A 144,179-nucleotide genomic window follows, 5' to 3' on the forward strand; every position below is an offset into this window, starting at 1 on the left:
GATAAAAAGTGGGTCCCACTTCCAAAGGCCATTTTAAGTCAAAACCCACAAAAGGGCTCGGAAAGATATCGAAAACCTCGGGACACAAAAGAAGGGTCAATTTAGACCAAACTCAACATTCCGGAGCTAACCGCACTGACGGAATTCTCATACGAGCGCGTTTACTCAAAATGTTGACCAAAGTCAAATTTAAGCCAAAATTCAAAGGCTAAAACGCCTAATCACACCGACTCACACTGAAAACCTCGGGAGTCAAGTCGACCATGCTACTAGCCTAAAATGACCCTTCCGAAGCTGATGAAATCGTCAGAACTGGATTTCGATGTCATCTTCATGAACTTTTGATCGAAAATGATCGTTCAAGGTTCAAAAGCTCCAAAACACAAAAACTCACACCAAGACCAAACGAACGACCAGGTGACCGAACTGTCAGTCCCAGCAAGTCGTAAATGACTTGGGGTCGCTATAGGAAAGCTCTAAACGACACACAGAAGGCAAGACACAAAAATGACTTAGAGGGTCATTACAATATCCACTACTAAAAAGGACTTTCGTCCGCGAAAGTAAGGGTCAAGAAGTACCTGAAGGCTCAAACAAGCTGGGAAACTGCTCTCGCATCTCCTGCTCGATCTCCCAGGTAGCCTCCTCGACTGGACGATGCCTCCAACAGACCTTAACAACAGGAATGGCTCTCGAGCGCAATCTCCTCACATCTCGGGCTAGAATGGCAACTGGCTCCTCTACAAATGTCAAACGATCATCCAACTCGACTGCATCATACTGGAGCACATGAGACTCATCAGGAACATACCGCCGCAACATCGAGACATGGAAAACCGGGTGGATGGCTGAAAATACTGGAGGTAAGGCCAACTCATAAGCAACCTCCTCAACTGTCCGGAGTATCTCAAAAGGCCCAATGTACCTGGGGCTAAGCTTGCCCCGCCTCCCAAACCTCATCACGCCCTTCATGGGCGACACACGGAGGAATACCCGATCACCAACAGAGAATCTCAAAGGCCGGCGCCTCCGATCCGCATAACTCTGGTGCCTACTCTGAGCCGTCCTGAGCCTATCCTGAATCACCCTCACCTGATCCAGGGCCTCCTGAAGCAAATCTGTACCACGCGGCCTAGGCTCTGTAGACTCAAACCAACCAACTGGAGAGCGACAACGCCTACCATATAATGCCTCGAATGGGGCCATCTGAATACTAGAGTGGTAGCTGTTGTTGTACGCAAACTCCGCCAAAGGTAAGAACTGGTCCCACTGACCTCCAAAATCCATAACACAGGCCCGCAACATATCCTCAAGGACCTGAATAGTACGCTCCGACTGGCCATCCGTCTGCGGGTGGAAAGCTGTGCTAAGGTCAACCCGAGTGCCCAACTCATCCTGAAAGGTCCTCCAAAAGCTGGACGTGAACTGAGAGCCCCTATCTGATATAATAGAAACTGGCACCCCATGAAGTCGAACCACCTCCCGAATGTAGATACGAGCCAACCTCTCGGCGCTAAATGAACACTGAACAGGAAGGAAATGTGCTGACTTGGTCAATCGATCAACGATGACCCAAATGCTGTCAACACCTCTAGGAGTCCGAGGCAACCCCACAATGAAGTCCATAGTGATACGCTCCCACTTCCACTCCGGAATGGGTAATCTCTGAAACACACCACCAGGCCTCAAATGCTCGGCCTTTACCTGCTGGCAGCACAAGCAACGGGAAACAAAGTCAGCAATATCTCTCCTCATGCCACTCCACCAGTAATGCTGCCTCAGATCACGATACATCTTCGCTGTGCCCGGATGGATAGAGTATCTAGACTCATGGCCCTCAGAAAGTATCAACTGTATCAAATCCCCAACTCTCGGAACACAGATGCGGCCGACGAATCTTAACACTCCATCAGGATCTAAGGAAGCCTGACCACCATCACCCGCTAACACTCGATCTCTAAGGGCCACCAAGGCCTCATCCTCAAACTGACAACCACGGATCCTATCAAGCAAGGAAGACTGAACTCCCATATGGGACCCGCATCGAACTGTCCGAATTTGACTCCGTCAAGAGACCCTAAACAACACTCCAAACTTGTGTTCCAAAATGGAACACAATCCGAGGCTCAAAACACAGCAAAAACTAACAAGCAAGAAAACCCACTTTTAATCAACTAAAGAAACCCTACTGCAGCAGTCCAAAATCGAAATAAACGAAAATCAAAAGGTGCCCAGCACTCTTTAAACACTCTACAACGAAGTCACGACAATTCTCAACATGTGGGACTTCGAATCACCCAAAACCGAGCTAAAATGAGTGAGATATGACCAAAACAAAAATTCCAAAAACAAGGACTCGAAAACAGTACAGCAGTCAGGTTTTATCGCGAATTTACCTCAAACGGGAACCCCAAACCACTATCCGAGCTCACCAACGCGTTGCCCTCGAAAAATCTCACAACTTTGCCTTTTGAATCGCCCAAATCGGACAAAAGATGAGAGAGTTAAGAGAGTTAGAAGTTTTGGAATTGTTGCTGAAAATCTGCATTATATTGCAGATTTTCTGCAATTTTTCCAAAACTAAAAACCCCGACGGGGTACTCCGATCTCGTTCGGAACCCCGTGCACGCAAACGAGATATGCAACCATACCAAATTCGATATTCCAGACTCAACGGCGCAGTCGAAATTTCCATCAGAGGTCATTTCGATAAAAAGTGGGTCCCACTTCCAAAGGCCATTTTAAGTCAAAACCCACAAAAGGGCTCGGAAAGATATCGAAAACCTCGAGACACAAAAGAAGGGTCAATTTAGACCAAACTCAACATTCCGGAGCTAACCGCACTGACGGAATTCTCATACGAGCGCGTTTACTCAAAATGTTGACCAAAGTCAAATTTAAGCCAAAATTCAAAGGCTAAAACGCCTAATCACACCGACTCACACTGAAAACCTCGGGAGTCAAGTCGACCATGCTACTAGCCTAAAATGACCCTTCCGAAGCTGATGAAATCGTCAGAACTGGATTTCGATGTCATCTTCATGAACTTTTGATCGAAAATGATCGTTCAAGGTTCAAAAGCTCTAAAACACAAAAACTCACACCAAGACCAAACGAACGACCAGGTGACCGAACTGTCAGTCCCAGCAAGTCGTAAATGACTTGGGGTCGCTATAGGAAAGCTCTAAACGACACACAGAAGGCAAGACACAAAAATGACTTAGAGGGTCATTACATCTTATTTCCGAACACGTCGGGGAACCTTATTAGCTTACAATACTTGGCGTTCCTAGATTTCATCCACGATGTAGGTAAGTACAGTTGGGGCAGTGCAGTGTTGGCTTACTTGTACCGTGCACTTTGTCGGGCATCTATCGATAATGTGGTTGACATTTACGGATTTATTCCTCTCCTTCAGGTAACTTTACTAAAGTTTTAAAATACATTCAAATACAAAGAATCTTTTAACATTACACTATACAAGAATATTTTTTCTATATTCAATTTTTTAATATATTTAAATTACATACAAATAATTTCTAAAAATTATTAAAAATAGATATATGCAATTTTTAATTTTTTTTTGTTAATGATGATAGTTTAATTATTTTGTTTGTCACATTAAGATTTGGTGTTGGGAGAGGATCTTGCCTGTACAACCATCAGCTCATCCGCCGCATGATGGTGACATATTACTTCCATATGCTAGGCAATGGACGCGTGCAATTGATAAGGATACTGAGTCACATCATGTTCTTTTCCCGATTAGAGACCAGCTAGACCGCATGACGGCCAAAAAGAGGAAGATGGACAATGAAGATGAGGATGGATATACAGGACTTAGACTGCGAGATGTTCTACGAATTTCAAGAAAGGGTTGTGGAACATAATATTATTACTTTTGTGTATGTATCTCTTTTTGAGAGTGTACAGTATTATTATTTTAATTATATATAGTTATTATTTTTGTGTATGTATCTTTTTTTAAGGGTGTATAGTATTATTATTTTAATCATATATAGTTATTATTTTGTGTATGTATTTTCTTTTTAAAAAAGTGAATGAAAAAATTTGAAAATATAAACATGACTCGAGGATGATCAAAAATACGAATAAAAAGTTGCATAGAAATTGATACAAGAATAAATTAACATAGTTAAACATCTTTCTTTAGCTACTACCACCATATGAGGCGTTTCGAGCTCGTGAAGGACAGTTGCGCCTATCATGGCCTATTTGTTTGCACGTTGAACACTTGCGAGTGAGTGTACTTGCGGGAACATCCATTTCATTATGTATACGGGTGATTTTATTTACGCCCACTTTTGTAAATATTTTTTATTTGCTATCATAAGAAAAGGACTATCAGGCCAATACTTTTCACTGCCGAGTGGATTGAATTGTCCAGAGTAGGCTCTTTTGTAGCTACGCACGCTGAATTCTGGTGCCATATGCTCCCGTGCTTGATACCCAATTTGGTCAAATTAAATTATTGCATGAGAACACGGAATGTGGTATGATTGTCATTTACCACATTGACATTTTCCTTGTGATGCATTTACAATGTGCTTATTACCACCACGGCGATTATGCATATGTGTCTGCACCTCAAATATGTTTTTCCTTTGTTGGTGATAGTTGATAAGTGTGTGATTTTGTGACTTTTTTCGATTATCCTCAAAAATCTTGAATGGTTTAGGCATCCATTGTTGCTTTTGTTATACTAGCTGATTGACAAATTTTGACTTAAGAAGACCATTGAATGACTCGAAACTGTTTGTTGTCAGCATGCTCCATCTCTTACCTCCATCCCTGTGCAATGTCCATTTGTCAAGATCATTCTTCATTAACCACACATACGCTTTCGGGTTAATCTCCTTGATCATCTCCATTTTTTTCAAAATAAATTTCTCCTGACAGTGATTTGCAGATGCCCATAAAAGGTTGTTCAAAGTGACATTTTTGAATTTTTTAAAAAAAATTGGCCTTCAAATGTCTTAAACAAAAACGATTGAACCCAAATGGGGCCTGCCAATTGGAAGAATTATACACGAATGAGAGTATTCCGTGATGCCTATCTGAAATCAATTCCACACCTCTACGACCCTTGACAACGTGCTAGTGCAAATGATCCAAAAATAAACTCCATGTCTCCATGCTCTCATTCGCAACTATTGCAAATGCCAAAGGTAATATTGAGTCGTTACCATCCGATGCAATCGCAATCAACAACTTGATATCATATTTTCCACAGACATGTCTTCCGTCGATCGATATAATAGGATGACAAAACACAAACCCATTAATGCATGGTTTAAAAATCTAGAACACATAGTTGAATACATCTTCAACGATATCGACACGCCGCTCTGTTTTCCATTCAACTATTGTCCGGGATTGAAGTGTTTCAAAGCTTCCATGAACCTCGGCAACTCGGCAAATGAACCCTCCCAGGTACCATAGACTTTTTCAAAAGCACGCTTGCAATCAAGATAGGCTTTTCTTCTGCTTATCGAAATGTCATATGCTTTAAGAACGGTTTTTTGACAGTCTTTAATGGGAAACCTGAAAAGTAAAAATAATATTAATTATCAAATAAAAAATGAATATTTTCTTATAAAGAAAAATCATCTAAGGATAAAATAGTACCTTGGCATTTTTTCTATATCAACACGGAGGACGTTAGCAATCATCTCAACATCCAAGTTGAAATGTCTATCGCGACACGTACCCATATCACATGTATGTTCTTTAATGTATCTTCCAACTTTCCACATGTTAGTATGTTTTTCATTAAAAAGAAGTTAGCCTAAATTGACATCCTTGTTCTACACGCCTGCAAACAAGTCGCCATGATTTATTTGTCGATTTAATAACAAAGTACTCCCTCGCTATCTTTAAATGTAGAAGCTTAATTGCTCTTTGCAAGTGCTTCTTTGAATTGAATAACATGCCTTTTTCAATATAAATAGCACCATTCATGAAATCTTCCGGTTCACGCCACGTACGTTGTGATGTATATTCATCATGTGTATCGTCAAAGATATCTGGACCATCTGGGAGATGATCAAGATAAGGAATTTCATGATTACGAAATGGACTCATGGACATTGGTCTTGGCGATCGATTGGGCATTTAAAAAATCATCATCACTAGATGATGCCTCAAATGGAACATTATTTATTGATTCCTCGGCATTAGGCAAATCATCACTATCACTAGCTGAAGATGAACCATAATTTGGAAGGTCACGATTATCGATATTCACAGGATCAATGGGCTAATCTTGTGTGATATTTTTCCTATGTATGTAAAAAAGTATAAATATTTGTCTCATGCAATTAACTTACTTAAATAAAAAATCAAGTGTTGGACATACCGATAATCATTTGCATCAAAAGTAGGTGAGACATGAAAATTTGAGGATGTCCCAACATTTTCCGTCATTTCAAAGTGTGAGGATTGGCCAAAATAATTTTCTAGTCCATAACTTGGAGCAATATTCCTATCTTGCTGAGGTAAACCACTACAAAATATGTAATAAGAATAATAAGAATAATAAATCATATAAATTAATAAATAATTGACAAAATCAACAAATAATAATTGAAATATAATTATTGAGCATTACCAGTCACTTTCATTGATAGTTTTGTTCAAATCAAAATCATATCGACCCGTAAGAATATTTTCATAATGAGTCATGTTAGAAAAATCAGTAGATTGAGTTATCGGAAATCCATCAATGTTATTACGATTTTCTAATCGGGGATGAACATCGACCGATAAGGAGAACATTGTTGACTAGTCTTAGGCTCCTTCCTAACATAGATTTCAAGTATTGTTAAGTTGATTTGATCTACGTAGTCATTTGGAACCCTCAAAAAATCGGTCAACGATTCGTCATTATAGATAATCCACTCTCCAAAATTTACTTGTCCTTGTGATAAAAATGAAGTAGGGTATTTTCCGACTATAATCAAATTATAATCAATACTATTTATACCTATTCTTTTATAAATTTATGATATCGGACATTAATTGAATATTTAGCAATGTGTTTAGGAGGACAATTATAATAAACGGTATTTTCGTCATGTATAATTTCGTCATCCCAATAAATTGAAACTCTAACTTTTGATTTAGAAGATTTTTTTTTTTTTGAGATTGAAATGAACAAATATAGAAGACTTTATGTTGTAGGTGCTATCAACTATGTTCGATCGACCTTAAATAGAGATTGGAGGATTTTTCAGAATAAAAAAATAAAAATACATAATGTAATAATTTTTTCCATTTTTATGATATGTCAAATCAATATAATTGTATGACAAACACTGCAAAAACTTTATAAAGAGATAAAAACGTGAAAAATATTCCTCTTGGTAAAACAAAAAAATTTCTTCCACTTTATAAAGTGTAAGAAAAAGTTCCACTTTACAAAATGTAAGAAAAACTTACACTTTATAAAGTGTAAGAAATAGTTCCATTTTATAAAATGTAGGAAATAGTTCTGTTATATATTAAAATAGACTAACGAAAAACGTTTAGAATATTAAATAAAGTGGAATTTTTTCTTCCACTAAGCCTATTTTAGTTACTTACTAAAGTAGTGGCTTATTTTGGTCACTTTTATGTTTTTGTGGCTTATTTAGGTTCCGAATCCATTAAATTATGAGTTTGAATTACACGCACTACAACATATCGATTTTTCAATATGTCATAGAATATATTTGAAGTATTTCATGTTAAATTAAGTAGTTATTTAAAAAAATAAAGGCAAGTGATATGTGTGAATGATGAGGACCCAAATACAAATAACTTATTTCTTTATGCCAAAAGAGTTCTATCACGATATATAAAGAAAAATCTTAAATTTTCAAGCCTTATTTCAAATAGTTCAAAAAATTCGCCATCCATATATTCCTATACATATATATATATATATATATATATATAATCATTTTATTATAAATGTATAATGTTTATCGGAGTAAAGTGGCATGGGTATATATATAATTGTTATTACTAAAGTTCGTTTAGCCAAACAACTAGAAATCTAATAATACTTATTTCAAAAGTGCCTACTTTATAGATTGAGGTGTTTGGTTAAGATATTAAGAAGAAAATATGAATTTTTGAATAGTAGCAAAATTTATTTTCCAGAAGTTGAAGAGAATATTTTTCTCAAAAGAACACTTTTGGAACCTTGGCTCAACTCAAATTACTGTCCAATATTTAAAAAAAATAATTCAAATTAATAATCAAATGAATTGCTAGTCTACGAAATCACTATACGAAATGAATTTCAATTTGATAGCTTGTTTGATCAAGCTTTTTAAAGGTGAAAAATATTTCGTCTTATTTTTCCTACTAGAAGTGTTTATTTAGAAAAACAAAGTGTTCTAGTTGTTTTTAGAAAAAATATATATTTTCAAAAAACACTTTTTCTTGAAAATCATACTTCAAAAGAATATACTTAAAAGAACTTTCAAAAATAGAAAAATAACTTCTCTGACCAAAGTAGGAAGAAAAATTTCATAAATGTCATTTTAGTAGATCAATTTTAAAATTCGAAAATGTTTTTAAAATTTATTCATATTTAGTAGATCAATTTTCTTTTTTAAAACATATTGTTTTTAAAAAAATAAATTTCTTTAAATTAAAGAAAATATTTTTTCTAGTGAAATAAAATATAGTAAATCAATTTTCTATAGGTATTGCATAAACAATAAATTTGTAATATAATCATCTAACATATGTCGTCCACTAGTTAGGTGTTTATAGCCTCTTATATATTTGAGAAAATTGTAAATTTTAGATTTGGACATATAATTAATATAGCCACATTGTCATGAAGGGAAATTAATATAAAAAAATAAAAATTAATATAAAGTGTATTAACATAAATTAAATTTTTGATTTAGTTAAATAATATAATTTGTCTATGAAAAAAGCCATTTGACACTCCTTAATATAAGGTGGCTCTCCATTACTCGTTGTCCCAAATGATATGATATTTTTTCTTTTCTAATTTATTTAAAAATAAAATCTCAATCTTTGATAATTATAAATAATTTAACTTTAAATTATTACTATTTTTTCTTGAGAAGATAATGTATAGCAGACACAAATATCTAAACTTTATTATAAATCACAAATTTCAAAAATAAATTTTTTATTTTTATTTTAAATTAAGTAATATTACAAAATTGGGACAAATAAAATTTAAGCCACATGGCAACACCTGAGATAATTCATTGCTTTATAGGCTGTGCATTCTTTGAGTCATCTTACTTTTTCAAAGGCCGTTTATACAAAGCATGGACATAGCCATCTTAGGCAAAGAGTGATTTGGTGTATATTTTTTGTCGAAAAATCATGTCATATATCTAGAGGTTAAATATTACTTATTATAAATATATATTCAGTTTTTTTTTATATTTGTAACTTAGCTGAGAATTTTTTATTGAATATTTCTCATCAAATTCTCTAAGCTCCACCACTCAGTATTTGAGACCAAATTTTGAGATATCCCTTTTTTAGAAACTTAGACTCCTTATATAGTGATAAACTTCACCTAGACTGCGATTCATCAGTTCGATCATTTAATTTTTGTTAGGATCAATTTCTTCTCTATAACAAATATTTTGTTGTTTAGTATAAGGATTGCTATTTCATGTAAGGTGTGGTACAAAATTAAGATCACAATCTCGGTATAATCAATCTCGTAATTGTTAATCTCTATGTCAAAAAATTATACACACCAAATATGGGATAATATAATCTAATAATTTATTCCTAATTAATTATAATTTTAACATGCTAATCATCAAACGATCTGTTAAAATTCATAATTTTAAATATATTATAATATTTTTATAATTATAAAATCTTATCATTAACCAAAGTTTAAAGAATATTGGCTAGACATAATCCACTAGTATAATTATTATTCTCTATCGACCATTATAGTATAAATTGATTCGTCTCTTCCTTTTCCCCGCAGCAAATGCAAAGACGTTGATTTCGAGGTATATATATATTGACTCAAAAATCAACAAAAATTGTGGCGAAATAAATTGACATATCTTTATATCAAATAAAGAAAAGAGTGGAGATTCACTAATAACAAACGTCTTATCAGATTGATCAAAAGAAAAGGTGTCACATTTGAACTGTATTAAATATCCAAGGATCAAGTATACTCAAATTTTACCCTATAACCCTACTCATGGAGATAGAGAATGTTTCTGGTAAACTATCAACTAAAAAAAGTATTTAAATAAGGAAAAGCAACAATGAAGAAGATAAGACATCTGGTAACAAATCGAGTTACACTGAATTCTAAAAGAAGCAAATTACATCAGCATATTAATGCGATTTTATTATATATATATATATATATATATATATATATATTACATCGAATTAATGTGATAGAAGCACAAAAATCGAAAAACATGAAACGTAAAAACTACAAGAATAAACCAATTAATACTATATATATAAGTTTGGAGCCAACGGGGTCTATCGTTTAACTTTTGAAAAAACAATAGACTAAAACACACATAAAAAAATGCTTAAAATCTTCACTTGTTCGTGACATTGAAACGCTGAAGAAAGAAATGTTATTCGTAAAAATGCAACGAATGCCACTCACTAAGCCTGTGAGACCCGACCTAACTAAATTTGGGGTTCAATGGAATCGATTGATTAACTTTCAAAAAATCAATGAAAATATGCATAAAAAACACTTAAAATTTTGAATTCATATTTCGTGACACCAAAATGTGAAAAAAAGTCATTAAACTATGAATTCCTAAATATATAAAAACTATAATTTGTTGCTTTATTTGTGTAGTGGGGGCGAATGGTCAGAGTCCTTGCAATTCTTTGTATTGTTGGAAAGTGATAATTTATACTAAGTGTTGTGTTGGGACCAATGTTTTCTTGTTATTTTGTCTGCCCACACCTCAACATTCTACATCTTTTCTTCCAATTTGGCCTCTCAATTTTTATAAATAATTCTCTTATCTCTTTGTTTTTGGTTTTTCATTAAGGATAAAAAAAGGTTTCACAGTTGGCATGTTGAGTGATAGAGATAGTTGATTATTTGTTTTTTAGTAGGTGTTCCAGATATATTATATTCAAGTGAATTCACATATATTTGAGATACATAGACATATCTCATTTGATTCTCTCTCAATCTCCCATCTCGCTTGCTACTCTTCTATGTATCTAGTTTCCTAGATACATACGAATCACACTAGATACATACAGATACACGTATCTAGTGTGATTCACATATATCTGGGACACTGCATGACTATCTCCCTCTCTATCTCGCTCACCTCCCTCCCCATCTCGCTCACTTCTCTCCCTATTTTAGTGTATCTGGTAGCAAAAATATATGTAGCTAGGTGTATATTCCTCAATATATGATAGGAAACTCTTAATTAGTATAGTAAGATACATAATTATTTGAAAGTGTAGGTAAAATTAGTATATATGATATGAATGTATGTCTAATAAAGTATTTTTCTCTTTTTGTAATTGAGAGACAAATTGTGCAAAAAGATTTTAAAGATATATCGCTTCCATCTCAATTTAGGTAATGATATTTGATTATGCATGATTTATTTTATTTTTTAAAAAAGAATTACTATTTTGAAATTTTACTGTCTAAATATGCAGAGCAGAGCTAGAAATCATGGTATGAGTTTGATCGGTTGATCCCAATAATTTTCGCCCAAACACTATTTTATCTTAAGAAATCAACTTGATACGTATAAATTACTTATTTTAGAATTCAATAACTAAGAAATACTAGAATCCTGAACCATATATTTTAAAGTTTGATTTCATCTCCAAACATGCCTATTAATATTTATAATTATAATCGCTATATTAAAAGTAAAACAAAAATAAGTTTTAATAAATCAAAGAGTAAAATATATGCTACATAAAATTAACCAAAATAATACTAATTTATAACATTATTTTATAATATGGAAATATGAGTAACAAGCAACTCACACAACACAAGACCCAAGCCGACCAAATCCCATGGATATTGGACTGTGCAAGACAGTCAGCACTCTGCACTTGGGGTGGGAGTGACATTTTCTAGGATATTTAAATTTAAATTATATCATATAAGTTGAGGTTGAAACAATATTAATGTATATTAAATTGTATCATATAAATTAAGATTGAGAGAACAATATTAATGTATACACTTCAATTACGCCCAATGATCTTGATAATGCTCTTCAACTTTTGACCCCCTTTGTGCCTTTGTCTCATGGACAAATTTTCAAAGTCAAAAGTGTTGCTTATAAAATAAAATTTGTTAAATTTAAAGTTTTATCCATAAAGTAACAAGGTCAAAAATACCAGACGGCTCATGATCTTAAGATCATTCTTATAAATCACCCGTTTCTATAAGGTCTAAAAGAAAATTACTTATTATGAGTTAATTCTTTCGAACTCGATAGTTGTAGTTTAAATATTCATAGTAGAAACTGACATTGATTATCACTATCGTAGAATTTATAATATGTAAAGTTTAAATTCGAAAATCATTATTGAATTTATATTTGATGAAACTAGTTATGACATGAATACCATACTCTTTTATTTCATGCATGAATGGTATACAAAAGGTTTGAAAAAGCTAGGGAGATGAACTGAATTAGTTCATAATTCCTTGATTAGAGGAAGGCTATAAAACCTCACAATGAAGTAGATTAATACCCAAAAATAAAAATTAACACCATAATGTGAAAATTTTCCTCTTGGATATTTAATTTAATAACAAACATTCCATGTTGTTATACTTGACGTAACCCAATGGTAAACTAAATATTTCACAATATTCAACATTAGGTAATTAGGAAAATGATCAATAGTTATTTGGTAGCATTTTCACATATTTTAGTACTCCTAATGTTAGTGTTTAGTTAACATCAAAGAAATGATGGGACGATTATAATTCTTTCATCTTTAATACTCCCTTCGTTTCAAAAAGAGTGACCTAGTTTGACTTGGTACAAAGTTTAAGAAAATAAAGAAAACTTTTGAATCTTGTGGTTCAAAATTAGAGTTATGTATTGTCCTTTAATCTTGTGGTCTTAAACATGTCACATTAAAAAAATGTTACAAAAAAAAGAAAGAAATCATTCTTTTTTAAACTGGCTAAATAGGAAAATAGGTCATTCTTTATTAAACAAAGGGAGTAAATGACCTTGAATTTCAATCTGAATAGTATTTTTGTGTTCAGAGAGAAAATTTCAGCTCAAATAAAAACCATAAAACTAAGTAGTTGATAAATTGAAATTAAAACTAACACAATTTATAGAATCAAAAGATTTTGCAAAGCTAACTCAATTAACAAAAGATCAAATACTCCCCTATATCTCTAATTATTTGTCCACTTTTAAATTGACACATTTATTAAGAAAACAATGATTGATATAGTGAATTTACCATTTTACCACTATTAATTATGAAATAGATAAATTAAAAACTTAAGATTTTAAAAAAAGTTTTACCTTTTCTAAAGTAATTAATGGTATAATAGGTAAAAAAAATTGTTCTTTCTTGATTTATTAAAATAGACAAGTAATTAGAGGTAACTAAAAAAAAAAGTAAACAAGTAATTAGGGACAGAGGAAAAAGAAGTACTTTAGATTAAAATGGATTAGGACCATATTGTTTGATTCATGCCTTATGCAATTTATAGTTTTACTTATATTTATCTGAGTGGATTACAATCAAATTCATTTTCAATACGATCAAATCAAACATATCCATCTATTTGTCATTACTATCTCTCATCAAAAAACTCATTACAACAACAACAATAATATATACATATCCATTAAAATCGTGTAAGTAAAATTTTGAGAGGATAAAAGATACGCAAAATTTATTGCTATCTCACTTATAGAGATAACTAGAGAAATTATTTTCAAAAGACCCTCAGCTCAAGTATAATAAATCCAAATATAAAAAACCATTGAAAAAAAATCTACTCCTGTGTATCATAGCATATAACATAGCCAATCAATATTAATAGGACGAGTGAATTTCGAATATCAAATAATATTTGGTGTTACTCTTAACTCCGTACTATTCTTTTGTTCCTCATTTGACTCGTACTGTATAAGAAAACGCCAAATCCTTTTCTTCTGAAACGTTTCCTACACCGCTGCAAATAAATCCAAAAAACCCTCAGTCCTTTTCTCTCCTCTTTCAGTAATAAAACCAAAAGTATCATATCAATTTTACAGCTTTTTCCAATTTTCCTTTCAAATTTTCTCGGATAAATTCATTGTTTGAAGATTCAAATTTCAGATTCTTCAGCTTCGTCACGTTGTGTAGATGTTGTATTTGCTCGGAAAATTTCAGTATTTGAGGTTCAAACTCTAGATTCTTCAGTTTGGTTACCTTGTGAATGATGCTGTATGTTCTCGGAGAACGGATTTTTTGAAATTTTAGTGCTGGATTGTTCTATTTTTATTTTTTTCATATTTTTGTTGCTTTTTTTTTTTGTCGATGGATGTTTGCGATTTTGTTGGCGGTGTGAAAGTGGAGGATAATACGGTGATTGTGAAACTCTGGAGTTTGAAATGCGTTGCGAAGGTTTTTCGTGTTGTTGAGTTTTGCTTTGTGGTTCTTCTGTTGTTGTGGATTTCCACTCGTTTGCCTTTTGCGGTGAGGATTTCCGGCGAGTATTTCCGTCAAATTGTCGGTTTACTACTTAGTCCTGTTTTCATTTTCATCCTATGCAACTTCATTGTCCTCATTCTCCTCTTGAAGTCCGGCCTCCACTCCAGAGACTCTTCGATTTTCCGGAATGTTGCCGGAGCTGAAGTTCTCTATGACTCGTTTCTCAAAAACACCGAGTTTTCGGCTGATTTCTCGTCCGGAAACTCTTCTCTGGTTCCGGGAATTGAAGCTCGAGATATTGTGTATGAAGACAAACAGACTATTTTTGAAGAGAGCACAGTGACAAATCAGAAATCACTCGGTTCCGAAGAACTGGAAACGGTTATGAACAAGGCATTGACGAAACCGAAAGCACCGAGGAGAACTCAATCGGAGAAGCTGAATAAGGAAACCGTGGAGGAAATTTCCGTCAAATTCCGGAGATCGGAGACAGAGAAATGCCGGAAAGTCACAAATCCCGGCGATTCTGTATCGCCGGAGACAGCTCATGAAGTAGACGAATTAAGCAACGAAGAGTTTCAGAAAGCCATAGAAAACTTCATTGCAAAGCAAACCAAATTTCATCTACAAGAACAATTGGCCATTGTCCTCCATAGCCAAGCTTAACAACTTCAATAATTTTGCAGAAAATTAGTTTTATTCATAAACAACAGGAGCCGTTGATTTGGTATCGAAGAAGGGAGTACTGATTGATCTGAGCCGTTGATAATTGCAGGAAGATGAAGATTCCAGAAAGTTCCATATTAACATGCATGCAGTGGTTGATCGCTGGTTTTTAGCTTCAGAGATTAATTAGAAAGGTACTATTGATTAGTTTTCTACGTTTGTATTCTCGTATTAAATTTCCACTAGTTATTGTCAAAGGAGAAATTTTATTTTACTATAGTTGACCAATTTTATTTTCGTAATCCAAACTTTGTCATTCTATCATAATCTTGATAATATAAAATAAAGACCTCCAAAAATTGTACCTATATATCGTGTGTCTTGGATATACCATTCTTTTGATGTCAAAGAGTACGGGCAAATCACCTAGCGTTGTTCGGATTTTTAAAAAATATTATTAGGTGTGTATTGAATTCTTTAATAATGTTTCCTCCGTTTCATTTTATGTGACACTTTTTAGATTTTGAGAAAGTCTATTTTTTATCGTAATTTTTTCATAAATCCTTTAAACATTTTGAATTATCAATTATTGTGACTTATAATATTTTTTACGTAGTTTATAAATATAGAAATTTTATTTCAAAAATACTAAAGATTCCATACGCAAATTCTCTATCAAACTTAAACGATTTGACTCTCAAAATATGTAAAATGTACGTAACTTTGGGACATAAGGAGTACTATATTTTTAGAAGATTCATGCAATTGACCTACTAGACAAATAAAATACAGAGAAAGAAAAACAGCAAGTGGATTAGAGAATATAATTGCATTATATGATCTCAATTAAACAAATAGAGTAAGTTTGAATTGATGTAACATGAAACCTATTAAGCAAAAAGCTTCTTCGAACCTAAATTAGATTAGCTTAATCAAAATATGTACAAAAGGTAATATTTTGAATTTCAAAAAAATATATATATATTACATAAATTGATATATAAAATATATGTATATACGCATATATCGAGATAAGTAGCCTTTCATGTAATGGGATATGAAAGTGATTTTGTAAAAAGATCTTCTCCCTTTTACCTTTTCCAATTTGGATGACTTTGGATTTTGGAATACATCACATGAAAACATAGCATGCCATTTTATTAATTACATGAATTATTTTTATTTATTTATTTTAGTTACTATTTGAACATCTAGTTAATGTTTATTTTTATTATATTTTAAATTATGAACTATTTTGATATTTCAGAAAAAATTTCAAAAAATTATAATCAACTCATTGAACGTTATTTATTTTAGCCTTTTTTTTAATTCTGTATCTGGTACCCACTTTGAACCCGATAAAATTCGGATTCGTTGGAAAGTCTTATATTAAAGGGTAAAGGCTAAAACACTTCCTAATAAAAGCGACTCCATATTCATGGAGACTCGAACTTGAAATCTCTAATTAAAAATGTATTTTCCACTTCAAATCAATGGTTAAAGAGGAAGAATTACTTACCACTTCCGATCCATCGAAACATATTAGATGAGATATAATATTACTCCCTCCGTTTAAAAAAGAATGACCTAGTTTTCTTTTTAGTCTGTTTAAGAAAGAATGACATCTTTCTTTTTTTGACAACACTTTAATTTAACTTTCCACGTGGCATGTTTAAAGCCACATAATTAAAGAATATTTTGATACATTTGACATAACTTTAGTAATTTAGAATCACAAGATTAAAAAATTTACTTTCTTTTCTTAAACTCTGTTCCAAGTCAAATTAGATCTTTTTTTAAAAAAACGGAAGGAGTATTATACAGAAAGAACAAGTGTAGTTTGCTCTCTCAAGAATAATAATTACTAGTGTTGCAGGTTGCAAAAGACATTTGATGTTTCGAAAAGACAGATGAAATTATGAGATTTTAGCTCTAAAAGGAAGCATGGGCATTTGAGAATAATTATATATATGGATCAAGTCTAATCCATTGGTAATTAATACACATGCTTGATAAAGTATTAACAATCTTAATAATGATTTGTTACAAGATTAAGAAATGACATGACATTTTCATTGTTTTTACCACACTATAATTAGAATTAGTTGATGAAGTAATAACAAACTCAAGTCCATTCTTGTTATTAAAGACTCATCATTGCTATAGTAAACATAAAATAAAATAAAAGATGATGCATTAATAATCCCTTAAACTTAGTAGAATATTTTATTTAGACAATCGTACTATGATTTTATATTTTGATTGAATACATAAATATATGATAAAATAATTCTTTTAGTTAGAGACTTTCGACTTCAATTTTACTGAAAAAAAGATCATATATGTGTTCTCTTTCATCCTCAAATGTTTATTACATAGATAAGTTAACTATTTAAAATCTATTAGTTCTTTTAATTATACAAGTTGTTCTCAATAAGTTATAAAATTATATACATATCCCTATTGAGGCTAATGTATATAATTAAAGAAGGTGACATTTCATATATAATTAATTTATCTACATAATAAATAATTAAGAATACATATATTTTTTAAAATATAATTGAATATAAAGTATTTAATAGAAACATATTATTATGTTTTTAAATACTCCATTAAAACATGTAATAATTTAAACATCAAAAATAAAATATACTATAGTAATAAATTTAAAAAGTTATCAGTATTATGTTTAGAAAAGAAAAAATATCCCCTAGGTAATCAAATGATATTCCCTCCGTCTACTTTATTTGTCATGTTATGCTTTTTTAAAGTCAATTTGATTAATTTTTAAAGTTCAATTAAATTATATTAATTTGATATTTTAAATAAAAAATTTAGATATTCAAAAACTGTACGGGAAGTACTATAAATTATAATATTTTACATAACAATGTGATGACAAATATATTGTAAAATATTAGTTAATTTTGTTATCGTTTGACTCTAAAAATAAAAATCATAACAATTAAAAGTGGACAGAGAGAGTATTACTGGACCAAGACTTTCACCCATAAGTAGAGGTACCCCACTTGAAGAAGGTGTGCTTTTAACTTTCCCCAGAATGAGAATTCCACAAAAAGGAAAAAAAATAATAATATCAATGGTGTTTCTAGTGGTGGATAAATAAAACAGATATAACCAAATTGCTAGTAAAAGAAATACAGGCATGCATGATATGATGTCTCATTACTTTCACTATGTCTAATCTCCAAAAAGAATTCATTCAATCTTCATTTGAAAAGTTATGGATTGAAGTGAAAATCTTTGTAGTTCAGTTAATTGACTATTTGAATAATTATTTTATTTGTGATATTTTGATTCTCAGTTATTTTACCTCAATACCAAGAAAAAAAGAAAGAAAAAGAACTGACTTAAACTTAGACTTCGCTATATAGACTTTGGTTTAGTTTTATGTAAAAGTGTAAGACGTGATAGCTAAACTAGACGCACATTATGAATTCAAACTTTTTTTATAGATAAAAGATAGTGGAGTAATATTTAAGTAGAATAGGATAAGAAGACGGACATATTATTATTCATCAAATTTCTATAGCATTGACTTAAAAGATTTTCAATTATTAAGAGGAAAAAAATTTGGATTTCTTCCCCTTTCTCTCTCTCTTTTTGTGTTTCCACTATTTATTGGGATTCGATTTAATTTAAATTAACGAATGGTATGACTTATTTTTATGGGCGACGTACCAATTCGAGATTTCTTGTTAAGGTTGAAGGATCCCAATCATTTCATCACGACCTATGTTAGTTGGATTTCTTACTCAACATTTCTTTACTCTTATCTTCCTCAACTTTGTATTTTATTTTTGCTGGCCTCTTGTTTTATAGGGGAAACACCATCATTTGTAATTCCACCAAGAAGGCAACTATGGAGAATGAGGATTTTCCTTTTTAAGCATTTAAAATAGCAATTATACTCCCTCAACTAAAGGGGTCAATACTGTCTTTAGTTTTTTTTTTTTTTTTGTTGCATATTTGCAATCATATTGTTTTAGGAGTCTTGCCTAACATTGTTCTTCTTTTATTTGCATGCATGTTATCCCCTCTCTTCATCTTTTGTATCTCTGTTTTCTAGAAAACAAATGAAATAAAGATATTTATTGGTGGGTATCCAATCCTTATTTTTATTTTTATTTTTGGAAAAAATGGTTAAGAGTCTGTTTGGATTAGCTTAAAAATTGGTCAAATCTATTTTTAATCATTTTTAACTTTTGGAAGTGTTTGATAAGGTTAAAAATAACTTAAAATAAGTTTTAAATGACTTGAAAAAAAGTTTAAAACCAAAAGTAGGTCTTCCCCACTTTTTATTTATTTTTTACTTAAAAGCTACTTTTTTAAAGTCAATCCAAACGAGCTCTAAATTTATCTAGTCTCTGTACAATTTAAAATTGAGTAGTTTTATTCATTGAAATTGCACAATCCTCTTCAAATAAATTGATATTTAATTTTTATCCTTTAGCAATCGAACTTATGCCTAATGAAGTATAAATTCTTTACGGCCAAACTTCAACATAACTTGTCGGACACAAAAATATATATGTATACCCTACAAAAAAAATTGAGTAATGTCATGTAAGATACATCTGTCTACTTAATCAACTTTATATAAATTTAAATGTGTACATGTACACACTCAAAGTTGGGAGACGTAGATGTCAACTAAGACGAAAAAACACGTGTATGTATTATGTCTTCTAGTAACGATACACACCTTTAGTTGACGAAATAGGCTCTATACTCCTGTTAATTGTAAGATCAAAAATAGTGCAAAAAACTGAGAATTAACTGTACCAATCTAGGAAGAGGATTGAAAATGTAAGTACAAACAGAAAGAGCAAAAGAAAAGTTCTGCTACTGCTGTTCCGTTGAATGGCTTGTGACAGTTCTTTGTTACCAAGTTCCACATTTTGGGTAGCTTCAACTGCCTGAAATGAAAAACCATAAAATTCATACCAACTGAAGCTCGAAACTAATTACAGAAGGTATAGACTTCAACGAGAGCTTCCGTGAAGTATACAGTGATCAAAACTCATACTACAGATAACACAGCAGGATACAATATATAATGACATGCTTTGCCAATGGAAGAATAACAACAACTATGCCTCAGTCCAAACAAGTTGGGGTTCGACTATATGAATCCCCAGTTCTTCATTTAATCTCATATCATATCTGCCAATGGAAGAATATCATTCTGAATTCTGCTCAGTGCACTTCAAAGAAACATGTAGCCTGGTTGATCATCTACAAACACGTATTCCATTGTTTCATTGTTTTTAATCTTTCTTTGTTCTTTTCTTGTCATGCATGTATGTTGATTGCTGACAATTGTTAAACTCAAGAGGTATATAGGGACTTAGAATGCTTGATATTCTTCTAAATGCTTAAAAGAACAAATTAATAAAAGTATAACCACATAGATCCGTGAATTGTGATGTTTGTTAGTTCTAACTAGGAAATGGTTACAAATGGCAAAGTTAATAGAAGAAATGCAAAGATGGTCTGAATTAGTTAAACAAAGAGAGAGAAAATGATTTACTCGTCATTTTAGCAAGATAGAAGCTCTATCCAACTAGAAAGTAAAATAGCAACAATACCGCTAACCTGCTCATATAAAAGCTCTATCTGTTGGGCTTGTTGCAAAACATGAGTAGACATAAGGTGGTTTAGCGCAGACATTTCCACCATCTTTGTTTCTGTTTCTTGAACAGAATCCAGGAGACAGTTCAGTTCTACCTGCATCAGGTGAGTGATCATAGTAGTCAAGAGTACAGGAATAGAGTGTATGTGATTTTAGCTTTAAGAAGTTGCTTGCTAGAACTAAATCCTCTATAAGAAAACTTCCAACTTACCTGGAGGGCACGTGTTTCATCGTCCAAAAGTTGTTCTTGGACTCTTATAGGCGCTGCTTGTGATACATCACTGTCCCTGACCTCAGAGTCCCTTTTCATGTCGGGATCCAAACTACTAGAAGCAGAGGCCTCTGCAGCATTTGATTTGGTAGTGCTCTTACGTTTCCTTCTTGGTGTAACTCGGTTAATAGCATCTTGAAAGCGTATTGCCCGCAACTGATCAAACTGTGATGTAACAGAGTGAAGCTTTTCACTTAAAATTAGAACCTGCAGTATAAAAGGAAACAATGAATATGGGGATATGCATCCACACTCCAAGAATAACAAGCACAGCAGTGCACCATTAGGTGTATATACTACTAAAGGATTTTCACCTATGGTGAATCTCATGATAAACCAGAAGAAATATGCTTTCAAATGCCTCGGTACTCTTTTCTAAAGGATCTTTTTTTTTCTTTTACATCCTCAGCTTCACTCTTAGCGTAACACAAGGCAGTTTGAAAACAAGTAGAAGAAACAGCTTTAGACCTACTTCCATCTGATTACACACCGTAGCTTAGGTTGAAAAATTATGTTTACATCATCAAGAAGTATTAATAATCACCACATTCTAGTGGCTTCAATTACTCCATCTACAGTTGCAGGTGTATGTCAATGAGTCAGTGATATGTTGTGCAAATCACAGAGCAACCACATATTACATCCACTTTCTAAGAAGCAAAATTCAGGGAAAGAAAATCTGCGGAAGTAAGAGATCCAAATTTGAAGTATTACTAGAATCCAAACAAAGACGACAATTTTGAAGTATTACCACTAACATCAGAGATCATTTAAAAATTCTCTATTTAAAACAGGCTATTCGTCGAAAATATGAAACACCAGCAGAGAATGGGGGACAAAATAACAGTGATATGACAGTGTCTGCTGATTGTAGAATATTACACAAACATCGACTTCCCAAATAGTAAAATAAAAATAATCTTTAAGTTGAGGCATCTAACATAGGCACATGGAACGTTATAAAAAGAATAGTCACATGGATATAAGAGTATTCTACTAACAGAGTGATATCAAGGACAAGAACACAACTTCAACTCCTCTAACGTCACAGGTCATCTAATAATATCTTTAATTCAAACAGTATCGATAAAGTTACTTCAAAATTTCCAAATACCAGCAGAAAGTGGGAAGCAATGTATCAGGAAGCAGTACTAATCAAATTATAGATATTTGATGACTATATTGTATGTAGCAACCATACCACTCCATGCTTGTGTGCTATAGTATCAGCATTCAGATTGTCACCCTTCAATCCAAGCCATCCTTTTGAATTTGCATCTTCCTCATTTATACTATTTCTGAGAACATCTATCTGCTCTTTGCATGATTTTACAAAAATAGTAACCTACAGAAAGTAGTGTTCGTAAGATCCTTCCAAAAAATTTAACTCAAAACTTCACAATCTCGATTAAGTGCATTAGCATTCAAAACAAAGCTGCACAAGAAAAAGTCAAAACCATAAAGGTGGACAGGGATCTCTTTCTTCAGACTCAAAAGTTAATAAGGACATCAAACTTGACAAAGCATGAAAATAAGACGCAATACTATCAAATATTTCAAGGGAGTAAACAAAGATCTAGTTTTCAACTTTTCACAAGAAATTGACCATAGTAAATGGCAGGAAAATAAATCAAACACAGCACCTTGGTGCAGAAGTGCCAATTCAGTAAGTCAAAGTAGTTTATAGTCAAACTTGGAGTTAAGAGTACTGTAACCACCAATTCAACTTCCATTGGCTTTCATCCTTCAATTTTCTTAGTAATTTTCCAGGATTTATATTATTGCCTGGACTGAACTTAATACTGTTTACAGAATATTAAGAATTAGTTAAGCAATATAAAAAATGAATATAATAAAACAAGAAGATCATTACTATACAAGATCAAACTTTTGAAAAATGTTCAAGATGTGTATCAGGATCAATTTATTCTATCATGCACCCGGTTCTTCTCCTGATTTTAAAAACCACAAATGTGGGCTATCCCTAAAGCACTTGGTAGAGCAGTGAGCTACTTAGCACTTATTCAAGGTCCAGGAGGAGTTCGGGATTATGTTTCCATGAAATGGAATTTGCAATCAGGAGTCACTTTCCCCATCCACTACCCCTTAGTCATCCCTGCCACCCAATTACCAACCCCCCCCCCCCCCCCCAAAAAAAAAAAAAGAAACTAAAGAGAGAGATGTTATTATGTTAAATTTACTCTTTTACTAGATCCATACCTAAAACTAGGGAAAATATGGCCCTTTGTCATATGATTATGTCTTTCATACCAATTGACTTCATTTTCAATAATTCTTAGAGAAATCATGCACTGCAAGATTAGCCCCAATAATAAAAACGCATGTGATGTAAGATTGGACACACCTGTGGTATCTAAATGCATACAATTCAGATGTACAGACCCAGTTTTCTAAAAGAATGGCATCATAGAAGAAAGTTTGATGGTTGCAATAGAGGAATGCTACAAGAGGTCTCTGCGGATGATAATTAACAAAGAGAAAGGCAAGTGCTATAGAATGATTTTGAGACCAATAATATTATATTGGAGTAAATGTTGGGTCTCAAAGTCAACATGTTCACAAGATGATTGTAGTATGAATCTAATTGGCAGTTTCTACAAAGTGCTGTCCAAGTTATTGGCTAACAGACTCAAATCTGCCATGTGCAACCTGTTCTCCCCTTCTCAAATAGCTTTTGTAAGAGGTAGACAGATTGTATATGCCTCACTCATTGCAAATGAATGTATAGACTCCAGATTGAAGCAGAAAAAGGTTGGTATTTTATTCAAACTAGATATCGAAAAAGCTTTTGACCATATGCACTGGGACTTATTGATTAACATATAAAAGTTGATGGGCCTCAGGGAAAAATGGGTCAGATGGATCCATTTCTGCATTTCCGCAGTCAAGATGTCCGTTATCATCAATGATCACCAAAGGTTTCTTTACTACACAAAAAGGTCTAAGGCAAGAGACCCTCTCTCCCCTTCTCTTTTCACCTTGGTTATGGAAGGCCTAAGTAGAATGCTTGGAGCGGCAGAAGTTCACGGGTGGATTAAAGGCTTCAATCCAAGTTTGAGGAACCAGGGAGGGAAACGTATCACCCACCTTTTGTATGCAGACTGATTTTTTTTTATCCGTGCATGGTTCTTTTGTTCTTTAAAGCAGTATTGGACCTTCATATTAATTACTCCATCAGCATTCTCTACCCGGTAAATGATGTTCCTAACCTACTGGAAATTTCAGGAACTTTGGGATGTACAGTAGGTTCTTTTCCTGCAAAATACTTGGGACTCCCTTTAGGGGGGGAATCTAAATCCGTAGCAATTTGGGATGACATCATGGAGAAGTGTGAAAGGAAACTCTCTTGCTGGAAGAGAAAGTATCTTTCTCTTGGGGGAAGTTAGTGCTTATCAAAAGTGTACTAGACTCATTACCCACCTATACTATGTTGTTGTTCCCTTTGCCAATAGCAGTGGTGCATAAAATAGACAAAATACTTAAGACTTTATGTGGCGGGGTAATAGAGAGAATGCAACCTTTATTTTGGTTAGATGGAGTGCGGTGTCAACAGACAAGAAGTCAGGAGGCTTGGTTATTAGAGACTTGAGGATTCAAAGTAAAAGTTTACAGTTTAAGTGGCTTTGGAGGTTCAGCCAGGAGGTGGGAGCATTGTGGAGAGATGTCATTGTGACAAAATATGGATTTCTCAATCCATGGATAACCAAACAACCATATCTCTCCAAAACATGTGGTATACAGAAGCATCTGAGAACTCACTGGGACATTTTTCAAACACTACAGTAGAAATTGAGAATGGTGCGAAAGTAAGATTCTGGACACACTTGGTTGGGCTCTTCATCTTTGAAGGATCAATATCCTTTCCTATGTACAGTGGCACAGAATCTTGAAGCATTAATATCAAAATATTGGTCTAACTCTGGCTGGGATATTATATCCAGACGTAATATGAATGACTGGGAAGAGGACAACCTTTGATCTTTGTTGTCTCAGCTACACAGTCTGCCTCCTCTTCTGTCCAGAGACGACTCTTTTTTTTTTTTGATGACAAGGGAAACCCGCAGCCGCTGCCCTTTGGGTGCGCGCAGGGTCAAACCCTCGCTCCTATGCAATAGCTCGCAAACCACATAGGAGAGGTAACCCCCACACTAGGCAAGCCCGGTGCGACGACCAACCCGAAGGGTAGTCCAGAGACGATTCTTTACTCTAGAAATGTGACACTAAGGGATGTTTCTCTGTTATATCATGCTACAAGCAGTTAAGTCTTCCCCCAACTGAAAATTGGCCTTGGAACTGTATTTGGGATAACAAAGCTCCTATAAAATGGAATGTTTCGCATGGTTAGTGGCGAAAGGAGCCTGTCTCAGATATGAAAACCTTCAGAAAAGGGGAATTAATTTATGTAGCAGATGTTTGTTTTGTAACAATGAAGCTGAAGATATCAACCATTTATTTCTTCATTGTAAGTTCACATCTCAGATATGGAGACTCTTTCTCGTTTTACCGGGAATTAAATGGGTAATGCCAAGAACAACAAAGGAACTACTACAATGCTGGCACTTGAAAGGTCTTGGCAAGGTGAAGAGGGAACTTGGAATACCATCCCTGCGGTGATTTAGTGGACTATGTGGAAAGAAAGGAATGCGAGAGTTTTTGAGGGCAAATCTGCATCGGTAATTAGTATCAAATACTAGTGTATATCCTCTCCTTTTTTTTGGGGGGTGCAACGTGGCTATTGCAAATGACTTAGATCCCATGATTGACTTCCTGAGCTCATTGCACAATTTGTAATGTAGCCTCCTTTTGTAATTATTTAATAGCAATATCTAATTGCTGAAGTTGATTTACTTACCTTTTTTTTTTTTTTTTTTAACAATCACAAAAATAAAAGACGAGTGTTGTATGAACATAAAAGTTAAGATTAATGCACGCCATACACAAATAGACAAGATTTTAAATTACCTCATCAGATAGAAAGAGTAAGTAGCAAGGGCACTGGAGGTCAAATTTCAACTGTTCTGAAAGTTACTACTACAACAACATAACCGGAGTAGTCCCACAAAGTGAGGTCTGTATGCATACCTTACCCCTACCTCAGAGGTAGAAAGGTTCTTGCCAATAGACCCTCGGCTCAAGAAAAACAGTCCAGAAAGAGAATAAATAGATGTGAAACCATTACAAAGGATTCTGAACAGTAACTACAACAAAATATTATGATAATCGAAGTACAAGAAGCATCAGATGTTGCTTGAAGTTATTGAATGAATCTTTTAGGAAATACAAAATAAGGAATAGTGATTTGTATATTACTTTTATGACTTCTCTTCTACTTTTTTAGAAAGACTTAGTAGCATAGATAGAGGATAACATAAGACAATATTATCTGAGATTATTAGGGAATGTCCTACATAAACCCCTGAAAGTACTTCTTTAAAGATGTGATACTATGGTGTTAAAGTTCTAAAAGCATATAACGCAATGGAAGAAAAAAAACCATATGGACGATACCAATTGATTGGGACTAAGGTATAGTTGTTCTTACACTTGCATTTGACCAGGTTGAGGTAAGTGTGAGACTTTTTGAATATTTAATTTAGCTAACCCCTAATTTGCCTTAAAAGATTTTTTTTTTAAGTATTAAAATAAAATGGATTCTTTCTTTCTTTTGTTGCGGTTTGTTTGGGCCGTTTTTGTATTTGTTCTACTTGACTCCTTTGATTTTTATATGTTATGTGGCCTATTGGTCATTTTGAGGAAAATAAAATGGATCCAAATATAGCAGGAATAGATATAAAAAATACCTATAGCCGTCCCAACTTATTTAAAATTGGAAGTAGATTGATATTTTCTTTTTGAAAAAAATTGCAAATCACCACCAAATAGAGGCAAAACAGTATAATTGTCTTGAATATGTAATCATGATTCCAACCTCACCCTTGTGATATGGCCTAATCCTATTTGCAAACTGAAATACCCCTTTGTTTTCATCAACATATACTTGATAAGAGACCATCATGCAGAAAGAACAAAATATATCTATGTACATCAGCATAGCAGCAAGAAGAAGATAGTCTAGCTAATCGTCCTGTTCTTAAATCCATACACGAAAAAAGGGAAATAAGTACAAAAAGGGAAGAAAGGAAACAAATATGGAAGTATGTAACCTTACTTCATGCTCAATGCTATCCCTCTCTTGTTCAGTTGTACGGTGCAAATCAACATAATCCTTCTTGTGTTTCATCAAAAATTGCTCTAGGGTCCCAATGCTCTCCAGCTGATTAATGAAATTTTATGAAAAGGATTTTCGGTATGCGATTGTGTATGAGCAAAAGGATATAAAATCCAAAGCACAAGGAAAGTAACAAAAGAAGATCAGCATTATGTGTAAGAAAAATATACCGTTTTAAGTGCAGCTCTGGTGAATCCTGACCTTTGCCGGGGTTTATGCATGATAAAAGATGCCAATAAAGCAGCTGTTTTAGACTGTCAGCAAAAATCTAAGTTCAGAGGACATATTCTAAGATCTGATGGTAGTATCACATAAGCTTAACAAAGGGGTGGAGTGGGGGTTGGGGAAAGAGAGTGCTGAAATTTAATTAAATGGAATACTAGTTCCCACACAAATAAGAGAATTATAAATCATCTGCAATGAAAACAAAACTGCCAGACATTTGCAACCACACAAATTTTTGATCAGTTGAATTATAGAACCGAGCATCTAATCCATGGATGGTATGAACAATTGATACGTGAGGAAAGTAATGAAGCTATATGCACAATCAGACACTACGTAATAGGCAAAGGAATTAGGATCCATATGAAGATTCTTCAAGGCATTTCACAGCACGCTACATTATTCTGTCGACCAAAAATAGAGAAAAGCAATGAACTGAATAAGTTAATGTACCTCATCATATCCCAAAGACAATGCTGATCGACGTGCAACATCTTTAAAATCTTCCGTTCTATCTCTAACTTTTGACATTCCTTCAATTGCAGGAGAAAATAAGAAGATTTCTCCGTATCAAATGATGCAGTTTCAATGGTATTTAATGGTTTGGTATATCCCAGCAGAAGACCGAAGATATTCTTCCTTCCCCGTAAAACTCTACAGAAATTGAAGTTACCAAGTTCCAATTCATCAATTAGACAACTACAATCCCAGCTGTAACAACTTATAATCAGAAAACATAAACCATACTCATAGTTGGAGATATTAGTAGTCAAGTTCTCTATATACTAATCCTGATTAAAGAGCATGATACTAACCTTAGTCGTGGCCCATGTAGATGGCCTAATTTGGATTTAAGGGATATTTCAACTAATGGATTTCAAATGCTTAGATCCTAGACAATTAGAGGATGAAATTGATTGCTTTTAATAGTTAGAAACGCTTAGAAAATCAATGAATCAACTACTTCTCAATCCAAGATCAGTTTAGATAGTCTATACAGAAACACTTACGAAATGACTTCAATAAGTCGTTTGTTGCCGACCATACCAAGAGAGCTCAAAAGTAGTATATTTACATAATTACAATTTAGTCCCAATTTTCTGTTCCTATTTCTTTAGCAACCTAAGTCAGCTTATTAGGATAATGTTGTCATTTCTATTTGTCTAGGGTTCTCTTTTGCATTATACAAATACCTTGTACGTACTCATTTTGGAAATATTAATAAAAATCAACTTTTAGCTCTCTTAAGAATAGCTTTAGCTTAGCTAGATTACAGTTTGGTTTCCTCTTAAATTCCATTCTACATCATTTGGTATCGGAGCATCATCCTCACAACTGTGGGTATTCATTAATGGCTTCCGAAATGGAGAAGAATAGAGAAAAGGTGCAGAAGCTTGCTCTGCAACTCTGTAGCACATTTCAACTAAGGGAAATCAAAGATTCTTGGGAAGTGATAAGGGAACAAGTAGACCCACACTTCAAATCTTCCTCGGGTACACCAATGTATCGGATCTTTTGACGAATTGATTCTTCTTTCTGAAGATATAACGGAAACTGAGAAGCTCTGATATCTCAACATGTCATTCCCTCTGTCAATTTTCGAGCACCGGGGGGAACTAACTGTTTTGCTAATTGGCATGTTCGATGGTTTTTCCGATTATGAGTCTTGTTATGTTGACCATGGGACATTTGTTGCTGATGAACAATATTTGAAATTCATTCTGAGTTGAGTGCAAATGTACTTCCTTCTCTTACAAAGTATGGTCCAGGCCATTTACTAGTAATGTTGTTGGCAAATTATTGACTTGCACATTGTCCTCTGATTTGTGTGTATGTCATGGTATAACCTTAGCTATCGAGAAAGTTGGTTTGGCTCTTCATGAGTGTGACAATATTCTTTCCCCAGCTCCGCTGAATCAATTTGCGAGTGGGATTCCTGCAGCTGAGAGAACACTGTTGGATTGTGGATATGGAGGAGAAATAATGTGTTCTGGAGTTCCCTGTTACAATGCGGGCATTTCATTGGTCCATGCTCCATTAACAGATAAAATCAAATGGAGACTGCTTGATGTCCTCCATGAGAATTTAGAGATCCTAATCTTCAGATACAAGGAGATGTAGCAGCCTTGAAAAGCTTCATGCCTGCTTACCTTGCAGCATTGGAAGGTAAAGATTCTCATGCCATTACATCAAGATACCTTGAGCAACTGACTGGTTCTAATGTGGCTATTAGATAAGGATCTGCATTTGCTCTTGGTGTTTTGCACAAAATAATTGGGGTTGTTCATATTATGGAAGTTTCCTCTTTTTCATGCTTACTCTTGCTATATGCAGTAATACCATTTTAAACATTCTGAGCATAGAAAAATCATTGTCTTACATTTCTAATTTTGGAAGGTGAGAAAAGGTGGAAAACAATACTGCCAAAAATAGAAAGATTATTAATTCTTATGATTCTTATTTGGACATTTCTTCACTGTTGGTTGGAGCTAGTAGCATTTACTACTGTGCCAGGTTTTTCTGCCTCTTAAGTGTGACTTATACAAGTCTCTGGATAGCATTTTCTCTCAAGTTCATAATCACACTGTAGTTTCACCCAATGAGAAGCAATATAGTTGTCTCGTAGACTGGAGGAGTAAATTGGGGCAGCCGAAGCATATTTGCAATACTATTAATATGGAAAGGCAGCGAGCTCAGTTGTTAAGAATATCACTTGGTGGTAATATTGCATCGAATGCCTCTCTTCAATTTCAACATGGTCTTGCAATGAAGATAATTCTAGAGTCTAAAGTTGGACTACTAATCTTGGCAGCATTTTGAGGACAATTGTTGCACTTCCAGTTTTCAACATTGTCTCTTTTACATGGTTCATTCTGGAGATGCAACAAAAGTTACTAATGATGATGAAGATTCATAGCCTACCAGATGGGTTAACATTTGCATTTCTCAGTGAAAATGATACAAAACAAAACTACTTTTGTTAGTAGGATGACATGGCTCTTGGAGTCAAACCGTGGGGACAACATATATTGCAGGCTTAGATTTGATGACTCAAATGAAGAAAAGATATGGCATCATGGATGTGATTCTACCTTGTGACTTGCTTTGAAATACCCTAATGGGAAAGGAGCACTCGCATTGTAGTGGAAGATTAAAACATTTCAAAGGTTCTATTTTAAGTCAAATCCTGGAGGAATTTCTCAAGAATATTTACTTCTTTCGTGGTGAGGCAGTTGACAAGGCATCAGGAAAACACCGTAGAGATATGAGGAGAAGACTCAATGCAGTCACTCTATTGGTCCCTAAAGCTTCTGACAGAAAGTTCGTTGAAATTGGGTTAAAAACCATTGCCCCTGTGCTTGTTTTCTACTTGCAGTATGACTTTGTTAAGCATGAATTTTGGAAGCATAAACTCATGGATGCTTGCTGGAGTTCAAGTAAATTTTGGAAGACATCCATTATCCCTTTCATTTCTTCAGAATAGCTTTAGCTTAGCTAAGTTTATAGCTTGTTTTCCTCTCAAATTCCATTTTACTATCATATTTCATGTCAAGCACTAACACCTCAAGTACAAAATGATAAATATTTACTCTCCTGTGTTCTTACTGTGTTTTCTCTCTTCTCAAGTAGAAAGTTCCACAATTTGATTACTAATACTCACAAATCAGAGTGTAAACCAAAAAATGGACCATTTATGCTCTTGCGAAAAAAACGCACAGAGAACTAGAAACTGAAGCTAGGGTGAGAGCAGAGTAAAAGCATCGTAACCCAATCATAGATCATATAAGACCGAGTTCTAGGAAAAAATTACCTTCCTCAAAATCAGTTGACCGTAAAGTCAATTCGCTCACGCAACCAAATCAGGCAATTTTGAGTGCCGCCGATTCCACCAATCCCGGGGACTTCGCCGCCGGTAATATGATTCCGCCGGCAATTATCACTTCTTTTTTTCTGTAATTATTATACGATGAAGAAGAAAAGAAAAGAGAGGCAACTGTGTTCAAGTTCATATGAACCGGGTCGGGTTTAAATGGGATCCGTTTCAAAATGGGTAATTTCAATTAAAATTAAATAATATTTTAGTTAAATTGGGGAAAATCATTAGGGAAAAAAAAAGCAACTTTCACACATAGCAAACACAAAATTCGTATTTGTATGCTATATTAAAATTTGCATAATTGCCCTCCATAACAAACATATATATGTATAATTCGCTATACATATACAAAAAAAATAGTTGTATAATTCGTTATACATATACAAAGAAAGCAGTTGTATAATTCGCTATACATATACAAAAGAAAGTATTTGTATACAAAAGATCAATTGTATAATCTGTGTATGTATAAAACGAGAAAGAGCAAAAGACAAAAGAAAACTGGGCAGGGAAATATTTGTATTGTATAATTATAAGTGTATAGGACGAAGATATATGTATTTGCATGTGTATATACAATTTTCTCTCGCTTTATACAAACAGAAGCGCAATTTATACAGTTTGTTATAGGGTACAATTAAATCAAAGTATATTTATAGCATTTAATTTGAATTAATAGTTTGCTATTATGTACAATTATCCCCAGAAAAATAGACCCAAATTGAAAGTGTATCTCTTTTGTTCTTATTTTTTTTTAATCTTCCATTTATTGTTTCATTCTTTTTTTTATTATTATTTTGCTTTTGTTCTTTTCTCATGTATTACTTCTATCCTTTCGTCGCATTTTATACTCTACAAGATACAAGGCAGGTAACTTGTTAAGGATCTCCATAATTATATCGTTCTTGAATTCGATTTGTGTGGTCTATTAAAAGGTAAACACACTAAAAGTGGTTTAAAATACTTAAAATAAATTAATTCAAATATCGAGTTGGGGGGAAATTGTGAAAATCCAAGCACCAACAATTGAAATTAAAACTCACCTGATAAACATCCATCTGCTTTGTGTTATTATGCGGCTCCACAATGCACTTCCCTGCAATGGATTGGGCATTGAAAACCCTAATCTTTTGAGTTTCTTCTTGTCTATCGCTAATGGTAATAATTTGATTGAGAAGATTAGATTTCTGATTCTTTTTCATAATTGGAGTAACAACAGTGCTTTTCTATAAGCTTTTTTTTTTTATTTGCAGAAAATGGAACGAAAATACCTGTTAGGATTTATCCCTTTGTAGAGTGACAAATGAGTGAGCCCAGTCAAATATTTTTATTTTAAAAAAAAATAACTTTTTTTAATTGTTTTAATAGCCCAAACAACTATGAGTCGAATAAAAATGTGTTAAATAATATGAGATAAAATATTCAACTTGATTTATATATTTAAACCGATAAAAATGAGTTTTCCAATAAATAATATGGATAAATATGAATACTCATATTATAATAGGAATTAGGAATGACTGAATGAGTAATTTATATGGCTATCTATTCAAATTAACCCATTTTAAACGGGTTGGGTACCCTGTCCTATCAGAATTGGTTCCTTATCTCTCATTATTTTTTTCTTAAAAAAGACAAAAGATCATACTAACCAATTGATACGAAGTTTTGTTGATAATACATCCTTGTATATATGCTTAGACATTCATGTAGTTCTTTATTCTGACTTTTCCTATTAATAGTATACACTAATGGTGATCCTCTCTATCTTTCTGTAGTTTGATCGTAAACCCCTCATATTGTCTCTTATAATTTAATCCTTTTTATCTTATGCTAAAGTTCTTTAATCTTTTTCATCCTACGTTAAAGTTTTTTGATCTAGAGAATGAACTTAAATAAATTCTTAAGTTTATGTTAATGTCTTAAATAAATTTTAAATTTATGTTAATGTTCTTATCTTCGGCAGAGAAACAATAGTTATAAGCATATTCATTCATTCATGATAAGAAGGAAAATAGAATATATATATTCAACAGAGAAGTAATAGTAGCACATTCATTTATGATAAGAAAATAGAATTTGAGATTGAAAAGTAGCGCTACAATCAATTTCACCATGTGAATCACCCGAAGTTGTCATAGATCTGTCATTAATCATTGTTGTCCCGTTATTTTCTTTTTCATTGTATTGAAATCAATGCCTCAGAGATATCATGTGTTTGGAAACCATTCGAAATTCAAATACTTTTAATAAAATGATGATCTTTGGTTTATTATAAAATAATTATCTTTGATTTAATTGGAACTAATGGACTCACTTTTTAAATGTGATACTCAAATTGAGGTCCAAACACTTTTAATAAAAATAATAATTTTGATTTAATCGAAACGAACAGACTCAATTTTTAGATATGATACATAAAACGATATCGTATTTATGCATCTTGATGGTGTATGAGGTCGAGACCGTCACTAGACGTCTTAGTTACGACTAACTAATCAAATTGTTAATAACTAAGTATAAGTAACTAATCAAATTGTTAAACCTAAGAGTGACAGAGATGCTTCATAGTTTTCTCTGATCAATACAATTCCTTACTGCTCTTTTAATTTGTTTTCGCATATCAATAAAAAAAATTGTTTTCTTTTTATTAATAATTCAAAAGGATGACTTGCAACACCATTATCCAATTATCAGTGGCGACTCTTATTTTGTTAAATAAATAATTCATATTTAATACTATTATTTTAGTTGAAAAAGTCTATCATAAACAAGGGTGTAGCAATATTAATAGTTATTTAACGAAATACATATATATTTAGGTAGCTGAACAATTCTTTTTGGACACTAGCGTTACCCCTAGCCCTTACATTTTAATGATCAATCTTGTTAGTTGATAATGTGACAATTTGTGTTTCATAAAAATTAGTAGGCTTATATAGATTATTGTACGTCACACAATATTATAAGTGTTTAAATTTTAGTTAAATTTTTATTAATTTTATATTTTTTTAGAATATTATTTAAATTGAGTCAATTATTATATTGATTATTAAACTTATTTTAGAAATAGTAAAAATATTTTTAAAAACTGAATTAAGAGTTCATCAGATTGAGTATTCCAATTAGAGAGTCATTCTATTATTTGTATAATATTTACCTATTTATATTATTTTAAATTATAAAAATAGTCTAAATCACCAATATCGTAGTGATTCACTTTAAAAGATTTCAAAATTAAGATTATACATTTTCAAATATTAATTATTTGATTAATCATCAACTAGTATATGTGCTCGCGCGATGTGCGTCATATTAAAAAAAATAACTACGTTATATTTATGCTTAAATATGTATAGCATAGTATGATCCCATTAATGACAATAGATTTCATGTCGGTGAAATTTTTGCTTGTTTTTGGAGTTTTATTTAGTTGCTTCATGTGATGCTCTTCAACATTTTTCTTTGATTTAAAATTTTATTTATTTATTCTCTTTCATTCTATTGATTAAATTCTTTCATTATTTAAATTTGTTAATAATAATTTTAGCATTATTTAATACGCATAAAATAACAGTGTATATAATAGATGAAAATACGTGTAGAACTTTTTAAATGTAATATTCAATTATGATAAAATCCACTTAAGTCCAACAAAAGTTAATATAATACAAACTAATCTCACTTTACATATAATACAAACTAATCTAATAAAGTATATGTTTTACAATTTATAGTTAATTTTTATAATATTACTCATTAACTCTACTTTATCAAAAGAAGTACTGTGAATGGGTATCTATTTAATATCACAACTACAATTTTATTTAGAGAATCTAATGAAAATGTAAAACTTAACTCAAACCATTTTCTTCGTCAATAATTTTCTTTTTTATTGTGTATTTTGAATATGATTGATACTCCCCTGTTCTAAGAAGTCCACCTATAGGTTATTAGATTTTACTGCAAGTTATTAATTACAAACAATATCAAAACAACACATGAGTTAGAATCACTCTACTCTTTTAATTTGAACAAAAGTATGATTCAAGTCATGTAATATGAATTAGTTTGTTATTCTATTTTACCTTGAATTTTCTTAAATACAATGCATTTTATTTTTCTTATAATCTATATATATTTGAGTTGAGAGAAATATAATAAATGAAGAAGATCAATTCAAAAAATAAATTATAGTTAACAATAATGAATAAAAGAAGATCAGTTTGTTATTCTTATCCTTATCCTTTCTATTTTACCTTTTACTGTAACGACTCATTTGGTCATTTTGAGTGCTAGAGCTTTTTATTTCATAAAAGACTCTTTCAATAAATTTAAAATGGATATTTTAGACTATTCGTAACTATAGTTGATGGTATTGCTGGTTGGTTGGTGGAGACAAATTTGTATCCCTGCCCCATTATTTAATTAACTTCTTGTGAAGTACTAAAACAATGTGTGGTGATTATTGATTATTAAGTTTAATGAGTGAATTGCAGGAGAAATGTTTACATAATTGAATTGTCACTGTTAGGTGCTAACGGAGAAAGATAAAAAGCATTTAGAGATGATCGGTAGATAAGGTAGTATATAATTGAACTGCCAGTGCCAATAGAAAGGGATATGATGTGTAAAAAATGTTATTAATTAGTGGAAGAGAGATTATCATTAAATAATAGGTGACACTGAAATTGAGGATTACGAGCATATATGTATACATAAATTGATAAAGTTAAGTTGCAAATTACTTTTGCATTCACGTGATTCTTGATTGGAAAGTTCGGGATTAAAGTTATGCTAATTGAAGGAATTAAGACTTATCTTCAGGTTTGAACTTTAGGATGTTGATTATAGAATTAGGGGAGTTTTTGGGTCTAGGTTCGACATAGAATAATATGAGTGTTTATAGACTCGTTAACTTACAAATTATGCATATATAATTGATAGATTGGAAAGGTTCGGAAGCATTGAAGAAAGAAAAAGCATTGGAGAAGTTGCTTGCTTGACTTCGGTTCTCCGGTGGAGGTAGGTTATGATTTATTCTATTTGATAGATAGACTCTTAATAGTGATTGATATGCATTGAGTGATATTGTGAAGTTCTCTATGTACTTGATTGTGTGGTTGTGTGGCTTGATTGTGTGGTTTGTGATTGGTCTGAAATCTTGAGACCGTGAAATTTATAATCTGAAACCCTTTCTATCGAAGTGATGCCTTGAATAAAGAAGGTTTGATGAACTATTGTTAATGAAGTGAAATGGTGATAATAAATGATAAATTAACAATATTATTGGATCGGGTGCCACGTTTCGGCATGATATTATCGGATCGGGGTGTCACGTTCCGGCATGATATTATTGGATCGGGGCGTCACGTTCCGACACGGTATTATTGGATCGGGGTGTCATGTTCCGACACGGTATTATTGGATCGGGGTGTCATGTTCCGACACAGTAACATTAAAGAGGAAAACATATTGAATTAACTGAATGTACTCAATCTCAAAGAACCCATTTTCCAAACGAGCGTGGTGTGGAGGCATGAGTCCTCGTGAGTGTGCTTGATATTGTGATTGATTACGTGCTTGTTTCGTTTGTCACTTGTTCATGTTGTTTGTTGTTTATCATCTGCTAAGTGCTATAGTTGATTTTATACTATTACTTTATGCATATTAGTTACTATTTTGAGTCGGCCGATAATATCTACTCAGTACATATTGTCCTGTACTGAGCCCTACTTGTGTTTTTCTTTGTGGAGTGCAACGAGTGTACCAACGACTTCGACTTGCCCTCAGCTCTATCTAGTCTCCAGCATATCAGGTTCCAGGTTGAGCTATTGATTCAAGCTCGTGTTGGATTCTCTTGGTCATGGCATGATGTCCTTAGTTGTCAGACATAAACTATTTTATTCATTTATTTTGGTGTCTTTAATACTCTTAGACTTAGTATTTGAAGATTAGATGTCCTTGATGTGATGACTTTCAGGTTTTGGGAATGACATATAGTAGACTTTAATGGATTTGTGTTTCCTACACTAATAAGATTTAAGCTTCCACATTATGATTAGTATTTTGTAAGTTGAATGATAAATACAAGTTGGGGTTGAATTCATTGGTTCACCCACCTAGGAGGCTAAGTGTGAGTGCCATTCATTACTCGATTTGGGTCGTGTATTTACCTACATTTATTTTCTTCCTTTTTTTTTTCCGTTTATCTCCTTTTCTTTGTTTCTTTCTTTAATTCTCTTTTATTTATTTGTTAAATTGAAAAAAAAATGATTTTTAAATAAATATTAGTAAGGATAAATAAATGAATTGCAAACATATATAGGTCGACTTTCATTTATATTACATATATATAGAGAGATAGTACTATTATCTTCATTTATATGTAGATTAAATGTAATTAAATGTATTTATAACATCTGAAAAGATAAATTTGTGAAATAGTAATAGTTTATTTAGAATAGAATTCTATAATTATGAGTTTGTAGTTTTAATTAAGTTAATAATTTTTGAAGAGTGCATTTCCATCGCGAAAGATTCAATCCAGCCACAGGTTCCCCTACGGCTACCTTGTTACGACTTCACCCCAGTCGAAGACCCCACCGTGGTATGCGCCAATAAGACCACCAAAGGCCTTTGTGGCAAAAATATAATATCTTCAAATTGTAAATATGAAATATGCAATAAACAAAGAATCATAAATTATATGAAAATACATCCAACATAGTTTGATTTTGAAACAAAACATAAGATGAAAAAAATTAAAATATATTACATGCTTGACATAGTTATCGAATAGAGTTTTAAAAGTGTTTCTCCTTCAACTACATATATTCATCACATAAATGGCTTGATCCTAACTTCATCAACTGATCATCTTCAACATCTAGAATTTCTAAAATAAAGTATAATTATTGATAATGTAGACCACATAAAACCAAAGAAAAAGAGAGGAAATATACAAAAAAAAATTACCTTTCGATGAGTGGTAAGGATTATTATTACTTTGAATTTTCTTTATTGAGATGCATTTTTTTCTCTGAAAAAACTAAAGAAAAGACCGTCGGATTCAAATTTACTGAATTAATACGGTTGAATTTTTTGGGGTAGGAAGTTAAGTAAGTGGGTGAGGAATTTTAGGGATAACTATTTGTAGTTGAAGTTTTTTTTTTTTTTTTTTAAAATAAAATATTTAAAGTTGTCTATATGTAGTTTAAGTTTTCTTGTTTAGTGGATGATTATGGAGAAGTTATATTGAGGAGTTATAAAATTGTTTTTTTGTATTTATCTGTAAAAATATATTTATTGTTTAGTATAAATTTTAAATACAAAATACTAATGTATTTAGACTCCTTATGTAAAAATATACTCATCATATATCTATATATCCCTGTGTATATATTCATTTAACATTTAAAATTTTGTATTTAAAATTATGCATTTGTAGATAGATGATGCAATAGTTAAATAATAATTTATTATTGATTATTTAAAATTATTTAGTTACCATTGAATCAAATGGGTCTAAATCTAAGTATTGATATGTGTCTATATTTATTTAATTAATAATTAGTGATTAGTGATTATTGATTATTTAAAATTTAATATTATTTAATAATAATTTTTTTTGCTTATTTAAAATGTTGTGTAACTACCGTAGAATTAAATAAATGGGTATAATTATAATTATTGACATGTGTCAATATTTATTTAAATAATTATTTATTATTGATTATTTTTTATAGGATTTTATTATTATTATTATATATTATTATTATTATTATTATTTTTTTTATATGATTTTTTGTTTTTGCAAATGAAAACAAAACCTATACTCTCTATATTTCAATGCTATCATGACAATATTAAATATATTGTCCTGGTATCACGAAGAACATACGAGATACTCGCAAAGGGATAAAGCAACCTTCAATGATATCATACCTGATGGTACAATTGAATGCTGAAGAGTGTCTTATCGAAGGATTGAAGTAGACATCACTGATATCATGAAATTAAATAGATATACTATAATAATATCATTGAATCAAACCTCAATTATACCATGATAATATATAGATATATTGTGATGGTATCATGAAGGACTGGGAAAAGTGTCACGGATGGACTAAACAGTCCTCCATCGTATCATATCATTTCAGTAACGTATTATGAAGGATTATCACCAGAAATTAAAAAGAATAATATAATTTTAAAAAAGTGAATTAAATTATATTATAAAAAAAATCAAATGAAATTAGAATTTTTATTTGGGAAGATTTGTACCTAAAATGTGGTCTAATGATCCATAAAAATAAATTGATAATAGTGAGATTTCAACTTCAATCTTAACATAGATTATAAAATAGGGACAATTACACAATAGGCCATCGACCAACTAGATCTAATATATGTATTTTTAAACTGCATGAGTAACCCAATTATATGGGAGGTAAACGATATGTGAAGGGTATGTTATGTGTGAACCAATACATGAATATATATATATATATGTCATAAGCGTATGTCAAGTGTTTATAGTCATTTTTATTGAAAAAATACTCACTATTATGATTTATAGATACATAAATATACGTATCTTGTATATCTGCTATAAAAATACATAATATCGCTATATTTTAATTATAATTATTAAAAGTACCACTATAAAAAATTATAAGGAAGTCAATACCACTACATCGGATAATTTTCTAAGAAAAAGAAAAAAACATTATGGAAGATTTTGCTCTAGAAATATAAACTAGTACTAGGACTTATTATGTAGCTATGGGAGATCTTAACAAGACTCTTGGGATATGTATCTAAGTCACACATTTTTATAATTATCATTCTTTATAATAACATTCTATTATAGTATTCATATTTTTTATGAAATTATTTTTTCATGTTCAATCAAACTGTATCACATAAATTAAAACGGAAGAGTTTAAAACAATGGCTCGCCGGACATGACTTATGAACAAGGCAAGTTTGTCAATATGGTAAAACTTGAATAGACATAGACAAAAAAAAAATTCTTCGTTCTATTAACACCCCTATATACACTTCAAAAGACAAAAGGCCTCAATCAATTTAGAGTCAATCCCCAAGCTTCTTCCTTGTAATTTTCAATAACCTCTTATCATGTAGATTTTGCATTTTCCTCATATTATCTTTTATGAATTGACAAATAGAAACATGTCATGTCGATGATCGTAAAGTCAAAAAATTTGTGAAGGGCATTTAAGATTTACTATAATATGTGTTTGTACCCGGGGCGGCTCAACATAATTCGGGATTTAAAGTGAAATTTCAATTCAAAGCCTAAAATATAAATAAACTTCGTATATATATTTATTCAAATTTTATTTCTATAAGTAATAAGTTGACAAATATTAAATAAAGATAAGAGTTAGAACCATAGAATCTCAAGAAGTTGATGACTTGATATACCCCATTTTAATATACTTGACGTAATTAATGCTTGAAACTAAATTTAAAAGCAAATAAAAAAGAATTTGTAATGCACTTTGTTCAACACTTTTCACTATTAATTCTTATTTTTAACAAAAGTATAAATGATGTTCAAGTGGTAAAATAATATATATTTAAATTATTATACTTTTAATCATAAATAATCAATTTTTTCTATAAAATTTTTAACACGTAATTTATTCTTGATAAAAATTTGGTTTATAAAGCATTGAGCCGCCCCTGGTTTGTACATGCATAGAGTAATATTTGACCTACATGCATTGTATAAGTTTCTGACAAAAGGGGTTCAATTAACTATGGGGCATTTAAGATTTACTGTAATATGTGTTTGTACATGCATAGAGTAATATTTGACCTACATGCACCGAATAAGTTTCTGACAAAAGGTTTTCAATTGACTATTTTTGACTTAGCCACATATAGTTAAAACTGATCATAGACATCCTTCGTCGAAAACTATACGAAATATATGTCTTAAATTATTTTTCATATGTATATTAAATTTTAAATATTTTTGACAAAATTTTTGACTTGACCACTGATTATCGTTAGCTACAGCTCAGCCCCACAAATACTGTAGTTGAAATATAGGCAAAGGCGTAACCTGCAAGGAAATGCAAGTGGGCACATGTAGGGAAGTTTCAAAGTCTACGTAGTCGATACCAACTACTACTACTATATTGTTAGTGTTGGTGCAATTTTTTCTATTTCCTATTGGCCAATTTCTCACTCCATTTTTGTTCTTTACTTGACATAATTTTCCTATAAATTTGGCATTATTTTCCTCCTGTTTCCCCTCACCAATATATTGGTTACTATTTTATCACACATTTGGCACGTAACACTAACACTAATAGCAAAATCTTGAGCACACACTAGCCAGCCAAAAAAAGAACATGTCCTCTTCATCAGCAGAGTCGAAAATGGCCCTGGCCAAAACGGTTTTATCGACAATAGGCTCTGTTGCTGCAACAGCCATGTTGGTTCGCACGATAGTTCACAACTACATCCCCCCGGAGCTCCATGAGTATCTCTTCTTTGGACTCAAAAACATGTTCATCAAGTTCTCGAATCAGCTAACAATGGTGATTGATGAATTTGATGGCCTCGTTAACAATGAAATTTATGAAGCTGTTGCCATCTATTTGGGCAACAAGTTGCCCCCTAACATCCGGCGACTTAAAATCAGTAAACCTGCAAAGGAAAACAACTTCAACATCACCATGGAACGTAACGAGGAGGTAATTAATGTCTTGCACATATATATAATAATTTTTTATTTATTTATGTTATAGTATTTATTATCTTAATAGCTTTGATCTAAACTAGAAGCTATATATGACCTATGTTGCTTGCTTGGACTCTTTAAAAATATGTGTCGGATACTTTACGTATTTTTGGAAGATCTGACACGAGTGCCACAACATTTTTTGAGGGTATGTGTAGGTATGCTTATATAATTTCTAATTTAATGATAGACACAGTAAATTAGAAAGGGAGAAGTATGTATAATTATGAGTAGGATTATGCCTTCCAAATCAGACATATGACTTTTTGTCCTAATAATCCACCCTCCGTAAAGTGAAAATATGTATGTCTTAAAGATCTTTCATATTCATGAGTTCAGGTAAGCTTCTGCATTTAATTTAACAACTTGATAATTTTAGATAATAGATCTTTTCAAGCTTAAGGTTTTATTCCAACAGGTGACAGATGTTTATAATGGACAGACATTCAAGTGGATTTGGCTCTGCAGACAAACACAAGCTGAACACTTCTATAATCACAGAGACATGAATTCCACTCTAAAATCTGAAATCAGGTCCTTTGAGCTGACATTTCACAAGAAAAACAAGGACCTTGTCATTAATTCTTACTTGCCATACATCATGAAAGAAGCAAAACTGCAAAAACATGAAAACAAGACGATCAAGATTCACACTGTGGATTATGAAAACATGTACAATTTACACAACATGTGGAAGCCTGTGAATCTCGATCATCCTGCCACTTTTGGGACAATCGCGATGGAACAGGACCAAAAAGACATGATCTTGAAGGATTTGGAGAGATTTGTGAAGAGGAAAGATTATTATAGGAAAGTTGGAAAGGCATGGAAAAGAGGGTATTTGTTGTTTGGTCCTCCGGGGACTGGGAAATCTAGTTTGATTGCTGCAATGGCAAATTATTTGAACTTCGATATATATGATTTGGAGTTGACTGTGCTGATGAGGAATTCAGATTTAAAGAAGTTGTTGGTTGCAACAGCCAATAAGTCCATTTTGGTGGTAGAGGACATTGATTGTACCATTGACTTGCAAGATAATTTGGCTAATCGAGCTGCGTTTGCTCATTCAAATGGTTATCAGCAAGAATGCAAGGTAAATTAGTCTTTTATTTTCCATTTCCTATCTTTACTATTCCTACTAGGTATGAACTCAGATTAATCGGACGGTGTGTTTCAAATACCAAATGATGAAATAGAAAAAGTCTGTATACACAATAGTACGCAGTGCCGGCTCTACAGCTTTGAAAAAAAAGGCAACTGCCTTAGGCCCCAAAAAATTTGAGGGGCCTCATTTTTTAAAAATACAATAGATTATACATATTTTTTTTAAAAAATATCGCGTATAATTTGTAGAAAATATAAGTTTTTCATCAAAGAGCAAGGAAATAATAGAAGTTTGATAAATTATAAATACTATGTCTCAAGAAAGATTAAATAATTGGCTATAATAAACTTCATAAAAAATATATATTCGAATTTAAGGCCTCCATTCGAATTTTGCTTTAGGCCACTGATTTATTAGAGCCGCCCCTGATAGTACGTTAGGGCAATGCATTTTAGTTTACGGGGTAGCAAGAAATTTGTAGTCAGAGCATGGCCAAGGGAAAGAAAACAGGTTTTGATCCTGCTATTACAGTTTTTAGGATAACAAATCAATTACCATAAATTGGATAGGATATGTTGGCCTCTTTTCTGTGCAGTATTTCGACATGACAAGAACGTGAAGGGGTTAAGAACAATTATTATAGTGTGCCCTAGCCTATAGATTAGTCGACATATTGTTACAAATTCTACTTGCATGGAACGACAATAATTTCAAGCTCCATTAATTTGTGGCTTTCTTGAATAAATTAAGAGTCAATTATTGGGAAAATTTGTATTTGGTATTAGTGTATTCTGTAATACTCTATCTTACTAATATAACTTTTTATTGCAGGTGACCTTGTCAGGTTTACTGAATTTTATTGATGGATTATGGTCAAGTTGTGGAGATGAAAGAATCATAATTTTCACAACAAATCACATAGAAAAACTCGACCCTGCATTGTTGCGACCTGGCAGAATGGACGTGCACATTCACATGGCATATTGCACACCGTGTGGCTTCAAACTTCTTGCTGCCAATTACTTGGGGATTAAAGATCATAAATTGTTTAAAGAAATTGAGCACTTGATTGACACATTCAATGTGACACCAGCAGAAGTGGCAGAACAACTGTTGAAGGAAGATGAAGCTGAAGATTCCCTAAAAGGGTTGATTAATTTTATTCACAAAAAGATAAAAGAGAAGGAAGAGGCTGAGGCTAAGCCTAAGAAAGTGGAAATACCACAAGTGGAAGTAGGGATGACAATGGGGCAGGGCGGGGCGGATGAGTACATTCCAACCTGCCTCCTTGGGACTTGTGGAAAACCCACATGAACCTGCAAAGACTTTACCCCGTCCCGTCCTGCCCTGCATAGCATAATTTTTTGTTTTTGCCCCGCCCCACATAAACCCACCCAAATAATTTATAATTTTTTTAATTAAAAGAAATGTACAAGTTATCAATATTTACTATTAGTGTTGAAATAATAATATATATATCTTCATTTGAAAGCCAATTTGTAGAATATATATATATAGTTTATTAGCTGTTGTGACAATGTGGGAAGAGTCATCAGCAGTGCCCAGAAAAATATGGCATACCATGAGTTTTATTTTATTCAACGTGTGAATGCATTGTAAATTTTTGCTTATAATAGAATTTGGGGCAGGGCAAATTCTGCAAATAATAAACACATACCATCTCCAGTAATTAGATTGTGTTGGGTTTATTCTCATTCAAAATCTTATCTTAAAAAATATTTAAACGATCCTTGTAAACATATTTCTGTTATCTTACTATAGCATTAACAATTTATGTGGCATGGATTACAGTTGAGTGGTTTAGAAAACAATCATTGGATGCATATATCCCCAACCCACGTACTCGCCCTGCCCCACATGTTTTTCTTCAAAGATATTTTGTACCCGCCCCGTCCCTGCATAAGCTCTAACCCCCTCCGCCCCACAAACACTATAACCTGCCCCTCTCTGCAACCGTCCCGCCCCGTTGTCATCCCTAAGTGGAAGATGAAGAAGAGGTAAAGGGTTGATTGAATTTTCTTCATAAGAAGAAAGAAAGTGATGAGAATGGGATAAAAGAAAAGGAGGAAGAAAATGGTTTACCAATTGGGGGAGTTAAAACCACAGAAAAAAGAGAGCCAATTATAGAATATGCCACCTTTCTTTCCATTTAATTTGGTCTATATAAACTAAATTATAAAGGAGCATATCTAGTAAATTGTACAAGTATTTAATTTTTGTTCCCATTTTTAAAAACTTCGAAAAATTCAAACCAATCCGGCCATGTACACCCCTACATATACATGTTCTTCTCGTTTCTCCCATCCTGAAAATTCATATGGACAAACAGAGGACAACTTGGATCTCAACAGCCTTGCTAAGAAGAAACACGACATTTTTTTCTATGATCGAAAATACTATAAACACAATAATTAACGATTTAAAATATTTAAAAATCATATAAAAATATAATTTACTCTCCAAATTCCATCTTTGCCACATAAATTGAGACAAAGGGATTAACACATATTATTTGAAAATAATGTACAAAATATTATAAATCATAATATTAGCAACTTCAAAAAATATATAAATTTTTTGATAGACTCTCTAAGCATAAATTGGGGTCCGAATGAGTACTCTCTCTTTCCCCTGGTTCAATTTTGACTTTTTACTTGCCTTTTTTTTGACAATCAAGAAAAGACGATATTTTTTTACCTATTATATCCTCAATTTATTTTAGAGAATTAATATTTTTTTTGAAAAAAAGTAGAATCTCTTTAATGAGTAAATTAATTTTGGAATATAATCAATTAATGGGGGTACAATGATGAGCTCACTATGTCAATTATTATTTTCTTAATAGGTGTGTTAAGTAAAAAATAGACAAGTAAATATGAACAAAAAGAGTAACATATATTGGGTCAGGCACAGACTCTCCTATCTAGTAAAAACTAATTATTTGGTACAAAATATATTGGATAATGGACACAATACTTGTACAAAACTCAGGTCTCATGAGCCCAAAATTGTAAAGTTGAAAAATACAAAGAAAAACTGTCTAATTAGACAAACATCTTTACCATTTTTACCATTACAATACGCCTATTGTACTAAATCATTCTAGTTCGACTTTGATGTATATTTTTAAAAGCCTTATCACTAATTCTGATGTATACTTTTACAATAGGAAAAAATTGCACAAGACTAACAATAGTAGTAGTTGGTATTAACTATATGTAGACTTTGAAACTTTCGTATATATGCCCACAAGAAATTAAAAGTCTTTCGCCAATACTTAATAGTCAGTTGAGCATCTTCTGTCAAAATATTATATTGTATATATAGGTTAAATATTATTTTTGTGTACTCTTGTAAATTTCGAACATTCTTAACGAAATCATTTACTTTACTACTATCATCATGATTCTTGACATGTTTCTATTTGCCAATTCATAAAAGGTAATATAGGGAAAGATAGTCAACATGAACTAAGTCTATAGGTTATTGGAAAATAAGTCGAAGAAGCTTTGGAATTGCAACAAAATATTATATAGTATTTATTTTTCTCCTGCTTGACTCTTAAATTGAATATAGGGTCTCTCTGAAGTGTAAATTGGGGTGTTAATTAAGTTGATGGACAACCTATTCAATTTTAACGCGCTAGAAAGAAGAAAAATAATCAACAGTCTTGTATCTTGACCCGTTTAAAGTTTGTTAGGTCTTTATAAATAACAACAATGATATATTCACTATAATTTCATAAAGTGAGATTCGAGTCTTTATAAATATGTTAAATATTTTGTTTTCTATTTGTTTCTTACATTTTTAACGTAATTTCTATATTTTTAGTGCTATAATTATTTTATTTTATTAAAGTTTTGGTTTTAAAAAATAGTATTCATGAGGCTTATACCCCAAGTCTCAAGGCTTACTCTTCGCATTGTACTAATTAAGAAAAAATCCCTACCCTTGACTTTTAATACACTAGCCATTATAAGTTCAAATAAAATCAGTTTGCACCGATATTTAACTTTTATCTCGGATAAAAATGTTCACAAGCCTTATCAGATTGACGAACTTATCTTGTTTATTTCATTCTATTTATTCTTTAAATTGTTCACATATTTTACCGAATTTGAAAACTTACCTTTTACACAAGTCATTAAGGGTGGGACATGATTTGAAAAAATAAATAAATATATATTGAAAAAGAGAATTACAAGGTAAGCAATCAAATTCTCACTTAAAAGATGAAATTAAAGTTCAGGTAGTCAACTAACTGAACTACTAAAATTTTCTTACCGAATTGGCAAGGCTAGTTTGTGTTATTCAATTCTTCAAAAGTTATGCTAAATTGATAAAATTTGATACCATTTACATTTTAATTTTCTAGTTAATTATTCATAGGTTTTACCGAATTGATAAACTGGCCTATGTTTAAGAAATTGATTTTCTTAATGATAATTTTTTGTGATATTCTTAAAGACAATAATGATTTTATTCCAAGCTTTTATCTTTGTGCGAACTTTATCATTTATACGTTGTCAAATGGATAGATCGTGCTGAATTTTAACGCATTAAAATTTTGAGCTTTGAAGCTCTTCAATGGTAGATCTCAATGGACTTCAACTCAAATCTTGCTCTGAATATATAAAATTTTAGATATAAGTTATTCTCAATACCTTGATTCTTTTGAAATATTATTGACTCGAAAAAATTTACGTTTACAACAGGTCAAACATTAGAATTACTTTACTACTTATTATAATAAGAGGCCACAACCAAACAAGTCTTGCTTGACTAGTGTGCTTGAGTTATGTGCTTGCAGCCAAGGGTGATTTGTTGCTCCAAATTTGTGGGGGGCACTTCAGCTAGAAGCAGGCAACTGTTCATCGATGAGGGTTTTTTTGGAAAATTAATATTTTTTCAGCTTCAATTTATTTATTTACTTTACTTTTTGATTTGTTAGATATAAAAATTATATTTAAAAGATATTATAAATCACAATAATTAGTCGCTTGTAATATTCGATTAGATGTTTAAAAATTACACAAAGAAGTAATAAAGGCCAAACTTTCACAAAAAGGAGACATTACAAAAGGAGAATATCATCCCAAACTTCCCTAACCATAATAACTATGCTTCAATCTTGATGGTAAAATAGAAATAATGAATACTTTTGGACGAACAAATTATTATGTGGCATTTGTAGGTCATGTATCGTTTTCTTCGGACGGGTTTTACACTTTAACAATCAATTATTCCCTCTTTCAACCGAACAATCATTAAGTAGGAAAAACAAACAACAAATAGTTAAAGATGTGAAATCCGCGATAATTCAGATGTGTTTTTGGTATTTTGCTTCATTCAAAATGTGAGGCAAGTAAGTGTCAAAGACATATTGATAGTCTTTCTTTCGATAAATGAGGTTAAAGGACTTCATCTCAGATCTATGAATGGAATTGAGGTTGTCAGGATGATGAAGGCATTTAAAATCTAGCCAAATCCACTTGAACTTATGGCCATTAAAAACATCTTTTACTTTCTCATTATGTTCCAATGTGACTTTGAACGAATTCTTCTGATCCTTCTCCGTCTTACTTGCTTTGACTTTACATTTTTGGGGAGACAGATTGTTGCACAAATAGATCTCAACAGCTTCATAAACTTCATTTCTGACCTTCTCATTATCTTTCAATGTGTATTCATCAATCACCAATGTAACCTTATTTGACAAGAATTTCTTGAGTTTAGAGAAAAGAGCTCGATTGTTATTGATTGATATAACGAGGCTCAAAATCCCCCCGATTATTGTAATGGTGGTGGCTATTGAGTTTAAAAACGTCATGGTTTTTATGCTTAAGCTATAGAGTTTATGCTTGAGCTTTATATAATTATCTTTTCTAGGAAATTTGGAAACATCTAGGAAATTGCTCAATAATTGGATTTATTTATACAAGTCGTAAATCAACAATTTTGTTCACACTACTTCTAAGGTCACTCTATTAAAATTGATAATACTCCCTCTGTCCTAATTACATGTCAACTTTTCATTTTATAGTTGTTCCTAATTACTTGTTCATTTTGACAAATCAAGAAAGGATAATTTTTTGTTATCTATTATACCCTCAATTAATTATTTTGAAAAAGGTAGAACTTTTTGAAAATTTTAAATTGTTCTACTTCATAATTAATTGGGGTATGCTAATCCAAAATTGACAAGTAATTAGGGACAGAGAGAATATCTCAAAACCTCACTCAACATTGTATTTGTTCTCTAAGAAATCACTCAACTTTGATTTTTAACTCAAAAATTACTTAACGATAAAACATTTCTTGGGGAACAAGTCGGTAGTTCTATTTAATAGTGTGACGTTTGAAGTGATAGAGGCACAATTTGAAGGGATAAGAAATATGTGGACGTCTCATGTTCAAAGTGTCAATTTAATTGAATTGAATTTTTTTACTAATTAGTTAATTCTTTTATTGGTTCAAAAAGATATCTTTTACTTATTCAAATTTTTAATGTTAGGTCATTCCAAAATATTTAAGTAGTGCGGGTTACCTTTCCTATGTGGTTTGCGAGCTATTGCATAGAAGCGGGGATTTTATCCTGTGCGCACCCAAAGGGTAGCGGCTGCGGGTTTCCCTTTTCATAAAAAAAAAATAATACATTATATTTGAAGATAATAGTAATAATTTTTTTTTGTGTTATCAAACTTTTTAGTAACAAAGAAAATGGAGAACACAAAATTTGGCTAATTATATCCATTACTCTTTGTTACTAAAAAGTTTGACAATATAAAGAATGTATTTTTTCATTTCAAATATAATTAAACTTAGATATTTTAAAACTAATATTAAGAATTTGAATAAATAAAAATTATTTTTTTGAACAAATAAATGAATTTGTCATTTTAAGATATCTCACTTTATACCGCATATCAAATAATCTTTTATATAGTTTGATAATCATAATAATAGTGATGAATATGGATTAAATTTAAACAATCACACTATTTGAAATATGTGTATCAGTGTATGTACTCTTTACTTAATTTTTTTTTTTATATTAACTAGTCAATATTTATTACTTTCAAGAATAATATTACTTACGGATAATATTTAGTACAATTCCTCTTTTATCCTTGTTGGTCCCACTTAATCTTAAAGATGATACTCTAATATATTTATGAGAAGAGAGAAAAGTGAGTCTACTTTTTAATATGATTATTTTTTGAAGGGGTAATTTGATAAATATTTCAAAGTCTTTATTTATTTCTTAAACCCGTGCCCGGTCAAATATTGTCATATAAAATGGGATGGAGAGAGTATTTAATGTTGGATGTTTACGTTAAATTTTGAATTATTAATATCATATAAATGAGGAAAAGAAAAGTCTCTGTGGACTAAATCAAATGTCACTATATATTTTATTGACCAAATGAGTGACTTTTGAAGTGATAGAGGCACAGTTTGAATAATTAATATCATATAAATGAGGAAAAGAAAAGTCTCTGTGGACTAAATCAAATGTCACTACATATTTTATTGACCAAATGAGTGACTTTTGAAGTGATAGAGGCACAGTTTGAAGAGATAAGAAATATGTGGACGTCTCATGTTCAAAGCGTAAATTTAATTGAATTATTTTACTAATTAGTTAATTCTTTTATTTGTTCAAAAGGATCTTCTTTTACTTATTCAAATTTTTATTAGCTCATTCCAAAATATTTAAGTCTAACTATATTTGAAAATAATAGTAATAATTTTTATTTTGTTCTATGTTATCAAGCTTTTTAGTAACAAAGAAAATGGAGAACGCAAAATTTGGCTAATTATTATATATCTAACAAGTATTTGTGTTTTTTTCCTTTACTCTTTGTTACTAAAAAGTTTGACAATATAAAGAATTTATTTTTTCATTCCAAATATAGTTAAATTTAAATATTTTGGGATGAACTAATATTAAGAATTTGAATAAATAAAAATTATTTTTTGAACAAATAAAAGAATTTGTCATTTGAGATATCACTTTATCCAGCATACTATATCCAGCATATCAAATGATCTTTTATATAGTTTGATAATCATAATAGTGATGAATGGGGTGTACATGACCGGATTGGTTTGGGTTTTCCAAATATCAAACTAAATTATTTGTATAATTTTTTTAAAATTTATAAATCAAATCAAACTAATAAAACTCGAGTATTTTCCAACCTCAGGTTGGTTCGAATTTTTCAAATACCAAACCAAACCATTGTGTCAAATTTTTAAATCAAGCCAAACTAATAAACCTCAAATATTTTTCAGATTTTTGGATTTTTCCGGTAAGGTATGCATACAAACATAGAATTAACGTGTGCTCCTAATATTTCTTTAGTCGAACCAAAATACAACTATTTAAGGTGTTTCTTGAGAAAAATAAAACAAAATATGAGATGAGTGATAACACTAAAATATTCAATAAAAATAATAATGAAATCATCATAAAAATAAATATTGTAAAGTCGTAATGGAATGATCATAATTTAAAAGTACTAAATCATGCTAAAATAAGTCTAATAAGTATTGGCTACAAGATTAAGCATTAAAAATTAGAGTATGCATTTTAAATGTCCAAACCAATGTAAAACTAAAGAACAAATATTCAACATTATTGTCATTCTTAGTGTTGAATCAATTTATTTTGTTAGCTTAGTATAGATTTGATTACGAATTGAGCTTTATTAGAGTTACTTATATCTATCGACTATAACTTTTATTGGATTATTCAAAATTTTAAGTCTCAAGAAACTTGAAAAATATGTTAAAAGATAAAAATTATGAAAACGTATAAGTAATATTTAGAAATTACATCAAAGTAAACACTTTTATGTATAAAATAATTTTTAAACATTCTATATATAATATCGGGTTGGTTTGGTCTCGGGTTGACTTTTGTTAGTTAAAACCAAACCAACCCAAGTATAGTCGAATTTTTTTTCAATACCAAAGCAAGTCAAACCAAGCCATAAAACAGGTTTTTTTTTCCATTTTAACTCAATTTGAGATTTAATTCAAATTTCGATTTGATTTTGTACACCAAATATGTGTATCAGTGTATGTACTCTTTCCTTAATTTTTTTTTATATTAACCAGTCAATATTTATTACTTTCAAGAATAAAGTATTACTTAAAGAAAAATTGGGAATAATATATATAATTTTATCTTGATTGAAAAACCAACCTCCTGACGTTGGTTTTTTCTGATCTCTTTTGGAGGTTGGTTTTTACTGTGATAAAAAGGTCCACTATACTTTAATGTTATCGATATAGAGCAGTAGTCAAATCGATTTTATTGTATGGGGTGGAGTGTTGCCCAGTCAAGCATTCCTCTATCCAGAAGATGAAAGTTGCAGAAATGAGGATGTTAAGATGGATTTGTGGCTTACAAGGAAAGATATGGTCAGAAATGAAAACATTTGGGCCAAGGTGGAAGTGACCTCCGTGGCGAACAAGATGTGAGATAGTTTATATATGTCAAGAGGAGATACACAAACTCCCTAGTGATGATGTGTGAGAGATTGGCGTTGTAGAGCTTAGGAGAGGTAAGGGCAGGTTAATACGTACTAGGCGAGGTGACAAGCATTCAGCCAATTGAATTCGAGGACATGACCCCGATAGAAGGGTGTGGAGGGCAAGGATTCGGGTAGAAGACTAGAAGTAATTAGTTTTGCATTTGGTTTGTCCGGTTGGTAGAATTAGTAATGTCCTATTAGTTTACTATTTCCGTAATTTTTTTATATAATGCTATTTTTAAGATGACAAAAATGCCCAACGAATAGAGGTGGAGTACAATGGTTCCATTGTACAAGAACAAGGGTGATATGCAAAACTGTAACAATTACAGGGGTATCAAATTGTTGAGCCACACAATAAAGGTTTGGGAGAGTGGTAGAGATGAGGGTGAGGATAGGGGTGTCCATTTCTAGTAATCAATTTGGATGCATGCTAGGGTGTTCGACTACTGAAACTATCGACCTTGTGCGGAGACTAATGGAAAAGTATACGAAAAAGAAGAGGAATCTCCATTGACCTTAAAAAGGCTTATGACAAAGTCCCAAGGGATGTTCTCTAGAGGTGTTTCGAGGCTAAGGTGTCTTGATGGTATATATTAGGGCGATAAATGACATGAATGATGGAGCTAAGGCTCGGGTTAGAACGGTGAAAGGAAAATCTGAGAACTTCCTAGTTGAGATGGGACTACAATTGGGATCAATTCTTTAACCCTTTCCTATATGCTTCGGTGATTGATGAGTTGACATGGTCTATTCACGAGGAGGTTCCTTGATATGTTATTTGAAGACGACATATTGTTCGTTGATAAGACACGTGACAAAGTTAACGCTAGGTTGGAGATTTGGAGACATACTTTAGAGTCCAAAGGGTTCAAGTTGAGTAGGACTAAAATGGAGTGCAAATCCAATGTTGGGGACATGGAAGTGAATCTTGCCACACAGACTATTTCCAAGAGGGAGTTGTAAGTATCTTGGGTCTGTACTCTTGAATAGTGGGGACATCGAGGATGATGTCATACATCACATTGGGGCGGCATGGATGAAATGAAGGCTTGCCGCTAAAGTATTGTGTGATAAATTACAAAGTGGTGGTTAGATCTTCGTAGTCCACCCCTCTTGTTGTCAACCCCCTGTTTCCCCTTACCTTCTTGTAGATCGGGAAAAAAGATAATTCGAGAATCAATATATTGGTTACTATTTTATCACACGTTAGGCACATAACATTAAAGCAAAATTTTTGAAACATTAGTAGACTTATGAGTTTATGGAATTAAATCTAGACTAAATTTAGATAAATTCATAAATTCAAGAATATCATACCCAAATTAAGATCAAATAATTTAATTCCTAAGATATGGATTTAAAGAAAAGTTCAATTTCACGTGAGCTAGTCCATTGAGTTGGTCTTCAAATAATGATCCCGCTCGATTAGCCCAAGGCCCATTCAACGTGTCAAATGATATGACACACCAAGTCAAATAAAATAACAAATAAAATTATGTCACGTATTCAAATGACACGGCACTCCTAGTCATATTAAACACCAATCAAACGCATACAAATGTTCCAACTGACATGTCTTGGCCAATTAAATGTGACCTTATCAAATGAGCCAATCGAAATCAAGTAAGATCATCTACACTTAAATTGTCTACCTTCTACAACTATAAATAGGGGTGTTACATACCTCTCAAGGGGGACATTCAAGGAATTGGGGAGAAAGCATTTGCAAGATCATCCGAAGAATAAAAGAGAACTACATACTCTAGTGGCGATCTGCAAGTTCTTCATCTCTGGTGGTGAGCTGTAAGTTTCTATACCTTCATATGTGTGATCAAACCCTAGCTCCATATTTGTGCTAAAATTTCAATAACAAATGATTCATCAACTCAAGAACAAGCAAAGACCATTAGTTGATGGTCGTGATGATAAGAATTAGAGGATTACGCCTTTTTATATAAGATTTCAGAAGTATTGTAATCCCCACACATTATTGGAATCAAATATTAAATACTTGTCCCTATTTTCTTGTGTTGATTATTCGTTTATCAGGAACAAAAAAAAAGCCCTTAAGAAACATGTCCTCTTCATCAGCAGAATTGAAAATGGCCCTAGCCAAGAGGGTTTTATCGAGAGTAGGCTCAATTGTTGCAACAGTCATGTTGGTTCATACGATAATCCACAACTACATTCCTAGGGAACTCCATGCATATCTATTCTTTGGAATCAAAAACATGTTCACCAAGTTCTCAAAACAACTAACGATGGTGATCGACGAATTTGATGGCCTGGTCAACAACAAAATTTATGAAGCTGCAACAATCTATTTGGCCAACAAGTTGTCCCCTCACATCCGTAGACTTAAAATCAGTAAGACTGAGAAGGAGAAAATTTCAACATCGCCATGGAACGTAATGAGGAGGTAATGTTTTGCGTGCACACACATCTATATAAATCTATATATATAATGATATTGCGTGTTATATATGGTATTTGTTATCATAAAAGTTTTAGACCAAACTAAAAGTTGTATTGCTTGGACTCTTGAAAGATATTTACAACTAAGAATACATAGACTAGAGTGGACTAATTTTGTGGGTAAACAAAAATATCTGTCACTACAGATTATAAAAAATATTGTGTTAGCTATGATCAATTTAGCAATAAAATTTCTAGCAAATTTTAGTTGTTTTTGTAGTGATTGTCGAGTGTATGTCGGATTCTTCTAAAGCTATTCACTTTTGAATAATCTGACACTTGTATGACCACATTTTTAGGGTCCGAGTAACAAAAAAATAGAATTAGTCAAACAGTCAACTTAATGCTTAAAGTTAAATGTGAACATAAGAAGCATCATAAAATATGTGTTATTATGTGTAGATATGCTGATACAACTTCTGATTTAATGATAAACCAAACAAATTAGAAACAAACAAACTATGTGTAATTATAAATAAGGTCATGGTCTCCATATCAAACCTAAGACATTTTTCTAACAGTCCTCCATTAGAAAAGTGAAAATCATTTTTCTTAAAATTAAAGTCTTGATTTGAAAAATTGTTCTATATTCATGAGTGCTTAGGTAAGTTTCCACATTTTATTTACCTTCGTAATGATTTATTTTTTTATCTTGCGGTTTTATTCCAACAGGTGATAGATGTTTATAATGGACAGACATTCAAGTGGATTTAGCTCTGCAGACAAACAGAGTCTAAACACTTCTACAACCCCAGAGACATGGATTCCGCTAGAAATCTGTAATAAGGTCCTTTGAGCTGACATTTCACAAGAAAAACAAGGACCTTGTTCTTAATTCTTACTTGCCATACATCGCAATATTGCAAAAACACAAAAACAAGACGATCAAGATTCATGCTGGGGTTACGAAAGGATGCCCAGTTTACATGACATTTGGAAGCCGATGAATTTTGATCATCCCGCCACTTTTGAGACAATCACAATGAAAACAGACCAGAAAGACATGATCTTGAAGGATTTGGAGAGATTCATGAGGAGGAAAGAGTATTACAGGAAAGTAGGGAAGGCATGGAAAAGAGGGTATTTGTTGTTTGGTCCTCCGGGGACGGGGAATTCTAGTTTGATTGCTGCAATAGCAAATTATTTAATCATGATTAGAAGATTAGTTTATATAATTTTGTAATCGTTAATCTGATGTAAACGATCAAGTAGTATGCCCCCCTTAAGAGTACTATTATATTGATTGATATACAAACAGAGTTAGCTGGAATTTCGTATTTCGTACTATTAGAAAAAAGTCATATGTTTAATCTGGAGACCATAACCCTATTTATAATTACATATAGTTTGTTTGTTTCTAATTTGTTTGTTTATCATTAAATTAAAAGTTGTATCTGTATATCTATACATAAAAACACATATTTTATGATGCTTCTTACGAACATTTAACTTAAAGAATTAAGTTGACCGCCTGACTACTTCTATTCTATGTTGCTTGGACCCTAAAAAATGTGGCCATACATGTGTCAGATTCTTCAAAAGTGCATTGCTTTAAAAAGGACCGACATAACTCGACAATCATTACAAAAAAAACTGAAATTTGCTATGAAATTTGTTGCTAAATAGCTCATATCTAGCACAATTTTTTGATAATATGTAGTGACGGATATTGTTGTTTAGCTACAAAAAATTTCCACCACTAATCCATGTATTCTTAGTAGTAAATATCTTTTAAGAGTCCAAGCTACATAATTTTTAGTTTAGTCTAAAAATTTTATGATAACAAATACCATAACATGCAACTATCATTATATATATACATAGATGTGTGTCTGTGTGTGCAAGACATTACCTCTTCATTACGTTCCATGGCGATGTTGAAATTCTTCTCCTTCTCAAGCTTACTAATTTTAAGTCAATGGATGTTAGGTGATAACTTGTTGCCCAAATAAATTTCAGCAGCTTCATAAATTTCATTGTTGACAAGGCCATCAAATTCGGCAATCACCATCGTTAGCTGATTCGAGAACTTAGTGAACATGTTTTTGAATCCAAAGAAGAGATATTCATGGAGTTCCAAGGGGTTGTAGTAGTGGATTATCGAACAAACCAATATGGTTGTCACAACAATAGAGCCTACTGTTGATAAAACAATCTTGGCCAAGGCCATTTTTTCTATTCTGCTGATGAAGAGGACATATTTTTTAAGGGTTTTTTGGCTAGTGGATGTTAGTGTTATGCACCAAATGTGTAATAAAAATAGTAACCAATACATTGATGCAATTGCCATTGAGGAAAATGATAAATTTATAGTAAAATCATGTGAAGAAAGAAAAACAAATAAAGTGAGAAATTGTCCAAAGTAAATAGGAAAAATTGTACTAAGACTAACATTAATAGTAATAGTTGGTATTGACTATGACTTTGAAACTTTCCTTAAATAAGGGACTGCTACCCTTTTGGGTGCGCACAGGGTAAAACCTCAGCTACTTTGCAATAGCTCGCAAATAACATAAGAGAGGTAGCCCGCACTAGGAAACCCAGTGCGACGAGCTCGACCAGAAGGCAAATCCCCTGCTTTCGCTGGCAAGGGGTTTCAAACTTGAGACCTCCAACATGGAAGTCCCAAGCCCAAACCACTAGGCCACCCTGAAGGGTACTTTCCTATAAGCATAGTGTACTCCACTATAGTTGGAGATTCCACAAAATCCAAATTTTATTTCTAGTACTTTGAGCTTCGTTTGCTTGCCATTCCCATCCTTGGGCTATCTTCTTTATAACATTGCTGACTTTATTCTCTTTCACCTTGTGTTCCAATAATTCTATGAAACTCACCTTATTTCCCCTAATGAACTCCTTCAAGCAGATAAGAAGGTAGTCCAATGCAGGAAAGATCTAACTGATCATCAAGAACAAATGAGGGATCATAGGCACGACCCTATATTGTTTGAGCAGGAAAAGTCATTGAAATTGAAACTAGAAAAATGGAGCATGATTGAGGAGAGCATAAATAGGCTGAAATCTAGAGTCCGGTGGCTCCGATTAGAGGATTCTAATTCTGCTTATTTCTTTGCAAATATGAAGAATAGAGGAGCTCAACAAGGCAGACTTACGTTTAGCGAAGGGGTGTCAAGCAACACCGCTTCGTCGAAAATTTTACAAAATATATATATATATTTTAATACTATGTATAAAGCTATATGTAAAACAAAATGTTACTTGATACGAATAAACTAATTGCATGTTGGTTCACCGTCCGCTTTTGGTGTTTGAAGTCGTGGGGTTCAAACCTCAAACTAAGCTTTATTTTGAAAAATACAATATACTCATAAAAAAAAATTATGGTTAAGTAGTATTGAACCAAGACCTCTTCTAGCTTAAAACTAATCTAAACCAATGAGTCAAGGATGTCAGTTTCTGCAAGTCACTCTTGCTTTCTACAAGTTCACTCTTGCTCTAGCACATAACACTAGAGCAAAATCTTGAAGAATTAGTAGACTTTTATGGAAATAAATCTAGATTAAATTTAGATACATTCATAAATTCAATAAATATCAAACCCAAATCAAGATAATATTTTTTTAATTCCAAGATTTGGATTTAAAGCGGAGTCCAATTTCACATGAGCTAGTCCATTGAGTTGGTCTTCAAATAATGAGCCCGCTCGATTACGCCAAGGCCCATGCCACATGTCAAATGACATGACGCATCAAGTCAAATAAAGGACAAATAAAATGATGTCACGTATTAAAATGATGTGGCACTCCTAGTCATATTAAACACCAATCAAAGGCAAACAAATGTTCTAAATTGACATGTCTTGGCCAATTAAATGTGACCTCATCAAATGAGCCAATCAAAATCAAGCAAGAGAGTTAATCTTCTACACTTAAATAGTCTACCTTCTACAACTATAAATAGGGGTGTTACATACCTCTCAAGGGAGACACTCAAAAGAATTGGGAGAAGGCATCCGTAACCAGCAGATCATCTGAAGAAGAGGAGAGAACTACATACATCTCTCTAGAGGCGATCTACAAGTTCTTCATCTCTGATGGTGATCCATAAGTTTCTATAACTCCATATGTGTGATCAAAGTCTAGCTCTATATTCTTACAAAATTTTAAATAACAAATGATTCATCAACTCAAGAACAAGCAAAAACCTTGAGTTGATGGTCGTGATCAGTGTTGTGAAAGGCGATCGCCTCGTCACCAATGGCGAGAGGCGAGGCAATCTTCAAAATCCTTTAGCTTTGTGGCGAGGCGATCTTCAAAATGCGATGCCATGATGTCAAAAGGCGAGAGGCAAGAGGCGAGAAATGTGTCACCATTTGTATTTTCCTAAAAATAGGCGAACAATTTAGGATTTCAAAAGTTAAAAGGTAATTTTAGGGTTTTCGACCAGACTCCTCCGGTGACTAGCTAGACTTTTCCGGCGACTCCAAAGTCTAACCTATACATATTTCTTCTTTTCATCTTCATATTTCTTCGTCCTCTGTTTCTTTTTCCTTCTTCTTTAGACTTTAGAATCACTTCTACCTTTGTTTTGACTTTTGTTATGTTTTTTTTTCTCATTCAAGTTCTATTTTAGTATGTGTTATCTATTTTCAGTTTTTGAATCGACATATTTGCTAATATGTTATTGCTATTGAGATTTTGATTATTCACATATGCAATTAAATATTTTAATTTTTTAGTATTAAATGGTGCCGCACTTTAAAAAGGCGAGCACCTCGCCGCTCGCCTCGCCTTGTGGCAAGGCAGACCCTTGTCGCCTTTTATCGTCTTTCGCCATCCAAAATACTGGTCATGATGATAACAATAAAAGGATTATGTCTTTATATTTAAGATTTCATAAAGATTGTGATCCACGCACATTATTGAAATCAAATATTAAATATTTGTCGCTACTTTTTTGTCTTGATTATTACATTTTTAGAAACAAAAATTTACTTGTTACACACCCACTAGCCAAAAAGCCCTTAAGAAGCATGCCCTCTTCATCAGCAGAATCGAAAATAACCCTTGCCAAGACAGTTTTATCGAGAGTAGGCTCAGTTGCTGCAACAGTCATGTTGGTTCATACGATAATCCACAACTACATCCCCAAGGAACTACATGCATATCTCTTCTTTGGACTCAAAAACATGTTCACCAAGTTCTCAAATCAGCTAACGATGGTGATTGACGAATTTGATGGCCTCGTCAACAACAAAATTTATGAAGCTGCAACGACTTATTTGGCCGACAAGTTGTCCCCTCAAATCCATAGACTTAAAATCAGTAAGACTGAGAAGGAGAAAAATTTCAACATCGCCATGGAACGTAATGAGGAGGTAATTATTTGCACACACAAACACACATCTATATATATAATGATAATTGCATGTTATATTATTTGTTATAATAAAAGTTTTAGATCAAACTAAAAGTTATGTTGCTTGGACTCTAAAAAGATACTTACTACTAAGAATATATGGATTAGTGGTGGACAAATTTTGTAGCTTAACAACAATATATGTCACCACAGATTATCCAAAACTTGTGTTAGCTATGAGCTATTTAGCAACGAATAAGCAATAAAATTTGAAGCAAATTTCAGTTTTTTTGTAGTGATTGTCGAGTGAAAATATTGGATCCTTCTAATGCTATGCACTTTTGGAGAATCTGACACGTATATAACCACATTTTTAGGGTCCGAGCAACATAGAATACAAGTAGTTAGGTAGTCAACTTAATGCAAAAAGTTAAGTGTTCGTAAGAAAAATCATAAAGTATGTGTTTTTATGTGTAGATATGCTGATACAACTTCTAATTTAATGATAAAGCAAACAAAATAGAAACAAACAATGTGTATTTATAAATAGGGTTATGGTCTCCAGATTAGACAGATTAGAAAAGTGAATATCACTTCCCTAAATTCACGTCTTGATTTGAAAAATTGTTCTATATGCATGGGTACTCAGGTAAGCTTCCACATTTAATTTGTCTTCGTAATAATTTAACATAATAGATCTTTTGAAGATGATGCTATTTTCTAATCTTAAGGTTTTATTCCAGCAGGTGATAGATGTTTATAATGGATAGTCATTCAATTGGATTTGGCTCTGTAGACAAGTAGAGTCTAAACACTTCTACAACCCCAGAGACATGGATTCGACTTAGAAATTTGTAATAAGATCCTCTGAGTTAACATTTCACAAAAAAAAAACAAGGAAAGATGATCTGTTTACATAACATGTGGAAGTCGGTGAATTTTGATTATCCCACCTCTTTTGAGACAATCACGATGGAATCAGACCAGAAAGTCATGATCTTGAAGGATTTGGAGAGATTCATGAGGAGGAAAGAGTATTACAGGAAAGTAGGGAAGGCATGGAAAAGAGGGTATTTGTTGTTTGGTCCTCCGGGGACGGGGAAATCTAGTTTGATAGCTGCAATAGCGAATTATTTAAACTTCGATATATATGATTTGGAGTTGACTGCAGTGACGAGGAATTCAGATTTAAGGAAGTTGTTGGTTGCCACAACCAATAAGTCAATTTTGGTGATTGAGGACATTGATTGTACCATTAACTTGAAAGCTAATTTGATTAATCGAGCTATATATGTTCGTTCAAATGATTTTCATCAGTCCGAAAGCACGGTAAATTAGTCTTATTTTCTGTTTCCTATCTTTACTATTCCTCTTTTTGTGCAGTATTTCGACATGACAGAGCGTGAAGGGGTTTTGAACAATTGTTGTAATGCGTCCTTGCCTACGGATTAGTCGATATTTTTTTACAAATTCTACTGACATGGAACTACAATAATTTCAGCCTCCATGAATTTGTGATATTCTTGAATAAATTAAGTTTCAATTATCGGGAATATTTGGATTTGGTATTAGTGTAGTGTGTTGTGTGTAATACTTCACCTTACTAATAATTTTTTTTTATTGCAGATCACCTTGTCAGGTTTACTAAATTTTATTGACGAGCTACGGTCGAGCTATGGAAATGAAAGAATCATAATTTTCACAACAAATCACATAGAAAAACTTGACCCTGCACTGCTGCGACCTGGCAGAATGGACGTGCACATTCACATGGCATATTGCACATCTTGTGGATTCAAACTTCTTGCTGCCAATTACTTGGGGATTAAGGATCATAAATTTTTCAAAGAAATTGAGGAATTGATTGACATAGCCAATGTGACACCAGCAGAGCAGTTGTTGAAGGAACATGAAGTTGGAGATTCACTTAAAGGGTTGATTAATTTTCTTCACAAAAAGATGAAAGAGAAGGAAGAGGACAAGGTTACGAAAGTGGAAATAACTCAAATGAAGTCTGTTGATGAGAAGAAAGAAAGTAATGGAAATGGGATCTAAGATAAGGAGGAAGAATCCATATTGCTTAATCAATGATTAGAAGATAGTTTATATAATTTTGTATTCGTTAATCTGATGTAAACGATCAAGTAGTATGTCCCCCTTAAGAGTACTATTATATTGATTGATGAACAAACAGAATTAGCTGGAATTTCGTATTGCTATTATTGTATTTGGTTTATACGTAGTTCAGATGAGAAAATGATCTCTTAGTCCATTTAAAATTTGAATAGGAGAAAATAATTCTACAACGATTTCCTACATTTTATTTACAACACACGGACTGAGAAGACCAAACAAGCTATATAATAAATTTGTCCTAAAATAGGGAAAAGCAATGATCTGAATAAGTTGATGTACCTCATCAGATCACAATGCCAATGCTAATCAACATGCAACATGTTGACACCTAATTTTGACCCTCCCCGATAATAATTAATTTCGAGCTTCTTAATTTTCAAATGATTTAAAGTAATTAATTTTAGAAATTTCGAAAAAAAAATAGATAATAGAATAGTTTGCAAGTTATTTCAAATAGTTTTTCACTTGTTATAATTTTTAAATAATAATATGTCTTTTATATAATTATGTATATAATTAGTGTATTTTATAAATATTAGAAAACCGTCTCAAAAAGATTTTGTTTAATTAAATATTTGGTTAGTTTGTTTAGTTATCTAATAGTTTACAATTTTGAGTTAATTAGTTAGTTTATAATTAAGTTAATTATTATATAATTATGTGTCTAACTAGTACATTTTATGAATCTTCAAAAATCGCCTCAAAAAGGTTTTAGTTCTACTCAAATATTTGGTTAATTAGTTTAGTAGTTTATAGTTTAAATAATTTAGTTTCTAATTAAGTTGATTATTTTATTTTTGTTAAAATTATGAAGCTCATTAATTAATTTGTACTAATTCATCTTATTTAAATTTTGGCCGAATTCATCGGCTAAGTTTTTAACTTCAATTGGTTCTAATTATATTTCCTTACCCACCTTAAACCCATTTTAGAGACCAAGTGTTGGGCCATTCAACAGCCCACCAGTTAAATACAATATCACATGCCAAAAGAAATTAAAGACCCCCCAATTCTAACAACATTACAATACATACAACACCCCCACATAGTTTCTTCTTATTTTTTCACGCATACCAGACGACACAGCAGACCCCTGTAGCGTTTTCTTCTTTGCAGCGAAAACCCAGAAAATGCAGCAACCAGAAACGTACAGCAGCATCCCAGACGCGTCGACACACGCAACAGCGGGACAGAGCACGTGTCCCACCCCTTTCCTCTTCCGGAATGGGGTGAAAATTGCAAGAAAAAGGTGTTCGCCTAATTTGGTGAAAGAAATTTTGAAGTTTGCATTTTAATTTGGGCTCCTTTTATCCGGATTTTTTCCTTTTCCCCCCATCTTCCAAAAACCTACTTTTCCCTTCCAGATATTCACTTTTATCCACTGTGAAGAGGAGAGAAAATTTTTAGGCTGGAAATTTTAGAACAAAAAAAAAATATACACATAATCGTTTAAGCAAAAATAGCTAAATACTCTAAGAAAAATAGAGGGAAGACGCAATTTTGGGGTGTTTGAGCATCATATCTCTGCCCAAACGTTCTGATTCGTTGTTCGTGTTCGGGTCTCGGTGTAGTGGAGGTCATTGTTTTGCTCGTCCTGTTCCCATTTCGCTGCACACAAGAAAGTAACATCTCCTTCTTCATAATAATCTCTCGTCTCGTATATCTCGAAATGATTTTCCAATGTTCTGGAAGTATGTTTTGTTGCTGTTTGTCATTAAGCTCTTGACATAATGATGTGCTATGTTTGGATTCTTTAGCGATTGCATCATCTACTAGTGGTATTGTTTCAGTTTTGCTTCCTCTTGCTTACTTTGGCTTCACTGTTTTTTTTTTTTTTTTTTCAGTTTGCCACCATTAAAAGGATCACTAAAAAATGTTTACTTTCATATGTGTGGAAATCTGGTGCCTTCACTTTAGTTTTGAACATGAGCATATTATTTTAAGTAACGAACTTATATATCGTGATTGGTTTACTTTCGAACTTGACTTACATATGTTCAACTTGTTACTTATGGGAATAAGTATGTTGAAACCTGAGGACCCTTCGAACTGCGAATCTCTGAAATTTTCTTTCTTTTCTTTTCATGTGTCACTGCCTGATTCAAGTACAAAATTGTACTTTGATAGTCTTTGTGCTCATATAGTTGTGTAGATGGTGACCTGAGATTTTGAATTACGCATCCGAAATTAGTGGTACTAATGTTCGTGTGAAAGCATTTGGCTTTTCGAACTGCATCTGTTAAAATCCTTATTATTATATGAATGTACTAAAGTTTGAAATATGCCATAAGTTGTCTGCCGTGGTAGCTTGGAGGTGTAATTTTGTTTGACCTGCTCGTAAATTATACCATTATGCTATCTCTCAATTTATCCTTTATCCAAGATTGACTTACTGTTTAAATCCCTTGCTATTATTTAGTGTTGTTGGTTGTCTTTAGTGTGATACATTTATTTTTTAATTTCCTTTCTTGCCCTGTAGTTGGTCTTAATTGGTCAGATTATGTAGAAAGTTGTCAAAGAGTTATCGTGCTTATTTTCTTTCTTTTTCTTAAAATTAGTTAGTATTGATGTTTGGGCTGCTACTATTATATCCTTGGCTTATGACCTCCATACCCATTTACTTGATTCTAAGCACAATTAAGTGTTTTGTTCCCTCTGTGATGCTTAGGCAGTAGCAATTAGTCCATTTCCTTATTTTTCTATATTAAATCACGTGGATTGTTACTCATAAGTTTTACTTGTTTTTGTTGCATGTGAAATTTGCCCATGTCCTCACGGACTCCATCTCCTTCTTACATTTTTATGGGGCCTTGGAGGCCCAATCCCCTTTTGTTGAGTCGATCAACCTTCAAAGTTGAAGAATATATCCTTGACGTGGGTATACAGGTGTTTGGAGCTAATACAGGATTGCATACATTAGTATACGCCTAGCGTATATGAAGATGGGTCAAAGGCCCACCTTTCATTTTTTTGTATTTTGTTATTTTGGGCCTAAGCCCTTGTCGTCTTATTATTATTTATGTTAGAAATTTAGGACAGGTGAAAATTGGGCCTAAGGTCCAAATAATATTTTATTTCATGTTAGTTTAGGACAGGTGAAAAATTGGGCCAAAGGCCCAAAACGAAAATGGGCCCAAATACTGGCCCAGGCAGACAGGAAAACCAGATTTGGGCCCAAATCTCTTTCCCTCTTTGTTTTATTATGTTTATTTGCTCGTTAATATTTGTCATTAATCTTAAGATCAACAATTCAAATCCCCGAAAGACATCGATTTCGTTTTAAAAAAAAAAATTTTAAAAAATAAAAAAATAAACTAAAATCGGTCATTTCTTACAAAACTTAAAGAATAAGCTTACAAAATATTTCGCTTAGATAATATTTCATAATTCTGTTTTTCTCCCTAAAAATGGTCCTAATTAACAAAATAGTTCAATTTTACAAGTCAAGCTAAGTTAAAATTATTTTAGCCAAATAAATTAGTTGTTGGATAACCGCATTAGCGGATATTCTAGGTGCTTTAAAAACCTTCCTAGAATATTAATAGGAACCTCGAACCCCCTTAATAGTTTTCAACAGATTTACTGTTTTAGTCTTTTGAAAACAATAGTTTTCTTGATTTTTTCTTAAAAATTAAGTGGCGACTCTTAAAACCAATCAAAATATATTTCTAAATAAAACACAACATCTCCGTTTTGTCTCTAACTTTTGAGATTCCTTCAAATTGAAAGAGAAATATATGAAGATTTCTCCCAATCAAATAATACAGTTTCAATGGTTTGGTATATTCCAGAAAATGAAATTAGCAAGTTCCAATTCATCAACTACAATCTCATCTTTAACAACTTAACTATAATCAGAAAACAGAAACCATACCAATAGTTGGAGAGGTTAGTTGTCACATTCTCTAATATAAAACAACAAAAATAACATACCCAGTGTAGTTCCCATATGGTGGAGTGTGGGCAGGGAAGAGTGTACCCAGACCTTGTCCCTACCTCATAGAAGTACAGAGACTGTTTCCGAAAACCTCCCAGCTCATGAGGTAACACATATTAAAGAACATAAGGAAGAAATTCTCTAATATACTAATCCTTATTTTTTTTCTAATAAATGATATTAAATTTACTCTTACCTGTCCCCTAAGGCCTAGCTCGAGCGGCAAAAGGTGGAGGATTTGTGGCTTAGATCATAGGTTCAAGCCCCACACCATGCAAAGCGAAACCCAGTATTTAAGTGGAGAAGGGTAGAGGGGCGGACCCATTATCCACCGAGTTTAGAAGGCCATGATTGATTCAAACGGCGGGTCGCAGGCAGATTTCTTGGTTATCAAAAAAAAAAATTACTCTTACCTGTTGTGAATGGACTGATTTGGATTTGGAAACTATATAGATTTCAAATGCTTAGATCCTGGGCGGTAAAACGGTTGCTTTGAATAGTAGGAAAATCAATGAATCAACTATATCTCAATCTAAGCACTTCAAAAATGACTTCAGATTGAAGTCTGTTACACCAAGCGCTAAAACCTCAATACAGAATGATAATTATTTTATTCTCATATGTTGATTGTATTTTTGCTCTTCTGTTGTAGAAAGTTTCAAACTTTGATTACTAATATTCTTTTTTTTGTGGAGTTAATGGTAAAAAAAGAACACCTAAACCATCACTTTTTCGTAAGTTTCACACCTCAATCATCAATAGTTCTCTTTACTTAGCTAAACTATCCGTCCTTTGATTCAAAACACACATTGCAATAGAGATAACCAAATATTAGCTTGTTCACCGTGAAAGCTAACTTAACATCCATGAGTATTTTAGTAAAAAGTGACTAATAGTTGAAGAACGAAACTCACGAAAAGGTAATAGGTTAGGTAGGTAAATAGAACAATAAATAGTTGAACAACGAAACAAGAGATTGAAGTTAGGGCTATCATTATGCAGAGTCAAAGCACTGTAACTCAATTTACAGATCATATAAATTAGGGGAAAATTACCTCACTCAAAATTAGTCGGCCGGAAAATCAATTAGCTGAACGGAGCCAAATCGGACAATAATGGATGCCGCCGATTCCGTGCATTTCATTAATCAATTTGCTGGTGCTGCCGGTTTCATGACGAATTCGCCGCCGGTGGAGAAAACTATTTGGGTTTACAGTCTGATTTTTGAGTATTAATAGTTAAATTTTGAAACTTTCTGATAGAGGACCTTTAAGTAAAAATATTTATTATAATTGAGTAAACGTATATAATAATACTAGTACGTATTTTATTTATATAAAATAGTGCGAATATAAAGTAAAATACTCTCAAGGGGACATACAACTTAGTCGTTTAATTCAGATTAATTAATACGTACAAAATTATATAAACTATCTTCCAATCATGATTAAGTGATAGCAATTCTCTTAGTATAGTTCTCCTATAATTTTGTACAATTTATCAAATACACTTCTTTATTATTTATATAGATCAAATGAGGCGCTACACAACGTGAAATTTGATTAGACAAACTTTTTATTTGGATTTAAGTACTTTCCCCATTTGGTAATACCTTTTCTTCCTCCTTTTCTTTAATCTCATTTTCAACATTTTCCTTCTTCTCATCAACAGATTCCACTTGTGTTATTTCCACTTTCTTAGCCTTAACCTCTTCATTCTCTTTTATCTTTTTGTGAAGAAAATTAATCAACCCTTTAAGGGAATTCTCAACTTCATCTTCCTTCAACAATTGCTCTGCCACTTCTGCTGGTGTCACATTGGCAATGTCAATCAATTCCTCAATTTCTTTGAACAATTTATGATCTTTAATCCCTAAGTAATTGGTAGCAAGAAGTTTGAAGCCACAAGGTGTGCAATATGCCATGTGAATGTGCATGTCCATTCTACCAGGTCGCAACAATGCAGGGTCGAGTTTCTCTATGTGATTTGTTGTGAAAATTATGATTCTTTCGTCTCCACAACTCGACCATAATCCATCAATAAAATTCAGTAAACCTGATAATGTCACCTGCAAAACAAAATGGCCTAGTAAGGGAAATTATCACAATACACTAACACCAAGCTTGACCTGAGAAGATAAGTACATGAGTAATGCACATCTAGACAACTCAACTTGTGTCCACCGTGACAGTAGAACACTCCAACTTGCTAGCTGAGGTGTATTTGAGTGTATTCTTATGTATTAAGCTAATACATAGCCCTAACTTTTTATTGTGTATACTAACAACTAGTAGGAATAGTAAGATAGGAAATGGAAAATAAAAGTCTAATTTACCTTGCTTTCTTGCATACCAAAACCATTAATTGAATGAACAACAGTAGCTCGATTAGCTAAGTTATCTTGCAATTCAATGGTACAATCAATGTCCTCCACCACCAAAATGGACTTATTGGCTGTGGCAACCAACAACCTCCGTAACTCCATGTTCCCCCTCAGCGAAGTCAACTCCAAATCATATATATCAAAGTTCAAATAATTCGCCATTGCAGCAATCAAACTAGATTTTCCGGTCCCTGGAGGACCAAACAACAAATACCCTCTTTTCCATGCCTTGCCAACTTTCCTATAATAATCTTTCCTCTTCACGAATCTCTCCAAATCTTTCAAGATCATGTCTTTTTGATCTGATTCCATTGCGATTGTCTCAAAAGTGGCTGGATGATTAAGATTCACTGGCTTCCACATTTCGTGTAAATTGTACATTCTCTCGCAATCCACAGTGTGAATCTTGATCGTCTTGTTTACGTGTTTTTGCAATTTTGCTTCTTTCATGATGTGAGGCAAATACGAATTAAGTACAAGGTCCTTGTTTTTCTTGTGAAATGTCAGCTCAAAGGACCTGATTTCAGATTTTAGAGTGGAATTCATGTCCCTCGAATTATAGAAGTTTGTAGACTGTGTTTGTCTACAGAGCCAAATCCACTTGAATGTCTGTCCATTATAAACATCTGTCACCTGTCGGAAGAAAACCTTGAGATTTAAAAAAAAAACATTGTCTTCACGCTATCTATTACATTAAATTATCATAAAGGTAAATTAAACGTGGAACCTTACTTGAACTCGTGAATACAATCGTTCTTCAAATCAAGACGTATGAATTTTAAAGAAGGCGACTAATTTCACTATTCCAATGGTGGATTATTAGGGAAAAGAGTCATATGTCTGACAGACATGAACACTCAAAAATGTTATTGTACCCGTGTTGGATCCTCTGCATAACTTTGAAGGGTCTGATACATACCCGTCAATATTTTTAAAGAGTTTAGGCAACATAGCTTCCAGTTTAGACCAAACCCTTTATGATAACAAATAATATGACATGCAATTATAATTATATATATGTGCAAGACTTTAATTACCTCCTCACTATGTTCCATATCACATATGTCTGATGTGGAGAGTCTCCACATCAGACTACTTCTAGTCTAGGTGGAACGGACCCTAAAAAATGTTGTTGCACTTATGTTCAGAGGCGGATCCAGAATTCGAATTCGAACGTTGTGGGTGTCATATTGTCTAAATAGGGTAAACGGGTCGGTTCCTTTAATTTTAGATTTACTTCGAGTTATTTAGTTTCTTTTTTAATTTTTATAAATAAATTGATCGAATATGAATATTCGGTAGTGTTTTCTTTTAGATATTCTAATACTAAAGATATACTGAAGTAGTTTTTTTTTTAAAAAAAAATAAAAGACCTTATTCACGAAATATATTCTTATTAATATTTATGAGACGCTAAATTAAACTTTAACTAATATAGAATTCACACATGACATTCGTATGAATTAAAGATTAATACTTAGTGAAAGAGAAAGTCAATAAGAATACTTTTAAAAAAACAAAATATAGTTACTCTTAATAAGATAAATAATTAATAACAAATAAAGAACTAATGGAAAAAAAAAAAAACTAAACCCCCGCACATAATAATGAAAAAGAAAAGAAAAGAACACAAAAGGAGTGGAAGAGTTGAAGTCCCCTCACAAGCAAAACGTAAAACAATTTCGAACCCTCAACCCTCACGTACTACATTGCGCCTTTTGCCAATTGCACCGCTGGCAATTATGTTTGATGGGTGGCAAGCGTATTATATACATGATTTTTCATACATATACACATATATATACAAAGTTTTAATCGGGGTCACTGAGTGCCGTGGCACCCCGATCTATACCTTTAGATCTGCCCCTGCTTGTGTTGGATTCTAAAAAAAATATAACTTTTGAAGGATCTGACACACACATCAATATTTTTTAAAGAGTCCAAGTAACATGTAGCTTCAAGTTTAGACCAAACCTTTTATGATAACAAGTAACATGACATGTAATTTTATATGTGCAAGACGTTACCTCCTCATTACGTTCCATTGCGATGTTGAAATTCTTCTCCTTCTCAGGCTTACTGATTTTAAGTCGATGGATGTTAGGTGACAACTTGCTGCCCAAATAGGTCTCAGCAGCTTCATAAATTTCATTATTGACCAGACCATCAAATTCGTCAATCACCATTGTTAGCTGATTTGAGAAGTTGGTGAACATGTTTCGAAGTCCAAAGAAGAGATATTCATGGAGTTCCCGGGGAATGTAGTCATGAAATATCGAACGAACCAACATGGCTGTCGCAGCAACAGAGCCTACTGTCGATAGAACAGTCTTGGCCAAGGCCATTTTCGATTCTGCTGATGAAGATGACATATTTTTAAGGGTTCTTTTGGCAAGTGAATGTTAGTGTTATGCACCAAATGTGTGAAAAAAATAGTAACCAATATATTGATGCAATTGCAATTGAGGAAAATGGTAAATTTATAGCAAAAATCATGTGAAGAAAAGAAATTTAAAAAAATAGTGAGAAATTGACCAAAGAAAATTGGAAAAACTTGCACCAAGACTAACAATAGTGGTAGTTGGTATTGACTATGTAGACTTTGAAACTTTCCTATGTATGCCCACAAGAAGGGAAAAGGCATAAATTCACCTTCGAACTTATCTTGAAAAGTCAATTACACACTTAATTTAATATAGTGACCCTATTACACACATCTGCTATTAAATACTGAATTTTTTTACCCCCTAAGACATGTAGCACCACTCTCACAATGGGAGGTGTATCACACTTGCACCACATCAATGTCATGTCACTACCACATCAGATGTCATGTCAAATTTTGACTAAAATTCTCCATATCATTCAATTGTTTCTTCTTCAATGAACACCACCATGAAACCACTACCATTATTGCCGCCATATTACTATCAAATCTATATATTTCACCATGAAAATCAAAATAGCCACTATAAATTTCACCACCTACGATCAAATCCACCATCGAAATTATACTATCACCATTATCCCCACAATAATTAGAAAGATCCACAACAAAATTTGACACCCATAAACAAACTCATCACCATCAAAAGGTACAAACCCACCACCAAATATCACTACCACCATTGTCAATATCAATTTTTTCTTCTCCACCACCTTCAATTCCCGCTTCTTTTCAACCCACGCCAACAAATCCATCATTATATTTTATTTTTTAAACTTAATCATCAATTTTATCAACTACCAATAAAGTCGAAGAGAAAAATCAAATATAATGAAAATGGAGAAATCGAATACGCATTAAAATAGGATATGATGGGGGTGGGGGGAGAGGATTTTGATGGATGTATAGTGGGGTGGATAGAAGGAGAAGAAGAGGCATTGGGTGGGGGTGGGGATAGGGTGATAGTAAAAAGAAGATTTTAATTTATTTTTTTATTGTTCAAACGTGCTTTTCTTTTTTCTTTTTTGCCACGTCAGTTATAGGGGGTAAAAAAATTATTTTTAAATAGTAAAGGTGTGTAATAGGTCATCATAATAGTTTAAGCGTGTAATTGCCTTTTCGAGACAAGTTAAAGGGTGAATTTATGCCTTTTCCCCCACAAGAATTTCCTTATAGTTTACGTCTTTTGCCAATATTTGATAATGAATTGAACACATTTAGTCAAAAAATTATATTACATATATAGGTTAAATATTATTTTTATGTGCACTAGTAAATTTGGAACACTCTTAACGATTTTTTTTTTTACTTTAGTACTTTCATCCTGCCATGTTCCTATTTTTCCAATTCCTAAGGTAATACAGGAAAAAATGCAAAGTCAACATGAACATAGGTTTTTGGAAAATAAGCAATTAAATACTATATAGTATTTATTTTTCTCCGACTTGACTCTAAGTTGAATATTGGGTCTTTCTGAAGTGTAGATCGGGGTGTTAATTAAGTTAATGGATCTATTCAATTTTAACGCGTTTGAAACGAAGAAAATTAATCACCAGTCATGTTTTGACCCGTCTAAAGTTTGGTTATGTCCTTATAAATAACAACATATTCAATGTAATTCTACTTTGTAGGGATAGTGATGGAGCCAGAATTTTAATAAGGGGGTTCAAAATCTAAAAAAATAGAGACACAAATTAAAGTAGTCGAATGGGTTTCGACATCTACAATATATATCTAAAAAATTATTTTAACCATATATAAATAATATAATTTTTCGTCAAAGGGGGTTCGGATGAACCCCTGACTCTAAAGTGGCTCAGCCACTGATTAGTGGGGTCTGAGTTTTTATAATATGTAAAATATTTTGTTTTCTATTTGTTTGTTTATTTAATTTTGCTAATTTTTTAATGTAATTTCTATACTTTTTGTGTTATTGTTATTTTATAGTATTAAAGTATTGATTTTAAAAAAACTAGATATTTGTAATAAGAGGCTACAATCAAATAACTCTTGATCAACTAGTGTACTCGAGTTATGTGCTTGCAGCCAAGGGTGATTTGTTTGTTGTTTCAAATTTGTGGGGCTCACTTTGGCTAAAAGCAGACAATTATTCGTCGATGAGGGTATGTTTTGGAAATTTAATATTCTTTCAATTTTAATTTATTTGTTTTACTTTCCTTTTAATTTGTTGTATATAAAATTATATTGAAAATATTATAGATCAGAATAGCTAGTCACTTGAAATAATCGGTTATATTTAAAAATCATATAAAAATATAGTTGGCTCTTCATATTTCATCTATCTCACGTAAATTGGGTAGGAGAAATAACAATAACACATATTATTTGAAAATGTATAAAAAAAAAAAAACTACATAAATCACAATAATTAACAATTTAAAAAATTTAACAACCATACAAAAATTTAGGTGACTCTCCAAATTTCATTTGTGGCACATAAATTGAAACAACGAGGATAATACATATTATTTGAAAATGACATACAAAATATTATAACTCACAATATTAACTACTTCAAAAATTATATTAAAAATTTTGATTAACTGTCTAAACATAAATTTGAACCGAGTAACATATATTGGGTCACTACTGGCACAACACAGAATCTCATATCTAGTAAAAATATAATTGTTGGGTACGAAATATGTTGGACACAGTACTTATACTAAACTCAAGTTTCACGGGCCTATAATTGTAAAGTTGATAATTACAAGGAAAAATTGTCTAATTAGACAAGCATCTCTACCATTTTTACCTTGACAATACACCTATCGTACTTTATTTTGCTTGTTTTAACCCAATTTAGGATCCTAGTTCGACTAGGTTGAGTTCAAAAAAAAAATATTCAATGATTTTTTATGTATATTATTAAAAGAGAAAATTACGTGGTAAAGCAAATTTATACTATTTAATTAGTCATCATAGCTATAGTTTGCTATAATTATCACTCGCGACTAACATTAACCATTAATTACGTGGGCTGACTTCGAGTTTGTATAATTAGTCACGTTTGTATAATTCGCCACATTTGTATAATTCACAACTAACAATTCTTCGTTTGATTTGTATTTTGTATACGATGGTTTGTATTTGTATATGACGAAGATTTCCTTTGTTTTTTCAGTTTTATCACCATATACATTCAATCTTTTTTTGTATAACTTTTAAAAGTTTGTATAAATGTGTAGTTTTCGAATTCTGTATATTATAATTTATATAATGTAATTCATATAATATAATTTGTAAAACTGTTTAAAGTTCATACGTTTATGTTTGTATCAATAGTTATTTCGAGTTTTATCATATTTGTATAATTCCAAACTTTGTATTACTCAATTATACAAAAACATGCTAATTATGCAAACGCACCCGCGAATTATACAAATTATTGCCCTCTCTCGCTCACCTCTCTCCTCCCTCTCCCAATCTCGCTCGCCAGATTTACAAACACATATGTATACTAGTTACATATATACAATTATTTTGACAAATAGACATATAAATTCGCCTCTCTCCCACTCTATGCCCTCTCTCACTCGCCTCTCTCCTCCCTCTCTCAATCTCGCTCGCCACTCTTCTCCCTATAACATGTAGCTACGAATTGTAATTAACAAATTATAGTTATGGAGCGTAATTAAGCTATTTTTGAGTGGCTATATGTGAAAGTTCCCTTTTTAAAAGCTTTATCATTAGTTTTGATGTATATTTTTACATTGATTTTGTTCGTTTTTTCTCATTGGAGAAATCCTTGGGTCTTGTATAATAGTAGTTCTAGGTTGATCTTGTATCAACTTTTTTATACCAAATACATGTAATTTATACACGAATACACTGATAAATGGTAGAAATTAAATTTGAAAAATGGTAAATCCTTAAAAGAGTTGGAAGTAATAAAGGCCAACATCATCATTTATAGACAAGAGGTACATATATTTGAAATCTTTAACAATAGTTCACCAAAATACCATATGTGATTTACTACAAAGAATCCAACAATAACTATGCTTCAATCTCGAACAAACTAAGAAGGTATAAAAGAAATTCTGAATAATTTTCGACAAACATATTCTATGGCTTCTGTATGTCATGTGAATCGCATTGAAGTATCTTTTTTTTCTGTGATTTTCACATTTTGACTATAAGTTATTCCCTCTTCTTCATGAACTATGTATTGAAACAAACTTCAACTATCAATTGTTTTCATTTCATACTTGAAGTTTGAACGTACTATCATTATCGTTCAAATAGGAAAAGGTAGCAACTAATAGTTGAAATGTGTTTAATTAATACATAAATGATGTAAAATTCGCGATAATTCAAATGTGTTTTTGGTATTTTGCTTCTTTCAGAATGTGAGGCATGTAAGTGTCAAGGACAAAGTCATAGTCTTTCGCCCGAAAAGTGAGATTAAAGGACTTGACCTCAGATTGTAGCGAAATCCACTTGAATTTATGGCCATCGTAAATATATTTCACCTCTTTATTATGTTCCAATGCAACTTTGATCGAATTCTTCTCCTTCTCCGTCTTGCTTGCTTTGATTTTACCATTCTTGGGAGACAAATTGTTGCTCAAATATATCTCGACAGCTTCATAAAGCTCATCTTTGACATCTCCATTAAATTCGTAGATCACCAGTGTGACTTTATTTGACATGAATTTCTTGAGTTCAGAAAACAGAGCTCGGTTCTCATCGATTGTTTTAACGAGCACCACGAGCCCATTGACTATTGTAATAACAATGACTATTGAGCTTAAAATTTCCATGGATTTTATGCTTAAGCAATAGAGTATGACTGAATTTTGTTTTCTTATTATTTATAAAGAGGGAAAAACAGAGTATGACTGACTTTGTCAAACAGTGTTGAGAGTCACTCAATTATTAACAGTACCGGCTCTATGCATACTTTAATAATACATTGGCCTTAAGCCTCCAATTTTAGGCTGTCTCAATTTTTTATCAAGAATAAATTATGTGTTAATATTTTATGGAAAAAATATTGACTATTTATGATAAAAAGTATACATTTAAAATTATTATTTTATTCTTTTTAACTCACATTCAAATAGAAGAAATCAAGAAAATATTGTTTTATTTCTTTTTAACTCCTTTTACACTCTCTTCATTAAAATTTTGATAAGTTAGAGTAATATTCTGTCAAAAATATCAATCAATAGTAGAAAAATGTTGAACAAAGTGAATTGTAATTTTTTTTCCAGTTCTTCTTAGATTTTCAAGCATTACAACAAGCATAGTAAATGTGGGGTATACCAAATTATCAACTTCTTGAATCAAATCTATGGTTCTAACTCTTATATTTATTTGAAATTTGTCAACTTATTACTTATAAAACTATGCTAACAATTCATATAATGATTGCCCGAGTAAAATGATATTATATTTTTCAACGCTGAATTGATAAAAACAAAATATTATCTAAAACTAATAATTGAAAAAGAAACTAAATAAATCATTTATGAAAAATATATATTAAGTAATACTTTGCATTTTAAAATGTAAGAGAAATAAATTTTAAATAAATGCATGTGAAGTTTATTTAGATTTTAGGTTTCTAAATAAGATTTCGCTTTAGGCCTCCGATTGCGTTGAGCCGCCCCTAATTATTAAAGTCATTTTTTTGTTTTTTTTAAAGGAAAAATGCTCAAATATGTCATCGAGCTTTGAAAAAAGGGCTTATTTACATCGTTTGTTAAAAGCTTATCTCATTTATGCCATTTTCGTTTGAGAAAGGGGCATCCATGACATTATTTGTTAACTGAAATGACATAAATGAGCCAAACTTTTAAATGATGACATAGATGAGCCAAATTTCATCAAGACACTCGAACTACGACAAGTTCTAATTGAATATCTAAACACATGATTAAGTCGTATTGTATATTTCTGGCTTAGATTTTTGAGAAAGTTTTTATGCCCGTTCTCAAGCTTTTGTTATATATACGTAGATAAGTTAATCACATAAAATATGTTATGTCCATTAATTATATACATTAATTTGAATCGAAACAAGTTTTAGATTTTGCAACTTATTAAGGCTAATATGTATAATTAAAGGAGGTAACATATTTAGTGTAATAAAAATATTTTACCATATATTTAGGTATTCAATCAAAAAGAGTGGAGTTCGATTGTTTATATGAAATTTACTGCAAATTTAAGAAATTATCGATATAATTTGTTATACGTACAAGACCATAAAATTTAAAAAGACATTTCTAATATATTATACACATATTTAATTTAAAATCACTAAATTATAAAATCTCGTATTCTATCAAATTTATATACACGCAATAAAACGAAAGGAATTTTTCCTTTTACCCTTTTTCTTGAAGCTCTCATCTTTTTGTTTTCTTGATAATTTGAACTTGTAACTTTAATAGTGAAAATAGAAATACTTACCTTCCGAGCAAGTTCATCTTTTCTAAAAAAAAATATGAAGGGGGTAATTGAGGGAGTATTAGCTAAATTGACCATATGTTAGATTTTTGAACATGAGACCTAGTCATGTCCACACATTTTTCATCACCGGTCAACTTCTTTTCAATTACTCCCTTAGTTAAATGTACTTGTCCCATTTTTTATACTCGATTTGGTTGATGTTATAAATTTATTATTTTGAGATATTTTATTTTATTTTATTTTACGTACCAAATAATTTGTAAATAGACGTTTGGTCATATTTCATTTTGCAAATAAGAAAAAAAAGCTTTTGTTTTTAATTAAAGTGAAAAAATGATATTTAAAAATTGAAATTATGTTTGGCAATGAAATAAATTAGAGTTGTTTTTACATTTTTATTAGTAATTTATATTTTAAAAAAAGAAAGAAAGAAGTAAAAACAACTCTAATTTCATATTTCATCTATCTCACGTAAATTGGGTAGGAGGAATAACACATATTATTTGAAAATGTATAAAAAAAAACTACATAAATCACAATAATTAACAATTTAAAATATTAAACAACCATACAAAAATTTGGGTGACTCTCCAAATTCCATTTGTGGCACATAAATTGAAACAACGAGGATAATACATATTATTTGAAAATGACATACAAAATATTATAACTCATAATATTAACTACTTCAAAAATTATATTAAAATTTTTGATCAACTGTCTAAACGTAAATTGGAACCGAGTAACATATATTGGGTCACTACTGGCACAAAATCTCATATCTAGTCAAAAAATAATTGTTTGGTACAAAATATGTTGGACACAGTACTTATACTAAACGCAAGTTTCACGAGCCTAAAATTGTAAAGTTGATAATTACAAGGGAAAATTGTCTAATTAGACAAGCATCTCTACCATTTTTACCTTGACAATACACCTATCGTACTTTATTTTGCTTGTTTAAACCCAATTTAGGATCCTAGTTCGACTAGGGTTGAGTTCAAAAAAAAATATTCAATGATTTTTTATGTATATTATTAAAAGGGAAAATTACGCGGTAAAGCAAATTTATATTACTTAATTAGTCATCATAGCTATAGTTTGCTATAATTACCACTCGCGACTAACATTAACCATTAATTACGTGGGCTGACTTCGAGTTTGTATAATTAGCCACGTTTGTATAATTCGCCACATTTGTATAATTCACAACTAACAATTCTTCGTTTGATTTGTATTTTGTATACGATGGTTTGTATTTGTATATGACGATAATTTCCTTTGTTTTTTCAGTTTTATCACAATATACATTCAATCTTTTTTTGTATAACTTTTTAAAGTTTGTATAAATGTGTAGTTTTTGAATTTTGTATAATATAATTTATATAATGTAATTCGTATAATATAATTTGTAAAACTGTTTAAAGTTCATATGTTTGTGTTTGTATCAATTTGTTATTTCGAGTTTTATCATATTTGTATAATTTCAAACTTTGTATTACTCAATTATACAAAAACACGCTAATTAAACAAAAATCACTAAATTATAAAATCTCGTATTCTATCAAATTTATATACACGCAATAAAACGAAAGGAATTTTTCATTTTACCCTTTTTCTTGAAGCTCCCATCTTTTTGTTTTCTTGATAATTTGAACTCGTAACTTTAATATTGAAAATAAAAATACTTACCTACCGAGCAAGTCCATCTTTTCTAAAAAAAAATATGAAGGGGGTAATTGAGGGAGTATTAGCTAAATTGACCATATGTTAGATTTTGAACATGAGACCTAGTCATATCCACACATTTTTCATCACCGGTCAATTTCTTTTCAATTACTCCCTTAGTTAAATGTACTTGTCCCATTTTTTATACTCGGTTTGGTTGATGTTATAAATTTATTATTTTGAGATACTTTATTTTATTTTATTTTACTTTATTTTACGTACCAAATAATTTGTAAATAGACGTTTGGTCATATTTCATTTTGCAAATAAGAAAAAAAAGCTTTTGTTTTTAATTAAAGTGAAAAAATGATATTTAAAAATTGAAATTATGTTTGGCAATGAAATAAATTAGAGTTGTTTTTGAATTTTTATTAGTAATTTATAGTAAAAAAAAAGAAGAAAGAAGTAAAAACAACTCTAATTTCTTAAAAAAAGGAAAACAATTCTTTTCAGAGTTCTATGGCTCTGAAATCAGGAAAAAAGTGAAAATAATTTCGTAACCAAATAATTAAGAAGGTGTTTGGATCAACTTTTTTTTAAGTGACTTATAAGTTAAAAGACAAAAACGTAATAAGTTGGGAACATCCAACTATTGACTTTTTTCTTTATACTTTTTCAGTTTTACAAAAAGTATTTTCTGTGTTATCCAAATACTTCTAAAATATAAAAAAAATAGCTTAAAAATTAAAAGTCACTAAAAATAAATTAAACCAGACCACCACTAGAAGTGGAGTTTATTGATGAGAAGAAGAAAGTGAGGACAATGGGATTAAATAAAATGAGGAAGAAAAGGGATTACCAAATGAGGGAAGTTTTTTTTTTTGGTTTTTCATTTGGTGTTCGGAATCCACATTAAAATTCCGATTAAATCCAGATCACGCATTATAGGCCCCCAAATAAGGGAAGTTAAGACTACAAGAAGAAGAAAGCTTATTACAAAGGTTTAAGTAATATACACCATAAAAATGTAATTTTTATATTATCAGATTATTTAAAGATACTTTTAATCAAGTCTTTTTCAAATGCGTGATTTGTAATCATGAAAAGTAAAAATAAATTACTAGTTATAACAAAGAAGTAAAAGTGATCGATATTTTGACTTAAAATGCATAATTTGTAATCATAAAAAAAAATTACTTACTACGACAATAATAGTAAACGATATTAAAAATGTAATAATTATAATTATAATTATAATTTAAGGGTATTTGTGGTCCAAAACATAGACGACAATGGTAGTTTTGATCCCAAACATAATTAATGGATATATATGAGCTATTTTGAATAGTTCGAGGGTAATTTTGACCATTTTCCGTACTTACTACAATGAATCCAAATCAGCCCAATTTTTCAGCTCATAATTTATAAAGCAAAATTTGCAAATCATGATAAGTTAATAACTATGCCTCAATCTCAAACAAATTAAAAAGGTATAATAGAAATTCTGAATAATTTTCGACGAACATATTCTATGGCTTCTGTTGGCCATGAGAATTGCATATAACACACATGGAGTATCAATTTTTCGCGCAAATTTCACATTTTAACTATCAACGATTCCCTCTTTCTACACGAACTATCATTAACTATGTATTAAAACACACTTCCACCTTGTTTGGATGGTTGTTATCCATTGTATTGTATTGTTAGTTAAGATACAATATTTGTTTTGATTGTTACTTAAACTTTATTGTGTTGTATCGTCTAAATTCATCGTTAGGTAACGACAAAAAGACTCATCACGTCACTATCTTAATATTTTCTTTTCATTTATTTTTTCTTATTATTTAATAATCTTACTTTATCCTTTACCCTATATTTTCATTGCAACTCTACGTCTACCCTACTTTTCTAATGCGTATATCATTCAAATTGTTGATGTGTGACAATATATAACTGTGTGGGAACAATACAATTTATCCAAACATTATTTTCATTAAAGCAATACAATACAATACAATACAATACAATACAATACAATACAATACAATACAATACAATATAGTATAGTACAATACAATACAATAAAATAAAATACAATACAATATGATATGATACAATACTAGAGCCGTCAATATGGGCTAGGCCTGTTGGGCCAGCCTGGCTTAACCCGGGATTTAATAGGGCTGGACTAAGATTTTTGGAGCCCATTTAAGAAAAGGGCTTTTTAGCCCGGCCTGAATAAGCCTGCTGATTTGTGGGGCTTGAGAAATATAGGTAGGGCCAGCTCGTGGGCCAAATAAAAATAATTAAAAATATATGATATAATATAATATTAAAATTTAAAATTAAAGAGAATCCAAACTCAAAATCTATTTAATATTTAACTAATTGAAACCGCATATAAATTGCAGATGAAAATGAAGATGTTAAGACAACCTTGCCACAAGCTGATTCAGATATGCTTGATGAAGATGATCATGAAGTGTTGGATACGCCATAGATTTCATGATGTGTTAGATACGCCATAAGTTTCATGATTTTTTTAAGGAGTTTATTTTTAACTTTTTTATGGTTGGAATATTGTCACATTTTTTGTGTTTTAATGTGACAAGACAATTAGGTTAATATTTCTATTTATATATTTATACTTTTATTTGAAAAAATCTTAATAAATATTATAAAGATAATTTCATTTGTGGATTTGATTAACAAGTAGTAACATTAACATGATGTAATATTGTTTTGTCGATATTTATGATAATATTTTTAAATTATAATTTATAATTTATTTTAATAATATTAAAAAATATATAATTTTAAAAATAGTGGGCTGGCCCGGCAAGCCTGTAGCCCACGTACTTGTGGGTTGGGCCGACCGTTTTCTGGCCCACACCAAAAATGGGCTAGCCCGGCCTGATCCGTAAAATGTCAAAGCCTGTATGGGTTAGCCCGGATGGGGTGGGCTAGCCCATATTGACAACTCTATACAATACAATACAATACAATACAATATAATACAATACAATACGATACGATATGATACGATACAATACAATACAATACGCTACAATCAGGGGCGTAGCTACCCCTTAGCTTAGGGTGTCCAATTGGACACACTTCATCGGAAAATTACACCGTATTTATATGTAAACTGATACTTTAAATGGTTAAATAACACATTTTAAATGGTTAAATAACACATTTTGAACACCCTTGAAAAACAATAAAGTTTCTTAGCTTAGTGATTTACATTTTTAAAAGAGCTCCTAATTAATTTTTTAATCGTAGTTAATAAATCTATTATTCAAAAATAATGATGTGTTATTTGACTTTGATTTTTTTCTTTTCATAAAAAATTTAAATAAAATTATTTAATTTAAAGTTAATAAGCAAATCCTATTTATTCATTTATTCCATAAGAAAATACTCCATGTAGAATTACTTTTAATATAAGTCGTTTGATTCTACTTTTTATTTTGCATTTATCGTTGTTAGTCATCAGGGATTCGTGAAATCTTGAAGCATAAAATTGATTTCACTCTAAACTGAATTTTCTCTCTCTCTTTTTTATATGTTCACTTGCTATCAAATAAACGTGAACACTAAAGCTAAATATTATGTAGTTTGATTTTTAAAAAATTGATATATTTTTTAATTAAAAAAATAATCATTAATGTTACATAGTTTGATCTACCAAATTTAAGTGTCATTCATTAAATTATTTTTATTAGCTATGAAATTTTTGGACACCCTTCGTAAAATTTCTAGCTACGTCATTGGATACAATACAATATATTATGAAACAATACTTAACAAACATCCAAACAGAGTGTAACATCTCGCTAATTGAAAGAACTAGGAAGAAGTTAGAAATTGGAAATAGTCATTCTTGGAAAGTATATAAAAATCTGAAATTTTTTGAAGTATGATTAAGTTGAATTTTTTGTCAACTTCGAAAGACCATAACTCCTAGCTCAGGATGAGTTAAGTGTGCTTCCAGATATTGTAGGAAAGAGCTTGAAATAATCTTTCCTACGCCTCCGAGTTTGCCATATGAGTGAGATATGTCCATTGGAAGTTGGGTTGTTCGATTAAGGAAATTCCAATCTGGATTTGGAAGGGTAGCTTGGTCTTTTTCATACCCAACTTAATTAATTCATTTTTGGTAAGATTTCTAAGGGTCTAAACTGAAATTGGTCAATTTACGCTTTTGAAATTAGAGTTAGGGTTTTTGGAGAAAGAACGCAAGAGGAGAAGAAAGGAGAAAAGAGCCAAGATCGTTGTTCGTAAGGATTTTGCTTGTGGTTTTCGTCAAGGGGTGATCCCTATGAGGTATGTGAGATCACATAGCGTTGGGTTAGTTCACCCATGCACCAATCATGATTCAATTCAGGAAAGTATGTTAGATTTGAAAGTAAATCCTTTGAGTTCTTGATGAAATTCGTTTGGTTTCTTGTGGGTTGTGTTGTTAGAGTTTGCTTGAGATTTGATTCATGTTTTCAGGTGTAATTTCGAGTTGAATCGAATATATATTGAGGGTATGAATGATTCTAAGTGGTTGAGAAAATAACTAAGTGAAATTAGAGGGTTTAGAGATGAAAAATGAAGAAGAAAATTTGGGATTTTCTGAGGAAGGGGTTGGGGCGCCGCGCCTCTCAGCGCTCCCCAAAACAGTCCTTGAATGTTGGGCTCTGGGGTGCCGCGTCAGCCAGAGCGCCCCAACTTGGTCTCTGAATTTCAAGGGCTGGCGCCTCGCGCCTCTCAGAGCGCCAGGGACTCCAGTTCTTTCCATTCTTCTCCCATCTTTCCGTACTAGTTCCTTAACAACGTACCTATGTTTTCTAGTTGATTCCAACACTCTAAGGTACATCTAAACATCATGAAATCATCCATAAACATGAGATCATGAACCTTGAATCCATAATTCAATTCAAGAAATGTTAAGAGTCAAGTCTAAAAAGCAAGTCAAGAGAAGTTTATAAAGTTTTCAAAAGTCTTTCACAACAGTTTTAACTTTGTTTTAAGACTTAAGTTTCGAGTTAAGCAAAGAGTAAAGAGTTGAGTTCATTTCTCAAAAATCTATAAGGGAACTAAGTATTCTCAAGAGTTTAAAATGTTTTCATATTTGAACAAGAAAGGGAAACGCCGATTTCCAAGAGAGCTTTTAAGCTAAAGTTTTGAGTAATTATCTCAAACAAAGAAAGAAGTTTTGATTTAAATCATATGAGCTAAGTATATTTTTGGGAGTAGTATTGAGCACCGATATGGGGATGCGAGTTCATATTAACTCAAGTCTCCATAAATCATGTGGCCACCATAAGTAGTAAATGATCATACTTTTTAGATGACTCCTTAAGTTGCTTTTTAGCATATACTAGTGGATCCACTTAGTTAAGGCGTTCTATATGACGGCAAAGTATAGGACAGTTCTGGCAGCGTGGACAAGACGATGTATCACCACTTAGGCTTATAGTGGTAGTTGTCGGTTAGAGAAACTCCCACATATACTATATTAATTTATTACATGAGTACAATTGAGTTTGTTATTGCATTTCTTTAACGAACTAAGTTGTTTTCTACTGTTTTAAAAGCTTTCTATATATTGTATGTGTTTTATTGCTTTATATTGTGTTAAGTTGTTCATGAGTTGAGTAAATCCAAGGTAAGTGTTCCTTTCAGATTCTTTTTAAGCCTATGCTATGTTTAGCATTCCAACTCGTATACTCGTACATTCAATGTACTGATGCCAGTCGGCATGCATCTTATTATGATGCAGATTCAGGTAACCAGGATCATCACCCAGCGCCTCGTTGATCCAGTTAAGCACTCAGAGTCAGTTGGTGAGCCTCCTTGCATCCTGACATCCCTCTTTGTTTAGGATGATCAAGGGTCTTGTTCCGACATCTCTCTTTGTTTTAGAGGCTTCACAGACAGTTAGTAATCAGTTGTCTTTACATTATTATTTCATTAGTTAAGACTTGAGTTGCCATTTTGGCCAAGTTGAATGTTTGACCTTTAAACATTCTTACTTATTTTATTTAAATAGTTGTGTAAAGTGCATTTGATCATTGTAATAATGCTTAGAGTCTTCCGCTGAGTAAGTAAGTCAGACCAACGGTTCGCTTGGGGCCAACAATGGTTCTCGAGTGCCAGCCACGTCCGAGGTGTAGGATCGGGGCGTGACACAGAGTGTTCAACTATCAATTCTTTTAATTTGCTACTTGAACTATCACCATCGTTTATTTTCATTAAACCAATACAATGTAATACGGTACACCACTTACACTCTATTTGGATCATTGTTACCAATTGTTTCATAGTATATTGTATATTGTATTGTACTCTATTGCACTGTACTTTATGGTAGATACAATGTTTGGGTAGACTGTATTGTTTGCTGTTGTTTAATAACATTTTTATTGTTTGGTTTGACTGTATCGTACTGTATTGTAATTTATAAATTTACTAAAATATCCCTAATTATTCTAGGATAGGAGGTTTGACTAGAATTAAATAATATAGGGTAAAGGGTAAAATAGTATTATGAAATATTATGTAAAGATATAATTGGATAAAGAAATTAAGTAACAATGGAAACACACCAAATCGGTTGTTTCATAAAATGGGGGTTTTCATTGTCACGTAACAACGAAATATAACAATGCAATACAATACATTTTAAGTAACGATCAAAACAAACATTGTAGGTATGATTACGATACAATACAATGGGTAACAATGATCCAAGCAGAGTGTTGCAATACAATACAATACAATACAATACAATATGAAATAATACACCGATACAATACAATATGAAACAATACAACGATACAATACAATACAATACGATATGATACAATACAATACGAAACAATACAATACAATATGAAACAATACAACGATACAATACGAAACAAGACAATACAATATGAAACAATACAATACAATACAATATGAAAAAATACAACGATACAATACAATACAATACGATACAATATGAAACAATACAATACAATATAATACAATATGAAACAATATAATACAATACAATACAATATGAAACAATACTTAACAACCATCCAAACAGAGTGGTCAACTATCAATTGTTTTCATTTCCTACTTGAACTATCACCATCGTTCAAATAGGAAAAGGGATCAACTAATAGTTGATATATGTTTATTAATACATAAATGATTATAATTCAAGTAGGAAAGGAAACAACTAATAGTTAAAGATGTAAAATTCTTGATAATTCAGATGTGTTTTTGGTATTTTGCTTCTTTCCTAATGTGAGGCAAGTAAGTGTCAACAACATATTCAATGTCTTCTTTTCGAAAAATAAGGTTAAAGGACTTCACCTCATATTGTAGCCAAATCCACTTGAATTTATGGTCATCATAAAAATCTGTAACCTTCTCATTATGTTCCAATATGATTTTGATCAGAGTATGACTGACTTTGTTATGTGAAGAAAAAATCAAACAGTGTGGAGGGAGAAATTGGAACAATCAAGGAAATTGTTGAGTGTCACTCAATTATTAAAAGGGAAAAAGGATAAATATACCTCCGAATTATCGTAAATAATATGCAGATATTTCCGTCATACTTTTAGAACATTAGTGCCCCTGCCGTCCAAAACTAGAACATATATACTCTTTATACTTCAAAAGTCACCTATTAGAATTTTATTTCAAAAGTCACCTATTAAAGTTTAATCAACAAAATATGACGTATTTTTTTTAAAATCAATTCCTATCCTATGACATTCATAATTTAAAACTTAGCATAAACTATAGACCCGGTCCAAACTCATAACTCGAATTTTTTTTCTTATATAGTTTGTAATGATGAGGAATATCGACAGAAGCTTTGTAATTTAATTGATAAAATTCATAAACTATATTTGTGTGGAACAAGTTAAAAGAGTGGTTACCATTCATAAACAAATTGAAATAAAAAAAATAATTTCCAATAATCACATAATAAAAGAGTGGTTATGTAATGACCCGAAAGGTCATTTTTGGAAATTTTCATAAAGTTACTATTTTACCACTCTCGATAGTTGCTCCGAGTAATTTCTTGATCAGTCGGTGAAGTTGGTTTGGAAATTTTGGACTATTTGTTTAACTATGGTTATTAATTTATGAGAAATTTTAAATAATTTATTTTAGTTGGTGGTTAATGGGCCAAATCCACAATTTAATTATTATCCTATTCTACTTGACTCGTGTATAAAAAAATTAAGTCAATAGTGTTTAATATAATTTAGTCGCCGTACAAGCATATTTTGGCTCAAATTCTCGAAGAGGAGATAATTATAATAATCGACAAGAATAGTTTCGGCACAACCAAAAGTCAACCGATTTAATGAGGTAATGTAACCTTGCACAAATACTTGTATTCGGAATATTATTAGTATACACATAATTGAATTGCTTAATTTTAGAATTGTCCACTGCGATAGATTATTATTATCTTCTAATTTAATGGGGGACAAACAATCTATGTATAATGATAGATATGTCATGTGGTAGTTTTATAATTAAATGTCTTATTCAATTTACTCTCATCAGAAAGTTAAGAAGGTTCTGTTCCATTTGCACGAAAAGGTCTAATTTATATTTTGTATGAATATAGAAGTTAGAAGTCATGTTGTTATTACTATTATTATAATTTTATGCGGTGGAACAGAAAGTAAGAAAAACAGTTAGATTTCTTTGTTTTGCAAATTGAGTAAATATTGTAGTGTTGACTTGGTGGCTAGGCATTGATAGCCAATCATTGGGTAATAATTGCCCAATTGGGAGCAAATCATTATAGAAGAATGAAAGTGATAACTAGGTTAAGGTTCTTTATATTATTCCACAGTAGAGATTACGGGTTATGTCCTTGATTTTGGATACGAAATTTTGATAGATTGAGACATGTAATTAAATATTAGGTAATATCATTAGATTTATGGTATTTGAGAATGGAAACTTAACCCTAGACTTGAAATTTGGAAATATGAGGGTTGACATGATAATTGACATCAAAATTTAGGAACTTGATTTTAGGTTGGTGTAAGTTTTTGGGTATATGCTAGAAATATAAAATGTGTGTTGTTAGTTTCGAAATCTTATTGTGATTATCAATGTGAATAGATTGTTTTGAGTCGGAAGCACAACGAAAAGAGAAGGCTCAAGTTTCGGAGTGATTGTTCGACTATTTGAGGCAAGTGAATTTCTAAACCCTTGTTAAGTGTATGGAATTCGTGTATTTCTTTGTGATATGTGTTTGGGGGTAACGAGACTTGGTGATGGGTTGACTTGTCCACATTGATTAATTCTAATGATGAAAAAGGGGTAATAAAAGGCAATGTGGTTAATTGTTTGTGTGTGATGTGTTGAGAATGGTTTGAAAGGATTGTTGAATCATTGTTGATGTTGTATCACGATTGTGTTGTTGTGAATTGTGCAATGTTATGAAAATGGTCATCTCTTAATTATTTGTGTGAACATGTCATTTGCATTGTTCTGAGACATGGCTGTGACAAGTGTTATGTAAATTGAGAAAAAAATAAGAAATTAAAGAGGATGCACCATTTCGAGAGACGTATTGCGTGCCGCGATGGATACTATATTTTGAGGGACGTATCGCGCGCCGCGATGGTTACTATTATCGAGGGTCGTATCGCGCGCCGTGATGGTTACTATTATCGAGGGTCGTATCGCACGCCGCGATGGATGCACGGACAGATATGTCCCCCATGGGTCCCGGACTGAGAGACAGCGGATGTGTATTATTAGGTCAGACATGCATCACTATACTTGACATTGCATTGCACTTCTTTATTATTGGTGAACTTGATCTTGTGAGTTGCTGATCTTGTGAGTGTCTTTCCATGGAACTTGTGACTGATGAATATTGAACTTGTTGAAGATATGCAATTGTTAGAGTGTTGTGTTGAGCTATGTGCTTTGTAAATTGTGAACTGTTATGTTGGGCTGATTTTAAGCAGGTTATAGTTGTGGAGGTTGTAATTGATTAATATTGAGCCTGTTGTTGAGAATATATGATTGTTTGAATGTTGTTATTGAGATATGTGCTTGTAAATTATGAACTGTTAGGTTGGGCTGGTTGTATATAGATTGTAGTTGTGAAGGTTCGGTTGGGGTGGAAGGAGTACTCATATTCTATCCCCTTAGCTCGTGTTTAGAGGTTTACTTGATAAGTACCGTGTGGTTTGGTACTCACCCCTTGCTACTACAATTTTTTTGTAGGTTACTAGCCCAAACCTTTGTGATATTTTCTCTTCTCCTTGTCTGAGGCTTCTTGTGGAGGTTTGTGAGGTAGCTGCTTGTCATTTCTGCGGACCTTCTTTCTTCTTAATTATGATCTTGTTCTATTCTAGAAACAAGGTCATTTGAGACTTGTGTTTTCCTTTAAATCAATTGTAATACTTTAGATGCTTGTACACGTGACAACCAGATTTTGGGGGTATTTTTGAGTTGATTATGATTTTTTCCGCATTTTATTGTAATGTTTGAGTTTTAGGCCAACTGGTCTTGGTGAGATAAGATGAGTGTCATTACGTCCATTTTTGGGTCGTGACAGGTTACCTCTATTTAGGTCGAAAAAGGAAAAACTTCTTTTATTATGTGATTATTGGAAATTATTTTTTTCATTTCAATTTGTTTATCTTGATTCGAAGTACGACGGTCAAACTTACTAATGGTTGAAGTAGTATAGACAAATTTGGGTGATCTTCTTGTTATTAAAAAAATTATATGACTTTGAGTTTTGTTAAATAGTTGGGTGACTTTTCGAGTGGTAAAATTGAAATTGCAATAGTTACTCCATTGCAATTTAATGACCACATAGTTTCAATGTTGAAAAAGTGCTAATATTTTTTATTTTACTTTTAATGATATATGTTGGTAGAATATATTGATAAGGCTTTGAATATGTTAATAAATTTCATTTAGACACTCAAACTACGTTATATTCTAATTGAATATCTGAACACATGATTAGTGTCGTATTAGATAATTTTAGCTTAGATTTTGAAAAAGTTTTTGTGCGTGTTCTCAAGCTCTTGTTATATATACGTAGATAAGTTAACGGCATAAAATATGTTATCTCCTTTAATTAGATACATTAATTTAAATTGAAACAAGTTTTAGATTTTGAGACTTAATAAGACTAATATGTATAATTAAATGAGGTAACATATTTACGTGTAACAAAAATATTCTACCATATATATATATATTAAGGTATTCAATCAAATAAGAGTGTAGTTCGATTGTTCAAATGATATTTACTGCAAATTTAAGAAATTATTGATATATTCTGTTATGGTGATGATATCATGATAGGTGCAAGATCATAAAATTTTAAAGATATTTCTAATATATTATATACATATTTTATTTAAAATCACTAAATTATAAAATCTTTTTAAAATTTCATACTCTATCAAAGGGAAAATGCTCAAATATGCCATCAAACTTTGAGAAAAGGCACATATATGCTAGTCATTAAAAATTTGGCACATCTATGTCACTTCCGTTTGAGAAAACGCTCATCCATGCCATTTCCGTTTGAGAAAACACTCATCCATGCCATTATTTGTTAGCGGAAAACACTTTTGATTTTTCAAATTCATTTTTTACGCGTGGTCAATTATGATTCGGTCACGTCATTAACTAAATTATTTTTAAAAGGAAAAAGGCTCAAATGTGACATTGAACTTTGAGAAAATATTCATTTATGTCATCCGTGAAAAGTATGGCTAATCTGTGCCATTTCAATTAACAAATAATATGAACCTTTTCTCAAACGAAAATGACATAGATGAACCGAACTTTTAACGGGTGACATAAAGAAGCTTTTTCTCAAATTTCAGTGACATATTTAAGTTTTTTCCCTTCTATCAAATCTATATACATGCAATAAAACGGAAAGAGTTTTTCCTTTTACCCTTTTCTAGAAGCTCTCATCCTTTTGTTTTCTTAGTAATTTGAACTCAGAATGAAAAGTATGACTACTTACCTTCCGAGCAATTCCATCTTCTCTAAAAAAAAAAGAAAGATGAAAGGAGCATTAATTGAGGGAGTAATAGCTAAATTGACCATAGGTGGTTGATTTTGATCATAAGACCTAGTCATGTCCACACATTTTTCATCACCAATAAATGGAGTTAATACATCATACAAGTCAGTCAACTTCTTTTCAATTACCCCGTCTAGTTAAATGTACTTGTCCCATTTCTTTTACTCGGTTTGATTTACGTTATAAATTTATTATTTTGAGATATTCTATTTTATTTTACGTATCAAATAATCTGTAAATAGACGTTTGGTCATGGAGTATTTCATTCTGAAAATAAGAAAGAAAAGGTTTTTATTTTTAATTAAAGTGGAAAATATGATATTTAAAAATGAAGTTGTGTTTGGTCATGAAATAAATTAGAGATGTTTTTAAATTTTTATAAGTAATTTATAGTAAAAAAAAAAAGTAGTAAAAACAACTCTAATTTCTGATTTTTTTTTTTGAAAAAAAGGAAAAAAAAAAATTTCCAGAATTCTGTGGCTTCGAAATTGAACTCCAGAAAAAAGTGAAAATAATTTCATATCCAAATAACTAAGAGGTTGTTTGAATTGATTTTTTTAAAGTGACTTATAAGTTAAAAGTTGCAAATCAGAAGTTGGGAATGGTCAACTAGGGGTGTGCATTTGGCATTTCGGTTTGAATTTTTCGGTTTTTGATTTTGTAAAAGTGTAATCCAATCCGATTCAAAATAAATTTGGTTTGATTTGGTTTTCTTCTATTCGGTTTAGCTTTTTCGGTTTGGTTATAATTCGGTTATGTCAATAATTAATAACATAACCAAAGTAACAATATTAAATCCCTTAAATATACATTCTAATATAAATCATAAGTAAAACTGAAAACACAATACTTATAAGTATACCTATTAAAGATATTCAAACATAAAATATAGACGTAATTATCATGAAAGGCAATAACCAAAAATGGACAAAAACTGGTTAACTCTAATTTAATTCTAAACCTAAACACTTTATATATATATAATTCGGTTTTTTTTGGTTTTTATTTTTTAAAATCCAAAACCAAACAAAGCAATTTATTAATCCAAAATCAATCCGAATAAAAATTCGATTTGACTTGGTTTGGTTATTTGGTTTAACCCGAATAGTGCACACCCTATTGACTTTTGACTTTTTTTAGGTATTTTTTCAACTTTAAAAAAAAAAGTTAAACGTTTTTTGTATTATCCAAATATTTTCGAAACATAAAAATAACTTAAAGATAAAAAATCACCAAAAACAAGTCAGTCCAAACCCCAACTAAAAGTGGAGTTTATTGATGAGAAGAAGGAAACTGATGACAATGGAATTAAATAAAATGAGGAAGAAAACGGATTTACCAATAAGACTGCAAGAAAAAAGAAAGAAAAAACTTATTACAGAGAATTAAGTAATATACTGATAGGGGTGTTCGTGGTTCGGTTTGGATCAATTATTGGTGAAAATCAAAACCAAACTAACCTACTCGGTTTTTTAAATTTCTAAAACCAAACCAAACGAGAAATATAACCGTGGGATTGTTCAGTTTTTCTAGTTTTTTCGGTTTGAAAGTAATAAATTTTTTTAAGGACATAAGTATTTCGATAGACACAAACACCTAGACCATGAACAATCCACATGAAAGTTTTTCTAATGACTGGGCTCCTGCATGTGCTAGGTGTGGTAAAACCTAGGTAAGTGTCGTGATGTCCAGTTAGGTTGTTTCAAGTGTGTACAAGAGGGTCACTTCATGAGAGAGTTCCCTAAGAACAGGCAATGTTGTGGAAATCAAGGCAATAAAGCCCAGTCATCGATTGCTCCACCAGACAAGGTTGCACCTATATGAGCTATATCTGGTACTGGCGGAGGAACAAACCGTCTTTATGCGATTACTAGTCACCAAGAGAAAGAGAACTCTTCAGATGTTGTCACTTGATCAAAGTCTTTACTCTTGATTTTTATGCTTTGCTAGACCCAGGAACAAGTTTTATCTTTTGTAACCCCTTATGTTGTAAATAGTTTTGATGTTCTTCTTGAGAAACTCTGCGAACCCTTTTGTGTTTCTACACTTGTTGGAGAGTCTATTATAGTTAAGCAAGTATATCGTAATTCTATCATTTCCATCAATCACAAAGACACCATGTCCGATTTAATTGAGTTAGACATCGTAGACTTTGACGTCATTCTAGGTATGGACTAGCTTCATACTTGTTATGCCTCCATTGATTGTAGAGCTCGAGTTGTTAAGTTACAAATTCCTAGTGAGTCAGTCTTAGAGTGGAAAAGTAGCTCAGCAGTGCCTAAGGGTCGTTTTATTTCGTACCTTAAGGCAATAAAGTTAGTTTCTAAGGGTTGTGTCTATCACTTAGTCCGAGTTAGTGACTCTAGTGTTGAGATAACTCTCATTCAGTCAGTTTCTATAGTAAAAGAGTTTCCTGAAGTCTTTCCAAATGATCTACCCAGAGTCCCTCCTGAGAGATATAGACTTCAGTATAGATATTCTTCCAGATACTCGTCATATCTCTATTCCTCCATATAGAATGGCACCAGCAGAGTTGAAAGAGCTTAAAGAACAGTTGAAAGATCGCTTTGATAAGGGTTTCATTCGACCAAGTGTCTCACCTTGGGGCGCTCCGATCTTATTTGTGAGAAAGACAGATGGTTCCCTTAGGATGTGTATAGATTACCGTCAGTTGAACAAGGTTACCATCAAGAACAAATATCCTCTTCCGAGAATTGATGATCTTTTCGATCAGCTTCAGGGTGCTTCTTGTTTTTCTAAGATTGACCTCAGATCTGGCTACCATCAGTTGAAAGTAAGGGAGTGTGATATTCCCAAGAAAGCATTAAGGACCCATTATGGTCATTATGAGTTTCTGGTCATGTCGTTCGGTTTAACTAATGCACCTGCAGCGTTCATGGACCTTATGAATAGAGTATTCAAACCTTATTTAGATATGTTTGTTATCGTCTTCATTGATGACATACTAATCTATTCAAGTAATGAAGAGTATCATGCTAGCCATCTCAGAATAGTTCTTCAGACTTTGAAAGATAGAGAGTTGTATGCCAAGTTCTCTAAGTGTGAGTTTTGGCTTGAATCTGTGGCATTCTTAGGCCACATTGTGTCTGGAGAGGGAATTAAAGTTGATACTCTATAAAACTGAGGCAGTGCAAAATTGGCCTAGACCCACATCTCCAACTAACATTAGGAGTTTCTTGGGTTTGGATGGTTATTATAGAAGGTTCGTAGAGGGGTTCTCATCCATTTCATCCCTTATGACCAAGTTAACTCAGAAAACAGTGAAGTTTCAATGGTCTGATGCTTGTGAGAAAAGCTTTCAGGAATTGAAAAAGAGGTTAACTACTGCTCCAGTATTAACCTAAACAGAAGGTACTCAAGGTTTTGTGGTGTATTGTGATGCATCTAGAGTGGGTTTGGGTTGCGTATTAATGTAGAATTGCAAGGTTATAGCTTATGCCTCCAGACAGTTGAAAGTTCATGAGAAGAATTACCCAACCCATGACTTAGAGCTGGCTGTTGTAGTATTTGCTTGGAAGATATGGCGTTGTTGCTCCCCAATATACATGCAAGTGTAGGTAGATTCTTAATGAAATGAGTTATCGTTCCCAAGGGACTAATGATCAACTTATATTTGACACTCAATTCTACAAATAAAACTGAAAGTAACTGTTTGAGATTGATGGTTGTTAAATACTACTAATTATGCAATAAATAAAAGTAACCAAGATTGAACGATTTTAAGATGATGTTTCAAGCAAGTAAAAGATAATTCCAGGGTTGCAGTATGCAATGAATGTCACGTATCATATTATCGGCTTAGAACTAATTTTAGTTGTCAAGTTAATGGTTTATAGGGTTAATTGTACGATTCAGGCTACACATTTTTCGTCGCATATTCAAATTAGCTATCTAACTACATCGTTGAGCGAGGATAAATAGACTAACTGGGGAGCATTTATGTTTCATCATATTTCGTAACCAAGCAAGTTGTTTGTCCGGGTGTCACTCCTGAACACTAATCACCTCGATCAAATAGGTCGGCTGAGCTCTCTATATTCTCTGGTCTATCTAACCCCTCATCTCTTGATTTTAATATTAGACAATATATTTATCTCTAGATGGCAAGTCAAGAAATACTAGAACAAGAATATAAAAGTAACTTATAATGACAACCAAGAATTAATTCAAAAAGCCTTAAATAATCATCATTCAATTCGTAGCTACAACCCTAGAACTAGGGCGCTTAGCCACTCATGTTGTTAGAAAACCACAAAATACAATTGTTCATGGGATTTCCAGAAAATAGAAGAGTTAAAGGATCAAAACCTATTACAAACGTTGATACTTGATCTTGCACACCAATAAAAAGTCGAACCCTAACTATGGAGCCCTAAGGCTATTTATAAGAGTTGGAAAACTTGGTGACAAAACCTATTCCAAGTAGGAATCCTATTTAACACTTTTTAAACTAGAAAAGTCGGCAAAAGGGTGGGGCTTCGCGCTTCCCATCACGTCCAGTGTGGTGCTCTGATGTTTCTACTTTGGCGATTCGCGCCTAGCAGAGCACTAAGATCATTCATTACTTAAATCAATTCATGGGCGAATATTGACAACTTAGGCATATAAATATGCCTAAGATCACCACCCCATACTTAAACTTTTGTTTGTCTTCAAACAATCTTTAGACTATCAACCCTTTTTTCACAACCCTTGGACTTATTAACCCATCTTAAAATCAACCAAACATTTTTATTCATGATCTTGTAGTTCACAATTGATGCAACATTTCACAATATTTACACCAAGTTACAACAAATGCTCAAAGAATTACTCTTTTACTATTTTTCTGAGCTAATGCAAACTCATATAAACACACCAATTAGGCAAGTGAATTTCTAAACCCTTGTTGAGAATATATGATTGTTAGAATGTTGTTATTGAGATATGTGCTTGTAAATTGTGAACTGTTAGGTTGGGCTGGTTGTATATAGCTTGTAGTTGTGAAGGTTCGGTTGGGGTGTAAGGAGTACTCGTATTCTATCCCCTTAGCTCGTGTTTAGAGGTTTACTTGATGAGTACAGTGTGGTTTGGTACTCACCCCTTGCTTCTACAATTTTTTGTAGGTTGCTAGCTTGGACCTTTTTTTGATATTTTCTCTTCTCCTTGTCTGAGGCTTCTTGTGGAGGTTTGTGAGGTAGCTGCTTGTCATTTCAGCGGACCTTCTTTCTTCTTAATTATGATCTTGTTCTATTCTAGAAACAAGGTCGTTTGAGACTTGTGTTTTCTTTTGAATCAATTGTAATAATTTAGAGGCTTGTACACGTGTCAACCAGATTTTGGGGCTATTTTTGAGTTGATTATGAATTTTTCCGCATTTTATTATAATGTTTGAGTTTTAGGCCAACTGGTCTTGGTGAGATAAGATGAGTGCCATCACTTCCATTTTTGGGTCGTGACAGGTTACCTCTATTTAGGTCGAAAAAGGAAAAACTTCTTTTATTATGTGATTATTGGAAATTATTTTTTTCATTTCAATTTGTTTATCTTGATTCGAAGTACGACGGTCAAACTTACTAATGGTTGAAGTAGTATAGACAAATTTGGGTGATCTTCTTGATATTAAAAAAATGATATGACTTTGAATTTTGTTAAATAGTTGGGTGGCTTTTCGAGTGATAAAATTGAAATTGCAATAGTTACTCCATTGCAATTTAATGACCACATAGTTTGAATGTTGAAAACGTGTGTAAATTTAATCAAAGGAAGTATTAAATTTTTAATTCTAATATTTTTTATTTTACTTTTAATGATATATGTTGGTAGAATATATTGATAAGGCTTTGAATATGTTAATAAATTTCATTTAGACACTCAAACTACGATATATTCTAATTGAATATTTGAACACATGATTAATGTCGTATTAGATAATTTTGGCTTAGATTTTGAAAAAGTTTTTGTGCGTGTTCTCAAGCTCTTGTTATATATACGTAGATAAGTTAACGGCATAAAATATGTTATCTCCTTTAATTAGATACATTAATTTGAATTGAAACATGTTTTAGATTTTGCGACTTAATAAGACTAATATGTATAATTAAATGAGGTAACATATTTAAGTGTAACAAAATTATTCTACCATATATATATATTATGGTATTCAATCAAATAAGAGTGTAGTTCGATTGTTCAAATGATATTTACTGCAAATATAAGAAATTATCGATATACTCTGTTATGGTGATGATATCATGATAGGTGCAAGATCATAAAATTTTAAGGATATTTCTAATATATTATACACATATTTTATTTAAAATCACTAAATTATAAAATCTTTTTAAAATTTCATACTCTATCAAAGGGAAAATGCTCAAATATGCCATCCGTTAAAAATATGGCTCATCTGTGCCATTTCAGTTAAAAAATAATATGAACCTTTTCTCAAACGAAAATGACATAGATGAACCAAAATTTTAACGGGTGACATAAAGAAGCTTTTTCTCAAATTTCAGTGACATATTTAAGCTTTTTCCTTTCTATCAAATCTATATACATGCAATAAAACGGAAAGAGTTTTTCCTTTTACCCTTTTCTAGAAGCTCTCATCCTTTTGTTTTCTTAGTAATTTGAACTCAGAATGAAAAATATGACTACTTACCTTCCGAGCAACTCCATCTTCTCTAAAAAACACATTTTTCATCACCAATAAATGTGGTTAATACATCATACAAGTCAGTCAACTTCTTTTCAATTACCCCGTATAGGTAAATGTACTTGTCCCATTTCTTTTACTCGGTTTGATTTACGTTATAAATTTATTATTTTGAGATATTTTATTTTATTTTACGTATCAAATAATATGTAAATAGACGTTTGGTCATGGAGTATTTCATTCTGAAAATAAGAAAGAAAAGGTTTTTATTTTTAATTAAAGTGGAAAAAATGATATTTAAAATGAAGTTGTGTTTGGTCATGAAATAAATTAGAGTTGTTTATAAATTTTTATAAGTAATTTATAGTAAAAAAAAGAAGTAAAAACAACTCTAATTTCTGATTTTTATTTTTTGAAAAAAAGGAAAACATTTTTTTTCCAGAATTCTGTGGCTTCGAAATTGAACTTCGGAAAAAAGTGAAAATAATTTCATAACCAAATAACTAAGAGGTTGTTTGAATTGATTTTTTTTAAATTGACTTATAAGTTAAAAGTTGCAAATCAGAAGTTGGGAACGGTCAACTAGGGTGTGCAATCGGTTTTTCGGTTTGGATTTTTTTTTTTTTATTATTTTGTAAAAGTGTAACCCAATCCAATTCAAAAATAAATTTGGTTTGGTTTGGTTTTCTTCTATTTGGTTCAACTTTTTCGGTTTGGTTATAATTCGGTTATGTCAATAATTAATAACATAACCAAAGTAACAATATTGAATCCCTTAAATATACATTCTAGTATAAATCATAAGTAAAACTGAAAATACAATACTTATAAGTATACCTATTAAAGATGTTCAAACATAAAATATAGACGTAATCATCATGAAAGGCAATAACCAAAAATTGACAAAAAGTGGTTAACTCTAATTTAATTCTAAACCTAAACACTTTATATTCTATATATAATAAGCCACAATGCAACTATTATTATAACTATCTTGTTAGCTTTCAACCAAAAGCTAACAAGATTTTTAGTTACATATTTATTATTTAGTTAAATAATAAATATGTCATTTCTATATATATTTTTCTATTACTATATATAATAAGTGAGAATATCTACTACTTAGCACATGACAAGTGTTACATGTGCTTAGATAGTGTTGTATATTTTTCTTTTATGGTTGTACCTTTAAAATTCATATTATTGGACAATTTAACACCATTAATCACAATAATTAATAAGTTAAAACATTTTTAAAAAAAAATTGAAAATTTGGATGACTCTCCAAATTTTATTTGTGTCACATAATTTGAGACAACAAAAATAACATATATTGGATCCATTTTAATTTATTTGTCTTTTTTTTTTGTGTTTTTATATTTAAAAATTGCGTATAAATACTATAAATCATGATAATTGACAACATAAAATATGTTTTGAAAAAAATACAAAAAATTCCACTGATTCTTCAAGTGAATCTATCGTAAAAATACTATAAATCATGATAATTGACAACATAAAATATTTCAAAAATAAATACATATAAAAAAATTCTATTGATTCTTGAAATTAATCTATCGTTACAAATTATGTATAAAATGTAATAAATCGTGATAATTGACAACTTAAAATATTTATTAAAAAATATTGTTTTATGTGATCTTTTAGGTGACATGACATCTGTTAGTTTTGAGGGTAAAAGTGAGCCAATACACTAGCGGTAAGGGTATTTTTGACCCCAAAATCAAACAGAGGGTATATTTGATCCATTTCCAATAGTTTAGGGGTATTTTTGACCCTTTTCCGAAAAAAGTATTATAAATAATAATAATTAACAACTTAAAATATTTAAAAGACATTTTAAAAGGGTTAATTTTGTAATTTTATCCATATCACATAAATTAGGACAAAGTGACCAGTAATGTAGGTTATTTGAAAGTTACATAAAAATATTATAAATCACAATAATTAATAACTTAAAACATTTTTAAAAAAAAAATGAAAATTTGGATGACTCTCCAAATTTTATTTGTGTCACATAAATTGAGACAACAAAAATAACATATATTAGGTCCATTTTAATTTATTTGTCTTAATTTTTTGTGTTTTTTATTTTTAAAAATTGCATAAAAATACTATAAATCATGATAATTGACAACATAAAATATGTTTTCAAAAAAATACAAAAAATTCCACTGATTCTTATAATTGAATGAATCTATCATAAAAATACTATAAATCATGATAATTGACAACATAAAATATTTCAAAAATGTTGTATGTGGGTAGTCTTATTATGCATTAAATAGTGTCAAAGAAAGTACAGGTTTGTGATAAAAAAAAACTTATTCCTTTATCCACGCAAACAATCACTTCAAAAACTCCGTTATTAGCCCCAAAACATACCATTTATATTATTGGGCCCATGCATATCACGGGAACCATTATCTTGTATATATATATATAATTTGGTTTTTTTGGTTTTTCGGTTTTTATTTTTTAAAATCAGAAATCAAACAAAGCAATTTATTAATCCAAAACCAACCCGAAAAACTAAAAATCAATCCGAATAAAAATTCGGTTTGATTTGGTTTGGTTATTTGGTTTAACCCGAATAGTGCACACCCAACTATTGACTTTTGACTTTTTTTAGGTATTTTTTCAACTTTTAAAAATAAAAGTTAAATGTTTTTTATATTATCCAAATATTTTCGAAGCATAAAAATAACATAAAGATCAAAAATCACTAAAACTAACTCATTCCAAACCCCAACTAAAAGTGGAGTTTATTGATGAGAAGAAGGAAAGTGATGACAATGGAATTAAATAAAATGAGAAAGAAAACGGATTTACCAATAAGACTGCAAGAAAAAAGAAATAAAAAACTTATTACAGAGAATTAAGTAATAATATACGGATAGGGGTGTTCGTGGTTCGATTTGGATCGATTATTGGTGAAAATCAAAACCAAACTAATCTACTCGGTTTTTTAAATTTCTAAAACCAAACCAAACCAAACGAGAAACATAACCGTGGGATTGGTTCAGTTTTTTTGGTTTTTTCGGTTTGAAAGTAATAAATTTTTTTAAGAACATACGTATCTCGATAGACACAAACACCTAGACCATGAACAATCCACATGAAAGTTTTTTTAATGACTGGGCTCTTGCATGTGCTAGGTGTGGTAGAACCCAGGTAAGTGTCGTGATGTCCAGTCAGGTTGTTTCAAGTGTGTACAAGAGGGTCACTTCATGAAAGAGTTTCCTAAGAACATGCAATGTAGTGGAAATCAAGGCAATAAAGCCCAGTCATCAATTGCTCCACCAGACAAAGTTGCACCTATAGGAGCTATATTTGGTACTGGCGGAGGAACAAACCGTCTTTATGCAATTACTAGTCGCCAAGAGTAAGAGAACTCTTCAGATGTTGTCACTTGATCAAAGTCTTTACTCTTGATGTTTATGCTTTGCTAGACCCAGGAACAAGTTTTATCTTTTGTAACCCCTTGTGTTGCAAATAGTTTTGATGTTCTTCTTGAGAAACTCTGTGAACCCTTTTGTGTTTCTACACCTGTTAGAGAGTCTATTATAGTTAAGCGAGTATATCGTGATTGTGTCATTTCCGTCAATCACAAAGACGCCATGGCATATTTAATTGAGTTAGACATCGTAGACTTCGACGTCATTCTAGGTATGGACTAGCTTCATACATGTTATGCCTCCATTGATTGTAGAACTCGAGTTGTTAAGTTACAAATTCCTAGTGAGCCAGTCTTAGAGTGGAAAAGTAGTTCAGCAGTGCATGAGGGTCGTTTTATTTCGTACCTTAAGGCAATAAAGTTAGTTTCTAAGGGTTGTGTCTATCACTTAGTCCGAGTTAGTGACTCTAGTGATGAGATACCTCTCATTTAGTCAGTTTCTATAGTAAAAGAGTTTCCTGAAGTCTTTTCAGATGATCTACCCAGAGTCCCTCCTGAGAGAGATTGACTTCAATATAGATATTCTTCCAGATACTCGTCATATCTCTATTCCTCCATATGGAATGGCAGCAGTAGAGTTGAAAGAGCTTAAAGAACAGTTGAAAGATCTCTTTGATAAGGGTTTCATTCGACCAAGTGTCTCACCTTGGGGCGCTCCGGTCTTATTTGTGAGAAATAAAGATGGTTCCCTTAGGATGTGTATAGATTACCGTCAGTTGAACAAGGTTACTATCAAGAACAAATATCCTCTTCCGAGAATTGATGATTTTTTCGATCAACTTCAGGGTGCTTCTTGTTTTTCTAAGATTGACGTTAGATTTGGCCACCATCAGTTGAAAGTAAGGGAGTGTGATATTCCCAAGACGGCATTCAGCACCCATTATGGTCATTATGAGTTTCTGGTCATGTCGTTCGGTTTAACTAATGCACCTGCAGCGTTCATGGACCTTATGAATAGAGTATTCAAACCTTATTTAGATATGTTTGTTATCGTCTTCATTGATGACATACTAATCTATTCAAGTAATGAAGAGTATCATGCTAGCCATCTCAGAATAGTTCTTCAGACTTTGAAAGATAGAGAGTTGTATGCCAAGTTCTCTAAGTGTGAGTTTTGGCTTGAATCTGTGGCATTCTTAGGCCACATTGTGTCTGGAGAGGGAATTAAAGTTGATACTCTATAAAACTGAGGCAGTGCAAAATTGGCCTAGACCCACATCTCCAACTAACATTAGGAGTTTCTTGGGTTTGGATGGTTATTATAGAAGGTTCGTAGAGGGGTTCTCATCCATTTCATCCCTTATGACCAAGTTAACTCAGAAAACAGTGAAGTTTCAATGGTCTGATGCTTGTGAGAAAAGCTTTCAGGAATTGAAAAAGAGGTTAACTACTGCTCCAGTATTAACCTAAACAGAAGGTACTCAAGGTTTTGTGGTGTATTGTGATGCATCTAGAGTGGGTTTGGGTTGCGTATTAATGCAGAATGGCAAGGTTATAGCTTATGCCTCCAGACAGTTGAAAGTTCATGAGAAGAATTACCCAACCCGTGACTTAGAGCTGGCTGCTGTAGTATTTGCTTTGAAGATATGGCGTTGTTGCTCCCCAATATACATGCAAGTGTACGTAGATTCTTAATGAAACGAGTTGTCGTTCCCAAGGAACTTATGATCAACTTATATTTGACACTCAATTCTACAAATAAAACTGAAAGTAACTGTTTGAGATAGGGATGGTTGTTAAATACTACTAATTATGCAATAAATAAAAGTAACCAAGATTAAACGACTTTAAGATGATGATTCAGGCAAGTAAAAGATAATTTCAGGGCACCAGTATGCAATGAATCTCATGTATCATATTATCGGCTTAGAACTAATTTTAGTTGTCAAGTTACTGGTTTATAGGGTTAATTGTACGAGTCAGGCTACACACTTTTCGTCGCATACTCAAATTAGCTATCTAACTACATCGTTGAGCGGGGATAAATAGACTAACTGGGGAGCAGTTATATTTCATCCTATTTCGTAACCAAGCAAGTTATTTGTCTGGGCGTCACTCCTTAACACTAATCACCTCGATCAAATAGGTCGACCGAGCTCTCTATATTCTTTGGTCTATCTAACCCCTCATCTCTAGATTTTAATATTAGACAATATATTTATCTCTAGATGGCCAGTCAAGAAATACTAAAACAAGAATATAGAAGTAACTTATAATGACAACCAAGAATTAATTCAAAAAGCCTTAAATAATCATCATTCAATTCGTAGCTACAACCCTAGAACTAGGGCGCTTAGCCACTCATGTTATTAGAAAACCACAAAATACAATTGTTCATCGGATTTCTAGAAAATAGAAGAGTTATAAGATCAAAACCTATTACAAACGTTGATACTTGATCTTGCACACCAATAAAAAGTCGGACCCTAACTATGGAACCCTAAGGCTATTTATAAGAGTTGGAAAACTTGGAGACATAACCTATTCCAAGTAGGAATCCTATTTAACACTTTTTAAACTGGAAAAGTCGGCAAAAGGGTGGGGCTTCGCGCCTCCCATCGCGTCCAGTGTGGTGCTCTGATGTTTCTACCTTGGCGCGTCGCGCCTAGCAAAGCGCCAAGATCATTCATTACTTAAATCAATTCATGGGCGAATATTGACAACTTAGGCATATAAATATGCCTAAGATCACCACCCCACACTTAAACTTTTGTTTGTCCTCAAACAATCTTTAGACTATCAACTCATTTTTCACAACCCTTGGACTTATCAACCCACCTTAAAATCGACCAAACATTTTTAATCATGATCTTGTAGTTCACAATGGATGCAACATTTCACAACATTTACACCAAGTTACAACACATGCTCAAAGAATGACTATTTTACTATTTTTCCGGGTTAATGCAAACTCATATAAACACACCAATTAGATAATCTGAACACATGCCATGAATGCCCTCACTTATTTGTGTTTAGTAAAGCCTTTCACTCAAGCAATCATAATAACAACAGGGCTTATTTTTCAAACAATTAACTCACTCTCACAAATGAAGTTCTTACTATAGCGTATTCTTAATTTCGCATTATATTTCTCAAGGAATCAAGAGGACTTTCATTTGATTGTAATGTCGGCTTAAGGTAAGGGAAAGAATATTTAGGAATCATTTTAGTGACTACACCTCCCCAATGCACATGTCATTGTTTTGCCAACAACCTCCTACTTAACTTTTCTTTCCTCCTAGTACACACTTGTTCATGACTATTTACCCCTTTTTGTTGCTCCAACTTTGCCCTTTATTTATATATATATATATATATATATTTTTTTTTTTTTTTCATGCCTTTGCACTTGCCACCCTCACTCTAGATTTTAAGGTCCGAGTGAGGTACACATTATCCTTGATAGGACCAGGGCCAATGTTTAGAGCATATTTCTAAAATAGCCACCCTCAATTGAGTTGAGGTGCACATTGTCACTAAGGACTAGGGGCAAAAAAAGATTTTTACTTATTCTTTTCTTTCCCACACAGTTTAGCATTTCACCCTTTCTTGTATCAACCAACAATTTTCAACCCTTTTTCTTAACATAGTGCATTAAGGACTCTATTAGGATCAAAAGAACTTGGTATCAAACAAACGGGTTTCGGCTTATCATGTGGCTTATCAACAAACAAGGCTAAAGGCTCAATGGGGCTTCACTTGGGATTATTTCAATGGTAGGCATACAAGTAGAGTTCAAGAATTGGCTTTTTTAAAGAAACGCCTCAATCACATTCCCTATGTCATACAAGCTACCAATTCAACACACACAGGGCAAGTTCTAGATATCAAGTTAAGCAAAAACCAACAACACTCACCACACATGGAATCATGACACATATAAGGACATATCAACTAACATGCTCATACAACTTATATTACGGTATTACTACACAATTAAGCCCTTTTTTTTAGTCAAAACTAAGAACACATGCTTGTTTCAAGGTTAGCAGTCTATTGCACTTTTCCAATTATGATTACCCATGACGTTTGGATAACTTTTTCGGACATAGTTTCAAAAGACCAAGGTCGGTTTCTCAATCCTACTCCTCTATGTGACTAATTTTCCCTTAAGACGGTCGTCATCCATCCATCATTGGGAACTGTCACTCCTATGACGACTCTAAGACTCAATAAAGTAGTAAAACTAGTCCTAGTTGGTTCAAAGGGACTATCCTCAGTAAAAGTACCAAAAACAAACGCTGAGGAACCCAAAATAAAAAAGATTTAAAAATTTAACAAAACTAACCTAAAACTAACACTAGACTCGATAAAGCAGTAAACAACTATATAAACTGAAGATATTGGGATCAAGGATAACTTATCTTATGAGGAGATTCCTAATCAAATTCTAGATCGCCAAGTTCGCAAGTGGTAAACAAAAGAGGTAGTATCAGGCAAAGTTCTTTGGAGGAATCAGTTTGTTGAGGAAGCTTCTTGGGAAGCTTAGGAAGACATGAAGAAGAGATATACACATCTCTTTGAATCCGGAGAAGTTCCAAATTAAAGTACTAATCCTTTTCTTGGTATTTATTTACAAGTTAACATGTTGTTTTTGCATTTGCTTGTTGGGTGTTTGAACTGAATGATTGATGTTTCACCCTTGGCTTAGTAAGATTAGTCTCATTCGACGACGAATGTTTCCAAAGGGGAGATATTGTAACATCTCGCTAATTGAAAGAACTAGGAAGAAGTTAGAAATTGGAAATAGTCATTCTCGGAAAGTATATAAAAATTTGGAAATTTTTTGAAGTATGATTAAGTTAAATATTTGGTCAACTTCGAATGACCATAAATCCTAGCTCAGAATGAGTTAGGTGTGCTTCCAGATATTGTAGGAAATATCTTGGAATAATCTTTCCAACGCCGCCGAGTTTTTGCAATTTCGAGTTCATAGTGAGATATGTCCATTGGAAGTTGGGTTGTTTGATTAAGGAAAGTCCAATCCGGATTTGGAAGGGTAGTTTGGTCTTTTCCATACCCAACTTAATTAATTCGTTTTTGGTAATATTTCTAAGGGTCTAAACTGAAATTGGTCAGTTTACGCTTTTGAAATTAGAGTTAGGGTTTTTGGAGAAAGAACGCAAGAGGAGAAGAAAAAAGAAAAGAACCAAGATCGTTGTTCGTAACGATTTCGCTTGTGGATTTCGTCAAGGGGTGATTCCTACGAGGTAAGTCAGATCACACAGCATTGGGTTAGTTCACTCACGCACCAATCATGATTCAATTCAGCGAAGTATGTTAGATTTGAAAGTAAATCCTTTGAGTTCTTGATGAAATTAGTTTGAATTCTTGTGGGTTGTGTTGTTGGAGTTTGCTTGAGATTTGATTCATATTTTCGAGTGTAATTTTGAGTTGAATCTAATATATATTGAGGATATGAATGATTCTCAGTGATTGGGGAAAGAACTAAGTGAAATTAGAGGGTTTAGAGATGAAAAATGAAGAAGAAAATTTGAGATTTCTGGGGAAAGGGGTGGGGCGCCGCGCCTCTCAGCGCGCCCCAAAACAGGCCTTGAATGTTGGGCTCTGGACGCTGCGCCAGCCAGAGCACCCCAACTTGGTCTCTGAATTTCAAGGGCTGGCGCCCCGCGCCTCTCAGAGCGCCAGGGATGCCAGTTCTTTCCATTCTTCCCCCATCTTTCCGTACTAGTTCCTTAACAGTGTACCTATGTTTTCTAGTTGATTCCAATACTCTAAGGTACATTTAAATATCATGAAATCATCCATAAACATGAGATCATGAACCTTGAATCCATAATTCAATTCAAGGAAAGTTAAAAGTCAAGTTAAGAAGCAAGTCAAGAGAAGTTTATAAGGTTTTCAAAAGTCTTTCACAACAGTTTTAACTTTGTTTTAAGACTTAAGTTTCGAGTTAAGAAAAGAGTAAAGAATTGAGTTCATTTCTCAAAAATCTATAAGGGAACTAAGTATTCTCAAGAGTTTAAAATGTTTTCACATTTGAACAAGAAAGGGAAACGCCGATTTCCAAGAGAGCTTTTAAGCTAAAGTTTTGAGTAATTATCTCAAACAAAGAAAGAAGTTTTGATTAAAATCATATGAGCTAAGTATATTTTTGGGAGTAGTATTGAGCACCGATATGGGGATGTGAGTTCATATTAACTCAAGTCTCCATAAACCATGTAGCCATCATGGGTAGTAAAAGATCATACTTTTTAGATGACTCCTTAAGTTGCTTTTTAGCATAGTCTAGTGGATCCACTTAGTTAAGGCGTTCTATATAACGGCAAAGTATAGGACAGTTCTGGCAGCATGGACAAGACGATGTATCACCACTTAGGCTCATAGTGGTAGTTGTCGGTTAGAGAAACTCCCACATAAACTATATTACTTTATTACAGGAGTACAATTGAGTTTGTTATTGCATTTCTTTAACGAACTAAGTTGTTTTCTACTGTTTTAAAAGCTTTCTATATATTGTATGTGTTTTATTGCTTTATATTGTGTTAAGTTGTTCATGAGTTGAGTAAATCCAAGGTAAGCATTCCTTTCAGATTCTTTTTAAGCCTATACTATGTTTAGCATTCCAACTCGTATACTCATACATTCAATGTACTGATGCCAGTTGGCCTGCATCTTATTATGATGCAGATTTAAGTAACCAGGATCATCACCCAGCGCCTCGTTGATCCAGTTAAGCACTCAGAGTCAGTTGGTGAGCCTCTTTGCATTCCGACATCCCTCTTTGTTTAGGATGATTGAGGGGTCTTGTTTCGACATCTCTCTTTGATTTAGAGGCTTCATAGATAATTAGTAATCAGTTGTCTTTACATTATTATTTCATTGGTTAAGACTTGAGTTGCCATTTTGGCCAAGTTGAATGTTTGACCTTTAAACATTCTTACTTATTTTATTTAAATAGTTGAGTAAAGTGCATTTGATCATTGTAATAATGCTTAGAGTCTTCCGCTGAGTAAGTAAGTCAGGCCAACGGTTCGCTTGGGGTCAACAATGGTTCTCGAGTGTCAGCCACGTCCGGGGTGTAGGATCGGGGCGTGACACAGAGTGTTCAACTATCAATTCTTTTAATTTCCTACTTGAACTATCACTATCGTTTTATTTTCATTAAACCAATAAAATGTAATACGATACACCACCTACACTCTATTTGGATCATTGTTACCAATTGTTTCATAGTGTACTGTGTATTGTATTGTACTCTATTGCACTGTACTTTATGGTAGATACAATGTTTGGATAGCCTGTATTATTTGTTGTTGTTTAATAACATTTTTTAATTTGGTTTGACTGTATCGTACTGTATTGTAATTTATAAATTTACTAAAATATTCCTAATTATTCTAGGATAGGAGGTTTGACTAGAATTAAATAATATAGGGTAAACGGTAAAATAGTATTATGAAATATTATGTAAGGATATCATTGGATAAAGAAATTAAGTAACAATGGAAACACACCAAATCGATTGTTTCATAAAATGGGGGATTTCATTGTCACGTAACAACGAAATATAACAATGCAATACAATACATTTTAAGTAACGATCAAAACAAACATTGTAGGTATGATTACGATACAATACAATAGGTAACAATGATGCAAGCAGAGTGTTACAATACAATACAATACAATACAATACGATACGATACGATACAATACAATACAATATGAAACAATACAACGATACAATACAATACAATAACAATACAACGATACAATACGAAACAAGACAATACAATATGAAACAATACAATACAATACAATATGAAAAAATACAACGATACAATACAATACGATACAATATGAAACAATACAATACAATATGAAACAATATAATACAATACAATACAATATGAAACAATACTTAACAACCATCCAAACAGAGTGGTCAACTATCAATTGTTTTCATTTCCTACTTGAACTATCACCATCGTTCAAATAGGAAAAGGGATCAACTAATAGTTGATATATGTTTATTAATACATAAATGATTGTAATTCAAGTAGAAAAGGAAACAACTAATAGTTAAAGATGTAAAATTCCTGATAATTCAGATGTGTTTTTGGTATTTTGCTTCTTTCCTAATGTGAGGCAAGTAAGTGTCAACAACATATTCAAGGTCTTCTTTTCGAAAAATAAGGTTAAAGGACTTCACCTCATATTGTAGCCAAATCCACTTGAATTTATGGTCATCATAAAAATCTGTAACCTTCTGATTATGTTCCAATATGATTTTGATCGGATTATTCTCGTTCGTTCGTTCTCCTCCCCCATCTCCGTCGTACTTACTTTGATTTTACATTTTTTGGGAGACATATTGTTGGTTAAATATATCTCAACAGCTTCATAAATTTCATCAAATTCGTCGATCACCATTGTTACCTTATTTGAGAACTTCTTCTTGAGTTCAGAGAAAGGATTTCGATTGCCATTGATTAATTTAGCGTACACCACGACTGTCGTGGCTATTGTACAAACAGCGGCCATTGAGTATAACATCTCCATGGATTTTATGCTTAAGCAATAGAGTTCTTCTTCTTTTGCAAGATTGAATTTGTTTTCTTAGATTATTTATAGAGGGAAAAACAGAGTATGACTGACTTTGTTATGTGAAGAAAAAATCAAACAGTGTGGAGGGAGAAATTGGAACAATCAAGGAAATTGTTGAGTGTCACTCAATTATTAAAAGGGAAAAAGGATAAATATACCTCCGAATTATCGTAAATAATATGCAGATATTTCCGTCATACTTTTAGAACATTAGTGTTCCTGCCGTCCAAAACTAGAACATATATACTCTTTATACTTCAAAAGTCACCTATTTGACGACATATTTAGCTTTTTCCTTTCTATCAAATCTATATACATGCAATAAAACAAAAAGTGTTTTTCTTTTTATCCTTATCTAGAAGCTCTCATCTTTGTTTTCTTAATAATTTAAACTCAAAATGAAAAGTAGGACTACTTACCTTCTGAGCAACTCCACCTTCTTGAGGGAGTAATAGCTAAATTGACCCTAGGTTGATTTTGATCATAAGACCTAGTCATGTCCACACATTTCTCATCACCAATAAATGGCGGTGATACATTATACAAGTCAGACAACTAATTTTCAATTAAATATACTTGTCCCAAACGTTATAAATTTATTATTTTGAGATATTTCATTTTATTTTACGTATCAAACAATCTGTAATATACGTTTGGTCATATTTCATTTTGAAAATATGAAAAAAAAGGTTTTTATTTTTTATTAAAGTGAAAAAAAGATATTTAAAAATTGAAGTTGTGTTTGGCCATGAAATAAATTAGAGTTGTTTATGAATTTTTATAAGTAATTTATAGTAAGAAAAGAATGAAGAAGTAAAAATAAACAACTCTAATTTCTGATTATTTTTATTGAAGAGAGGAAAACAATTTTTTTTTCAAAATTTTGTGCCTTCAAAATTGAACTCTAGAAAAAAGTGAAAATTATTTCATAACCAAATAACTAAGGGGTTGTTTGAATTGACTTTTTTAATGTGACTTATAAGTTAAAAGACGCAAATTACAAATTGGAAATGGTGAACACCCAACTATTGACTTTTGACTTTTTTGAGTATTTTTTCACCTTTTTTAAAAAAAGTTTAAAAACATTTTTTTGTGTTATCCAAATATTTTGGAAACATAAAAATAACTCAAAAACCAAAAATCACTAAAAATAAGTCGGTGCAAACCCCAACTAAAAGTGGAGTTTATTGATGAGTTGAAGGAAAGTGATGACAATGGGAATTAAATAAAATGAGGAAGAAAACGGATTACCAATAAGACTACAAGAAAAAACTTATTACAGAGATTTAAGTAATATACACCATAAAAATGTAACTTTTATATTATATTATTTAAGATACTTTTAATTAAGCCTTTTTTAAATGCATGAATTGTAATCATGAAAAGTAAAAAATAAATTACTTGTTACAAGTTAGATATAAAAGTGATCGATATTTTGATTCAAAATGTATAATTTGAAATCATAAAAACTAAAAACAAATTACATATTACAACAAGTGAAAGTGATAGATATTGGCAATGCCATATTTTTAATTTTGATTATAAACGAGTGAGAATGTACATATTATGATTAAAAGGTGGTTTATATATATATATATATATATACCAAGTATATCAAATGTATTTAGTTTCATGCATGTTTACTGCTTCAAAATCGCACTTTCATTCTAAGATAAATATATTTTATGTTTGGTCAAAATAAATAACCCTCGAAGGAAAGGAAAAAAATTAGAGATCATTGATTGGTTGACTGAGATAGATGAAGAATATTTCATACCTCAACTTTTGTTTGTCTACTAGACATAAGTTTTAGCTTTTCTCTATAAGACATAATATATGATCAATTGAGCAGGTTCATTGTATTGAAATATCTTAATCTTCTGTCTTATAGATATAAGTTCTAGCTTTTACGTAAAAGGCAGAATTTGTGATCAATTGAGTAAGTTTATTATCTTGAAATATCTTGTGTCCACAATTTACACTCGATAGACAACAAAAACTTTATGTTCCGAATTTTCTAATTCAAAGATTTTTTTTTTCTTTAAATATTTAATAGCACTAAAAATTCAAGACCGCTCCGCCTATAAAGGTCATTCGTGAACTTAACCCGACCTTTTCATATTTAAGCCTTTTCCTTTCTATCAAATCTATATACATGCAATAAAACGAAAAGAGTTTTTCTTTTTATCCTTATCTAGAAGCTCTCATCTTTGTTTTCTTAATAATTTAAACTCAAAATGAAAAGTAGGACTACTTACCTTCTGAGCAACTCCATCTTCTTGAGGGAGTAATAGCTAAATTGACCCTAGGTTGATTTTGATCATAAGACCTAGTCATGTCCACACATTTCTCATCACCAATAAATGGCGGTGATACATTATACAAGTCAGACAACTACTTTTCAAATAAATGTACTTGTCCCAAACGTTATAAATTTATTATTTTGAGATATTTCATTTTATTTTACGTATCAAACAATCTGTAATATACATTTGGTCATATTTCATTTTGAAAATAAGAAAAAAAAGGTTTTTATTTTTTATTAAAGTGAAAAAAAGATATTTAAAAATTGAAGTTGTGTTTGGCCATGAAATAAATTAGAGTTGTTTTTAATTTTTATAAGTAATTTATAGTAAGAAAAGAATGAAGAAGTAAAAATAAACAACTCTAATTTCTGATTATTTTTATTGAAAAAAGGAAAACAATTTTTTTTCAAAATTCTGTGGCTTCAAAATTGAACTCCGGAAAAAAGTGAAAATTATTTCATAACCAAATAACTAAGGGGTTGTTTGAACTGACTTTTTTAATATGACTTATAAGTTAAAAGACGCAAATTACAAATTGGAAATGATGAACACCCAACTATTGACTTTTGACTTTTGACTTTTTTGGGTATTTTTTCACCTTTTTTAAAAAAAGTTTAAAAACATTTTTTTGTGTTATCCAAATATTTTGGAAACATAAAAATAACTCAAAAACCAAAAATCACTAAAAATAAGTCGGTGCAAACCCCAACTAAAAGTGGAGTTTATTGATGAGTTGAAGGAAAGTGATGACAATGGGAATGAAATAAAATGAGGATGAAAACGGATTACCAATAAGAAAAAACTTATTACAGAGATGTAAGTAATATACACCATAAAAATGTAACTTTTATATTAATTATTTAAGATACTCTTAATTAAGCCTTTTTTAAATGCATGATTTGTAATCATGAAAAGTAAAAAATAAATTACTTGTTACAAGTTAGAAATAAAAGTGATCGATATTTTGATTCAAAATGTATAATTTGAAATCATAAAAACTAAAAACAAATTACATATTACAACAAGTAAAAGTGATAGATATTGGCAATGCCATAATTTTAATTTTGATTGTAAACGAGTGAGAATGTACACAGGGCCGGCTCTATGCTTGCAAAAATAAGGCCTTTGCCTTAGGCCCCCAAATTTCGGGGGCCCCAAATTTTTGTCAAGAATAAATTATGTGTTAAAATTTTTATAGAAAAATTAATTATTTATGATAAAAAGTATAATTTTTTTAATAATAAATTATTTTATCCACTTTAACATCTTTTGTACTTTGTTAAAAATAAAAATTAACAGTGAAAAGTGTTGAACAAAGTGAATTACAAATTCTTTTTTATTTCTTTTTAAATTTTAGTTTCAAGCATTACCCTAAGCATATTAAAATGAGATATACCAAGTCATCAACTTTTTGAGTCAAATTCTATGATTCTAAACTTCTAACTCTTATCTTTATTTAATATTAATCAACTTATTACTTATATCATTATGTTAACAATGCATATAATAATTGTCTCTTTTAAAGGATGTTTTTCAATGTTGTGTTGATAAAATCTTACCTAAAACTAGGAACTCAAAAAACAATATTAAGTACTAATAATTTTCATCTTAATAGTGTAATTTATTTTTTTGAATAAATACGTATATGAAGTGTATTTATATTTTAGGCCGCGAATTGAAATTTCGCTTTAGGCCCCCAATTACGTTGAGCCGCCCCTGAATGTACATATCATGATTAAAAGGTGGTTTATATATATATAGTATATCAAATGTATTTAGTTTCATGCATGTTTACTGCTTCAAAATCGCACTTTCATTCTGAGATAAATATATTTTATGTTTGGTCGAAATAAATAACCCTCAAAGAAAAGGAAAAGAATTAGAGATCATTGATTGGTTGACTGAGATAGATGAAGAATATTTCATACCTCAACTTTTGTTTGTCTACTAGACATAAGTTTTAGCTTTTCTCTATAAGACATAATATATGATCAATTGAGCAGGTTCATTGTATTGAAATATCTTAATCTTCTGCCTTATAGATATAAGTTCTAGCTTTTACGTAAAAGGCAGAATTTGTGATCAATTGAGTAAGTTTATTATCTTGAAATATCTTGTGTCCACAATTTACACTCGATAGACAACAAAAACTTTATGTTCCGAATTTTCTAATTCAAAGATTTTTTTTTTCTTTAAATATTTAATAGGACTAAAAATTCAAGACCGCCCCGCCTATAAAGGTCATTCGTAAACTTAACTCGACCTTTTTAGACAAGACACAAAACAATTGGGCTTCACCTGGAGAGTCAGTTAGAAGGTCTACCCGAGCCCATTTACTGTACCCGAATTCAGTTGTCTTGCTGAAGAGGTCATCTTCATCAATTTACCCCTCTTTTTTTCCATTTCAATTTCAATTTTCTTCTGCAAAACCCTAGCTATCTCTCTCATAGCAGATCAGGATGACGAAGCAGCAAGCTAACTGGTCTCCTTACGACAACAATGGAGGGTAATTCTTTATGCAGATTGCTATTTTTCTTTTTTGGCTTCCTTTTTTATCTATGTTGAATGTGATCTCGATGGTGATATCTGATCTGTATACTGTTTGCAGAACATGTGTTGCGATTGCAGGTGCTGATTACTGTGTAATTGCTGCTGATACTAGGATGTCCACTGGTTACAACATTCTAACTCGTGATTACTCCAAGATCATTAAATTGTATGTCCTTTTTTTCTTCTCTAATTCACCTTGTAGTTCTTTAATTACCTGGATTTTATCTAAGTGTAGTGTTCTAGAGTAGGATAATTAAACCTTTTTGAAAGAAAAAAAATGTGAATGTGGTGGCCGGACCAGCTTGTGCGCAGCTTGACTAATTATATGTGATACCTCTGCTACCTCCCACCAGGATAGGTACAAGACGACCCAATCAGTGACGGAGTGAAATTTTCCTTCTTAAGTGGGTTCAAAATATGATGTAAACACACTAAGAAGTCAATGGGATTCAACATGTAATATATATACATAGAAAATTATATCAGCCTCTAGGGGTAACTGCCCATCAAAACTTGAACAAGTAGGAAGAAATCACAACATGAGATATCATACTTATTAAGATAAACTTACATAGAATTTTATTTAAACTATATATACATAAAACATAATTTTGTCCTTGACTATACAATGTAATTTTTCACCGGATGAACCTCTTTGCACCCACGTGACTCTGCCGTTGCTGGTAACTAACTGTCCATCAAGGCTTGGACAGATAGGAAGTAATCACCCATGTCCATTGAGATTTGAACCAGAGACATCATACTTATTAAGCTAATCTTACATAGAAATTTATATAAAGGTTAAGAGGATGTCGAAACATTTGTATCTGACAAAACTGATTTTTGAAAAAAATTAACTCTGTTTAATGATTCCCTAGATTTGAGTAGTCTACCCTCATTTCCAGTGTAAAGTATGTAGCTGTTTTATAGAGTCTGTTTCTCAGGTTTGTTCCCTGTCCTTGTTAGTATTACTCCAAGATCATTAAATTGTATGTCCCCTTCTTCTCTGTTTTACCTTGTGGTTCTTTCGCTCTTTGGATTGTTCTCTTTTCTCTTTTTTCTTTATCCCATATATTAAGTTAACTCGTGTTAATTGTAGTGCTCTGAAGTAGGATAATCATACTTATTAAGATAATCTTACGTAGAATTTAATATAAAGCTTAAGAGGAAGTCATTTCCCTTGTACCTGAAGGAACTGATCTTTGAAAAATTAACTCTGCTTAATGATTGCCTATATTTTAGGAGTCTACTTCCATTTCCTGTGTAAAGTATTTAGCTCTTTCCTGAAAGACCTGATCTTTAAACTTTTTTCCTGTTCATGTTAGAAGTCCTGACTTGTGTCCATGCTCAGAAAAGGGGATCCTGTGGATTCAAATACCGCTGCTCCCACTATTGTGACTTTAGATGTGAACATAGAAAGCATATGTCTTTCATAAACTATGAACTATTGAAAAGCAAGGGTAACACATCCACTGCCAGAAGGTTGAATCATCATCTCAATTGGTTGCATTCAATATGATTAGCAATTGTATACCCCTACTCTGTACTGTTACATTAATAGTTGAAGTGGACAAGCACACATCTCTGAAAGCCAAAAAAAATTCTTTCATCTCATTACATCATGCTTCTTGGTGCCTTCCATTTTGTTTTAGCGTAATTTCTTATTTAATGAAGCATCCTACTTTTATTAATGATTTTATCTGAATGTGCAGAGCTGACAAGTGCGTGCTGGCCTCCTCAGGATTTCAAGCTGATGTGAGAGCTTTGCAAAAAGTTTTGGCAGCAAGGCACCTGGTAAGATGCTGAAAATTCTGTTAACTGTTGCTTCTGCTGATACTTTGTAATCTTAGGTGCATTGGTGCAATGTATTATTCTTTTTATTGTCGATGTTGCTTTATGTTCTGCAAAAACTGAAATAGCAGACACTGTCTAGTAAGTTTTGAAGTTTTTGATTGTACTTCCAGACCTATAATTTGAAGTTTGCAGAAGTACTCAGGTTACTAAATTGGCAATGAACTTAAGTTTTGGAACATGTGAGTGGAACAGAGGGAGGATAAAGGTGCAATAACATGGTTGTGTGAAGCAATGAGGGGCAGGGAGAGGGACACTGACAGGGGGAAGACCAGGGGAAGCAACAGGAAAGATTGGATTTTCGGCTTATGTTTTATGTTGTTTTTAAGTGAAGTTTACGTCGCTTAAAGGAAAGGACACGCAGTATCTAATGTTTTCAGTCATCCTGATGACTCTTTCGTGATTTTCCTTTTTTGATAGAGATGTTTCTCGTCTTTCCTAAATCACAAACAGTCATCTATGAGTCACATTTGTAGTAGTTCAATTCTATATGATAAGTTCTTTTTCAACTCTTCTTTTAATGATTATGCCTATTAGACGCCCACCATTCTATTGTAAAGGAGTATTTTTGTGCGTTCTCTCTTTCTTTATTGGTAAAAGAAATATCATGTGTTTTCTCTGTTTGTGGCTTTAATACGGAAATGGACATTTAATATTATTATGTGTGTTACATTTCAAAATTGTCTGCTGTTTAGACATTCACACTTCAAGAATATGATGTTGGAAGTGATATTCTGCTTTTTATTCTTTGAAAATAGACCTATCAGCACCAGCACAATAAGCAGATGAGCTGCCCAGCTATGGGACAGCTACTTTCAAACACCCTATACTACAAACGTTTCTTTCCCTACTATGCGTTCAATGTTCTAGGTGGCCTTGACAGTGAAGGTAACAAATTATGGGAGGATGCTGTCTCAAGGTTTTATTTGTTTACATCTTTATGTTGTTCGGACTTCCCAAAAATGTTGTCGCACCCTTGTTGGATCTTCCAAACATGCGTTACTTTTTGAGGATCGGATAAGCACCCGTCGACATTTTTGAACGTCCGAGCAACACTATACATGGCTGAAAAGAAACTTATTGTTATTCTTAAATTCTCATAGGAAAGGGTTGTGTTTTTACATATGATGCTGTTGGATCCTACGAGAGAGTTGGGTATAGTTCTCAAGGTTCAGGCGCAACTTTGATCATGCCTTTCCTGGACAACCAATTAAAGTCTCCAAGCCCTCTCTTGCTGCCTGCCAAGGTCTGGTTCATACTTCACTTTTGACAAATTTTCTTTCAAGTATACGAAGTAGCTAGTGCTGTCAACTTCACCTAAGAATTGTGAGAAAAGGAAAATGTGATTTCCTGCTAACAAAGTTCCCATGACCTGCACAGGATGCTGTAACTCCACTTTCTGAATCAGAAGCCATTGACTTAGTGAAGACATGTTTTGCTTCAGCAACAGAAAGGGATATATATACTGTAAGTGATTTATGTGCTATGGTATCTATGCAATGACACAATAATATTTAAGAACTATTATTTTCGGAAACTTTTAGGTTATTAAGTGTGACTGTGTTTTGCAATAATCATGACTCGGAAATGACACCTTACGAGTACTCTCTTAATTGTGAGCCAAAGTTTCTGAGTCTTTACTTTCCTATTGATCTGGTACTCAATGGATGATCAAATTGTATAAGTGTGGCAGGGAGAAGTTTTGTTTGAGAAGGTTATGAAGCTTTTATCGTCATCCTGTTTCTGAACAAGTTGCTTTCATATATGCAGGGTGACAAGCTGGAAATGCTCATATTAAACGCTGATGGTGTTCGTAGGGAAGAAATGGATCTCAGGAGAGACTGATTTCTGTTTTGCATCGGATTCATGTGATTTATGTTTGAGTTGGTTCAGAAGACTCGAGTCATCGATACATATGGACAACAAAATCCCAGGAAGACCCTTTCCATGGCTGTATGCACATCAGTTGTTAATTTGTTGATCATCTGTGTATGTACTGTACTGTAAACTGCAGTTCCTGGAAATGCTATGCTGGATTATAAAAGAACTTATTGTTTGAACTTATTTAGTTTGAAAACCTTACTCTTTAGATTGATTTACTGATAGAACTAGATTTACCAACCTCTTTCACCCTAAGCGAATTTCCCCGTTCACGAATTTTAAGGAAGGAATTTGTATACTTCAGATAGATTCTGAATGTGGTCAACTAATATGTTAACTTACTGAGAGCTTCTGCCATTTTTACTCCTTTGATGGCAAGAATCCGCAATCTCAGGATTGGAGGTGAAAGGTGTTTACCCTTTAAGCAACCCCTCGTGTTGATTATGATATGTTAAGGATTGAATTTTGCTGCTTTTTCTCTTTGTAGAAAGATAAAAAAATTTAGGGTCAATTACAATAAACACTCTTGTAAGATGATTTGATTTTTGAAAGGGATTCCTCTTTTTCTCACCTACCATAGCAAAAAGAAGACCCAATGGAAAGCCACTTTTTTTTAAAAATAAAAAATAAAAGCTTAATTTTTTCTATGGTAAGAGAAATAAATCTATAATCAGATCATTTAAAAAAAATACTGATATTATGTTTTCTTAAAATACGAACTTGTAATCTCGAAAACAAGACAATTTACTTGTTACAATAACTAAAAAAAATTGATGGTATAAAAATTTCTACCACTACAGAGTCATTTGGTTATCGAGATGATTTCGACAAGGATACTTCATAGGATCAACTATCCCATCTTCTATATATGATAATTAACCCCATTATTTTAGTATTAAACGATTCCATAGACCAATTAATAATTACAACCAAACACGGAACAAAATAATCCTATCATTTATTTCGTGATTGTTATCCCTTGTCCCACCAACCAAACAACCCCTAATAATATAGAAAAGTTTGCATAGCACACATATTCAAGACATATGAGAGGACATTATTTTGCTTCATAATATTTTTTTCGCTCCCCATGAACTTGGAATAGAGCAATATTTGGACAAAAAAATCAAGGGATCAAACACAATGTGTTGATTCACTAGAGGAGTCGTGGAGCCACATACACTTGAGGGGAAGTTTGTGTTGTTTCAAAAATGTCTTGGTGAAAATTCTGGTTCCGCCCAGTGGATGCTTGTTCTCTTCCTTCCGTACTACATCTCTATCAGTTAAAAGGGAATTCTGAGTCATTTTCAGTCACTTTGAAGGGCTGAGGGTGCTGGCCGGAGCAATAGAGATTCCACATCTTAAAGTAAGAACGCTCTAGATTCCTCACCTGAAAACACAAGAAGAAAGAAATGAACATTTCATGTTCGGAGTCTCCAAAAATGCACTACTTTGAAAGGATTCAACATGCACCCAAGTAGCATTTTTGAAGATGAGTCCTAGCAACATAGCAAGAATGTCGTTGAGTAAAGTACATGTTATGTGTTTAAGTACTCACCCAACGTGTTGTATCAAATAAAGGGCAGCTCATTCGCGCAGCCTTGAGTCTATTGGTGAGATCTTGGAGCTTTGAATGATTTAGTCCCAACGAAACTGCCTTCTCTTCATATTCCTTCATACTGCAAAATGCAAAGTAAACCAAAAAGGAATATGATATCGGTCACAAAATATGTCCTTGGGTTGACGGCCTATTGGAACAGTCTCTTTACGTTCCAAGGTAGAGGTTAGATTTGTGTACACACTACCCTGAATATGTTGTTGTTGACTTCTTGTTGATTCATTGATTGATTTGACGAAATAATATTTGAACGCATACCTGCTGACAATCATTTCGTCCCCAAGTCCTGTGGCCAAACAAAGGGAACCAGCAACTCTAGTAGCCATTTTCTCGAGGGGAAGTGTAATCATTGGTAGACAAGCCCAAAGAACATCTGTTCCTGGGTATGTGCATTGCACATTGGCCTACAAGTGACCAAAAAAAAACCAAAATTCAAGAACATGACATGAATGGAACTAGATTCTTGAATGCCAAGATGTCGAATGTTTCTTAATCTTCTTACGTGTCCAGGAAAAGATCAGCCAACGAGCTACGCCTGATGTGCTCTTGTTTCATTACAACATCTGTGAAAATAATTTGGCTGGTTGCAGGCCTTGTGCAGCAGCATCTGTAATAAATGAGTCGCATTACGAGACCTTTCATAAGCTAATATACAGGTATTCCTCTACCAGGTTCGACTTTACTGAAGAAAAAGGGGCGAAGTCTCAACTACCAGACTCTACGAGTGGATTAGTTGAGTGACTAGACTGATACTCTAAACGAGATAAGAGAAATGCATGATGTGGAAGATAATACTTACGTGCGCGGAGCCTCATCTTCCCTGCAGCTGGAAATCTAAGAAGCCAAAGAGCACTGTTTGGTACACGTTTAAGGATATTGCACCTGCACATACCAACTCAACAAGTTTTTATAGAAAGTGCTTGTGAGGTAAGAATTGACCAATTTAAATTAGTCGAAGTAACTACCATGTAATAAAAATCTCAGGATCCATCTTGTAAAAGCTGATTAAAACATGCAAATATGAATTTATCCTCAGGCAGTCCATAATCACAACGCTTCGGTTGGCAGTTTGAGTTTAGCAAATCACAGTATTTCTACAGAGAACAACAGCAAGAGACTCAGCAGCAGCGAAAAGTGAAACAAAACTAGAATAGTTCAGCACAGATATAAGGTCAACACCATTTAAGATATGAGGTTGTGGAGGAAAGGGATTACAGTAGAAGTTTAGTAGGGAATAGTGTGTTGTCTTGTTATCTGTCCATACTAGTAGTCGTAGTATTGCTCATGTAGTTTCTGGTTCTTCGATTTTTGTTATTATTTGTTGTCTTGTACTTCGACTATCGTATTGTCTTGTTGTAGTTATGGTCTTGTTTTCTTGTACTTTTATTACTTCTGGACTACCTTGGACTATTTTTTCCCTTGAGACGAGGGTCTGTTGGAAACAACCTCTTTACCTCTGAGGTAGGGGTAAGATCTACGTACATTCTACCTTTCCCAGACCTCATTTTCTGGGACTTCTAGGACACTCCATACTAGTAGTTGTAGTATTGCTCATATAATTTCTGGTTCTTCAATTTTTGTTATTATTTGTTTTGTACTTCATTTAACGGTCTCTTCAACTATCGTATTGTTTTGTTATAGTTCTTGTCCTGTTTTCTAGTACTTTTATTACTTCTGGACTGCCTTGGACTATTTTTTTACCTTGAGACGAGGGTCTATTGGAAACAGTCTCTCTACTTCTGAGGTAGGGGTAAGATGTGCGTACACTCTACTTTCCTCAGAGTCCATACTGGATATGTTGTTGTAGCCAACTCCAACTAAGAATTTGGGATCGAGGCATAATTAATTCATTGATTGATTTGATGAAATAAGATTTGTTATAAAGCTTAGAAAGATCAAGGAAAACTTACTTGCTTATAATCGTTGACAAAATAGCAATGAGGGAGATGTACAAGCTTCCCTGAGTAAATATTTGCGTACTTCATCGGTGAAACAAACTGCATACAGGAAAATTACACTCAAAAGGATCCTACAGAGAGAAAAGGTTAACAGCAAATATGATATCGAAGGTGTCACTAGGCAGCAAATTACCTTCATCTATAAGCAAATAATCTATGTACGTTGCCCCCGTGGTTCCAGGGAACCCCATGTATGAAACCTGGATTGTAGCTGGCTGCATTGCAAATATCTCAATTCTTGCCCCCTACAACATATCGGTCCATAGTCCACTTTGCAGGATGATGATTTAATTTTTGGTACATCTATAATATAGAAATTCTATACTTACATCTTTTATAAGGTATATTTTTATAAGGTATATCTTTAATTAAGTACTTTAAAATAGACAAACTAAAATTATAAATAAAGAGTTTTTCTGTATTTGTTCTCTAACAAATTTAGAAAAGAGTAAAAAAAATTTGTCGGAAATATTTAGTCATACCTTTGATTAAAGGGAAAAAGGTTCGAAATATATCTGAATTTTGATCGAAATTGTTGTAACAATCTTAAACTTTGAGCAGGGCCTATTACCCCCCTACACTATTAAAAGTGTATTTTAAAGGTATATATGTGCCCATGTGGACAAGTTACTATTTATAATGATACAATTTTTATGATGTCTACGTGGGCACATATATACCTTTAAAATACACTATTAAATAGTGCGGGGGTAAAAGGTCCTTTCCAAAGTTTGGGATTGTTACAACAATTTCGGTCAAAGTTCGAATATATTTCAGACCTTTTTTCCTTGATTAAACGAGAAATTATTTTTTGAATTATGTATCTTATGGAATAATTAAATAAGAGTTTTATAGTTTTTTTTTTATTTATTTATATATATTGTCAATATAAAAAAAAAAATTTACACAATCATGTCACTTCAAAAATATCAATGAGTATGCTTCCTTAAAATGCGAGACTTGTAATCTCAAAAATAAGATAAGTTATTTTCTTCAATAGCTAAAAATAACTTGATAATATAAAATTTTCTTACATTTAGGAGTCGTTTTGTTATCGAGATTGGATAAATAAGGATACTAGAATTAACTATCTCACCTTCTATATGGATAACTAACCTCATCATTTATACAAATTCAAGACAAAATAATCATGCATTTTAATATGAGATTATTTTCCCTTATCACACCAACCAAATAAAGAGATGGTGATTAAATATACATCTATAAACTATCACTTTATGAATTAAAACACACATCAAAGCTGATTAGACCAAATATTATAGATTTCCTTTTCTTATCTAAATTATTACCATGTACTCAACTAGATGTATTTTAATACCTGAATAATAATAGTTCATATAAAAAAAAAACAACAACAACTAATGGTTAAGCTATAAAACTCACAAAAAAATATATTTTTGACCATTTAGTCTTAACTTAAAACCCTTTTGAATTTTATATTTGATTGACCTATACTCATCCTACCTTTTTATTTCCTTCAATGGGCACTTACAATTCTTTATAAATGGTTCTCCTATACTACCATAAACCTCTTCAACTTCTCCTATTTTATTTTCCTCTCTCATCCCTTCCATATTATATAGGTTCTAAAACTCCCCTTCCATAATATCCCATTCTCTTATTTTCATCTTCCCCAATTTGTATTTTATTTAAAGTCGTCAAGACTCTACTAGACATTGCTCATGATTCTTTTTGCTAAGGCATATTGGTTCTACTTTGATTCTTGATGTTTGGTATCCATGTCTCCGATAATTAGTGAAGTCCTTCTTTCCGGTTTCACCATAAACTCAACTCTTCGTCGTGGTACACATTTAGTCCAATCCTTCTCTGTGTCCTTCCTTTATTGGTTCTACATGTTCTCATGAAAAAAAGTTTCTACCTTTATTCTGATTCGCGTTGCGTAGGGCCATTAGAACATCATTGATAACTTTTCCCTAGTCACACCATCATCTTTTTTCCCTATAATTGGAACTGCAATTGATTCAGATTTGCATCACATAGAATCCACTAAATGTAGTTTAACCATTTGGTCCAGAATAAATTAGTCCAACTAATCCATTAGAGGTGATTTAACCATCTGTTATTCAGAATCCACAAGCTCAAGGTACTAATTCAGATTTGCATCGCGTAAGATTCATTAAAAAGTGCTTTGACCATCTGTCATCCTGAATTCACAAGCCTGACCAATCCAGATTCACGTTATGTATTGCCTTTTAAAAGCCGGACCAATCCACATTCACATCACATAGGGTCCAATAAAAGTGATTCAACCATCCAATCAAAATTAGCCTACCGACTCTACTAATTCAGATTGGCGCCACTTAGGGTCCAATAAAGGGGTTGCCTTGTTCCAACACCATCAATTAATTCTATAGAATTATGGCTTCTTTTACTTCAGGATCAAGTCAAGAAGATCTTCAACAAGTAATGGATCAAAGAAAAAGAAAAAGAATGATATCAAATAGAGAATCAGCAAGAAGATCAAGAATGAGGAAGCAAAAACTTTATGATGATTTAACATCTCGAGTAAATCAATTTAAGGAACAAAACAATCAAATTGCAACAAATATAAACATGATGACACATCTTTTCTTAAATGTGGAAGCAGAAAACTCAATTCTTAGAGCTCAATTGGCTGAGTTAAACCAAAGGCTACAATCTTTAAATGAAATCATAAGTTGTACAAACTCTAGTCGGAGCCTCGAAAAATGCACTAGTACTTTTGGAGTATCTGACATGCACCCAACGACAATATGTTTACAGGGTCCGAGCAACATAGCTATTAATTATCATCATGAACTAGATGATTTCTTGAACCCTTGGAATTTGCTCAATGTGAATCAATCTATTATGGCTTCTTCTGATTCCTTTATGTACTGATGAGTGATGATGAATTGGTCATTTTGTAACAAAAATATTAATGTAAAATGTTTGTGGTTCAAAATAAATAAATGGTTGATAATTAGTAGTTGCCTTTTTGGTTTGTCTCTGTTTATTTTAAAGAGATAATGCAAGTTCAATTATTGTGTGTTTGTGTCACACACTTCTCTATTTGTATTTTTTTTGGTTTAATGTCTATTTTCAATGTTGTTGGGATGTACCATTACCATATTGGCAATAATTTCTTTTTTTAAAAAAAATAGTTGTTCTAGCTAGTTTGCTCACACTTTAATTATTGTATTAGGTATCTATTACTTTTGACCATCACAAACACCGAATAATTCTATCCGAACTTGAGCAAATGAAAAATAAGCACTTTATATTTTTGTCTTTGTGAAAATTTGTCTTGTGGTGTCTAATTATCTCTCCTCAATATATTTCTTCGATCTACTTCTACCTCTTTTAAACTCTCTATTTCCGATCTCTCATACCTCCTCACTGAGGCATCTAAGCATTTCCTCTTTACATGTCTGAACCATCTCAACCTCACTTCCTTTTCTTGTCCACCATGAAGGCCACTTTCACTTACCACGAATATCCTCATTTCTAATTTTATCTCTCATAATATGTCTATATATCCACCCCAGCATCCTCATTTCCACCACTCGCACTTTCATTTTCTGGTTGGACATAATTAGTTTATAGCTTGATATTAGGATTTATGACTTATTGGTATGATTCGATTTGAGGCTTGAGATGCCCAGACATGGTTTTAGATCAGTTTGGAATTGAAATATTATTGGTGCATAGCATATGGTGCACTCGCAATAATATTAATTTTAGGCTTATTAATACATCGATAACCTTTTAACCTTTTGAACTTTTCAAGTGAATTTCATTTAGACCTTCAAATTATGGTTTGTTTTAATTGAGTACTTGAACATCTGATAAAGTGTTTCTATTTGACACTTTCAATTTAATGTTTTGAAAAACTTTTGTATATGTTCTCAAGTACTCATTACGTAAATAATTAACCACTTAAAATATATCGCTTGTTTTAATCATACAAGCATATTCCAATCGAGGTTGATGTGTATAATTAAAATAGTTGTCATTTATGTAGTTAACTTAACTACATAATAAACACTTGAGGACATGTACAAATTTATTTACTGAAATTTGAATCAAAATTGTCTAACATAAATATTTTATCATGTACTTAGATGTTTAGTTGAAATCTATAATATAATAGTTCAAGTGTCTAAATAAAATTTACTCGCAAAATTGATTGATGGTTTTTATTTATTTATTTATAAACCCTTTAATTAATTGAAGGGTTGAAAACCTCTTGGACCTTCTGAAAAAGGATTACACATAAAATATGGCTGAGTATAGGGTTAAATCATTGGCAAAATATTTTTAAAAAAATGGAGACAATACAACAAAGTGACACTAGACCTAACTATTTCTAGATAGGAGATAATATGGTAAGTGACACAATTTTAAAAGGGAATAATCCAAAGTTTCAAATTTTTTATTTTCTTTTAGCATAAGCACCCCTAGATTATAACCGAAATCTCAGAGATACACATTATTAATTAAACTAAGGTCTTATTACCCCTGAAACTCCTTTTTTGTAATTTTATATACCTTTTGACTTACGTGACACACTATGTGACTCCACGTAATTGAGCCACATGGGGTATGTTTGGATGCCACATAAGCCAAAAAGGTGTACTAAAATTACAAAAAAAAATGGGTTTGGGGGGCTGGCGGTGGGGGAGTGGTAGGATCTTAATTTAGTTAAAGTGTGTTTCTGAGATTTCGGTCATAATCTAGGAGGTGCTTGATTATCTCTTTCTTTTATAAATGAATCAATGGGTTGTACTCAAGAAACTTGCAAATTTTGAATTAGATGACCTCATGAACCTCTCAACAAAAACTATATTGTAGTATATATGATGTAGTGTGTCATCCATCATCCACTTGAAGAAAATGATGGCTCAGTCTATGCAGCATCATTATGGTACCTTTCCTATTAATTTGACATATTTTATTTTATAATAAGGATCAAATTTATAGCTTAAGGGGATGTCTCCCATTTAAATATATGCAAGTTGTTGAAAATCATGACTTAAAGTTTAGTGATATTGATAGGAGTCTCTTATATAATAAGTGTTCAAATTTACTATCACTATTTAGATTATTTTCCTCCTCTTCCCTATTTCCCTCTAATTTATTATATTAATAAAAAGGTTTGAGAAGGCTAACAAATTCTAAGAGACAATAATTGAGGACAACCTTGATGTATAATGTATGTACACAATCAAAATGAACAACCTAGCAAATAATTTTGTCTAAGAGAATAATTAATAAGCATGGTTAATTGTCTCTTTCAAAGCTATGTTGCATATATATATGTTTTTTTATCCGGTGTCTAATATTCGTATTGGAGGGACGCTCCCTAACAAAGACGACTCCGTATTCAGGAAGACTCAAATCTGAGACCTCCTATTAAGAATGAAAGAGTCCTTACCACACCACCACAACCTTATTGGTACATATACAAGTTATTATACACATGAGTATTATTAACCTTCAAAAGTTATAGAAAAGTTATAAGTATCTCTCTATTCTTAGTTAGAAAATTTGTATTTAATGATATCATTTTAATATGCAATAGAGTGACTTTCCTAGATGAACTCGATTAGTCGGGTTTCCAAAGCAGATATCAGATATGTATATATAAGTTATTATACATATTAACTTTATTATCCTCCCCACCCACCCAATGACATTGCGGGGCAAACCCTTAACCTCCATGCCTTGATCATCCTACCCCTACCACCCTCGAGGCTTCATTCTCCACCCACTGCCACTTTTATAGTATTTTGTTAGATTATATATGAATATTTTTAAAATAATTTTTATTTATTTATTTACCAAACACTAAAAAACATGTTAAAAACCCACATATTTTTCAAAAATTATTTTCCATTGAAAAACAATTCCCTTCATACCATGAGAGTGTAGACTCTATATATCTTCTCATCCGTGTTTTCATTTTTTTTTCTCTTATTATTTTAATATCTTTGGTGGAAGGATTTGGTTGGTCTTTGGTTGGAAAATGGAGACTTTTAAAATTAAAGTTGTTAAGATCATCTTAGTTTGTTTTAGAATATTATATTGATAATGACATTATTAATTTATTGAAAAGGATGTTAAGTATAATTAAAATAAAATTTATGATATCAAAAGTAGGTCTTGGTTATCGCTTGAGATATCAATTAACATATGAATTATTGAGTAGATTAGTTGAATACCTTCTTTTTTTTAATAACAAAGGAATCCAAAAATGCTATTCTTTGGATGTGTTGTGTGCATAAGATAAATTTTCATTCAGTATAATAATCCATAAATTATATATGTGAAAGAAATCATAGTAGATAAATTCATATAATAAATTCGACCAAAATAATATGTAGAAAGCAAATTCGTGTAACAATTTAATCGGGAAAACATGTAGAAAATTTTGAACTTGAAACTCTAAAAAATAGTTGAATACCTTATAACTCCCAACTTGTATGTGATTGTGATGTACATGCACTGAATCATGTGATTATTTTTTAAGACTAATTAAAGAAATCTTACATATGCAAGTCCATTAGAAAAATATATTCTTGTGAGGCTTTTTAAATTTATTTATTAATTACAATTTTGAACTTGTCAGTCCCTTTTGCAATTTCTTTTTTCTATCACCTTAAAATACAATTAATGATCCTAATAAAAATATAATTATTTAAAGATCAATCTGTTTTCACCAGAATAAAGCAAAGAATGGAGTTAGGTCCTCACATTTAATTTGTTTAATTAACTTAATCAGTATTTTAGAACAATGACACAACTTACACAGCCTGTGACTGGACTATTATTTAGCCTTTGTGTTTTTTTTTTCCTCATTTGATGTTCGATATTTGTTTTGGTGTTTAATTAAGTCAGATACATATTAGAAAATTTCACCCTAAAGAGTAAAACGCTTTCTATCAAAGGCAATTTCATTTTTACAACTCAAATTAAAGACTTCTAATTAAAAATGGATTGGAGTAGTTACCATGGTATTTAATTAAGTAAGATTCGTATCAGAAAATTTCACCCTAAAGAGTAAAATGCTTTCTACCAAAGACTATTTCATTTTTACAACTCAAATTAAAGACTTCTAATTAAAAATGGATCGAAGTAGTTACCATCCTACTGCAACAATCTTTGGTGATAAAAAGTAAATAAAACAAATATCATCTTTTCGTGAACTTTTTATTTTTCATAAAATAAAATATTTTCTGCGTTTGAAGGGGAAAATAAATTTTCCTCACTTATTAGCGCAAGCCATTTTTGTTGTATCTAACTAGACTTTAAACTTAATATATCATGCTTCAACTAACAACTAAAAATGGTTATGAATCCTTAAAACTATTCAAAATTTTTATCAAAATGCAAAATACTCTCCGATTTGGTAATAATAGAATAATCTAATTTAATATATATATATTGAATAGGGTGTTTTTTTAGAACTTTACTTGTAATTAGCGATGTTCATGATTTGATTTGAGTCCATTATTTTCTAAAAGATGACCAAATCACTTTAGTCTGCTTTTTCAAATGTTAGAATTAAATCAAACCAATTAAACGGTTTTCATCGCTTTAGTTTTTGTCGGTTAATTTGGGTTTTTGACGATTTTTATTTAAATGTATGATAATATACTTCCAAACACATATTAAATTAATTATATTCTAGAATAACATTAACAAAACAATTACTACTATTTGAGAAAAGAAGATATATATATATATATATATATATCATGTTATATATGTAATTTCCTCAAGAAAAATTATATGCATTATCTAAAAATATAACCATGTTCAAGGAATATAAGAAAAAATCTTACAATGATTTCTTTTGGGTCCAAAAAATGAAAGATCTAGTATGATATATAAAGATATCTTGACGATAATTGAATTAAAGAATAAAGGATAAATAGTTTTTAAAATAATTCCAATTAATGTTTCTTAAGGGGTGTATAAGTAAAAGAAAATCACAAATCATGGCCAATAATCTGAGATGATGGGAGTAAAAGTTTTGTAATTCCCAAAATTTGAAACTGAGATTTTGATAACTTGTGAAGAAATTCATACATCCATCTGATTACAATACTTTTTTGATGATTAAATTCATTTTATTCGAAATTGAGAGTCACGCTCGTCTTCTGACTTGCTCTGGAATATGAATTTTTCATGCCTAGCTTTATGAAAAAGATCACCTACCTTATACGAAAACCTTATGATCTTATAAATGTAAGATGAAACATCCATTCCATCACACTCCTAAGTCCTAGTTATTCTGAGAAAAAAAAATAGGCTATCATAGTTTATGATAGTTTAATTTGTATATTTAACATTACTATGAGAAATTTTATTAGATTTTGGTCAAGATATTTCGGTCAAAACTCAGAAGGTTTATGGGAATATCTTAAACCAAAATATATTTGCATATATAGTTTTATAGAAATTATTTAAATGTCATAGATTAAACATAAATGTTATAAATCATATTTTTAAGACCATCTAAACATACTATCCAACAACATATATAAAGGGGCAAAATATAAAAGCTACCTCAGACCTTATCCAAATTTTTATTTTGTGAGGTCTACTATTCTTTTGGATATGGTGTAATTAGAAATTTCGTTAATAAAATTTAAACTCTAAAGAAATAAAATATTTTTTGATAAATGTGTGCACTGAAAACTTAAAATCAAAATATGCAATATTTTACTCAATCATAAAAATGTTTATAGTAGAACCAACAATTGTATAAATCGAAAAAATATAAATAAGTCGGCAAAATAATATTCTAATAGCCAAAGATAGTTCAAATATATTATTACAATATATTTTATAAAACTATTTATCGTATTTTAAATCTAAAATTCTAAATTCTACTATAGCGTACGAGATCGCCATGACGTTGAGAATCAATTATGATGATGTGAAAGAGAAACTACATGACTTGAAATTGTCACTTTTCATGATTTCAACCACCATATAGTCTTTACTCTTGACGATATGATACTTCTGGTCAAAATTGATGCTGCTATTTCTGATATCATCAAATCAATTTTCGTGTTTACTAATGATAAACATGTGAGGAAGATGACCCTCAACAACTTTGAGATATAAAATTTCTTTTCATCATCCAAGTACTCTAGCCATATTTTATTCATTATATAGTGTACATATCAGTAGTTACTCTTTGTTGTTATTTAGCGTAGTCTTATAAGTAGATTTTTGATGTTATTTTCTGCTCAAGGAAAAAACAGAGTCTTATATATAAAGCTTTAATGATATCCCAATAGGTTGGAGGTTGTATCGGTTTTCAATGAAAAAAAAATACTACAACTTCATGTGGAGGTGTCAATGACAAGAGGGTTTTTGTCCAACTTAAGCATAGTTAGTTGTCAAGCAGGCTAATTTATTAGGTAGTTCCTGAATTTGTTTGTTCCTTTAGATTTTTATCTTATTTTCATTGGGAATTTACTTAACAGTATTTTGAGATGGAGACTCTCCAGTTAGTAGAGATCGGGTCTCTAGTAAAGTCACCAATGGTGTCAGGAAGCTTAGTTAGGTCACTGAAATTGTTGCTCAAGTTGAGGAATCTCAACATTTGTCAAATTTCCAAATGAATGGGAAAACCCATAGTTCATTAAAGTGCAAATATATCTAAATGAGAAAATTAATTAACTTACATAGGTATAGTTTGAATTAATTATCGCTCCCAACTTAATTTTAGCTATAATTACATGCGCCTCTCCTAACTTATACATATGCAAATACAAATTATACAAATAGAATTATGCATATACATATATAATTATATGACGAATATACAAATGCAATCACCTCTCTCCACTCTCTGTCCTCTCTTTCTCGTCTCTCTCCTCCCTCTCCCAATCTTGCTCGCTAGATTTACAAATACATATGTATATCCGTTACATATATACAATTATCTGATAGGTATACATATACAATTCAACAAATATACATATACAACTTGCTCGCCACTCTCATTCCTCTAACTTGTAGCTATGTATCGTAATTTGCAAACTATAGCTATGAAACATAATTAAAAATTATTTTAGTGGCTATTTGCGAAAGTTTCCCCTTCTAAATCATGCCAAATTTTCTTATTTATCCATTGGGCTAAAGATGAAAATCCATGTAAGATGGGCCCAAAAAAATCTTAACAAAATTTCAATTTTCCACCCAATGGAATCAACAATCAAAATTATGTCTTCTTCATCTGAAATTGTGTTTCCCGCCTCTACTGAAAACCCTAACAGCAGCAAATGGCGATTCACATGGGAAGCTCAATCTCACACTTCAACTCTCCGATTAATCCTTTTCAATCCAAGTATCAAACCTTGTACCGAAATCACTGTCAATTTATCTGTGGAGAAATCTCTGCTCACTGTCTGTTTCGTCGAAGGGGATTCAATTCGGGTACCAGTTCCTCGGGTTTTAATTGACCCGGAAGCTCCGGTTCATTGCAGAGTATTTGATGATCATGTTGAAGTTAAGCTTTCTCTTCTTCTTCCTGTTGATCATCCGCTCATTTCAGGATTGGATTTATCGGAACCGGAGGAGGAAAAACCGGACTCAGATACTTTCTTTCCGTTCTCGGTGAATTATGGTTAGTCAGAAATGTTTTTTAAAATTGATTAGTTTCGGTTTTATATTTGCTAGTTTGGATGTTAGCTCATTATTTAGCTATTGTTACTCTTCACTCCTGTATTTCCTTTTTCATAACTAGTTTCATTTGCTGCACTTGAGCCAGTTCTACGCTCCCCATACCTCACTTGTGGTACTACACTGGGTAAGGTCTTTTGGAAACAACCTATCTGCCTCCATGAGTTAGGAGTAAGGTTTGGGTGCACTCTATCATCACGAGACCCCAATTGTGGTTACATTGGGTAAGGTCTTTTGGAAACAACCTGTCTGCCTGAGTTAGGAGTAAGGTTTGAGCACACTCTATCATCACGAGACCCCCAATTGTGGTATTACATTGGTATGTTGTAGTTGATGATGTTAGTGGTGCTTGGCTGATACATTGGGATACATCTAAAGGAATCTTACCATTTTACAACTTATGATTATGATATTGTATACTTTTCATAGTCCATAGATTAGTACTCAAGTATTTTTTTTGTTGCACCAAAGGGTGTGATAGTTTGGTGATTTCTTCTCTTCTGCATCTCTTAGATACTATTTTAATGTATCCCTAACCAGAGACAAATCTAGAATTTGAATTCTATGGGCTCAATTTTAAGATTATTAGCATTGCACTCATTATATTTTTAAAGTTATGGGTTCATATCTACCATGTATTGCAATTTTAGTAAATTTTTGCACATAAGTTTATGTTCCATGTAAATGCTATGTTTTTTTGAAATAGGTAACTTTGTATTCACACAAAAGACCTCATCAAAATCGATGAGGTGGGATTTACAAACCCCCAGGGGGTGCCATCATACTCAAATCCAAAAAGACAAAACTAACTTTACAATTGGCTTTTAAACTCCACAAGGCTATCTACTTCCCCCACTAAATTTTGCTTACACCAAAAATACAAAAGACTAAGGCATTTCATCTTGATCTCCTCTGGGCTGCTAACCTTTCCTTCAAAACATCTCCCATTTCTTTCCTTCCATAGTGTCCACCATATGCAAGCAGGGATATTTTTCCACCAGTCTTCTTTTGATCCTCTCTTTCCAATTCCTTGCCAGTGTGTTAGGACCTCAAAAGTGGTTCTGGGCATTGTCCAGTTAACCCTGAGTATACAAACGAACATGTTCCACAGATCTGTAGCTATCTTGCAATGCAGAAACAAATGACCATTTACTTCAGCCTTCTGTCCGCACATGTAAATGCTATGTGTTGAATTGAACCTATAACTATATTGCTACATACTCCTCTGTCCCCAAAGTACTAGAGTGCAATGACTAATTATTAATTTTTTTCTTGATCTTCATGAAAGTCCACCTACGGTTGACAATATGCATAAGATAGAGCAGGACTTTTCCCTTTTTGTGCGGTGGATGGGTGGAGAAGACAAATTTGAAAATTTTCCATGGGATTAAACAGTTCATAATATTTATGTATAAAGCTTGTCAAGAATTCACTTTTGTATGTTTGTGAGGTATTCCAACAAGTAGCAAGACTCAAACTGCAGGATTTGATCAACATAACATGTTATGTCTGTTGAATCACTTTAGGGAGTAAAAAATACAACTTTAAAGTTCTAAAACACGTGTTAACTACTTGTCAAAAGAATGTGAAAGACTTGATTCTCTTGTGATACCAAGTCTAAAGAAAAAGGAATAGACAGTAATGCAGAAACTGTCATCTCCTTTGATGTGTTTATGTATTCCATCATTGAGGGACTGGTGATTTGTAATGCAGAAACTGCCATGCCATCTTGCTTTGATTTTATGTTTTTGGCAAACAGTTATGATCACTGCTTAACGTACTCTATGAGTCTACCCTTATTTGCATTCTGACACTTATAGAACTTCTTGTTCATTTATTTTATTTCACTCTTATTAATTCTGCTTTGTTGGATTAGAAATAAAGAAATTATCTGCTATGGAGGAAGTTCATTTTTACTGCAGAAGTTGCTCAACTAAGTTAACCAAGGGTATCAGGTAGGGCTTTTCTTTCTCTCAGTCGGGCAGGAAATGCCGTTATTTATTTTACGTGACTGCCATTGCATGTCTCTAAATATTTATTTTTAACAGATTATTTAATGAGATGCCGTCAGTCGACTGGCAAGATGTTGCAGACAATTGGTTTGGGACATGTTGTTGCTCGTTTGGTGGTATAAGTGAACAGCTAGTCATGCAATTTGCAAAGTCATATTCTTGTACAACTGGTGTTTGCCTTATAACTGGTGCATCTGTTATCATATGCAAAGAGGACCTCGTCGGCTGTGAATTTCCTGAGTTGAAAGGGGGCCAAACTTATGATTCTCAGGTGAATTCAGCCAAGGTGACTTCTTTAAGACCTTGTCCTGAGGAAGAAAATAATGGGGTGAAACCAAACAATGAAGTTGTTGAAATGATGACTGATGGTGATAGTTCAACATGCATACCTGAAGACAAAATGAAGTCATTGGCTGGAATGTCTTCCGAGGCAAACTGTGACACTAAAAACCATAATACTGGCTGTTGTACTAATAATCTTAGTGAGAGCTTTTCAAAGGAGAAAGAATATGAAATGAATACTGAACTCTTAGATAAGCAGAAAATATTTCTTAAAGGCTGCCTTGGGGATGCTTTTATGTTGAGACATTCCAATCTTTCCAAAGACGTCAAGTGGATTGAATTTCTCTGTCCAAAATGTTCATCTCTTATTGGAGCATATCCTTGCTCCAGTGATAAAGCACCATTAGATGATGGAGTTCGACTATACAAATTTAACATAACTACTTGTTTGCCTGTTCGTGGATTGAATGATCTATTTAGGTAACCATCTATCATTCCCCCCTTAGATTTAGTTTATCTTGTAGTGTATTCTCTTATATTTTTCTTCTAAACTCAAACTTCTTTCCCAACTTGTGGTTCTTGAAACCATATGGAACCTGTAAATAGGATTTTTTGTTAAATAGATGTGTCCTTTTGTTATATGTTTCTTGCCCAATAACATTTCATGGAGTTGATGTCTTTCTATCTCTCTTTAGAAAGCTGAAAACTAGATGAGAATGGTAACTTTGTCAATGGCGCAGTAATTGCTAAATATTTTTCTAGTGCCATAAGTTAGATGTTGGCCTATCTGAGAGTCGAACAAGTTATTCGCTGATAGAGAGACATTCTCAGGGTAGAGCTTATTTCCTCTTGTCTTTCATGTATTTCCACTACTAATGTGCTATGCATAAGGAAGATATCTGACAAAGTAAAAGATAATCTCTATAGAGCATTTTTGGGACCAACAATGTCATGTAAGATTGAATGTTGGGCCTTTAAGGCCCAAAATATTCTAAGACGAGTGTTGTAGTAGTTTTGATGTTAAGATGAATGCATGTAGGTTAAAAGTTTACAAGAATTAAAATGATCACATCCAATGTTAGTGCAAGTAGTGCACATAAAGGATATTATAGCCACATCACACGTAGATATTCAAATGTGCCTATCTGGGTGTGTGCACTTGATTATTCAGGTGTTAAAGGAGACTTATCAGATTTGACATTACATGAGGGATACAATTTCTGAGAAGCAATACAAACTTAACCAAGTTCAGAATGCAAATGATCATATCAGTGATGCAATTAGTTTGGATCACGTTTAGTTGTTTCATATTACATCTGGTGTTTATCACGAGTTTTCCTAGTTAAAAGACTATACGTCAGTGTATTGGAATGAAATATGCCCAAATAGAGTGGAATGGATATCGAAAAATTCCATACATTCAACTCCAACTAGTTTGAACTTGAGGACAATTGATTGATTGATTTTGATTTCGTGATGTATTAATAAACTCACTGTGTTGATTCCAGGGAGTATACTTTGGAAAGGATGTTTTCACGTCAATTGCTTGAAGCTGCACAAGACGAACTAACATTTCGGACCGTTGTCAGAGATATACACACCAAATGTGCACTTTCACAAATTGTTCTCCTTAACCCAAATGCATGGTGCTACAGTGGGTATTGCATGCATAACATGGAACCAGTAACCAAGATTAATATGTACCCCGTTGTCAAGCTATTGTTCTCTGCAAACATCAATGACACGGAACTTGAACCCAGGTGATTGCCTCTCTATTCTAGCTGCCCTTTTCTTCTGTCATTTGATGCCATCTACATGTATGTATAGGTTATCTTCCTCTATCTCTGCCTTAATGCTGGGCAGGGGAACATAAGAGGAAGCTGTGGGGGGAGGGAGGGGGGAGGTTGGTGTTCAAAGATACGTACTTTTATGTGCACCAACTAAGTTTCAAGAACTGTACTATAAGTCTATAAGTAGTTGCCATATTGAAGTAAGTTGGCATGAACAACAACGTATCTAGTCTTGTGAAGATAGAGAGACTGTTTCCTATAGACCCTCGGTTCAAGTAAAACATGTCAAAATAATCAAGTATGTAAAGCAAATACATTAGCGAAGAATCTAAAGAAGAGAACAATAAGTTGGCATGAAATACTAAATTATTGTCTTCCTGAGATGATTTTGAAAAAGGTATACTGTTGTCATGCATTTTAAATAGCATCAGATAGTTGCTACCAATTTGAAAAGAAATCGTTTTTGAACACTCCAAGATGTAATTTTCATTAGAAATCCAACCGAAGGTTATCTAGATAAATCTTGTAGGACTTGTTGAAACTTGAAAGTAAGACAATGATTTGTTATTACTTTATCTGTTTCAACATTCTCATTTGCTGCATGTTCCTGGCCACTTTCTTCTCTTATTTCAATTGTGCATTTCATACCAATGAGTCCCATTACAATCCATTTCAAAAGCTCATAACTGATTGGCTGAATCAAACTTTATGCAGGAACGTAGAAGAATGGGTGACCAAAAACCAAGCTGATGAAGTTTTCATGTTGCCATCTCAAGTGAAGGAACTAATTACAAATTTGGAGATGGCAAATACTATGTTGCCACCTTCACATATGCTGTTACAGGGTTTCTCTATGTCATCCTTGAAGAGATAAAGGGTTAGTCGTTTCAATCTCACTCGAAAGATCCTTGTGTTCACTCATTTGAAATTATCGAGGATAAACATTCATCATATGTACAGTACTCATGTTCTAACATGTTTACAAGCATGTTGATATCACTAGTTGAACATGTTAACGTCCTAGCGTGACAAATTGAGATGTGAATGTATATTAACTAACCATGGTTTTAACTTTTAAGTTAGCGCAGTTTATGCATAAACGTATGATACATACACTAAAGTGGTGTACACACCATGTGAGTTTTTCTTTTTTCATTGTAGCAATGGCGACAAGTTGCTATTATTGGATTCTTTTAGCAAAGTTTTTTGTTCCAGAAATAACAGTAAAGCCCTTTTACAAGTCAAATATATCTGCCATAGATTTTATTCTATCTTTTTATGAGAGGTCAAAGCTGAAAAGTATTGGATTATGGAATGGGGAATATTACTAGCATTTGTTATCATTGCACTTCAAAGGCAGTGCCAAAAAATGAGTGATCCATCTTGTCACAAATCCTCCATCTAATTCCAAACAAAACTGTGTAGTTCTTTCAGTCTCACAATTTGTAAAGGATTGTTTATTTGTAGTGAAACCTTTAGTCTAATTAGCACCAAAATAAAACAATTTAAGTGAATTAAGGAACCCTAAATCATGCTTATAAATGATACGATTAGAAAAGGATGAAAGTAGGAGGCAATCCAATGCAAAGGGGCGGAGATAATGGATCATAGCCCCCCTAAACTCTAAATTAGTTTCATACTTAAATTATGCTTAGGTTATAGGGCTGTTTAAAATTGAACCCAGACTGATAACCCAAATCGAAAAAAAGTTATTAATTTATTAGTATTGGGTTATTGGTTTAGCTGTTTTGATAACGGTTTAGATTTTTTTTCTTATCGGGTTATCGGTTCTTGACGGTTTGAGATTTTTTCTTTAACGGGTTAGATAACCCGATAGTAAATTAAATAATTATATTTATACCATTTTGTATATAAAGTCCTTGATTTAGAGTTTAGTTTCTTAATTTTATTTCTGGTTGTCTCACACACTTCATTATTCTACAATGTAAAAATGTTTGCTTTTGAGCAAGATATAACTTTTGAACTCATGTGCATGGTTCATTTAGTTTGTCACCTTATTTCTAAGTGATTTTCAATGTTTTTTTTTTTTGTGTCAAATCTTAACTGTTAAACCGATAATCGAACCGGTAACGATCAAAACCCGATAAACCAATAACTGATAAGCCAATATCTTAATGGTTCGATAGCGGTTTAACATCTCTACATATCGATAACCAATAAGCTAAACCGATAAACTTCAAAACCGAACCGACCGATACACAATCCTATTAGGTTATGTTGAAAAATAATTCAGATATAAACTAAATATATAATGTCAAGTTGAGAACGTCCCAAGGTATTATGCTTTTCTTCTGTCTATAAAGAAGAACGTGATTTTATTTATCAAGATTGTGACTACAATTTTGTGTATCTCCTTAATTCTTCTCTCTGGAGTTTTCTTGAGATTTAAGGATCGTTAATAGCTTATTTCTCGAACGTAGAATGATTTAGGCTCCTTCCATGGTTCGAGGATCATTAATAACAAATTTCTCAAATGTTGGATGATTAAGACCTCTTTGTAATGTATTTGATCGCTAGGAACGTCTGACAATAGTTTTTTGAAAGACAATATTTGATGCTTTGAACTCTTTATGAGTATATCATGAGTTTATGAGATATTCAAGAAGTCTCTTCAATGAAATGTGTATTCCTTTTTTATAGGTGTGAGCTAAAATTTAAGGTGAAGTAGCTTTCATAAAACTCGAGCGGACCTTAGAATCTGAGAACAGGGATCAAACTCGTCTCATAGAGTCTTATTTTAAATCTGGTAAAATTTAATGTCGACCCTTGGACCCCATGAAAAATATAGTACAAATTGATTGGCAATCTTTTGTTGTCGTTGAAAATCTGTCTCCTTCAAAATGTCATAAAGCACACATAATTAAGGCCAATGTCTTAAAGATCCTATGAACATATTCCCCTAAATGACATAGTGGCAAAATACATGCATACATGACATATATAGTCAAATAATTGAACTACTTTTTATATGAAGAAAAAAAAGAAGCATAAATCGCATGAGGAAAAAATGTGAGAGGCAAGTAGTAGAATCAAAGAATTAGATTTGTATTCTCACATTGTCAAATGTGTATATATAAATTGTAGTGTTCTTACATTGTCTATATAGCTTAAAATAAAAATAAGATTATATAGAAGCATATGAAGAAATGATAAAAGAAAAGAGTGTCTTACATGAAGGGTAAGTGCCTATTTGATAGCCAAGGATGACTTGCCTGCATCATTAGTTCTTGAGGTTTGTGATATATCATGTATATGACATGTATACAAGCATTCTTCTTTGATGGCCAGGCAGTCTCCTTGGCTACTCTAATAGGTTCCTCTCATTCATGCTAGACTCTTCTCTTCTTATTTAGCTTCTACTTTAGTCGAGGTGGATTTAGAATTAAAATTTCATTGGTTCAACTTTTTTTTTATGTTATTGTTGTATTTGTTACATTTTTAATGTATTATGCTAGAATTTGTGCTCTTTATTTTATTATTTGTATGGAGGCAGATCTAAAATTTTAAACTGGCAAGGTGTATAATACCACTACAAAGTTACTCATTTGTCATAACAAGTGGATGTAACAATCCAACCCTTATTTGACCCTGTTTCACTATTTGAAACTTCTCATACATTGTAAAATTTTCCAAAAATCAGCAATTGTAGAAGAATTTAATTTAGGGGGTGTATTTTATTTATGCTGCAAAATTGAGGGTGTATTTAAGTTTAGTTAGTCAAGTTAAGGGGTGTTTTTAAGACTGACAATAGTTCGAGGATCAATGCCAACATATAAATACACTATATCCTCATGTAAAAGCCTCATCAAGATTTTTTATTTGTTCTCTGCAAGAAGCCTATTTGTGTCTTTTTTTCCGCTCTTTCCAAATTTCTGGAGGATCAATAGTATTTCCACTTACCTTCCAGTATGATTCAAACCCTTAAATCTATCTATCGGTAGATGATAGAGATGTTGAACCACTTGAGCAAGCCTTACTTGTCTTTTTTCACAACCTCTTTTCTAGCTATTGATTCAATTTTGTCCAATAATAAGATAAGTGTGAAAAAATATTTTTTTAGTGGGGAGGGGGTTGTCTGTGTGAAAACCAAGTAAAAATAATGTTAAGGAGGCGTTTGACAATGATTTTTTTTTAAATTTTTTCAGAGTTGAACTCTGAAAAATACGTTTGACCATAAAATTTAGAATTTTCAAGAATTTGAAAAATAACAAAAATGTGTTTCACTTTTTCACTCCAGATTACTCATAAAAAGTCAAACACAACTCCAATTTGTATTCATGATCAAACACAACTTTCAACTTTCAAATTTCATTCTACACTTGGAAAAAAAACACTAATTTTTTCTTCAAATTTCACAATAAAACATGATCAAACACCCACTAAATATACATTTTAAAACCTACCAGGAAAGTACTTCAAATGAGTAGATATACGAAACCATCATTAACATTTAGCACACTATGACAAAGGCCACCCAAGATGAACTTAATATATGAGGATGAATACAAACTAACCATTAAAAATAAGAAAAAAAAACTTACAACAATGTTGACAAAAAAACATAAAAATACATCAAATATATCAAACACAATAACCAATTTTTTTAGTTCATGTATCTACAATTCTTCCTAATCTCTCCCTTATATCCAGTTAAAGGTGAAATATTTCCCATTTTAACCATAGATTTCGCAAAATGCTCGAAAAAAATCTCATTATTTTCAGCATACAATTTCACCAATTCTAATGTTGCTTGATTCTTTGTCACAAGAATTTGATCTGAATTCAATAAACCCCTTGAAGCCAACAAGTTCTTGTAGTAATTGTTATCAAATTTTGTTGGTGTGACATAATCCAAGAAAAATAAATTTTGGTCACCACCAAATTTTGGACACATAGTGCTCAATTGTGCAGCATATGATTGGTCAAGTGTATAATCTGGTAAATTATTTCCTGATTGATTGTAGAGTCTTTGCTTGAAGCTAGTGCATCTTGCATTTCCAATGGTGTGGCTCCCTACACAACAATTTTCGAGTCAGAATTTTTACTAAATGGAGGTTTAAAATATGAAGAAGTAAACACACGAAAAAGTCAAAAGGGGTTCAACATGTACTATATATACATAAAACTTGTTTGTGCCTGTTATTACCTATCGTAGGACCTCTTTCCCCCGAAGCAAAGAAAGAGAAGCAGAAACAAGAGGTAATTGTCCTCTCTTAACATTCAAAAAATATTTTTAACTATATATAAAAATATTTTTTTTTTGTTGAAGAGGTTCATTCTACCTAGCTCTGCCCTAGATATGATAACTAGTCTAGTTAAAATCTAATAAAGATTTAACTTATATATAGAAAGTAAAACAAAATTATACTAAAAAGGTTATTTGGTTTGTGAACAATATTATATAAGGGATTGTTATACATACTAATAATTTATGGATTATTTAACATTTATGGTGATTTCTTTAAATGTGATAACTAGGCTATACATTATATAATCTAAAATATATGTTTGATTTTATATTGTAAAAAATTTTGAATTCCAATTTTAACCTTGATCATAATTGAAAGTTGTAAGGGCTTTGATAGAAGGGAAGTTTTGTTATTTAACTTGTTTTATCCAAGAATAAATAATCCTTTAAAGTTTTATTTCACATTGGATATGGTATAAAGTTATACCAATTTTTCGATATAAATTACTCACTTACTTGTAATTATCTTTTAGATATAAAATCGTTAAACTAATAGAGTAAATTTTACCAGATAAAGCAACAAGGTCAACAAGATCAAGCCCTTTTAAGTTGAATTTAGTGAGGATTGTATTAAATGTGTTGTTTGGAGCAGGAATGTTATTGTTGGAGCCACTTATACTAGCATCTCTTGAGTCTCTTCTTCCTAATGGAACCTCCCAGCTTGGTCCACCAGCCTGCATAAATAATAATCGAGTTTAAGTTTTATATACTAATAATATAAATTAAAAAAATAGTTATACAATAAGATTAAAGTAATTATAAGTAAATCTATAAGATCAGAATTATCTCATAATCTTGTCAAAATGGTAACTAACCAACTAAATTATATAGGATCTATAACTTTTCTTTTTTAACTTGGTTGAAATCGAATAGACAAAGATATTTTATGAGATTAGCTATTTCACTTTTTATACGGAATAGTTAATCTTGCCATTTTAATACAAAATGTATTTCAAGACTAATTAATACTCATCAACGAGAGTAAAATAATCTCATATTTTATCTCGCATGAATCGTTATTCTTTGTCCCACTAACTGAACAACCCCTAGGTTTATGATTTTTGAACTTACCACGAATTCATAGCTCGTCTTAATTACTGAATTCACAATTATATATTTATGCATACACAAAAGATTTTCTAATACAAAAATAAAATCTAAACAAAAAGTTATTGAGTTCATCGGAAATTGAAATCTTTAGGTTAGGCTTAAATTAGTTGTACTTACTAGAACAGTAGAATCCCTTGCAGCAA

The 144,179-nt window shown here is 32.1% G+C and overlaps 7 protein-coding genes and 2 pseudogenes across 10 annotated transcripts in view; 6 read left to right on the plus strand and 3 right to left on the minus strand.

Moving 5' to 3' along the window:
* The first annotated feature begins 14,556 nt into the window (after positions 1 to 14,556).
* On the plus strand, positions 14,557 to 15,577 carry LOC125830160 (uncharacterized). The gene has a single exon (XM_049509359.1). It carries the CDS (start codon positions 14,563 to 14,565, stop codon positions 15,340 to 15,342), a length of 780 nt encoding a protein of 259 aa, XP_049365316.1. The 5' UTR covers positions 14,557 to 14,562; the 3' UTR covers positions 15,343 to 15,577.
* Positions 15,578 to 20,122: 4,545 nt separating this feature from the next.
* Positions 20,123 to 31,702, minus strand: LOC125830150 (syntaxin-81-like). The gene is made up of 8 exons (XM_049509348.1): positions 31,559 to 31,702; positions 28,201 to 28,401; positions 27,693 to 27,776; positions 27,463 to 27,567; positions 22,474 to 22,617; positions 21,213 to 21,479; positions 20,965 to 21,096; positions 20,123 to 20,285 (listed from the first exon to the last, which is right to left on the minus strand). The coding sequence occupies exons 2-8, from the start codon at positions 28,276 to 28,278 to the stop codon at positions 20,142 to 20,144; spliced, it is 954 nt and encodes a 317-aa protein (XP_049365305.1). The 5' UTR covers positions 28,279 to 28,401; positions 31,559 to 31,702; the 3' UTR covers positions 20,123 to 20,141.
* Positions 31,703 to 41,961: 10,259 nt separating this feature from the next.
* On the plus strand, positions 41,962 to 44,829 carry LOC125830161 (AAA-ATPase At3g50940-like). The gene is made up of 3 exons (XM_049509360.1): positions 41,962 to 42,363; positions 42,829 to 43,503; positions 44,347 to 44,829. The coding sequence occupies exons 1-3, from the start codon at positions 42,019 to 42,021 to the stop codon at positions 44,827 to 44,829; spliced, it is 1,503 nt and encodes a 500-aa protein (XP_049365317.1). The 5' UTR covers positions 41,962 to 42,018.
* Positions 44,830 to 55,147: 10,318 nt separating this feature from the next.
* LOC125830162 (protein HYPER-SENSITIVITY-RELATED 4-like) lies at positions 55,148 to 56,742 on the plus strand (annotated as a pseudogene).
* Positions 56,743 to 60,552: 3,810 nt separating this feature from the next.
* On the plus strand, positions 60,553 to 62,933 carry LOC125830163 (protein HYPER-SENSITIVITY-RELATED 4-like; annotated as a pseudogene).
* Positions 62,934 to 68,536: 5,603 nt separating this feature from the next.
* LOC125830164 (protein HYPER-SENSITIVITY-RELATED 4-like) lies at positions 68,537 to 71,725 on the minus strand. Its single transcript, XM_049509362.1, has 3 exons — positions 71,362 to 71,725; positions 69,287 to 69,967; positions 68,537 to 69,019 (listed from the first exon to the last, which is right to left on the minus strand). The coding sequence occupies exons 1-3, from the start codon at positions 71,704 to 71,706 to the stop codon at positions 68,537 to 68,539; spliced, it is 1,509 nt and encodes a 502-aa protein (XP_049365319.1). The 5' UTR covers positions 71,707 to 71,725.
* Positions 71,726 to 115,343: 43,618 nt separating this feature from the next.
* On the plus strand, positions 115,344 to 119,476 carry LOC125830243 (proteasome subunit beta type-1-like). 3 transcript variants are annotated; one of them, XM_049509453.1, is made up of 7 exons: positions 115,344 to 115,517; positions 115,620 to 115,727; positions 117,274 to 117,355; positions 118,171 to 118,300; positions 118,516 to 118,658; positions 118,793 to 118,879; positions 119,183 to 119,476. In XM_049509453.1, exons 1-7 carry the CDS (start codon positions 115,471 to 115,473, stop codon positions 119,255 to 119,257), a joined length of 672 nt encoding a protein of 223 aa, XP_049365410.1. In that variant the 5' UTR covers positions 115,344 to 115,470; the 3' UTR covers positions 119,258 to 119,476. The 3 variants fall into 3 exon arrangements, with proteins under 3 accessions (XP_049365410.1, XP_049365411.1, XP_049365412.1); XM_049509454.1 differs by having other exon boundaries at positions 118,180 to 118,300; XM_049509455.1 differs by having other exon boundaries at positions 115,380 to 115,517; positions 115,640 to 115,727.
* A 13,617-nt stretch (positions 119,477 to 133,093) lies between these two features.
* LOC125830239 (uncharacterized) lies at positions 133,094 to 138,556 on the plus strand. 2 transcript variants are annotated; one of them, XM_049509449.1, is made up of 6 exons: positions 133,123 to 133,327; positions 133,446 to 133,517; positions 135,450 to 135,528; positions 135,622 to 136,347; positions 137,376 to 137,627; positions 138,372 to 138,556. In XM_049509449.1, the coding sequence occupies exons 1-6, from the start codon at positions 133,174 to 133,176 to the stop codon at positions 138,529 to 138,531; spliced, it is 1,443 nt and encodes a 480-aa protein (XP_049365406.1). In that variant the 5' UTR covers positions 133,123 to 133,173; the 3' UTR covers positions 138,532 to 138,556. The 2 variants fall into 2 exon arrangements, with proteins under 2 accessions (XP_049365405.1, XP_049365406.1); XM_049509448.1 differs by having other exon boundaries at positions 133,094 to 133,517.
* A 3,615-nt stretch (positions 138,557 to 142,171) lies between these two features.
* LOC125830240 (peroxidase 72-like) overlaps positions 142,172 to 144,179 on the minus strand; it is a 2,757-nt gene continuing 749 nt past the window's right edge. Inside the window, exons 2-4 of the mRNA XM_049509450.1 lie at positions 144,154 to 144,179; positions 143,435 to 143,600; positions 142,172 to 142,691 (exon numbers count right to left, since the gene is read on the minus strand). The exon at positions 144,154 to 144,179 is cut by the window's right edge and continues 166 nt beyond it. Of these exons, the coding sequence (XP_049365407.1) occupies positions 142,282 to 142,691; positions 143,435 to 143,600; positions 144,154 to 144,179 (602 nt within the window). The 3' untranslated portion in view covers positions 142,172 to 142,281. The remainder of the gene's footprint in view (positions 142,692 to 143,434; positions 143,601 to 144,153) is intronic.

This window comes from Solanum verrucosum, unplaced genomic scaffold (assembly GCF_900185275.1).
Source record: "Solanum verrucosum unplaced genomic scaffold, falcon-dt-bn FXZP01000072.1, whole genome shotgun sequence".
Taxonomy (NCBI): Eukaryota; Viridiplantae; Streptophyta; class Magnoliopsida; order Solanales; family Solanaceae; genus Solanum; species Solanum verrucosum.

Coding starts and splice junctions, on each gene's coding strand:
- LOC125830243 (XM_049509453.1), top strand. CDS start 115,471: ATGACGAAGCAGCAAGCTAACTGGTCTCCTTACGACAACAATGGAGG. Junction 115,728..117,273: donor TACTCCAAGATCATTAAATT/GTATGTCCTTTT, acceptor CTGAATGTGCAG/AGCTGACAAGTGCGTGCTGG. Junction 118,301..118,515: donor AGGTGGCCTTGACAGTGAAG/GTAACAAATTAT, acceptor AAATTCTCATAG/GAAAGGGTTGTGTTTTTACA.
- LOC125830164 (XM_049509362.1), bottom strand. CDS start 71,706: ATGTCATCTTCATCAGCAGAATCGAAAATGGCCTTGGCCAAGACTGTT. Junction 69,968..71,361: donor CAATGGAACGTAATGAGGAG/GTAACGTCTTGC, acceptor TTCTTCCGACAG/GTGACAGATGTTTATAATGG. Junction 69,020..69,286: donor TTGGTATGCAAGAAAGCAAG/GTAAATTAGACT, acceptor TTTGTTTTGCAG/GTGACATTATCAGGTTTACT.
- LOC125830160 (XM_049509359.1), top strand. CDS start 14,563: ATGGATGTTTGCGATTTTGTTGGCGGTGTGAAAGTGGAGGATAATACG.
- LOC125830239 (XM_049509448.1), top strand. CDS start 133,094: ATGGAATCAACAATCAAAATTATGTCTTCTTCATCTGAAATTGTGTTT. Junction 133,518..135,449: donor TCCGTTCTCGGTGAATTATG/GTTAGTCAGAAA, acceptor TTGTTGGATTAG/AAATAAAGAAATTATCTGCT. Junction 137,628..138,371: donor GACACGGAACTTGAACCCAG/GTGATTGCCTCT, acceptor AACTTTATGCAG/GAACGTAGAAGAATGGGTGA.
- LOC125830150 (XM_049509348.1), bottom strand. CDS start 28,278: ATGTCAAAAGTTAGAGATAGAACGGAAGATTTTAAAGATGTTGCACGT. Junction 27,777..28,200: donor TGTCTTTGGGATATGATGAG/GTACATTAACTT, acceptor TTTTGCTGACAG/TCTAAAACAGCTGCTTTATT. Junction 21,480..22,473: donor TAGCACACAAGCATGGAGTG/GTATGGTTGCTA, acceptor TTTATACTGCAG/GTTCTAATTTTAAGTGAAAA.
- LOC125830161 (XM_049509360.1), top strand. CDS start 42,019: ATGTCCTCTTCATCAGCAGAGTCGAAAATGGCCCTGGCCAAAACGGTT. Junction 42,364..42,828: donor CCATGGAACGTAACGAGGAG/GTAATTAATGTC, acceptor TTATTCCAACAG/GTGACAGATGTTTATAATGG. Junction 43,504..44,346: donor GTTATCAGCAAGAATGCAAG/GTAAATTAGTCT, acceptor TTTTTATTGCAG/GTGACCTTGTCAGGTTTACT.